At 38.3% G+C, this 144,179-nt stretch overlaps 2 protein-coding genes across 2 annotated transcripts; one reads left to right on the top strand and one right to left on the bottom strand.

Annotated features, from left to right (window-relative positions):
- Positions 1 to 36,837: 36,837 nt before the first annotated feature.
- ATP6V0D2 (ATPase H+ transporting V0 subunit d2) lies at positions 36,838 to 84,202 on the bottom strand. The gene is made up of 8 exons (XM_063080062.1): positions 84,073 to 84,202; positions 73,420 to 73,591; positions 50,066 to 50,244; positions 47,564 to 47,643; positions 46,098 to 46,175; positions 40,689 to 40,865; positions 39,433 to 39,507; positions 36,838 to 36,999 (listed from the first exon to the last, which is right to left on the bottom strand). The coding sequence occupies exons 1-8, from the start codon at positions 84,200 to 84,202 to the stop codon at positions 36,838 to 36,840; spliced, it is 1,053 nt and encodes a 350-aa protein (XP_062936132.1).
- A 19,938-nt stretch (positions 84,203 to 104,140) lies between these two features.
- Positions 104,141 to 121,614, top strand: PSKH2 (protein serine kinase H2). The gene is made up of 3 exons (XM_063079082.1): positions 104,141 to 104,304; positions 108,295 to 108,961; positions 121,309 to 121,614. The coding sequence occupies exons 1-3, from the start codon at positions 104,141 to 104,143 to the stop codon at positions 121,612 to 121,614; spliced, it is 1,137 nt and encodes a 378-aa protein (XP_062935152.1).
- The last annotated feature ends 22,565 nt before the right edge of the window (positions 121,615 to 144,179 follow it).

The following is a 144,179-nucleotide window of genomic DNA, read 5'->3' as shown; positions in this document are numbered from 1 at the left end:
TCAAGCCTCAGTCAATGGAAGTTTCAGCTTGTGGTCTGATGAGGACAAATGTTCATTCACAAACTCTCGAATCAGTAAGGACAGAAGGGACAGTGTGGCTGATTTAGGTAGAACCTGAATGCATTGAAGAGCTTTTCAGCTATGGCAAAACTAGTAAAATGGGGACTCAAATTCCAGTTTGAGAAAACATCCAGCCAAAGAGTTTCCAAATTAGGATACACAAAAAGTTTGAGAATTACGATTATCACTCTCTGCAGTGGAAATGGAAGTTCTGTTTGCAGGTTCACAGTGACAGTGGAGGTGTGTATGGCAATATCCCATCCTCCCAGGATTGTTATGAGGTTAAAATGAAATTAGGCATATAAGGGCCTAGCCTTTAATAGGGCTCAGCAAATATTCGTGGACATTGATATATGTGCTGTACAAAATAGCGATTGCCTAGAAGCAATTATTTAGATTATCTTTAGGTGCTACTCTAAATCAGGCAACTATAAAATGAGAATCTAAACCATTCCATGTCAGACCTCCATGCTTTATATAACAAGATAAAATGGATGAAAGAATTTCTGACATAATAAGAGAGAAGTACCTTTTGTTACACAAGTATTAAGGCTCCTTAAAAAGCACTAGAAAATGTTCAATTATGCTGATTATTAGAATCAGAGCTTAGGGTCAAATCATGTGTCTGAGATTGTGCAGAATTATCCTGCCTGCCTTGTCTGCCTTACAACCTCTCTGCTCCTATCCCCTTCCCCCATGACAGCTTGCCAATCTTCTATTGCATTGTTTTGATATTTTGAACAATAATTAGATCTGGTAAGCTACAGGTGATAAAGTTGAATATATTAAAGGAAATTGCTAAGCTATGTATTATTTTCATATTTTGAAAGGGTACATTTCAGAATACAGAAAAACAGAAAGAAAAGAAAAGAAAGCTTTGGAAAACTACATGGAGGAGCAAAAGAAATAGGAACTAATCTTCACAAATAGGAATATAATTAGCATACCATGCAGACAAAAGCATCATCTGGTCTGTAGGTCAGTGATAGCACATTTTCTGTAAAATGTCTCAAAGCAAGACCTTCCAAGATTTATGTATAATTTTATTTTCTTCTTATCTTGGGATGACTATGTTTTTTCTACTTGCTTGTAGAAATGATTTCCAAATGTTCAATTTTCTTTTATAAGTTATCTGATGGAAGGGATAAAATGTCAACCTGTCCCAAAGTTTTATGTTGGTTGATCTAGTTTCCAAGAAGCAATTCCTTCAATACAGTATAAAATTGTTAAGTAGCTGCACCCTAATTGTCAAGTAGCTGTCTGCCTACTTGAGCTGTTGCATTGGAATGTTTTACCAGTATTTTAAACTCATCATGTACAACACTGAACATCTGTCCTACCAAATCTACTCTCCTTTTACCTCTCAGCTAGTCTTATCAATATCCTCTCCTTTCCCTCACCCCCCACATTCAGTCATCTAACTTCTATTATTTCTACCTCGTCAGTGTTTCTTGCATTGCTCCTCTTCTTTCCACTGCCACATCTACTTTTCTAGAACAAGTCCTTAATATCTTTTTCTAGCAGTTACTGCAAAACCCTCCTAATTAATCTTCCTGCAGCTAGTTGAATTCTCCAATCCGTCTTCCTCACTGGTGCTAATTTCATCTTCCTGAAGATGAGCTACGAACATGTCATTCTCCTGCTCAAACTCCTACAATGCATGTCTCATGAAGATTCTCACATCAGGAAGAGAGAGCCTGGGCAGATAAAGAGAGAGGCAGCATTGTTGGTCGGGAGGGGATGAAGTGAGGAAAGGGGTGTGTTGTATACAAACATGGCACCACTGTTTGACTCACAAGTGCCTTGAGTTGCTGCTTTTACATTTCTTCCTCTAATATATTTTTATCACAGTCCTAAAGGTCATCGTGTGAACATGTTACTTTAAAAACTGTGAATATTATCAATTTTAGAGAAAGTGCCCAGGAGAAACAATTGCTCCTTCTCCTCCTACCCACTCTTCTAATAACAAATTTTACAGCTTCCCTGTAGACAGTACATGCACGGCTTGATTTAACTGACCTAAAGTGATTAACTTGTTCCTTCAGCATTCAATCTACTTCTCCATTGCAATATATTTGTTTATAATATTACTAGCTGGAATGCTTTCCTTTATCTCTTTGTTATCAAAAGACACTAGCCTGAATCCTTTCCTGAAATCTGTTTTCTCCAAGGAGTAGGAATCTCCTCTTTAATTATCTCTCAGGTTTCTATAGAGAACTTACCAAATACTGACATGTAGCATAGATATGGTGCATATTTATGCTTCCTCATTTCAGATTATAAGCATCTAAATGGCAGGGACATAGTTTATTGTTCAGGTATAATTTTTAAAATGGAAAAAGCACAACTCTTATACAAATGTAAAATGCATATGTGTCAAAGATTTTTTATGTCTATCAATGAGAGCATCAGTAAGATGCTAAAACTGGTTCAAATGAGAATTTGACTTACAGAGATTTACATTCTTCATGAGACCAAATTAATTTGCATACCCACAAACAGGAATTCCTTACATTGTTATCAGTGTTTTACAACTTAACTTCTGTTTTTTGGGTTTTTTTGGCAGTTGGCTGGTAGGGGGATCTGAACCCATGACCTTAGTGTTATAAAGTTGTCCTCTAACCAACTAAGGTAACTGATCAGCCCCAAAGAAACAGAAATACTGCATGTTCTCAAAGAAATAGAAATACTGCTGCTAGGAAGGAAGGGAGGGAGGAAAGGAGGGAAGCAGGGGAGGCAAGGAGGGAAGAAAGAAGGAATGAAGGAAAGAAAGAAAGAAAAGACCACAACAATACATTGAACTTTCAGAAGGAGAGAACAAACCTAAGGAGGCTAGAGACGGGGTGGGGGTTGGGGGGGGTCAGGCAAAGGGCATAAAGAAATATCATGATTTGTAAGAATGAATATGTTAATAATAAATAAAATTTTAAAAAAACAAAACAACTTAACTTTTATCCCCACAGAGTTGTCAAAAGCCTACTCAACCAAAGAGAATCCAAAATCACACCCCCATAGAATCATATGATCCTGAGGGTTCTCCTGCTGACTCCCTGGACTCACTGAAAGGACACCCATGGTGTCTCCTGGCGATCTCCAAGGCTTTGACAAAGTTTCCTCGTTATTCATCTTCATTTACCATAAAATGCCAAGAACCAGTGCCTTGTGAATATTATACTGGAAAAGAATATACCATTGAATAAATATTATTACTGTTGTGTAGAAAATATAAAACACATTACAACTCTGAAAAAAATCACAATTAGATAACTCCTAGAAGTATATTTATTATATTTTCTACTAAATCCAGGCCATTTAATGAATTCTAAGCTTGTCAAGCCTTTAACTTTAGAACAATTTTTAGTAGCACTATTCAAAAACTCTTTTAGTTCCTGGAAAGGGGCAAACTCAACTCATCTGATTTTAATTAGCTTAGCCAAGGCATATTGAATTATAATAAACAATGAAAAATAACATCAATTTTTAGGAAATAGAATAAATCATGCTCTGGGCATTCCAAAATACCTTATTTTGATGATTCTTGCCTCAAACAACCTAGTTCTCCCAAATGATTTTTTCTTTTTTTAAATTTATTTTTATTAGCGTATTTATTATTGCAAATCATACTTATTCTTTATGCCCCTTATCCAGTCTCTCCCCTTCATCCCCTTTTCTTTCCCCTTCCCCAAATGATTTATTAAATAAACTTATCTAACTTTATCTTATCCAAAGCTGCTCAAAAATATTTGCCTATAGAAATCCCTTTAATAGTACTTTTTTTTTTATTGACTCAAAATTGATTATACATATTTTGGGGGTTCAACACTGAGATATGTTGATCAAATCAATATTACTAGCATATACATTGTTACAAATCGTAATTTTTCTTTATGCCCCTTGTCCATTCTCTCCCTATCCTTCTTTCCGTCCCCCTCTCCCCCCTCTAATTACCCTAGATTTCTTCTCTCCCTCTGAAAGAATAATGGTTACTCTGTTGATTTGCTGCCCAAATGATCTATCCAATGCCGAGAGGCATGATCAGTTCCCCCAATATTGTCATAGAGCAGATACCTCTTCTGTCACTCTGAAATGGGCTCTGTGGGGAGAGAGGTCCTCCTCCTTTCTTTATCTCTGCTGGTGACTCTTCTTGTGTCAATGCACTCCTCCAGTGGCTGGCGGACCATCTGCATGGTGGTTATGGCATCTAGCCACCTTCGTGGCAGCCATGGATATTGTGGTGGCTGTGGTGGGCCACCCACACGGAGGAGATGATTTTAACATGCTCCTTGGTGCTGGCAGTGTGCCTGGTTGTGGAGAGTGTCCCATCCCCAGCTCCATACCCGGAGTCCCTGGGTAGGCCCCGAGAACTGGTGAAGTGTGCCTGGTTGTGGGAGGGGAGACTGGTCCCTTTCTCCATGCCCGGGTTCCTTGGCGGGCCCAGAGACACTGGCACAGTGTGCCTGGTTATGGGAAGGGGGTCCAGTCCCCTTCTCCATGTCCTGGGCCCCCAGGTGGGCCCCGAGGTGCTGGTGCAGTGTGCCTGGTTGCGGGAGGGGGGTCCGGTCCCCTTCTTCATGCCTTAGGTCCTGGGTGGGCCCCAAGGTGCTGGTGCAGTGTGGCAGGTCGTGGGAGGGGGGTCTGGTCCCGTTCTCCATGCCTTGGGTCCATGGGCAGGCCCTAAGGCACTGGCATGGTGAGCCTGGTTGTGGGAAGGGGGGTCCAGTCCCTGGCTCCATACTTTAACAGTACTTTCAATCCAAACAAATGGTACGTAATTTGAAAAACCTACACATAAAATAATAAATGATAAATTTACTGAATTGGAAATTTTTGTTCTATAAGGAAGAAACTAAGATGATTCTTCCACTGCAGGAACGTTTATATGCTTACTATTTTCCAGGCAAAAACTTTTCAAGACTTCAAAAGTGTTCTGCAGGTAGAAATGGGAAACAGTTTGATATATAGGAAGCTACAGCATCATGGCCCATTTAACATGATAAATCCTCTCTACACAGTCATGCTTTCCTGGTACCTGGAGAAAATGCCATGAATCAATGTAGAATTTACACAATACAGTTGCAGTTGAGTTTGCGAGACAGAGGTACCAAAGAAACCAGGTCAGCATTGTGCCTAACGTAGTACCAAACTTATCTCTATATGAGTAATTGATCTAGCTAAAATTACTTAATTAATGAATATACTTAATTCATAAAAGGAGAATCCAAGGTTGCTGGCTTCAGGCTTTACAAGGGAAATTCAGATTAACTGGTTTTAGTCTCAAGAAACTTCTCACAACTGAATTCCTGCCAAGTGGTTGATGCATGTTTAGACGTGGTCAGATAGTCAAATGGTAATTCATGCATGCCACTTGGTTTGCGTAACCGTCCATTGATATCAATGTTGTCACTGCAGCAATTTATCTACCTAATCATTTTAGGGGCCAGATAACTTTCTAAGGAGCTGGGGCCACACGTCACCTTCACAGAAAGTCTTGAAAGCTGTTTCTAGCTGATGTTGATGTTGGGGTTGGGGAGGCACTTGAGCACAGAGCCGGTTGGGAGGAAGTGGGGGTCTGGAGCCATTGCTGCCATGGCCAGGTCACTCCCATACTGAGGCAGGCAGGGTGCTGTGTCTAGCCCTTCGTGCTTACTAGAGGAAGCCCTGGGAGAGGACTTGGAGCGAAAGGAAGGGAGGTGCTCATGAAACAAGGGCCAATTCTGCTGTGGAAGGTTTGAGATTTCACTAGCGCCACTGGAGTTCTGTCATGGGAAGAAACTCCAAGCATGCTGGAGGAGAAGAAAAAGTTGAATTTAACTCATCTTACATCCAATGTTACTGTTCGCCTGGTCATCACCAGTGGGTGATATTGAGGGCCTTCTGGGTACATGCCCTTTAAATAGGGAATATGGAGCTCTCACACACCATGGAGAAACAGTGGAGATGTTTTAGGAGGTTTACCAGAGAGATTGGTAGTCACATATAAAACATAAAAATTGTGTAAAAGTACATGTTCATGTAAACAGGCTAATGGTTGTTTTGGCTTTGAGTTAGTGTTCAGACTGAAGATGATATGTTCAAACTGAGAGCAGGTGATCACCCATTTATATTGAAAGCATATAAGTTTTAAAAAGCATTTTGCAATCTTTTTGCAATAGTTACGGAACTAATTACTGTGACATTAAGCTTATGAAATAAATGATATTTAATAAAGACTCAGCTATGAAGCTATTACACATACTTAGAGTAATACATTCTTTAAATGCAGAGCATTATTATGACACCTTTGTTCCCACGAGTGGTCCCATAAATCACTGGGACCACTCAGATAACAATAACAGACTTATGTTATGTAATATTTGTTGGCTTTCTGGCCTCTTAATTACATACAAACTCTCTGTAGAGATGGAAATATTAAGGACAAGATGAACTACAATAGGATCCTTTTCAGAATTCTGTTATCTCTTGACTCTTTGTCAAGTTTACCCAAAGGAGATTCAAATAAGGAGCAGGTCAGAGAAAAATTATCTGCCTTTTGAGGAAGAGGGCTGCTGTCTTTAATTTGAGATCTTGCCTCTTCTCCGCATAAGGGTGGTTCCCTCAGAGTGCCCCTGCCCTGCTTTGGCTCTATGCCAGGCCCTGTAAAGAGCTGCAGGCCCTTGTTCATGGCACCAAAGTGGGCAACGTTAATGAAGCCCAGATCCACTCTTTTTTACTGCTACCCCCAATACAATGCCCAGAACAGTCTTCTCAAACTTTGCTACATGTCTTAGTGTAATTCAAGGATCTTATCAAATATGCTTCAAAGATGACTTTTCCCAAGGACCAGAGAGACAGCACCCAAAAATCTAAAACATTCATAAGGCAGCTCCTCTTGGGCACATTCATGGTCCTAATCTGGTTTCTTCCATCCCATGCTCCGTTTTTCTGACCTGCTCTGCAAATCTCTACCCTCCTTTTGGGAAACTGCCATTGTCTGAATGTTTATGTCCTTCGAAAATTTTTATGTTGATATCCACACCAAGGTGATTGTATTAGGGGTGGGGACTTTGGGAGATGATTAGGTCATGGGGGGCTTATAAAAGAAGCCTGAGTGAGACAGACCCCTTGTCACTTTCACCATATGAGGATAGAGCAAGAATACAGCCCACAATGAGAAAGCAGGCCCTCCCCTCACACTGAATCTGCCAGTGCTTTGATCTTGGAATCCCAGCCTCTAGAACTGTGAGAAATAAATTTTTGTGGTTTATGAGCTACTCCATCTATGATATTTTGTTATAGGAGTTAAGAATGGGTTAAGAGAGAAGCAATGCCTCTTAGCCAGAGGTTGATCTCCTCCCACAATCCATTTTTCTCTTCCACAGAAGCACATTTTTCTAACTCTGAGTCATTCATTTTGACTTAACATTCTTGGAGAGTGGGGAGTAGGGGGGCATTCTCCAAGGCAGTCAATGATCTGTGCTGACACTTCCTGAGCAGCTTGGCAATATCCAGGGTGGGCGTGAGTCTTCCATGAAGAGCCACCCTGTGAGAACACTGCAGGCGGAAGGGATGGCACTTCATTCCCATAATCGTGCAGCAAGGAACATTCAGAACACTCAGACACACGCACACCCCACCTCCCAGAGCTGTATATTAATTCTGAGAGAGAGTGAATTCCAGTTCTATCATATTTTTCTCATCCACGACCAAATCACTATTTCACATTTTTTAGGCCAAGCAAAAAATAGATTGTTTTCCTCTTTCCTTGTTTCTAAATATTCCTTTTAATGGTCATCCCCAGTTCTTCACAAGGAACTTCCCGAAGCTCTGAGATTATTTCAGCTCTCTCAAAGGGAGAGAGGAGGAGGTTTTATTCTCCAAGTTACCTCTTATTTCTGCAGTTACATTTTTAACACAATAATTCAGGAGATTCATTAATTTATTCATTAATTGCTCATTCATTCATTGATTCATTTGTTACATACTTCTATGTGCTACTTGGTGCCTGGGAAAATGTAAATATAAACAAGATAGGCTTTTAGTCCACAATATCTTACAATGTAACTAACTACAATATCATGTAAAAAGTGCTATGGAAAGTGCTTGGTGCGCATGGAGAAAGTCGCAATTAAATGTCTGAGTTATGATCCTATTTCCTATTTATTTCCATTGATAATGGGAAGTAATAACTCAGTTGTGAAAGAGAAAAATGTTTATTTTCCTTCTCACGAATTTGTACAGAACCATCTCTCAGAATTAATATTCAGTTTTTGAAGATATGTATGGTATGTGTATATTTTCATTTCAACAACACTCTCTGTTCAATTGGAAGAAGAAACTACCACACCTTCAACTTAAGTGATGCGAGATGTTGCAAAGATGACTGGACCTGGAAGACCCCATCCACCTGGATTATTTTCTAAAATGTCTTCTTTTCATCTTAAGAATGCAAGATTCTCATAGCACAGGTATCAGCTGATCTCATCAGCTTCACAATTGCAGGAAATCCACTTCCTAGCCTGTGCATGCAGCCATTCTCACATTTCCATAAATCTCCTGGGCTTCCTGTTCTTCTGCATCTACAGCTGACTTAGGTCAGGGAGAGGAAAAGGATAAGAATTAAACATGGGTAAAGGTCGTTGGTGGTGTGAAGATGTGAAATCCATTCATCCGTCCATCCTATGAATATTTATTGAGCACTTGCTATGGAACAGGCACTGTGGTAGGCTCCACAGACTCAATGTTCAATAATAACAGACACGATCTAGTGGTAGACAACTAGTCACCCCCCTACATTTAATGTCCCCTTAATCCCCAGTATCAGCAGTTGCCAGCTAAAGCCTATATTTCCCGGGTTCTTTTGCAATTAGGTGAGGTCATGTGACTAAGCTGTAGCTAAGGCGATGTGAGTATCAGCAACATTTGCTGCTTTGGGGAACTCACGTTTTAAAGTATTGAACTTGTGCTCCTCTTGCCCTTTCCCTCTTCTTATTGACAGGGAGATAGCAAGAACCTGGAAGCCCTCTCGACTCAGAAGTGGAAGCCGTGTATCGAGGATGACAGCTCGTGTAAGAGGCATTATTTGAGGTTCTCTTTGTTAAGCATTTTAGCCTGTGCCTTAATTAATACAATCCCTGCCTTCATGAAGTGTACAGTCTGCAGGGAAACTTAGACATTAATCAACTAATCTCAAAATAAATACGTAATTACAAATGAAGATAAGTTAGGCAAGAAAAGAACATGGTATTATAAAAGTGTTTAATGAGAGGACTTGACCTAGTCTGTGGGTGGGGGTGGGAGAGAAGTCAGTAAATACCGGAGATGTGTTGGACACAGTATTTGATAATTTAAAAAACAGTAGTTTTATATTAATCCAGTTTTTTGAGGGCTGTAATCTCAATATGCACGAATTTCTCAGCCTGATGTGGTCCTGGGACTTGAGGGAGCAACTACAAATGTCTTCTATACAGAATAATCAAGTAAAGTAATACAATAAAATGAAAAATATTTAGCATCTTATAAAACACTGAATTAGGATGAATTATCAAACAATAGTGTCTAGTAAGAAGTATAAGTTACAAGTCTTATAAAAAGGAAAAAATCCTAAAATCTGAACAGAACAACATTTTTAGTATTTAAAATATAACGCTTGGCTTAAAAATATAAGGCAGAGAAAAAAGTTCATCTAAGGAAAATCTACATAGACAAACATATGAGGACAGTTGCAGTACATAGAAAGTTCAAGCAAAAATTACAAATTGTTTTTCTTATTAAGGAAAAGTATGAGGTTATTTATTTTTGGTTTCAATTGTTGGCTTGTTGTCTGCAACAATCAGATGTAACTAAAACACTGCGCAACTGTCTGTTCACTTTGTATAGACGTGAAGCCAGAGACTAATTACAACTAATAGTGGGTACTGACAGGGAAAGACAACATAAAACTAGAACAATCCCTGACTGATGAACCGAAGACAGTTTCAGAATGATAGACACATAAGCAAATTTAATAAGGTAATGGATAAATGTGCAATTTTGCAACCAAGGGACATCACATTGCTAGATGACATACAGATACAAAAATAAGAAAACCAGTGTGAGAAGCCAACTCATGGATTAATTTGACCATTTAATCTTTTTCTAAATAGGATCTTTATTTCTGTTATGTCTAATATGGAGATAATGTGGACTTGGAACCATAGGGGATTGACTAGATCCCCGATATTAATCTAAAACATATCTACTCAATTGTACCTCTTATCAAAATTAAAAATAGAAAAACAATCAGTGATTATGGTAAAGAGTAGCAACTGTCAACCTATATTACTCTATGATGGAGTATTTTAATTTCCTCAAATAAGATGCAATAATATGGAAGAAGCAGACATATCAAGAAAAAATATGATGCTTGTGAAAAATATTGTTTTGACTAATTAGTTCACATGCTACCTTAAATATGATTTGCATTTAGTGCCATAAGGACAAAAGAAAATATTCACCGGGAGGAAGGGAGCAGCATAAAACATGTATGAATAGTTAAAAGTATCGGTAGGAAAATAACCATGAAAATACTTCTTTTCCATATAAATGGAAAATTCTGCCAGTGTATATAATCCTAATAATTATGACGATGATGCAACTTTCACTTCATGAGAAGTTACTGGAAGTGTTTTCCAAGGGAGTTCTGATAATTTAAACAAGTCTCTTTCGAGAGGAAACAGTTTGATATTATGTTTTAACTATGTCAGCGTATAAAGAGGAAGAGCACGCGTTTCCGGAAAGCTGACTTTCAAAATAGGAGAGAAGAAATTTTGAATAATCCGTTGTAACTATCACCCTCATCTATTCTGACATAGTCTTACTATGATAATAAAAGTCATATCTAATCCAATTAAATAAACATTAATATCATGGTTCAATTATGACTTAGACATTATGTTAGATGGTTGTGTTTTATAGAAATAAAAATTTCATTATTTAGAAAATGAACTGTGATACCATCTTAAGTGGAAAATAAAAAAAGCTAATAAAAATAGAAAGAAATCCCTTTGTCCAAGAAGCATTTTAGTATATATAATCATATCTACATATTATTTTATCATTTTCAAGGCATTATTGCAGGCATCACATTGTTTTGAGATTTATTAAATTCATATGAAAGCAGGTATCTGTTCAACAGGTACTTATTGTGTGCCAACTATGTGCCAAGAACTGCTGGGCACTGAGGAGATAATGTTGGGCAAACAGAGTAACTGACTTCTTGGAGTTTATAGTTTCCTGGGGAAGAGGATCCAATATATTTGATAGTTCTTAAATAGGAGGAAGAATGACATATTAAAGGAATGTAAAGCTGGTCAATGTGGTTAAAGTACACAATGGAAGAGGGAGTTAGGCTGGAGAGAGAAATAGGCAGTGGTGTGCTGGTAAACTGGTTCTCCTTGGGGGGGGGGGTGACTGCAAGAGGAGGTGCAGAGAAAGTCCTGCTTTGTAGCATTTGCCAGTTTCCACAGGGTACATACTCCCATCACATCCCACTTCAAACTACCAATCGTTCAGCAATTAGCTTGCAAAATTCCAAAAAATTTAACCATACACATGCTGGTGCCAGCCAGTATGAGCCAGCCCAAACATGCCCCTTTCTTCCTCAGGAGCCAAATCACCCAAGGTCTTGTATGCCATGACAAGGAGTTTGGTTATTATCAGAAAGCCATTGCATTAAAGACATTTTAATTTTTAAAATATATTTAATTTAAAAAATATAATTTTTGGCTATAGTATGGAGAAGATATTGGAGAAAAAATAAGATAGGATGTAATACAACTCCTGAGGCTATTGTTGGGGTCCAAGAGTAAGATGATGATGTCTTGGACAAGGGTGATGGCAATGGAGGAAGAGAAGTAGATAACCTCAGGAAATAATCTGATGGTGAAATCAACAGGTCTTAATGATGGACTAAGGTATTAGGGAGAGGACGGTGTCTAGTATACCTTACAGGCTTCTGCTTGCAAAACTGGAAGGGTGGGTGGATGATTGTATCAAGATAGAAAACCCTGGAGAGAAACCAGGGTTTGGGGAGAAAAGAGTATGAGATCAGTTTTGGACTTGTAGATTTTTATTTTTATTACTAAATTCATCACTACACAATGTAATCATTTTTTGTGGCCCTTTACCAATTTCTTGCTAGGGCGTCCACCCCCTCCTACCTTCCCACCTCTGGTGGCCTCAGTCCCATGGGAAAGTTCAATGAATTATTGTGATTGTTGTATCTTTCTTACTTCTTTTGTTTATTTATTTATTTTTAGCTCCCACTTATGAGTGAGGGAGGACATGCAGTATTTCTCTTTCTGTGCCTGGCTTATTTCACTTAATTTTCTCTAAGCTCATCCATGCTGCTGCGAATGGCAGAATTTCATTCTCTTTTATGGGAATGGAAGAGTAGTATTCCATTGTGTAAATAGACCACATTTTCCTTATCCAGTCATCCAGTAGTGGACATTTTGGTTGGTTCCATATCTTGGCTATTGTGAATAGAGTTGTTATAGACATGGGAGTGCAGGTATCTCTTTGACATGATGATTTCCATTCCTTTGGATATAAACCCAGCAGTGGGATTTCTAGATCGTATGGCAGTTCTATCTGTAGTTGTTTGAGGAAACTTCATACTGCTACCATAATGGCTGTGCTAATTCATAGTCCCACCAACAGTGTAGGAGGGTTCTCCTTTTGCCACATCCTTACCAGCATTTGTTACTCTCTGTCTTTTCATTTTTTTGGAGAGGGGAGGGGCTGGCCAGTATGCGGATTGAACCCTAGACTTTGGTGTTACAAGGCTAGGCTCTAACCTACTGAGCTAAGCAGTCAGCCCCTTCTCTGTCTTTCTGATAATGGCCAGTCTAAGTAGCATGAGATGATATCTAAATATGGTTTTGATTTGCATTTCCCTGTTGCTTAGTGATGTTGAACATTTTTCCATGTGTCTGTTGGCCATTTATATATCTTCCTTTGAGAAATGACTATTCAGTTCCTTTGCCCATTTTTGAATTGGGTTACTTGTTTTTTTTTACTGTTAAATTGTTTGAGTTCCTTGTATATTCTGGATATTAATCCCTTGTCAGATGCATAGCTGCAAATATTTTCTACCACTCTATAGGTTGTCTTTTTGCTCTGTTAACTGTTTCTTTTGCTGTGCAAAAGCTTTTTAGTTGATATAATCCCATTTGTTTATTTTTTCTTTTGTTGCCCTTGGCCTTGTAGATTTTGATGTGCCTTTCCTTTAGGTCTCCAAGTAAAATGTTGAGTGGGCAGTGAGATATGCAGATTTAGAGGTCAGGAGACGTCCGGGCTAAAGATAACCTTTTGGGAGCAAAGGGTTCAATTAGATGATAATTGACACAATGCACTTGTATTATTGCCTAGGAATAAAATATAGAGTGAGCGAAGGGTTCAATTAGATGATAATTGACACAATGCACTTGTATTATTGCCCAGGAATAAAATATAGAGTGAGAAAAATGAGGACATCTAGGAACAAGTCTTGAGGAGTTACAACATTTAAAGGTCAGGCTAAAGAGGATGAGCCAGGGAAGGAGGGATGCCATGACCAGCGGGCAAGAGGAAAGCCAGGAGAGTGTGTGTCACAGAGCCAAGGGCAGAGAGTGCTTCAGGAGGGATGAAGAGGGCAATATTGTTGAATGTCGGTTCAGGGAGTAACTTATCTGAGCTCACCCAGGGTACTGGGATCCAAGTGTTCTCACTCTGTATTAGTCAGGAACAAAATCTCAGTCTAATCAGATCAAATAGAAAGAAAATTAATTTCAAGGATACATAGATTTGACTGAGAAATAAAGACAAGATCTGGGATTGATGGGAATTAAAACTGGAAAGGGCTTAACTTTTATTATTTGCCACCATATTTTATTATAATTGTTTATATTCTGCCTATAACTTTTTATATAATCTATTATGTTATTAGCATTAATTGTAAGTTTACTGTCAGTCAGACACTGCTCTGCCCTTCACACACATCTTTCTTTTGATTCTAACAACAACCCTATGAGAATGACACTACTATTAGCTCCATGTTACAGTTGAGAAAAAAAGAGTTTTAAAGAGGTTAAGTGCTGATAACACCAAGATCATAGGTTCTGATCCTATACCAGCCACCTGCCAAAAAAACAGAAACAAAAACAAGGAAGCAGAAACAAGATTACCGTCTTGAATACATCTCAAATTTTCAGTGTTTTCATGCTTTCACCATTTCTTCTGACTCTTTTTCCTAAACATATAAGCATGTTACTGTTGGTTTTAGTTGGATACTTTTGATGGTAAATGACAGAAAATTAGCTATAATTTACTTAGGCAGAAAGAGGAATTTTATTACAAGGATTCTGAAGATCTAGATCCCAAAGGAAATAGAATTTCTGGGTCTCAAGAACAACCAGAAATAAGGATCTAAATGTTGCTAGGACTTTTATCTTTTTTTTCTTTCTGTGAGCCTTTTTTTTTTTTTTTTTTTTTTTTTTTTTTCAATTCTCTTATTTCTGGCTTTATTTTTTTTTTTTTTTAAATTTTATTTTGTCGATATACATTGTAGCTGATTATTGCTCCCCATCACCAAAACCTCCCTCCCTTCTCCCTCCCCCCCTCCCCCCAACAATGTCCTTTCTGTTTGCTTGTTGTATCAACTTCAAATAATTGTGGTTGTTATATCTTCTTCCCCCCCCCCCCCGGTTTGTGTGTGTGTGTGTGTATGTGTGTGTGTGAATTTATATATTAATTTTTAGCTCCCTCCAATAAGTGAGAACATGTGGTATTTCTCTTTCTGTGCCTGACTTGTTTCACTTAATATAATTCTCTCAAGGTCTATCCATGTTGTTGCAAATGGCAGTATTTCATTCGTTTTTATAGCTGAGTAGTATTCCATTGTGTAGATGTACCACATTTTCCGTATCCACTCATCTGATGATGGGCATTTGGGCTGGTTCCAACTCTTGGCTATTGTAAAGAGTGCTGCGATGAACATTGGGGAACAGGTATACCTTCGACTTGATGATTTCCATTCCTCTGGGTATATTCCCAACAGTGGGATGGCTGGGTCGTATGGTAGATCTATTTGCAATTGTTTAAGGAACCTCCATACCATTTTCCATAGAGGCTGCACCATTTTGCAGTCCCACCAACAATGTATGAGAGTTCCTTTTTCTCCACAGCCTCGCCAGCATTTATCGTTAATAGTCTTTTGGATTTTAGCCATCCTAACTGGGGTTAGATGGTATCTCAATGTGGTTTTGATTTGCATTTCCCGGATGCTGAGTGATGTTGAGCATTTTTTCATATGTCTGTTGGCCATTTGTATATCTTCCTTAGAGAAATGCCTACTTAGCTCTTTTGCCCATTTTTTAATTGGGTTGCTTGTTTTCTTCTTGTAAAGTTGTTTGAGTTCCTTATATATTCTGGATATTAATCCTTTGTCAGATGTATATTTTGCAAATATTTTCTCCCACTCTGTTGGTTGTCTTTTAACTCTTTTAATTGTTTCTTTTGCTGTGCAGAAGCTTTTTAGTTTGATATAATCCCATTTGTTTATTTTTCCTTTGGTTGCCTGTGCTTTTGGGGTCGTATTCATGAAGTCTGTGCCCAGTCCTATTTCCTGAAGTGTTTCTCCTATGTTTTCTTTAAGAAGTTTTATTGTTTCAGGGTGTATATTTAAATCCTTAATCCATTTTGAGTTGATTTTAGTATACGGTGAAAGGTATGGATCTAGTTTCATTCTCCTACATATGGATATCCAGTTATCCCAGCACCACTTGCTGAAGAGGCAGTCCCTTCCCCAGTGAATAGGCTTGGTGCCTTTGTCAAAGATCAGATGGCAGTAAGTGTGTGGGTTGATTTCTGGATTCTCTATTCTATTCCATTGGTCAGTGTGTCTGTTTTTATGCCAGTACCATACTGTTTTGGTTATTATAGCTTTGTAGTATAGCTTAAAGTCAGGTAGTGTTATGCCTCCAGCTTTATTTTTTTTGCTGAGCATTGCTTTGGCTATTCGTGGTCTTTTATTGTTCCATATAAATGTCTGGATAGTTTTTTCCATTTCTGAGAAAAATGTCTTTGGAATTTTGATGGGGATTGCATTGAATTTGTATATCACTTTGGGTAGTATGGACATTTTCACTATGTTGATTCTTCCAATCCAAGAGCATGGAATATCTTTCCATCTTCTTGTATCCTCTCTAATTTCTCTCAGCAGTGGTTTGTAGTTCTCATTATAGAGATTTTTCACCTCCTTGGTTAACTCAATTCCTAAGTATTTTATTTTTTTGGTGGCTATTGTAAATGGGCAAGCTTTCTTGATTTCTCCTTCTGCATGTTCACTATTGGAGAAAAGAAATGCTACTGATTTTTGTGTGTTGATTTTGTATCCTGCTACTGTGCTGAAATCATTTATCAATTCCAACAGTTTTTTTGTAGAGGTTTTAGGCTGTTCGATATATAGGATCATGTCATCTGCAAACAGGGACAGTTTGACTTCATCTTTTCCAATCTGGATGCCCTTTATTTCCTTCTCTTCTCTGATTGCTCTGGCTAGTACTTCCAACACTATGTTGAATAGGAGTGGTGAGAGTGGGCATCCTTGTCTAGTGCCTGTTCTTAAAGGAAAAGCTTTCAGCTTTTCCCCATTCAGGATGATATTGGCAGTGGGTTTGTCATATATGGCTTTAATTATGTTGAGATACTTTCCCTCTATACCTAACTTATAGAGGGTCTTTGTCATGAATGAGTGCTGAACTTTATCAAATGCTTTTTCAGCATCTATAGAGATGATCATATGGTCCTTGTGTTTGAGTTTATTAATATGGTGTATCACATTTATTGATTTGCGTATGTTGAACCAACCTTGCATCCCTGGGATGAATCCCACTTGATCGTGATGAATAATTTTTCGTATGTGTTGCTGTATTCTGTTTGCTAGTATTTTAGTGAGGATTTTTGCATCTATATTCATCAAGGATATTGGCCTGTAGTTTTCTTTTTTGGTTATATCTTTACCTGGTTTTGGTATCAGGATGATGTTTGCTTCATAGAATGAGTTTGGGAGATTTGCGTCCGTTTCAATCTTTTGGAATAGTTTGTAAAGAATCGGTGTCAATTCCTCTTTGAATGTTTGGTAAAATTCTGCTGTGAATCCATCTGGTCCTGGGCTTTTCTTTGTTGGGAGCCTTCTGATAACAGCTTCAATCTCCTTTATTGTTATTGGTCTGTTCAAATTTTCTACGTCTTCACGGTTCAGTTTTGGGAGCTTGTGTGTGTCCAGAAATTTATCCATTTCCTCCAGATTTTCAAATTTGTTGGCGTATAGTTGTTTATAGTAGTCTCGAATGATTCCTTGTATTTCAGATGAATCAGTTGTAATATCGCCTTTTTCATTTCTAATTTTTGTTATTTGAGTCTTCTCTCTTCTTTTTTTTGTTAGCCATGCTAATGGTTTGTCAATTTTATTTATCTTTTCAAAAAACCAACTTTTTGATTCGTTGATCTTTTGAATTGTTTTTTGGTTTTCAATTTCATTCAGTTCTGCTCTGATCTTAATGATTTCTTTCCGTCTGCTAACTTTAGGATTGGATTGTTCTTGTTTTTCTAGTTCTTTAAGGTGAAGTGTTAGGTTGTTCACTTGCCATCTTTCCATTCTTCTGAAGTGAGCATTTAATGCAATAAATTTTCCCCTCAATACTGCTTTTGCAGTATCCCACAGGTTTTGGTATGATGTATCATTGTTTTCATTAGTTTCAATAAACTTTTTGATTTCCTGCTTGATTTCTTCTTGGACCCATATGTCATTAAGTAGAATGCTGTTTAATTTCCATGTGTTTGTATAGTTTCCAGAGTTTTGTTTGTTATTAATTTCTAGTTTTAATCCATTGTGGTCTGAGAAGATACATGGGATAATTCCAATTTTTTTGAATTTATTGAGACTTGATTTGTGACCTAATATGTGATCTATCCTGGAAAATGATCCATGTGCTGATGAGAAGAATGAATATTCTGAGGTTGTTGGGTGGAATGTTCTGTAGATATCTGCCAATTCCAATTGGTCTAGAGTCTTGTTTAGATCTTGTATTTCTCTACTGATTCTTTGCCTAGATGATCTGTCTAATATTGACAGTGGAGTGTTCAGGTCCCCTGCTATTATGGTATTAGTGTCTATTTCCTTCTTTAGGTCTAATAGAGTTTGTTTTATAAATCTGGCTGCTCCAACATTGGGTGCGTACATATTTATGATTGTTATGTCTTCTTGATGGATCAGTCCTTTTATCATTAAGTAGTGTCCCTCATTGTCTCTTTTTATGGTTTTTAGTTTAAAGTCTATTTTGTCAGATATAAGAATAGCCACTCCAGCTCATTTTTCTTTTCTGTTTGCATGGTAAATCTTTTTCCATCCTTTCACTCTTAGTCTGTGTGAATCTTTGTGGGTGAGGTGGGTCTCTTGTAGGCAGCATATAGTTGGGTCCTGCTGTTTGATCCAGTCAGCCAGTCTGTGTCTTTTAATTGGGGAATTTAAGCCTTTAACATTAAGAGTTGTTATTGAAAGGTGTTGATTTATTCCTAGCATTTTATTGGTTGTTTGGTTGTCTTAGGTGTCTTTTGTTCCTTGCTTTCTGATTTACTGTTTGGTTTCTTTGTTTGTTGGTTCCTTAGGTTGTAGATAGTGTTTTTGTTAGCTTGTTTTCTCTTCATGAATGCCATTTTTATTGTACTAGCGGGTTTAGATTTTTCTTAGGTTTTTATGGCAGTGGTAGTTATTTTTCAGGAACCAAACCCAGTACTCCCTTGAGGATTTCTTGTAAGGGTGGTCTTGTGGTAGTGAACTCCCGCAGTTTTTGTTTGTCTGAGAAATATACTATTTGCCCCTCATTTCGGAAGGATAGCCTTGCAGGGTAGAGTATTCTTGGCTGGCAATCTTTGTCTTTTAGTATTTTGAAAATATCATCCCATTCCTTTCTAGCTTTTAGGGTTTGTGATGAAAAGTCTGATGTTAACCTGATTGGGGCTCCCTTATAGGTGATTTGACGCTTCTCTCTTGCAGCTTTTAAGATTCTCTCTTTGTCTCTGAGTTTTGCCAATTTGACTATGACATGTCTTGGAGAAGGCCTTTTTGGGTTGAATACGTTTGGAGATCGTTGAGCTTCCTGGATCTGAAGATCTGTGATTTTTCCTATACCTGGGAAGTTTTCTGCCACTATTTTGTTGAATATGTTTTCAATGGAATCTCCATTTTCCTCCCCTTCTGGAATACCCATGACTCGGATATTTGAGCGCTTGAGGTTGTCTGATATCTCTCTCAGATTTTCTTCCATGTCCTTGATTCTTTTTTCTTTCTTTTTGTCTGCTTGTGTTATTTCAAACAGCCCATCTTCAAGTTCAGAGGTTCTCTCTTCAACTTCGACAAGCCTGCTGGTTAAACTCTCCGTTGTGTTTTTTATTTCGCTGAATAACTTCTTCAGTTCAGCAAGTTCTGCTATATTTTTTTTCAGGACATTGATTTCCTTGTATATTTCCTCTTTCAGATCCTGTATACTTTTCCTCATTTCATCATGATGTCTAGCTGAGTTTTCTTGTATCTCATTCAGTTTCCTTAGAATTATCACTCGAAATTCCTTGTCAGTTATTTCAAGGGCTTCTTGTTCTATAGGATCTAGAGTATGAGATTTATTAACTTTTGGTGGTGTACTTTCTTGATTTTTTGTATTTCTGGTGTCTTTTTTTTGGTGTTTATTCATTGTGGCAGGGGGTTTCACAGTCCACTGGTTTGAGACTAATGACTAACTAGGATGTTGCTGTGGTTGCCAATTTGGTATGGCTCCCGCCGTGACTGCTCAGTTGGCCTCTAGTGTCTTGTGTGTGTGGTTGCCTCGGGTCTTGGGCTTCTCCGGGGATCCACCTTTCTGGTCAGCTTGTACTCTGCTAGGCTGGTGGATCACGTACCACAGGGTGTGTGATCTCTGTTGAGCTTTCACTTTCTGTACAGGACTTCTCCCCGTTCCGTGTGCTCTGGCCCAGGCTGTTAGATCGTGCAGTGGCGACCCCACCGGGTGTGTGGTTTCTGTCGAGTCTCCGCCTCCCTGGCCGCACGTCTCCCCCCTCTGTGCACACTGTGCTGGGCTGGGGTGTGTCTTCTGCACCCCTCGTCCATCAGCTGGGCTTTCAAGACCCTGCTCAGCACCGCCTCGCCCAGGAAGTCTACCAGGTTTCTGCTAGGCACAGACGACCGGTCTCTCTGGGTGCCTTTGTAGCACTGTGTAGATCTTTCTCGGGTCTTGTTCACCTTTGTATCCCCCCGGTATAAACCGAGTCTAGTGCCCGCCTGCAGCCTGCTCTCCGGCAGGTTCAAGCGGACCTGGGAACTCTCCTACCACACTATTCCCAACCAGAAATTCGTTAGGCTTTTTTCCAAACTGGTGGTCGCAGAGATGGTATCTGCCTCCCAGTAACAGGAAGTTTACCGGGGCCGGAGTCCAGGGTGTGATGGAGTGACAGTCGGCCCGCCCGTACTTCCTAGCCCTCCCAACACTGGTCGGGATGCCCCACACCCCCAGCCCCACCAGAGAACCGCGGAGGGAGTGGGGGAGGGAGTGGGAGAGGAGGCCGGCCCGCAGGGTCCGGAAAGCCCCGCGCCAGGCCAAGCAAATGGGCTCAGTGATGGCCGAGCAGGGCGGAGCTGCCCGCACCTGGGAAAATGGAGGCAGCACCGGGGCAGTGAGTGGCCTGGTGGTGCAGGCGGAAGCCGCGTGGGCATCCACCCCCCGAACAGAGCTGTGCCAGGGATCACTCACAGTGCTGTGCCAGGTCGGGTGCTCGCTCTGTCTCTGGTTTGTTGCCTTCCGTGTTCTCGGCGCTGCCGCCTCGGGCTGTTCAGTCGCGGCGCCGCTTGGGCGCTCCCAGGAATCTTCTTTAATGCCGGCCTGAAACCTCGAATCCTGAATAGGGCAGCTGGCCGCCTTCGGTGCGGCCCCAGCCTCCGGGATCCTGGCTGCATCCACAGCAGCCCTGGCACCGTGTTCCCTGTTTCAAGACTCGCTTTTGCAGCTAAGAATCAGTTCTTTTCCTGCTCCACACTTCAAAGCTGTTGCCTGTAAATGAGGCAGCCTCTCCTGCCAGGGGCAAAGTGGCGTTGAGCCCCCACGACCGGCCAGCAGCAGCAGTCCTCCCTTAAGAGATGGCCAGAGGAAGGTCCACAAGTTTCCCGGCTGCCTGAGGCCCAGTGGCCACCTTTTCCACCTCAGCTACTCCGCGCCAGCCGCCGCAGCCGCCGCCATCTTGCCCCAACTCTCTGTGAGCCTTTTATCTTTGCATTCTTCTAAATCTTCATTTATCTTCCTCATTGGAGGTTGCTTTTCAAAACAGGATGGCAAACATGGCTGCCAACCAATTTTACAGCTCATAGTTTCAATTACTAAAATGAAATTGACTTGATATTTCTCTGGTATGAAACCTAAAAATCCCACCTTAGATATGTTTTGGCTCATTGAGTAGATTAGCCACTCCTCATTCATCCAAGTTCATGAAGTTGGATTATTTGGACTAATTTGGATTAGATTTACCCTTTACCAATTAAACCTGACCAGGGAATGGATCATACAACATGACATCTCTCATCGTTCCATTCCGTATAAAGGGAACTGTTCTGGGAGGAAATGGGAAGACGAAGAGGTTTTCAGAAGCAGGTTGCTTTACTCTCATTTCTCTTGTGCTGGCTTCAACTTGCACATGGCCAAAGTCTTAGCCCAACCCTTCATGAGCTCCTTTCTCATGAATGTACTAACCTCTCACCTTCCTTTTTCATAGCCAGCTTGTTGAAAGTGGAATCTACATTCGTCTTTATTTTCCTTATCTTAAAGTCAGTCCTCTGTCTACTACAATTTCACTTACATTCTCAGCACTCCAAGAAACTACTTTTGCCAAAACTGTGATTAGTTCAATGAACACTTTTTCAGTCTTTATTTTACAAGAACTGTCTTCAGTTTATGTCATTGTTCACCAATTCCAATGTGACAAAATCTTCTAGTTGCTTTCCAGTATCCATTTTCTCCTTCTCTCTTAGTAGAGTCCCATTTTCAGCTGGAATTATGGTAAATAAGATCTACATGTCTAAGCCTCCTTTGAAGTCATATATGGCCATGTGGCTAAATTCTGCCAATGGATTGGAATTAGAAGCGTTGTGTAAAATGCAGAGTTGTCTTTAAAGGGAGTGGTACTCCCTTCTTCAGCATGTCCTCCGTCCTCCTGGGATGAATCTTGAGCAACAATCTTGAACTGTCAAGATGCAGAGTAGAACGCAGAAAGAACCAGGTGATAAGAGAGCCTCCATACTAGTACCAGCTGCCTAACACCATACCTAGTCTATGTGAGAAAGAACTGTAACTTGCAACTAAGTCTAATTTTACCTGATTGTTGGGAAAATAGAATAGTTTGGTCAGGGCCCTTGCCTTGGGTCCAGTTGGGTGTGGTTTTAGCACATCCTTTGTAAGCAAATTGTGTGTGTGTGTGTCTCTGTGTGTGTGTGTTTGTCTGTGTGTGTGTGTGTGTGTGTGTGTGTGTGTGTAGTTAGGGCATGTGCACTAATGTATCTTTTTAGTTTTGTTGCTATTTTTGTGTTCTTCAGAGAGAGAGAGAGAGAGAGGAGTTTTAGTGAAGCAGGCGGGTGGTTGTCTGCCTTGGGTGTCTGCCCAGCGCAGCCATACTTTCTGACCTACAGCTTCCAAGGACCTTTTAGCTGGTTTCCTAGCTCATAGACTTGCATATGTGGGGTCTCAGTGACCCAGCCTGGCATGTGAAGTGTTTGTGACCCAGTCTGTGAATGGGCTTGAGGGGTCTGTGAGCTCCAGACCCAGCCCTAGCTCAACAATTGGCCCAGTCGGCAGGATTACCAGCAGGTAAAAGAACCTGACAACTGGCGCGGTCTCTTAGCTTTACACTTGGTGTCACGAACAGGATTAAGAGTGCTACACTGATGCATACTCTTTCTTGAAATTCCCTTACCTTTCCTCTGTTTACTTTCTGTGACACTGCTGTTTACTGGTCTTCCTATTATTCTAGATTTTCCAACTCAGTCTTCCTTTCCTTGATCCATCCCTTAATTGTTTTCATTAGGGTTCCATCCAGTGGCCTGTGCTTATTCTAAGCATTCCACATGTGAAACCACATCAGTACTCACACTTTGCACTGTGACATCTTGTTGTTGACTTAGAAATACAAACCTCTAGTCTCTCTCTCTTATTCTGACTGGAGACTCACATATGCCCTTGGACTCTGAGTGGTTTCAGCATTCTCTTCTTAAGTTCTTTATCTCAGTTAGTGACCCCCACTATCCAGCCTGGTACCTGAGAAAGTAGACTGAATTTCCCTGGATGTCCCTTTTCTGCTGTATTGCAGCTGTCTTACAGTTGGTCATCTTTTCTTCAAACTCTCCTCCACATTGCTGCCAACGGGTGTTTCTAAAACCAATCTTGATCATGTCACTTCCCCAAATCATAAATCCTTTATTGACTCTCCATTGTTTAAAGCATCAAGTCCATTCATCTTAATGTTGCATAATGAAGACGTCAGGAACTGCCTCCCTCTCCAGAATCGTTTTCAGTATCTCCCCCTTCAGATTCCAGAGCTCCAAGAATACTGAACCACTTTTAGCTTCAAAATGAGCCACGCTCTCTCTTTGTACGTATCGTATGTTTTGAAATTGCCTTTTCTTTAGGGCATGCCTTTCTTCCTGTTTCATAATAATTTTCCATTTATCCTTTGAAACTCAACCCAAACATTTTTTCCTCTGGAAAGTTTTCCCTGATGTCTTCAGGTGTATGTAGATTGATACTTCTAAGCCTCTAATAACTCCCTAAAGATGCACAAGCCTTCATTAGATCTGCAATGATGCTGATCACTTTATTTACACATCTGCATCTTATTTTTTAATATCTGGAGTGTTGTCTTCTTCCTGGCACACTGCAGGTACTTAATAAACTGTTGAAGTTATTATTTTAAAAAAGTAAAAATATAGGAAGGCCAAAGTTCTGTTTATAGCTACATGAATCTAGAGCCTGATTATGAACTCACCAATAATAGCAAACCAACCAGGGGTTGCTGCTCAGTACACAATGATTCTCCGAGTGGTCTGTTAGGATTGTCTTCCCTTTTACGTTCTACGTCATATCCTTGACATTGGCTATTAATCCAGGGTAGAGAAGCTAAGTCTGGCTGGGCCAACAAAATATTCCCTCCCTAGGCAATTGAAAATGAATTGAGATATGCAGAAACTGAAGGTTCTCAGAGCTGAGTCATCTGATGCCAGTGCCCTGCAGAGAAGTTTCATGAGCAACCAACCCTGATGATTTCCCTGGATCTGCTCCCATTTCTGTCCTCTCCAAGGACTATGTATCCTGTTCTTTGATTTTATGAGCAAGCCTTTTAACACACTCTCCTATTTCACTAGGATGAGCTAGGGTCAGTTTCTTTTGCGTGCAAATAAAAGAATCTTAACCAAAGTACCAATTATAAAAGTACTAAGGGATTGCAAACACTACTGGCTGATTCTCTGTTCTGTGGGTTAATGATTAGGTTCTCATAAACCCATGGTGAAGCTCTTTAAGCATATAGATTTTATAGCCTTCTGAGAGATTAGCTTTAGTAGAAATAAAGATAAACAAATTCACAATAGTCTTTACCACAAACCATATGAACTCAATTTAAATAATTTTTTTCAGGTGTCCTTTTTTCATATTTTTCATAAAAGAATATTTCCCCCCTTCAAGAAACAGACTTTTCACTTCATATTTAAAATGCCATGTTAGATAAGTACAATATTTTGGCTTAAATTATTCCCAGATATTAGGTCCACTTTCCCTCAATGTCAGTTAAGATAACATAGTATGACGTGTGTAATACCTGATGTTTCCATAGAGCTAGCACTAAGGAACTTTACTTGACAATTAGCCTGACAGGACATTGTGAAATTTCTTCTACTCAAAGATGAGAGGTTGTAAGATACAGCCTTTTCGTAAACATAACCTTAAAAGACAGGAAGCCAAAAAAGCAAAATATATTTACATGAAACAGAAAGAGGAAATGTGCTCAGCCAAACTGTTAAAATCAAGCTGAGATCTGGCAGAACACTGGGAAGAAAATATCCTCTACTGTTTTGTTATCACACACATACTCAGTGGAATACTTAATAATCACAGGAATTAAAGGCTTGGTTTTGTAATGCAGTTTGGCAACTGGCATCTCCGGTACCCAAGGTCTCTACATATCATCACAAGGCATTATTCAATACTGATTTAGAGGCCATATCAGTCTGCTGATTCAGCTCCACTACTTCCTGTCAACAACAATGATGATACTGTATTATAAAACCCTTCATTTACCCAGCGGCTTTTTAACAAAGTAATCTCAGCTCTCAGGAAATAGAAAATAATCCGCCAAGCTGAAAAGCTTACTGAGAATTCAAAGCAGCATCACAAAGTCCAGGTGCTAAAGTTTACTCTGATCTCTATTTAGTCTTATTTTAGACCTAATTCTAACCAGTATAAAAGCTTAGCTTTATGGCTACCAGTATATAAGGAGCAAATCAGAAGCAATAAAAGGAATCTAGAGAAAAGTAATAAAAAGTAACTTCTGTTACACTGACAAGTGAGAGAAGGAGCAAGACAATTACAGAAAAAGCACGCATAAAACTACAAAACCTGCCTGTCTGGAGTCATTTCAAAGAATGGCAAATAGCCCTTTTCAGTTTAGTAGCCCTTGAGGCAACTCTTTATTATTATTTTTTGTCAGGGGAGGAGGCATCCTGAGTCATTGAGAAGAGTTTATCTCCTGTGTGGAGGCCTCTGTTAAAATGGCAGGGATACATTTATTTAAATTTCTATATGAATTTATCATAAGACTGAGCTGAGGCATGGGGAAGGGTAGGTGACTGAAAGAAGAGGATCAATGAAACAAAGGATCCAGGAAACAAAACAGATGTGGCTAGGGCTCAGGTGTCATGCTAACAGACAGTACCATGAAGGACCTGGGAAAGGAAAGGGGAAGGAGAGTTGGGAGGAGTAACTGGAATTGAAAGACAAGCACATGAACTGGGGTTTGGGGAAGAGAGGCTTTGGGTTGGTAACAGGAGATATCACTGTACAAAGAGAGCATACAGGTTGGTACGGAGGGTGAGGGTCCTCACTGATTAGAATTAATCTGCAACCAGGTGTAATTTGAGAATATAGTAAAATTATTTTAGTCATATATCTCTACATATCAATATCCAATGCCAGATGCTTGATTTTATTTAAAAAGCATGTATGATTTATTTTGAGCAAGCATTGTGTTGTAAAGTATTGGAGATACAAAGATAAATGAAATGATGCTCAATTTCCAGGTGTGTTCGATCTAGGGACTGAGATAGTTACACACACAAGTCATTCTAATGCAAGTCTGTCTGAAAGGAGTATGAATTGAACACTTACTGAGCACCTACTTTGCGCCAGGCTGTGTAGTAAAGCACATAAACATATATTTAAACCCTATAAAAATCTCAAGAATTAGACATAATTATCTCACTTTTCACAGATGGGCAAACTGAATCTTAAAAGTTTAGTAACTTGTCTAAAGGCTACAAAATTCTGGAAATTTGAGAAGATAGATTCAAATTCCTTGAGCTTTCAGACTCATTTCCTTTTCTGCTATAACCAGTTAATTTCTTAGAGTCCAATTATCTTTGTTTTGTGCTCCCAAAATATTCGAAGCATTTATTTTATAAGGCCCTCATCAGCTGGGCTCTGCTTAGCTAAGTTAAGGAAATCTGTTCTGGAGGTTGCAATAATAGTTGAGAAGGGAGGACCTCCATGGAGGCTGAGTAACCTTCCATTATCCCAAAGGGTGAGTATGAAGAACAGAGCTCACCTCTGAAATCATTTAGCACTTTGATCTTTTAAATTCCCATTCCCATGTATTACCAAAGCAAACAATTGTCTTCGAGGTAGCCCTATTTTGGAATATTTCTGCGAGACTGTGAAGTAGGTTCTAGTGAAAGGACTTCAGTATAGAAGGTCAGAAGAGCAACAAATAATGACTACTACATGTTAGGTCTCAGACCTAACACTACGTGCAAAATATTTTCTTCTTTTATGACTTTTCCTAACCTAGGCCCATATTTTACATGCTTCCCAAATTTATATATCTTACAGTAGTAGGACTATTGAATGGGTTTATTTCAGGAGTGTCTCCTTGAAACTCTTTTATTTTGGAATGATGTATTTGAGAAACATTTGACAAGATTAGATTTATTGTTTAAGTGCCTGGGAGGAGTGGGTGTCACCGACGGAACATGGTGCTAGCCCTCAGTGAGTGCATTTTCAGCATTCTTCATCTCGAAAGGGAATTGCACAACCTCAGAGGTTTCATAAGACTCTGCAACCATGTGGCTTTCAGTCAGTGTTGGGACACAGTGAGCTTCTTAATCTTAACCTACACCTAAAGGAGTCCATTATAAAGTGTCTCTCCCTCCCTCCCCAAGGGTTCCACATTTGAGTAGAGAAAATTGTTTGTTTTGTGAAGATGCCTAAATGCTACCTAATAATCAGGAGAGCGTCCTATGAGTATAATTAATTGAAACCCCCAAAACAATTATTTCAGAAAATCTTAGATATTCCTCTAGCTTAATAGCAGCCTATCTAAGTGCCTCTCTGTTCTTGATAGGATGAATGATTCATGGCTTGGTGCCTGGTTCAGTAATGTCAGGGATTTTGGAATTAACCTTAAATGCCATTTGCAATTGTTTGAAATAATTTCTATCCTTCTCCTTTTTCTTAAGTCATTTATCACTTCCCCTCTTAATATACCTATTAACTTTCATCACTGAAATGGAATATTTTGTGCTTCTGCTCTGATCTACATGCCTTGAACACCGTGAAGGAGAGATAACATAATTGAACAAACAAACAGTACATGGCAGAGTAAATCTCGCTTGATAATTGAGTCTGAATTTTTCTCTTTTAATACACTCCATAAATGAGGGAATTAACCAGTTCTTTATGTATTCTAGATTCCTGTGAATCTTAAGACAGATGTTAAGTGTCTGAGCAGGTAGGTAAACTGGATTGAGAGTCATTGTCCAGGTTTGTCCTGGTGTTCAGGAGACACCATGGAGCAATCTTGGTGAACTTACCTGCCCTTTGGGTTTGTTGCTTGTGGACCACTAGGAGAAAGTGCTATTTAGTTAAGTAGCTTTTGGCTGAAACATATTTCTGTGCTGGAACTGACTTGCCTTCTGACTGGTAGTGCTATGCCAAATAGTATTGCAGGCAAAGAGTGGCGATCTGGCTACTCACAGTCTCTGTGAATGCTATGCTTGGTGCAGATCCCAAGTCACTGTTTCATTCTTTTGTTGCAGGAGTTAAATGTGGGTGCTGATGCAGTAATTGCCCCAGATATGGATTCATTCATCCAAAAACTAAGTGCTGCATGCCTCTGATGTGCTGAACATTGCAGTAAGCTCTGGAGATTGATCAGCGAAGGACACAGCAGGGTCCCTACCTTCGAATGTGTTCCTGTGTGTTCAGTGAGTGAGGTAGTGGTGATCTTTCAGATTCGGTTGCATGGCCTTCTCAATTCCTGGCGACCTAAATGTCAGTGCTTCAGTGGAAATTTATGGATCCATTGACGTAGCTATGTTTTGACCTTTCCTTCTACGATTTGAATCAGAATTTTCAGGTGGAAGAATTTGCTCTTTCATTCATTAAACAAATGTATATTAAATGCTGCCCTATGCCAGACTCTGTGCTAAATACTGAGTATACAGTAGTGGTCAAAAATGTAAATTTCTTGCTCTCACAGGACATAGTTGGATTTTGGAAGGACAATATTACAAAACAAACCAAGACATATATGGTTTCAAATCATGGTAAGAATTATGAGGTAAAGAACAGAGTTCTTTGAGAGAGACCAATACAAAGTACTTCCTTAAGGCTGGAGGATTCTTGAAGGAGATGATGTGCAATATTGTTGTGTAGTGGTGGTTTGTACAATTCCAAAGATGTGAAAGCTTCCTGTTGGAGTTAGGCAACATGGCAAGGTGGTGATGTTAAAACTTGAAAGGGAGAAGGAGCCAGCTATATGAAAATCCAGTGGAAAAAGATTCCAAGGAGAAAGAAGGGCATGTGTAATGGCCCTAGAATGAGTATCAGAGCTTGGGGTATTGGCAACCTCAAAAAAGAACAGTGTAAGTAGGGTAGTGGGCAGGGAGAGGCCAAAAGGAATGGAAAGGCAGGCAACGACCTGACCATTCTGGGCCCTGTAAGTAATGGTAAAGGGTTGGTTTCATTTCAAATGCAATGGGAAGCCATGGAGGAGATTTAAATAAGGGATGACATGGTCTTAGGTTTCTAAAAGCTCTCTCAGTTGTAGGGGGGATAATGGGTTGAAAAAAGACAAGTTAGAGTTTTAGAGCCCTAATCTAGACAAAAGATGATGAAGGACTGAATTTAGGAGGTGGATTAAATAAATATTTTTGTTAGTAGAATTGGGAGAATTTATTGATGTGCTGTATATGATGGGTGAGGGAGATTAATATGTCATGATATAACTTAATTATTAACATTTTAAATTTAAAATGTTAATAAAACAAAACTTTGATAGCTAGTATTCCAAATAATTTTAGGGTTGAACAATGACATTACTTCCAGCTAGAAGTTTAAGTTACACTGAGCATGATATGATCTGGTACTAAGTAAATGCTCAAGTATATATTATATGAATAATTAAATAAAGTAGGTAGTGTTTCCATTATTCCAATAATTTATATAAGTAAATGAACAACATTATTTTTATAAAGTGAAATTTTATTTTTCAATTTTAGTAAAATAGTAAATATTGTCATTGGAAAGATTTACCTGAAATGCCTTGGCAGACCAATCACTGGCAAACCTGGAACATTTTTGTTGCTATTGGACAAGAGGGATTCTTTCTGCTGGGCTGGGAAGTGTGTGGAATGTGAGCCTGGGCTGCTGCCGATCTCTTTGACACCACATGGAGAAAATTTCTTAATGAAATTTTTGAAGCCCTGGATTCAGTTCCCTGAGCTCTTCAATTTCCCAATGACATGATACAATACCTTTCTATTTTTGTATTTTAAACTAATTTGACAGGATTTCTGTCATTTTTCACAGAATGTATTCTGACCTAACAAGGACCTTAAGTCTTCAACTGGAGGCCATAGCTTAAGGAGGAGAAAAAAAAAAAAAATGAAGCCAACATTAAGAAAGTTATATATATATCTATATATCTATATGTATATAGATGGAAAAGTCAGGACACTTGACATTTAGTTTTGACTCTTCTACTCTTAACTTATTCTAACTTTAGTTTTCTTATTTGGAAAACTAGTGTCTATTCTAGCTCTGAAACTTTGTATTTCTAAGTACCCATTTTATGCCTATATTTCACTATCCTGCTTATATCATGCATCTTATTTCTTGGTCTCTTTAGGAAAGACACAGCAGTGAGGAGATAAAGCTGTGTTTCTTAGCGGGCCGTATAGAATAAGGAAACAAAGGAATATTCAGTTATCAGATCAAGATATGACCTTAAAAGAAGATTAATTTACCATATAAAAAGTAATAGATCATGCATGTGTGTCAATTTACTTATGGAGATATTACCTTGATATTTAGTTTGAGTTTTTTCTGTAAGACAAAGAAGACCTAGCTACAGAGAATATAAAGAATACTAATCTCTTGGGAACAAACAAACTAAATTGAGCTGACCAGGTGTTTCGAGATCCATAAAGGGTATCATAAAAATATAAAAACGGACTCTGCTAGTCTTGGCTTGTATCTCCCTGGAGAAACCATGGGTTATTTATCTGCTATCTTGCATGGTTGAAATTGCTTCCCTTATTTTCCACATCATTGTGTACACATAAAACAATAACATTTGCAAGGCAGAAACGGCTGATGAGGGTTGAGAGGAGACAGGAGACCACGGGCATCCTGAGACCTCAGGAATCAACATCTCTACACCCCGAAATCCATGTTAGGGACATGTGCATTGACATACGAGTTAAGAAACTCTGGTTTAAAAAGTAAGTGTGAGGGCTGGCTGGTTAGCTCAGTTATTTAGGGCATGGTGTTATAACCCCGAGGTCAAGGGTTCGGATCTCCATACCAGCCAGTTGCCAAAAAATAAAACAAAAAGGAAATGTGACATTTATGTTCCCATTAGCTCCCCCCCCCCAATGAATGCTGAAATACCCCTTTTGTTAAATTCTGGCCTTGGTCTTACATCAGTTGGCAGTGTCATTTGGTCCCTAAAATCTAGTTTAACAGGGCTCTTTTACAAGCTTGAACACAAAGACCACATTAATTCACATCAGCTTTACACAACATGCAGACTCTTCTATAATTTCTGTTTAATAAAGAGGGAACTTTTCCTTTGTGTCTGCAACCACATTCATTAGAATGCCAGAGATGGGGGATCATTTTCTATTAACCATTTGTTGAATTTGAGGCGAGTCTTCTTAAAGTAATATGCAGAGCTCTTAAGCAGCCATTATGGTGAATACTTTGATGATCAACAGAAGCTGCCATACTACCTTCCCTTGGTCTCCAAGAGGTTAAACCCTGTTGCTTCCATAGTGACTGGGAGTTACATTTAAAATCAGCATTTATTTTCTTGTTCTGAGTCTATTCTTTTCTAATTAAATTTAGTGCTTGTAGTACTCATGTCCTACTGGGAAAGTACATAAGGAAAACATCAAAAGAACTTAGAGGAAAATAGGTTAAAGCATTAGCTTGACTTAAAAAGTGTATACTTCTCATTCAACATCCACAAGAAGTGCTTTTATTTATTTTTTCCGCAGGTAAGTTATCTCTCAAAGTAGGCTATTATCATGGCTCCAACCCAGAGCTAATTTTGAAAAAGGTCATATGCTCTGCTGAGGTTTTCTCTGGACTGACTGATGATTTTTACTTTATTTATCTATTTATTGAAACATAATTGATTGTACATATGTGTGTGGTACCACATTGAATATCAATACCTGTGTACAATATGTGATGCTCAAATCAGGATAATTAGTTTATTCAATACTTCACAATGTAATCATTTTTTTATGGGCCTTTACCAATTTCTTGCTAACCCTCCCTCATCTTCCCCCTTTCCCACCTCTAGTAAGGAGCCACTTTATTTTTAGAGGCACCTTTTTTCTCCCTGCTGTTTCTTTCCCATATTTTAAACTTACTCCTGTCTTAAGTCAATTTATGCTTTGCATGTGGCTGAAAAGATGGTTAACAGTGTGTCCAGTTGGTTTTGATTTACATCCAATTGCTCTCTTTACAGTCTTGCCTGCAAATGACCTCATCAGTGCAGGATGGCATAGACTACTTCCTGAACATAAAGATATATGTTATCTTCTGGGAAATATACTGAATTAAATTTCCACCTGCTCTTCCTGGATTGATAATATTTACTGAGGAGGTTATGCATCTGTCCTGCTCACTCTTTACTCTTCCACTTGACTTACTTTTATTTAGCTTTTAGCAATAAAAGATGACTAAAAAGATAGAAATGATTGATTTCTAGGTGCCATGAGGGAATGTGACTGCACAATTTTCTTTTATGTCACTGGAAGTAAAGGCTTAAAAGTAGTTTTTCCCATTTGATCATTCGGTCTTGGAGATTTGCATCAGGAAATATTAGCTGGTCAGCATTTATCTTTTTAACCAATTCATAGAGTTTCCACGTACTCTTCTTGCAAAAACCAATGGCATTGGATAATGCATTTGATGGATAGAAACATCTATAGTTTTAAGAAGTAGAGTACGGATGCTTCAGATTATAATTTCAATTTAGTATGAGAGCAAACTGGTTGTGACCTTGGCCCCTTCACCATCTTTATGACTGACATGTCTGACTGATGGCCGGTTGGTGGACGGGGGGGAGGGATTTGCTCCACCTAAGCAGGTGCCTCCATCTGAAGGCTGCTTGCTCAGCTCAACAAGATGCCCTTCTAAGAGATGGGAAAGGTATATGAATTCCTATATTTTATTTTTTTAAATTAAAATATTTCCCCATCCATTACTTTCTAACCTGTCATTTCCTCAGACTATGCAATGGAGGTTTCTAACCTGGAGTCTATAGACCTTTAGGTTGGTCATGAATGGATTTTAGAGGGCACAAAATCCTTTCATACATTGTCCAAAATTTTGGGTGGATGTGCAGATGCCTATTATTCTGAGAGAGTGTCTATAGTGCTCATCAGATTCTTAAAGGGTATGTGAACCCAAATGATTAAAGTCACTGTTATGGATTCATGTTGAATTCTATAGCTAAAATAATCCCAATATTTCACAGAAATACATGCAGCAGAGGGTACAGTTAAACTGTGAAGAGTTAATTCCCTATAATATAATTTGTTTATTTATTTGCATGTACAGATCTTGCAGAACTTTTTCTGTGATCCTTTGACTGAAAAGACTTTTGATTTTTAATCTGACTTTTGATTTACTCAGCATACACCACTATCAACACACCACCAGAGTGAATCCTCATCTGTACAACCACATGATGTTGACTCTCGGAGCTGGGACTCACGGTCACCCACACTTCCATGCCTCTGCAAATCTTAGGAAATATATTATTAAATTTTAAAAAATGTGTAATCATGAAGATTATTAAAATCTTAGCTGTTTTCTTTTTTATTTTCAAAATAATGGCTTTTTAATTTAAAAAAATTCCTGATGCTGCAGAAATAAACTGAAATACATTAGTATCCTCTTGTATATTTAAATGAAAAGCAAAATTTAAAAAAAAAGCCCAAATGGAAACAAACCAAAAATGTAAAACAGTGAGCTTCTTACACAATGAAATATGCATCTCAGCATTAGCTGAGAAATGATTAGATGCTTTAATTAAAAACAAAACTACAAAAGTAGATTCAGAAAATTTATAAATTATTTAAAATCTAGAAGTGCTTCTGTTCAGAAGATAACAAATAATGACTTTCACCACTGAAGAGCTAGATTCAATCTCAGTGAATCTGGTGCTGCCATCTTATTGTCAATAAGAAATCCACACTAGCTAGCAAGCACCACCAGTCTCAGGGGAACCAGAAGTCTACTACTGCTACAGAGCTACTGATGTACTTTTACATTCTGTCAATGATCCCCGCTTTTAAATGGCACTGTTGATCTGGTTAGAGTGATAATTCTCTGGGGACAATTTCTTTCTACTATATTGATATGCACACTGGTCTCTACATGCATTTTCTTTACTTATTCTCCTTTCTTTCCAAAGAAAATTCCAACTCGCCTTCCATTGCATAAGCAGTCAGATATCGTCCGTGTTGAACAGTGCTGTGGCGAGCTGGATTTCAATTTAGTGATCAAGCCTTCAGTCAGTAGTGGAGGCTGAAAACTGCAGCCCAAGGTGCCTGAGGAGGAAGGGGAGCGAGTGGAAAAGTAATTGATGGGAGGCCAGATGGAATAATGAAGATGTGAGAGAAGAGAAATTACGTAGGGAAGGTGGTTTGGCCTTATTATTGTTTCTACATCCTAGTTTTTTGCATATTTAAAACGTATCATTTTATGACTATGCAGTCATCCAAAATGACATCAAAACTCCTGGGTTCAGCTATTGTGAGACATAGGAATGAAATCAGGAAGAGTGATGCCCTCTGATAATGTCACATATATTTCCCAGCAATTCTTACTCAATATAAAGAAGTTATTAATGCTTCCATTTGCTGAAATAAAAAGAAAGTGACTCAAAATAAATAAAATGAATCACACAATAGTGAGAATGTCTGCTCATGAAAGTACATGAGACAAAAGAGTGAAACTGGAACTGTAACTTTCCCAAGTCTTACCTGTGAGATCTAAGACATTAATAGCATTTTTTTGAAGTGCTTGACTTAAAAGTTACTATTGATGAAACTCACCAAATTTAATCACCACCATTTTTTTCACTCTATGAAGACTTCTTTTAATCTTCTCAATGTCATATTACATTGTTGCCATGCTGAGGAGAGAGGGAGCACTTCAGACTGCTTAACTGAATTCCTTCATTGTCCAACCATACTTAGACTTGGACCAAACTCACCCAGATTCAGTATGGCCAACTCCAGCTGCCCTCAGTCAGTGTTCCTCATTCCTAAAGCCTCAGAACAATCCAATAACTGCATTTCTTCTTAGATGTTCTCCAAAGGTCCTGAGGATTGCAACTGCTATATTTGTATCCCATAGAACACCACAACTCTCTGATTGCAAAACCTCCTTAGAGGCTTAACAAGTCCTTAGAGATGTAACAAGTCACTGGTCACGGATAGGCTGATAAAGGACTTGTGAGCCCATGAAAGCAATACTTAAAGGAATGATGTGGAGAGGGGTGGGAGTGGCCTGAGACCATGGAGTGTACAGGCGGGACTGCAGAGTTCTGGGTATAGAGTTCACTGGAATGTGATGTTCTGAGACCAATCGCAGGAGACTATAGAGGAGGAAACTTGAGGGACTGATGAAATGTTGGGAGGAGGGTGGGGATGGGATGGTGAGGAGCCACAGCTTCAATCACTCAGAACAAGAAATACATTTTTGCCTCATTGTATTCCACATTCTATTACCAGGCTTTTTAGCCTTATTTCTTATAATGAAATGTTTTTCCAAGGTCCATGTTCTTTATTGTAGACTAGTTCCTTGAAGCATGGCAGAGTAGTCAGATCCCAGCTCAGCCACTGAAAAGCTCTGTAACTCTGAGGCAAGTTTTTCACATTGCAACAATTTGTCCTTATGCTTAAAAACTCTTATCACTAAAATATTTTAGTTAACAAGGTGGATTTTTGCAGAAAAATTGATTTCTTTCTTAGTCTACGTACCAAATGCTAGATAACAGTGTATGTCTATTTTCTGTAAATATTCTCATTTGGTAAATTTTCAAATATGTAAATATGTTTAATTTTAAGAACGTAGCATATACAGATTTTATATTCAGGAATATCCTTTATATTTAAAGAAAGTAATTGAGCAGTGTTTTGTTGCTTTTTATTTTTCTGGGTAGCTCTATGCACCAGTTCTACTGAGGTTTTACAGATAATCCATTCTCTGCAAACTGAACCTGTGATTTTTGCTTCAGAATACATAAATACAATTAGTGGGGTTATTTTCTTCTTGGGTGAAGTATGAAGAAATCACAAAAAAGAGATATATCTTTTACTTAAAGAAAGTTGTGAGAAACTAGTTTATTAACAAATCTAACACAACTTGCATCTAGGTAATATGATTTGAAATTGTATAGTTTTCCTCAAGCCTACCAGATCAAACTGTCTTAGGAAAAAAATACATCTCCCATCAAATGTGGTCCATGTTGGCTACATACAGCTTTGGATCTTTGTGAACCTAGGCAAGGAACAGACAGTTGAAAATAAAGCAGACACTCAGTATTTTTCCTGTGGAGAAACATGAAAAATCAAGAATAAAACACTTTTATTAGGTCTGATTTTCAACGTGACCAAACAAGAACAAGGAATGTAAGACGAGATTAATTAAAATTAATGTCTAAGGCCCAGTGAAGAATGAGACATAAACAAGATTTAAGGCTGCTGAAAACAAAGACACAAATGCCTCATTTCAGGGTTAGTTTACTCTGTTTCCAGTGGATTTGCAATTCATGAAGGTGCAGTGTGGCTTACTTTTGTGTAACTGGATCCTATAATACATTCCTTTTATTTTCCTCAATAACTTCCTTTTAACGTTTACGATTTTCTGCATTTGAGGCCCCCCACTTGGCTTATAAAATTGGAATGTAACTGTTGATTTTAGTTCGATGTCTCTGTGAAATGCATTCTGCTATCCACACGATATTTCTCATTTCCTGTTCCTTCAGCTTTACGTAAGCATAAAACACACCGTAGTGGAATTGCCTGTTGAATGCCAGCACATTCATTTGTACCTGAGGAAGGAAAAAATTAACATGGACCGTCAATTCATTTGGAACTCACTACATTTACGAAATAATATTAAGCTACAGACTGGCTTGTGCAGTATTTATTTATTTTCTTGGTTATGAATATTCATGTGGTACAGAGCAAATTGTCACCACTTGTGCCTGAGAAATAATGGCCAGATCCATACTAGCAGCATGCGCATTACCACAAACTGTGTTTATACCCTCTGTCCCTCACCGAGTTATTCCCCCCAATTATCTCCAACCTCCCTCCCCATCCTCCTTCCCCCATTCCACTTTATATCCCTAGGTATGTTCTCTCCCTCTGCAAGTCCAGTGCACCACTGTGGTCTTTCTTTCTTCTTTCTCTCTAGGGTCCCACTTATGAGTGAGCACATGTGGTATTTATCCCTCTGTGCTTTGCTTATTTCACTCAATATGAGTTTCTCCAAGCTCATCCATATTGTTGCAAATGGGAGAATTTTATTCTTTGTTATGGCAGAGTAGTATTGCATGGTATATATACCACATTTTCCTTATCCAGTTGTCCATCAATGGCCATTTAGGTTGGTTCCATATCTTGGATATTGTGAACAGAGCTGCGATGAACATGGGAGTGCAGGTATCCTTTCTACATGATGATTTCCATTCCTCTGGGTATATACCCAGAAGTGGATTGCTGGATCATGTGGAAGATCTATCTGTAGTTGTTTGAGAAACCTCCATACTGTTTTCCATAGTGGTCGTACTAATTCACAGTCCCACCAACCATATAGGAGTGTTCCCTTCTCTCCACATCTTCTCCAGCATTTGTTATTCTCTGCCTTTTTGATTATAGCCAGTCTAACTAGGGTGAGATGATATCTTAATGTGCTTTTAATTTGCATTTCCCTGATGACTAGTGATATGGAGCACTTTTTAATGTACGTGTTGGCCATTTGTATGTCTTCCTTAGACAATATCCAAATTAGGCCAAATAGAGGAAAACAGTGACAGCTCAGCAAGTTCTAAAGGGAAGTGTCACTCAGCAGATAAATGTAGATTGCAGTAGTTTAAAAAGTAAGTTTGTAGAATCATAAGAGAAGCTCCAAATCTAAGCAGCACTGCTAGCACAAAGATTATCAGGATAACTTTGGGGTCTGCGTGCAACTTTGTAATAGTATTTATCTGGCTTCTAGCTAGTGGGCTTGTCTCTTTTGGGTAAAGCATTCCTTCTTGGCCACAATTTTAAAATTTTTAAAAAGGTTTTTAGGCTGTCTAACTTCCCTCCAAGGAATGTCACAGGCCCCTGGAATTTAGTCTGAGTGATATTATGAACTTTCTTAGCACACTTTGCATAAGTTAGGTAAGCAAAAGAAAAATTTTCCAAAAACATTTTTAAAAAACTGGATTAATGTCTGAAATAGAACAATTCCTTTACTCTTCTCCATTTTGACATTTGGAATGGAAAAAAGGAGGAGAGGTACTGAGTCCCTCATGCAGCTCTAAACACCTCAAGCAAAGTAGTCAGGAAGTAGAGGCCGTGTCTGTTCTCAGGTATAGACACTTGTTTTTCCTGCCGAGGGAAGTTTCCTTAATCGCTTTTATTGCAGCAGTGGTGCAATAGTGTGGAGTTTTAAAACATCCCTAATATATCAGATAATTTGCATTGTTTTTACTTCTTTCTAAGACAGACACTAAGGAGCTGTTGGAAAATGTCTGAAAGGTAGGCCTTAAAGGAAAGTTCTCAAACTGCTTTCTGGAACCAGTCTAACTCCACAGTTTGGGTAAATTTCAGGGCTCTCTGTTAATTTCAATCAGATTGAGATGGAAGGGCCAGTGTTTTCAGAGAAATAAACGGAACACAGTAGAAAAATTCTCTAGATTTGGGGGACCCTACCTGATACCCCCCCCAAAAAAGCCCTTTTGTTTAATAGCACAGTAGCTCAGGATTTGACTACAAATCGATTAAGTACTCTTCTGCCTTTTTAAATGAAAATGAATAATCTAGATTCTTTGGATGGATTTCCATATGAATAATTCTTAAGGGTTGTAAATGTACCCCTGAGTTATATTATAACCATGGATAAACCCTTCTGGAAGAAGAGATGGAGATGCCCCAAACAGGGTGAGGATGGTCAGTATTTGGTCATGAGGGCGTCCTAGCTTTACATCTCTAGTTAATTTATTCTGGAGTGGCTGCATTCCTCCCAGAGCTTCACTGTGTGCATTTCACATCTGTCTCGATAGGACAGTTCCACGTGAGGCCACTATGTGTGAGCTGTGGGGCCCAGCTCTCCAAGGAGGACTTATTAATACACCACTGACTTGTCAAGCTATCAGCAGTCCTAATCAATTAGCCCAATCAACTGTAAGAAGAAAGCCCAAAGTAAGAGAATATTTAAAGCCCACAGTAAGAAAAAAGTATGTAAGTTAATAGCATTACCACCTATATCCTACCTCACGCTCATAAAACACATCCTCCAGAGTCTTCCCCCCACTGCCGCCTACGGCCTCGAACAAAGGTTTGTATACCTAAGAACAAAGACAAGAGATTAATTTTAAAGAAATTTTCATTTCTTATAAATGTATATGAATATATTTTTCTAGCAATACAGAATTGTGTATCTATTTTTAAAAAATATATACCAGACGGTCTAAATATTTTGGTAGGATTTTTGGTCTCCTGAGGAAACACCAAAAAATCCAGATACCAAAAGTGTGGGTGAAATTCTAGCCTAATGGCTTATTCAGGGCTACAAGGTAAGAGCAAAAGCAATTCTACTCTCAGTAAGCACTGTTTGAGCTGATTTCCACACTCTGGTTCTTAGGAATAGCTGGGTACGTGACAGAGGCTCAATGAGTGCTTGTGGTTTGATCAGTGTGGGTTCTTGGCTTCTTTAAGATGACAATTGATACAATTCATATGGAATTTCAAGTGTAGAAGGGGTAGAAATTGGGGAGAAGCTCAAATTTTAATATCATGCTAAAATCTCATGCAATTACCTATGAGATGTTACAAAGGCTTATGCATCACTTGCTGACTTCCATCATTCCCAAAGGGTTTCAGAAATCCACAGGAAAGGATGTTTCACTTAGTCTTGGAAAAGCTACCTGGAGGGTTTGTACCTAACTGTCTGCAAGTCAGAGGGAGTAGAATCAGGCATGAGGTGCATAACCTTAAGCTGAGAAGCTTCAGGCTCTCCAAGAGCAGTTGGCTGCTAGAGTAAGGGAAGGACATAGCTCTCTTCCCTTTCCTAATTTCTGGCTACTCAGCAAAGGGAGTGGAAAAATCAATATATCCTTATTCTCCCCTGTAGTCCACATGGACGTTCTGTACCTAACCCTATTTCCCCAATGGGTACTTGAAAGATCCTTGGGTCAGGCTATTTTATATAACTTTGACATGAGCTCACATTTCCAGAACAGTGTCTTGGGGAACTTGCTTTACCAAGCACTTCAAAAGAAGTGCTCAGATGACCACTCCTTGGAGATTTAAACAAGTACTTGCTTGGCAGGAACCTTAAAAAACATGAGCTTGGGCTAGAAACTTGAAGTATTCCTTTGGGAGAGAGAGTTACAAGAAGAGACACTTCTTGCTACCTTACAAATAATTTAAGTTCCTTTGATAAGCAGTGTAAATTTGTCACATGGGCTTCTAAAGTACACATGATGAAGTAACACAAGGCACTTAGGAACCTGGTGTAATCACGTACTCCGTAATGATCCGCTACTCTCTTCATCTGGTCAAAGTCGTCTGCTTGAGCCAACAGGCGCAAGCCCTCAGGATAGAGCTTGCCAAAGGTGGGATAGAGGGTCTCCCGGTCTTCTTTGCTCAATTCAGTGCCGAAGGAGTTAAGAGTGATGATAAAAGCACGTCTGTCAGCCTCAAACTGAATTTGCAAGACATAAAATCAGTGAAATCTACTAATCTACTAAAAGCTGTAAACAGAACCCTAAGTAAACAAATTCATTTCTGAAGTGATTTGCTTTCCTTTCCAGATCTATTTCTAATTACAATAGAGACGTGTTATTAATGTTCCCTTAGTCTCTTCTAGTAACAGAGTAACTTTGCTTGCCAGAGAAGGATCCCATGCCAGAGATGATGGCCTGGGACTCTGGAAGCCTCACTTCGTTGGGGCTTTATTGGGCTTAAGCTTTATTTCCCAGCACCCTGCAATGAGTTACTCATGTGTCTCCATCATGTAGGCCACTAGAGTCACAAATGACTCTTTCTTGAGAATGGGAATAATACCTATTTCTTGGGGTCCAATCAGGGATAGAACAGTATAATGGAAGTGAAGTGCCTAACAGGGTGTTTGGAACAAGAAGTGCATGTCTTAGGTGTTAATAACCCTTTCTAATTGTTAGTGTCAGTATGATTTTTTACATAATGAAACTTTGTGCTACCTGCTGTTTGTCTGTACTCTCCTGGTTTTGGTTTTCTTTTTTAATGTCCTGGGTTAGATATCAATCAATCTAATTCTGTAGCTAAGAATGATGTGGCTTGGGGCAAGTTATGTTCCTCTCAAGGCCTCATTTTCCTTATTTGTAAGATGTTGGGGTTTGGCTACATGATCTTCAAGGTGGGTCAGGTCTGTCTTCTCTGTGCTGAACATCAGTAGGCTCCTGTGCTCCCATCCCCACGTCAGATGGCTCTATTTCATCTAACTACTCAGTCTCTTTTGAAATTTCTTTTCTATCCTTTTGGTCTCCGTGTTTCTACTGTCTTTTGGTTCTCCTCCTACCTACTCGGACCATTCCATCTCAGTCTATCCTTCAGGAGTTTCTCCTCTGCCTATCACAGGTGTTGCCATGGTACCTTTGGGCTAAGAAACTCTTCTCTAGGTATCTGAAGTATCCTGCACTTAGTACATTGTTTTGAAACCTGAGCCTGTATTACTTCCCCATTACACTCTAAAATCTTTGAGGGACTATGTCTTTTTGTTCATTGTTCATTTTTGAATAGCCAGTGCTTGACATATAGTAATATCTTAACTGTTTATTGAATCCAATGGAATGGTCTATGATTCTACTTCTGAGATTCTCCAGTATTCTCTACAATGTTGCTACTCAAAGTGTGTATGATGGCAAGTTGGCTCAGTAGCTTTGACATCACCTGGAAGCTCATTAGAAATGCAGAGTCTCAGGCCACAGCCCAGGCCTACAGAACCAGAATCTGCATTTTAAGAATATTCCAAGGTTTTTCATATACATATGAAAGCTGAAAAGAATTGCTCTATGCTACCTTTTAATCAGTTTATTTTTAACTACATAACCAATAGCAAAGCCAGACTTGCAACAGATTTTACTGGAACTCTTTTGTTAGAACAGGTGTTTCCTATCAGAAGGAAAGTGAGAGTTAGTTCCATCTGATCCTTTTGATTGCTCTCATGGAAATTATGGGTCAGGCAGAAGCAGGGAGTGGCCTTATTTGGAAGCAAAGGCAGCTGCCTCTGGCTACTGAATGGACCCAGTCCTGTCAGTAATCTTAGACCTTCCAGGGATAAGAGAAGAAATGCAAGAGGGAGTTTTCATGGCAATAAGAAACCTCCAATAAAAATTAGGGCAGGAGGAGCAACAGTGGAGGTAATTGTCCCAGATGTTCTTTAATGAGCTTACTAGTTCTAAGACATTAGGATTATAAGGAGAGGAATAGGGCAGGGTAGGCAGCACTGCAGATACGCAAGACAGCAGAGGGCATGCCAGAAGAGGAAGCTGCATGAAGTAAAGCAGGACATTTTGGAGGAGTGGTCGTAGCTCAAACACTGGGAAGCGATTGAGGAAGTGTCATGAACAGGTCGTGGGGGAGACACAAGGGGCCTCATATGTCATGTCAGGAAGAGAAGATTTTGACTGATACAAAAAGTTATTCGAACACTCCATGCATTTCTCAATTTAATACTTTTTCTCTTGGCTTACAATGCATGTACTTCATTCCATAACTCTGCACGTTGAAATCCCACAGGCATTTGAGGATTCCATCAAATGCCATCTTTTGCATTAACAAGCAAACATCTTTTACTTCTTCCCTAATTGGATACGATATCCTTTGAACTCCTATTATACTTTAATTTTCCTTTTATTATAACTGTCTGTACATCTACCTTACTCTTCTAGTCTACAGGCTGTTTGTGTGAGAGTGTGTGTATCTCCTTAGTGAAAATAATGATAATTATAGAATTGTAAGAGGACTGTTTTTTGACCACCTCTAAGCAGAGTTTGACACAGCATCTGATTAGAGCAGATGAAATGGGGTGGTATTGGTTTGATTCAGCCCCTGTTTCCTTGCAGAGAGTTGGCATGCTGTGTGGTACAGTGTATGTGGGACATCTTATGTCATTCCTTTCACTCCTCCCTACAAACACTCATTCATTTTTAAACCATAACTTATTTTTTGTTTTTTGTTGCAAGAGATAAAAAAATATATATACTGTTGCTTTGTTCAAAATCTTTATCAGGTGCACATTGCAGAGTTGGATCACGTTACACATTCTTGCTAGTTCTTTACAGGGAGAAGAGTACACCTTGTGGGAGACAGTGGGTGGAGGTATTGATGACAATGGACAAGAGAGAAGTCCACTGGATTTGAGCCCAACCTTATCAGCGTGTGTACTGACTGGTAGAGATAAACATACTCTGTGCTTAGTTTTCACTGTTACATTAACTACATAGAAGAGCAGGAATAAAAGGCACACAGTATACTGCAATGCATTTAATATAAGTCAATTTCCTTTTTTTTCTTCATATGAAGTTATAATCTTGTATTTAGGTCAAATTTTTGCATGCAAGCCTAGGTTACTGCTCTCTTCTTCCATACTAAGTTTTTTGAAGTCTCCTGTCAAATGAAATTAAATAAGAATACATACGGAACTTTATAAACTGTAAGTGCTCTATAGTTGCACAAGTAAAAGGAGTAATTACATGATCTAAAATATTTATGTAAAACTGACAAATCTCCTCTGATTATATCATCACAAAAGTTATAACAGCTTGCCATGTGTAGCTGATATTTCTATGTAAATGTATAAAGACAGTTCGGTGGCTTTTTATTTTTAAAGCAGTTTGAAAAAAATCTAATCTGGTAGTGTCATGAAAATTGGAAAAGGACAATGAGAACACTGGGCTTGTAGGAGTTTGAGCAAATCTTCCAAGTGACAATTATTTTTCTAATATTATGCTGTCTTTTTTTTACATTACCAAGGATTACAAAGACATAATTCTTACCTATTTCTGATTTTTATTGTACACATGGTATGATCTTGCTCATGAATTAGCATTTACATTTATACAAAAAAATTGTGAATATTGAATTTAATGCAGATGCAATATGGCAGAGTGGATAAGCATATAGGAACTGGAGCCAGGCTGCCTGGGGTCAAGTCCTGATACTACCATTTGCAACATCAGGCAAGTTACTAGCCTTCTCTGTGCCTCAGTTGCCCCTTCTAGAGAAAAGATACTAAATACCCATTTTGTTGTGAAGTCCAAGTGAATTCATGGATAGAAAGCACTCAGAGTGCAGCTTTACAACACTGAGGTCAAGGGTTTGGATCCCTGTAGCAGCCAGCCACCAAAAAATAAAAATAAAATAAGATAAAGCACTCAGGATAGTATCTAGCACATAGTAAATATTAGCTATTAATAGTGCCATTGTATATTTTTTGTAAGTTTATGTTTTAACATAACTTTTATTTCACAAATTTGTGGGTATAAAGTACATAAACCATTTCTAAACCACAGGTATTATGCTGAGTAGAAACTATATTTTTGAACCATAGATTACATGGCTTCTTATAGTGTGGCTAGTAGTTAAAATTATGAACAGAAAAGGGAGAGCTTCATAAGGTGACTAGGTTACTCACGTCATATGATCAGCATGTCTGAAAGAGACTGTCTCATTTTCTGACATTTAGTATGCCATGGAAAAAATGTTATTTATTTAATCAATGCCAATTTTCTGTGCAATATTGATAAAGACGAAAGTATTTTCTGGAGTTCCCCAGTGATAAGATTTTTACTTCAAGGACTGTTTGGGTTTGTTTTAAGAATTTCAACAGGGGATAGCAAGGTATCTTTAACTGTAAAATTTTAATGATGAGATGTGTTGAGGTTCCCCTCACATGTAGTTTCAGAATATCAGGTTGAAATATATGCAGATGAATTTAATTTTTTTTCTTTTTGCTTAAAGGGTAATGCTTATTAGGTTTTTCTTGAAATCAGAAGTTGTTGAACTATCTAAATACCTACCCACCAGTGAAGTCATACTAACAGATAAGCTAATGATTAGAAATATTCTTTAGATAAAACTTAGTTTCACGGGGCAAAGCAAAGGCTCAGAAAAGCCCCAAATGGTCTGTGTGTGTGTGTGTGTGTGTGTGTGTGTGTGTGTGTGTGTGTGTGCATTTTATTCAAGTGTATTAGGAAACCAGCAAGAGCAATGTATGTAAAACACTCAGTACAAACTAAGCCCAGGATGCCCCTCTGACCCTTCTGATGTCTGCTCTGAATCTCCCATGCATTGACTGATGAAATCTGTGGTGACACAGAGGAATTAAAAAGAGTATGACATCAACTGGAAAGGTAAACACCAATGGTGGCATTTGACACATAATTTAATGAACTTGCCAACAGTGAATCACCTAAACGAAGGAATCTTCCTGCTGAAAGCAAGGGTTGCTTAGGGCCACCTTTATTTTAGGGTATATATAAGGAACAATGTCCCTGTGGATGAAGCCCCCGTGGACTCTGGTGTCAAGTTGTGGGGGTTCACAGCTGCCCAGTGTTCCCTCGTTTGGTTGATTATTATAAAAGTACCTATAGTCCACCAATTGCTCAGAACATACTAAATTTTTAATTTATTATAATCTACTTTCTACATACTACATCAAAATGAATCCTGAGCAAACTTTTATAAGTGTTATCCTTTTCTAATTTCAAATTAACTCCTATGTAGAAAACTTGGAAAACACTACTCTTAACTGAAGACATCCAACGATAAAACACACTGCTTATTTTTTCCTTGATAAAGGAACTTCTAAGATAAAGAAATACAAGTAGGGTTAAAACAGTGAGAAGTATTAAGTATATTATTTGGCATAAAAAATTCAAGGGCTCTTTCTTACCTCCAGAATGGGACACATAATTTCTGCTGTGACATCACCATGATTCTTACAAAATTTATAGAATGCCTCAAGGTAAGACTTAAAAAGAAGAAAGATCATAAAACAATAAGATGAATATATTTTTCCTTTTGTAAATTTCTAGATCAGCTTTTCGTGGCTTATTAAATGCTTTAATGAAAATTGCATTACTTCTCCCATAGGGAGATATTTTATAATAAATGTGGGAGAAGCTTTCATGTTGCAGCATGTTACACAGACTAAAAAAGAGCTTCAAGAAGAACAAAACTGCACTTATACATAATTATTTAACAAATATGTTTTTTTGCATAGTTCTTTCATTATTTCACATGGTTAATTCCTGCTATTCTAACAAGAGTGCCAAGTTCTTTTCTGAGCTCAGCAAACGATTTTAGATTCAGCCCTATGCTGATATTTAATCTTTTTTAGGGACACATTTGGGATGGCTTTGAGCAGGGGGATGTATTGGAAAGGCAGAGAGTTTAGGCTGTAGCATCAGATTGCCTGTGTTTGAATCCCAACTCTAATAGCTACCAGCTAACTGACTTCTGCCAGGGAAACCTTACTTCTCCATGTCTCAGTTTTCTCATTTGAGGAATGGACATAGCACACACACACACGCACACACACACATCCTAGTTTTCCTGGGTGCATTGAATTAAGGCCTATAAGTTTCTTAAAACAGTGCTTTTTGTTAGTTACATCTCAGGGGAGCCTCCTGCAAGCCTGTTAAGTCTCTTTATAAAAAAGAAAATTTGCTGGAATACAATGCTTTTGAGAGGTCCATGTATTTGAACATAACATGCTATATCTATGGAATGGCAGGATATATTCTGTGAGAGCGTCTGAAGATGCTGTGGTTGTATGAGTGAAAACAGAAAGATTTTGCTCAGCCTATAATACCTAGAGCTACTCAAATGGTGGCAGCACAGTCCAGACAGTCAGATTTTACAAAGTGGTACACGTATGTCCATAAATTGGTCATTCTGGTATGCTGCACACTGTAGCTTAAAATTATCTGGGCAGGTTAACTGTGAGATTTAGGGACTCTATGACAGGATTGAGGACAGAGAGGGACACTATATAACAGAAGGTTTACTATGTATGCTGGTTGTTTTAAATGGATTGAAATGGTTCACCCCAGTCATCCATTCACCCACCTACCACCATCTAGTCAACACTTATGTTTCAGGCACCGTGAAAGGAGTTAGGAATACCTCTCACCATGAGAGGAGCTAGAATAGGGTATATTATTTCTTCTCAAAAATCTTGCTGGCTGGAGGAAGCTGACATATATACATTTAACTAGAACTATATAAAAGCTATATTCCAAATATGCATAGTTTCATAATTGCAGAAGTTGGCCAATGGGCAAAGTAACTTTAATAAACACCTCCAGTTAGATATATTTTGTAATCAAGAAAAACAATATTCAGGAAAACCACTACCTTGTACAATTTATTGCGTAGTAATTCAATATTCAATTCGTCCAAAGTATTTTCAGACATACAGTCTTGAAAGAATGGAGCTGAAAGCAGAAATGATTATACCAAATAAATGAATCAAAAGCAAAATTATAAACTGCAGAAAATGCATCCTCAATACACCACCCCTTGCCCATTCTGACAAGAACACTGTGAAGTTGCAATCCACAGACTCAATAAGGCAAACAGTAAGGAGGAGGATAGGAGTTAGCATTTATTAATCATTTACTATGTGTGAGCCCTAAACACCACTCGCTACACCAAACCCTGAATATACTTTAACTTATTTAATCTTTACAACACTTTGGAACTATTCATCTAAGGCTTACTTACCTTTTATTTTTTTTTTTTTTGTACATACTTATGGGGTACAATCTGATATTTTGATACATATATAGGTTGTATAATAATCAGGTCAGGGTAGTTAATATATCAATCACCTCAAGCATTTATCCTTTCTTCATGAAAAAAACATTCAAAAGTCTCTCCTCTAGCAATTATATAAATTACAAAACCTAACTATTAACCATAGTCACCTTACTGTGCAATAGAACATCAGAACTTATTTCTCCTATCTAATTGTAATTTTGTATCTATTGGCCAGACTCTGCCTGTACCTCTCTTCCCTTCCCCAGTCTCTGGTAACCACTATTCTACTCTCTGACTCTATAATATCAACTTTTCCCCGCTCTCTTATATTCCACGAGTGAGGTCATGAGGTATTTGTCTTTCTATAAGTCTTACTTTCTGAAGTCCCCTTCCCCTCCGTTATCTAATAGTAATATTTACTATTATTATTACTTGCAACCTTGCTATGTGCCAGACATTGAGTTGTACTACAACTGTGTTTTATTTAGTTTTCAAAACTCTGTTATATTAAGATACGATTATTTCTAAAATGAGGAGGCCCACCACCCACGAACAAGTCAGGACGCAGTGTATCACCCACCTGCCCCGACTGGGGACTCACAGGCAGGGGAAAAGTCCCCAGGAAGCCCACCCACTTGCCTGCGAACAAGGCAGGACTCAGTGCTGCCTGCCCACCGTGAAGGGGAGGCCCTGCACCGTGTCCGAGGAGGTGGTCCACAACAGCCACCTCCACAGCTTCTACCACTGCAAGGGTGGCTGGTCGCCACTGGAGCAGCCACCACCAGCATGTAGGTGGCCTGCTGTACATTCAACTGCATTGACACAAGGAGAGTCGCCAGAGAAGCCCGGAAAAAGAGGAGGAAGTCTTTCTCCTCAAAATCCACACCAGAGTAATAGAAACAGCAACTGATCTACCAGATAACCAGAAATCAACATATAGATAATAGAAGTACAGAAAAACAAAACAAACAAACAACTCCCCCCCTCCCCCAAAACCCAAGAACATACATTGGGGAAAAGACTGCCTCTTCAATTAATGGTGCTGGGAAATTTGGACATCATAGGCAGAAGAAGAAAACTGGACCTGGCACCTCTCGCTATATAAGAAAATCAATTCAAAATGTTTTAAAGACTTAAATATAAGACCTGAAATTATAAAACTCCTAAAGGAAAACATAGGGTAAACACTTCAGGAGATAGGACTGGGAAAAGACTTTATGACTAAGACCCCAAAATCACAAGCAACAAAAAAAAATAAGTAAATGGGTTTATATATATAAAAACCTTTCTGCACAGCGAAGGAAACAGTTAACAGAGCAAAAGACAACCTACAAAATGGGAGAAAATATTTGCAAACTGTACATCTGACGAGGGATTAATATCCAGAATATACAAGGAATGCAAACAACTACGTGATAAAAAAAAAAAAAAACAAATAACCCAATTAAAAAATGGGCAAAGGAGCTGAACAGACATTTTTCAAAGGAAAATGTACAAGTGGCCAACAGACACATGAAAAATGCTCAGCATCACTAAGCATCAGGGAAATGTAAATCAAAACCTCTCACATTTTTATTACTACAACTATTGTCATAATGAAATTAACATTCATTTCATCATTGCTTCAGATCATTTGACAGAAGCACTTGAGCATCTCAGAAAAATGACATTCCTAAACTTACTAAAACAAAATGCTTCCTATATGCAACCTTATTTAGAAAGGAATTTAAAATGAAAGGATAAGGAACTCATCACATGAAACCCAGCTAGAAAATTAATTTTTTTTAAAAAATTACAAGTTCTTTCATCTATTTGTTATGGCCTGCTGCAAAGTGCAAGGTTTTGGATGTGGGGTGATGAGCCCCAGCTTCTTCACTGCTACAAATGGTTTTGTATGTGACCCTGAGCAGGTTACTTTGCTTGTTTTGGTCTGGAAAATGAGGGAGCTAAACTAGATGATTCTTTCATGTCCCTTCCACTTCTAGAAATCTGTATAATATGATACTGTATTCATGGGAAAACCTGTGAATTGAAAGTATGTTTTCTAATGACTCATAACATACATAGGCACCTTTATAATTACTTATGCATTCATACCTAATGGTGTTTCAACCAGAACGGCATTGAAGAGATCTGAAGGTGTCTCTGCAATGTTGACTGCTTCCATTTCTGTGAAACGGCCCAGTGGGTGGCACTTCACCAGAATTTCTTTCACAGACTTTTTTTGCAGTGCACCATTCATCAGTAGAATCACATTGTCTATCATGTAACTGCACCTGGTTTAGAAGAAGTCTCAGTTAAGAAGTCTCAGTTATTAGGAAAACAAACCTCATGAGAATAATAAGCATCTCACAAGTAAAAAATGCGCACAGTTCAGGCACACGCTCTTTCATCAAGGAAATATACGAATTTTTAAATTTTAAACTCTGTAGTTTAGGAGATGTGGGTGGGAATAAATATCTGACTCTCTTGGGGGTGTCATTGTTTCAAAACCATATTCACAAGTATAATAACTAACTAAAGCTAAATAAAGCCTTGGCTGGTAAGAATATGCAGAAGATGTCCCTACATAGTAATTGACAAATGTGATGGGAAGGCGGTGAGAGTGAGAAGTTGTTTGGTTTATCAGAATGGACTGTGAACTTGAAAAGTTGAGAAACACAGACCTACAGCATCTTATTCTACTTTAAAAACTATTTGAATCTGCAATGAGGCCTATCACTGAGGATTCAAAATTTAGTGCTAAAAAAATATTCTGTATTCCTTTCCTCTTCTAATACCAGAAGGCAAATTTTCTAGCCTGCCCTTCCCCTCAGATCTCCAAGAGTCCATATTCATATTTTATGTGATTTCTTTTCTCCATGTAAACTCTGCCCAGGATGTTCTGGGTGCATGTGTTTGCTCACTCCTGTGCTCAGCACCTAGGATATTCCAGGCAGTGAGGGTAAGAAGTGAATGAGACTCAGTGCTTTCCTTCACAGAGAGTACAGTTTAAGGGGGGAAATGAACAAATAATCACTTACAAGAAGTCACAATGAAGCATATGTGCCACACAAAAGAATTTTCAGGATAGTGTGGGGATTCGTAGCTGGGTGCTAAACCAGTCCAGGGATCAGACTTTCTAGGGAAGTGACCCTCAAGCAGAAACTTGAAGAATGACTAGGAGTTGTCCAGGTCAGAAGAGGCTGGGGATTGGGGGAAAGAATGTTTCAGGAAAGGAGGAAGAGCATTTGAAAAGCCGCAGAGATGAAAACACAAGGATATTCAGGTTATCTCCTTTGCCTGGAATTGAGCACTGGAGGTGGGGCTGGGGCTGAGTCTGAGCATGCCTTGTCCTGAAAGTCATGGTGAGGAATCTGGATGGTCAGGGCAATGGATGGTCCTGAATGCCCTTACCTGGAAGGGGGTATTATGACCCATGTACAATTTGAAAACAGGAGACAAGGTCAACAAGCACTAACCTAGTGAGGTGCTTTACAAAGTTATCTTACTACTATTATCTCCATTTTACAGATGAGGAATCCGAGGCCCAGGGAGATAAAAGTCTGATAACACACAAAGCTTAACAAATGGGACAGCTGAGGCTCAAACTCTGGCAGTCTGCTTCTGGAATCTTCCTCTTAACCTTATATTATGCTGTTTTCAGTTGTTGAGAATAATGCGTAGGTTTCTATGTGTAACAGCTAGGTGTGGAGCCATTTATTGAGATGAGAGCATTAGAGGAAGAGGAGATGCTTTGGAAGGAATGAGTTTACGGTGCCCAGGAGATAGCCAAGAGATGACAAGTAGGATTCAGACTTCTGAAGACAACTGCAGACCAGAGATATCTGAGGCGGGGAGGTAGCTGGGGTGGGGGTGGGGTGGGGGTTAGTTTAAAGGTGGGAGCCGAAGTCTTGGGAAGAATTAGGATCACATCCTGAAGTTCATGTAAAGAGTTCTTTCCTGAGAACTCTGGGGAACCCCAACATGTAAGGACCTTAAGGAAACAGAGGAATGACCAAAGGTAAAGAGGAGAAACAGGGAAGAGAATTCTAGGAAGTTTTAGAGTGTTCTAGGATGAAGTGATCAGAGTGTTGAGGCCTCACGTAAGTCAAGGGAGATATTAAAATAGATGTCCATAGGATACAGCAACGAAGAGGTCACCTGAGAACACAGTGTAAACACTTTCAGTGGAGTGTGCTTGTGGGGACAGAAGAGGGAGGGAAGCAGAAGGCCAACCACTGTGCACTTAAAATGAATGGGAAGTAAAGAGGCTTCAAAGAATTTGAGTTCATACTACAAGTTGATTTTAAAGGAAGGGTGAGGTAACTATATGGAGATCCAGAGGCCAAGGGAGCTTTTGATTTTCAATTTCAGTATTTGTTTTTGAAGGTGGGAGAGAAGTGAAGATGTTTAAGTGCTGAGGGGAAGGAGGAAGCTGAGAAGGTGAGGCTGCAGATCAGAAGAGAGAACGGACGGACGGACGAGCCTGTTGATGGATGAAGGTCATCTAGGCTTGAAGGGGATGGGAGGCTTCACCACTGCCACAGACAGACTTGAAAAATGACACCTTTCTGTGGATGAAAAGGAACCTAGATACTTAGAAGCACTGTCACTGGAGTCTGGCTGCATGGGTTACAGACTTCCTGTGCAAAAATTCATTTTTGGCAGGAAAAAGAGTCTCCTTCATTGTGCCCCAATAAAAACTCTAACTAAAGAAGTTTTTGAAGTAGGCAATTATGCCTTTATAAAAAGCACATGACTGTAAAGTTTCTTCACCTCCCAAACAGCAGTACCAAATTTAGACATTATGGAATTTTAGAATCCTTTTTATCTTTTGAAAATGATATTAGAATGGAAGTGCTTTTTTAACTGTCCCTTTATGGCTCAAAAGCAATTACCTGAGAGGGAAATTGCTAGCACTTAATAATCCTTAGCAGGCTCCAGACAGTTAATTGTTCCCCGCAGCACCCCTGAAATGTAAAAGCGTATGAGTTGCTAACATTCCCAGTGTGCGGAGGACTATTAGACCAACGCAGACGGGCAACCAATGTCAATGCTGTGAGTAGGATTTAGCCACACGTAACACCCAAATTGTGCCTAAACAGTGTGTGCATGTGCGTATATCGAGTACTTTTTTTTTTTTTTTTTTGCTAATAGAGGGGCTAGGCCCTATATTGCAAAGAGCAAGAACTTTACAGATTGTATTCAATTTTATTTCAACTCATTATCTGAGTGGCCTTGTTTCTACAATGGGACAATAACACCAGTTCTCATAGTGTTGTTCAGGAAATGAAGTGAGAACCCAGGAGTTGGCCCATGGTGGGGAGCACAGGGTGTCTCTTTCCTGTCCCCTTTTCCATCCCCATCACACATATGCCCCAGGTATATAATTATCATTGGTAGTTTGGGGTGGCAGGAGATAATGTGCTCAGAAGACAGTTTGCTTTCTCCAGATTTTAATCTCTATAGACGTCCAAGGACATGCATACAGTGGTTAGGAATGAAGGAATTGCTGATGCTGCCTGAATAACTTTTGAGCTTCAAGACACCTGGATATTCACCTAATTTAAATCCCTCATGTTTTAGATAATTGTACTCGTAAGTAATGACAAAGCCAGGATTTTTGCATTTTTCTCCTACTCGTGGTCTAGACAAACATCCTTATTTTTACCCTTTTCTAAAGGTTTTATTCTGTAACTCTGATATTGGTACCTGGGAAAATTGTAAAGTCACCTAAAACTGTGATAGACTAAATTACTCTATTTTTAAAATTTTAGGTAGTAAAATCTATTTTTTTAAGTGCTACTTCTTTTTGAGGTTTTCGGTATGTGGAAGACATTATATGCATGTTCTCATTTAAGCCACACAACAATTTAATGACGTAAGGACCATTATCACCACTTTACAGATAAGGAAACTGAGGTTTAGAGGTATTAAATACCTTGCCTAAGATCACATTGCTGGAAAGCAGCAGAGTTGGGACCCCAAAGCCAAAGCTCTGGCTCCCTAGTAGGTTCAGACAAAAGAGCTCAAGACAGACAATATTTAACATTTCCTTTTGGTCTTAGAACTGTTCTTTCTCCTCTTGCTCCCTAACTTATTTAAGGATCTTAACAATAACAACATATATTTTCTCTATGATAACTACCAAATTCTGGGTTGATATAATAGTTGCTCAATGGTCAAATAATATAGAGCAATAATTTGGTAAGTTAGAGGAACTGTTCTTCTATGATAAAAATTTAGTACTTTAGTGTATTTGCAATAGCTGAGAAATGACTGACAGTCACTAAGCACTCTGGCATGAGACAGAAAAAGAGAGACATGTCCTAAGAAAAACAGTTTGGTGAAGAAGCTCTCCAATGCTGCCCCTTCATAGCCAGGCCCAACCCTTTCCCACCCACCATCCCTAAATCTGAAAAGCATGAATCTGTTCTCCCACTCTATAATTTTGCCTTTGTGAATAATATACTTATATAACTGGAAGCTTATAATCTGTGACATTTTGAAATTGGTTATTTTAACTCTGCTTAATGCCCTTGAGATACATGTAATACATTCAAGTTATTGCATGTAAATAGTTTGTTCTGTTTTATTGGTGAGTAGTATTCGATGGTTTTGAGACATCACAGTGTATTTAACCATTCACCTATTGATAGGCATTTGTGGTCTTTTCTGGTTTTTGGCTATTACAAATAAAAACTGCTATGGACACGTGTGTGCTGGTTTTTACATGAAAAGAAGTTTTCATCTTTTCTGGGATAAATGCCCAGAAGTACAATTGCAAGTCGCATGGTAAGGGTGTTTCATTTATTTAAAAAACTATGAAACTATTTTCCAGAGTGACTGACAGTTTTAGTGCGATGTAAAAACTTTACCTTCTTTTAAGTTCCTTTACCTTTTCTATTTACAATCATCTTAAATATCTTCTCTATGTACATATGAACATTGAGAACATCAGGCAATGTAATGATTTTTGTTTCAACCATCAATTACAATTCAGAAAACTCAAGAGGTGAGTCTATTGTATTTACCCACATTTTTCCTCCTGTTGTTCTTTCTTCTTCCCTGTTGTTTCAAGATTCCTTCTTTTATCTTTTCTTTTCTGTTTCAAGAACTGTGTTTAGCTGTTCTTTCAGGATAGGTCTGCTAATAAATTCTCTTAGTTTTCCTTCAGCTGAGAATGTCTTGATTCCCCCTCATTCCTGAAGGATATTTCACTGGATATAAAATGCTATGTTGACATTTCTTTTCTTTCAGCACTTGAAGAAAGTTACATCACTTCCTTTTGGGCTCCATGCTTTCTAATGACAAATGTGCTATTGTTGGAATTGCTCTTCCCCCACAGGTAAGGTGTCACTTCTCTCTCACGGTTTTCAAGATGCTTTTGTCTTCATCTTTCAGAAGTTTGATTATGACATGTCTTAGCTTGGATTTTATTGAATTTTTCTTGTTCGGGGTTCACTTAGCTTCTAGAATCAGTACATTTGTGTCTTTGCCAAATTTGGGAAATTTTCAGCCATTATTTCTTTGAATACTTTTTTGTCCTTTCCCTTTCTCCTCTCCTTCCGGGACTCATTACTACTCTCTGTGGGGCCTCTATTGACACCAAGGTGGAAGAGAAGGCTCATTACTGCTGGGTGGTTGTCAAAGTCCCAGCTTCCCACTCAGCCTCCTCTGACCCAACCGGGGCAGTGGGCAGAGGGGAAAGGACAACTCTTACAGCCGGGTGGACATCTGTGCCCTCCACTCAGCTTCTGCTGACAGAAGAAGGGGGGCGTGCAGTTTGTTGCATGGTATTTGGCTGCAGTAGGGCAGTTATTCTCTAAAGGTTTTCTGCTTGCTAGGCTGCTACTTTGCTGGTCCTTGGGCTAGAGAGAGCAGGCTTTTCTGGGTCTTTTTTGTCTGTGCCTATTGGCTTTCTGGGCTGTAAGATTCTCTAGCACCCAGTCGGGGAAATATGAGGCAAAAGGAAAACCTACAGGCTCACAACCATGTAATTCTTTGGGTCTCAAGTTTCTAAGTCAATCTGCCTTCTTCCTCTTTCAGTCTTTAGTGTCATCTAAGACACCAATACTTCAAATGGTTCCATGGTTTGTTTAGTCCCAAAGTTTTTTATACCTTTGGGCTATGCAACATAGTATGACTTAGAAAGGAAGGTAGAAAAGGGACAATTGTGAATAGGGGGATAGAAAGGGGAACTGAGCATGCTACTCTTGACTGTAGGTATTCTTAGGTAGTTTTAGTACACATACAGATAGTCATTCAGGATCTGGAAACTGGTCATCTTACAATTTATTTCCATCTCCATAACCTTTGGAGAGCCATCCTGTATACCTAGGGGGACATGTACCACAGTTGGAAGATAGCTCTCCTACAGGGTATTTAAAATTATTCTCAAGGATAAGTTTTAATTTCTTTCTTTCCTTCTTTTTTAAATTTAAATTTTTGTGTATGTTTTGAAATGCACATAATAGAAGAATGGTGTATGCATGTAATTTATAATTAAATATGTTTACATATTAAGGTGGCCCTATTTTAAAATTATTGGGGTATGTGATCAGAGGATGGTGACCACCAATCTAAAGGGATAGAAGGGACATTGACCCCTACACAATAAACAGCCACTAGCTGCAATGTCATTTGTCCCTAAGATAAAAACCCAAAGAGTCTGAGTTAGGGAAGGGAAGAGTTAAGATTTCTGGTGTGCTTATGAACACTGAATCAGAGTGAGAAAAACTGGGGAGGGGATTGATATGGCCAGCAGAAATACTCTAAGACTTCCCTGTAGGGTACATGGGGAGAGGACAGGAGCAAATAGTTCGGCACATGTATTCTTCTTTTCAAGTATCAACAACAAGGAGGGCTGCACTCTGCTGACAGCACCTCTCAGGCTTGGTGTGCCAGGACTTTCCACAGTATCTGATGGGTGAAGAACACTCCCCCATGGACAGCACCTTCCTCCTAAGTCCTCCTAACCCAAACTCTTTTTCTTTTTACTATATTTATCATTACACAATGTAACCATTTTTTTTGTGGCCCTTTACCAATTTCTCACTAATTCCCTTCCCCGTGACCTCCCCCTTTCTCACCTTTGGTGGCCCCAGTTCTATTCTCTCCTTTTGAAAGTCCAAAAGGAACTATTGTGATTGTTGTGTTTTTCTTTCTTTCCTTTCTCATTTATTTGTTTATTTTTATTTTTTAGCTCCCACTTCTTCCTAACTTGAATTCTGTGGTAACTTGTCTTATGGTTTGCCTACCCCTCAGGCCAGTCATTTTCAGTCAGCCCATTAGTTCTTTTCTTTTTCCTATCTGTCCCTTAAATATTGCACACCCCAGGATTACAAGATTTCTGTTTTTAAAAATTATTTTTAATATACTTTTTTGGAACAATTTTAGATTGAAAAAAAATTGAGAAGATAGTACAGAGAGTTCTCATACACCTGCCTATAGTTTCCCCTATTATCAACATCTTAAATTAGTATGGCACATATTGAATAGTGAAACAATATTGATACATTATTATTAACTAAAATCCATAGTTTATTCATATTTCCTTAGTTTTTACCTCATGTCTTTTCTGTTACAGCATCCCATCCAAGATACCACGTTACATTTTGTTATCACATCTCCTTAGTCCTCTCTGGGTTGTGGTTGTTTCTCAGCCGTCCCTTGTTTTTGATAACCTTGATAATTTTGAGGAGTACTGGTCAGGTATTTTGTAGGATGCCCCACTACTGGAATTTGTCTATTTTTATGAGAGGACTTGGGTTAAGGGTTACTGGGAGGAAGTAACCACAGAGGTAAAGTGCCATTTTCATTGCATCATATCAAGGGTAGATAGTGTTAACGTAATTTATGATGGCTGATGTTGACCTCACCTGTCTGAGGTAGTGTTTGTCAGATTTCTCCAGTGTAAAATCACTCCCCGCCTCCAGCCCATTTCCATATTATACTTTTTGGAGGTCTTTTTGTTCAGCACATTTAAGAAGTGGGGATTTATAATTCCCCTCCTTGAGGGTAGAGTCTCTACATAAATTATTTGAAATTTTTCTGCAAGGGAGATTTGTCCCTTCTCCTTCATTTATTAATTAATTCAGTCATTTATTTATATCAATATGGACTCATGGATATTTATTTTATACTTGGGTTGATAATTCCGTACTACTTCGTTTTACTTTATTTCTCAAATGTTCCATGTTTTGGCTGCTGGGAACTCTTTCAGTTGTCTCCTGTGCTCCTTCAACATACCTGCATCAAGTGGTCTGTTTTTTTGTTTTTTTCATACTTCCTTACTTCCTGGTGCTACAAGATAGTTGGGGCTCATGTATATTTCTTGCCCGAGTCCTGGAAATCAGCTGTTTCTCTAAAGAACCCTGTTTTTCTAGTGGGCAAATAGTATTACAAACCAAGATTTGGCACTAGTTGGGATTGATACTAGGGTTTTGTTTCCTTTAGACCTTCTCAGTTGACAGAGCAAAGAAATATATATGTGTATACTAACCAAGGATTCTGTTTTAATGTTACTTTCCTTCAGTAGGTTCCACTCTAAAGATCTTAGCCACGGTCACGTGATTTTCTTCTACCACGTAGAAGCAGACTACCTACAAATCATCAGCTCTATTCAAAATGCCTCTCCCCAGCCTCACATCCATATTCTCCTCTTGCTTTTGATGGATAGGACCAGCTGATTTTGTCATAGGCACCTCAATCCCATTATCTCAAAACATGAATGTCCCTAATCTGTTTCTCCTTCTTCTGTAATCCCTGTCTTTATCAGCGACACTGCTGCTTTCATTTCCTAAAAAATCTATCCATGGCTTCCTTCTGCCTTTAGAATAAAACACAAGTTTCTCATCATTTATACCAGGCCCTTTATTAACTGGCCTTTGATTACTTCTCCAGCTATGGTGTGAATAAAATTATTAAAAAGAAAGTATATATTTTAGAAGAGAGAATAGAACAGGCCTCCAAAATGTTCTTAAGGGGCAAGAAGGAGAGTTTGCAAGGAAGAATGAGAAAGAGTCAGAACAGTAAAAGGAGCACAGAGAAAAAGTGTTGTCACAAAGTGAATGGAACAAGGACGTCAACAACTGTAAATGCCGCGGGAGTCAGGAAAGGCTGAAAAATATCCTCTGAACTTAAGAAATAGACTGGTTTTGGCGACATGATGGGGTAGAAAACAAGACCGAAGTGGTGGACTGAGTTAGCAAGAGAGAAGATGCAGACGCATCGATTATCTGTTTCAACAAACTTGGCATCACGGGGTGAGGAGGGGTGGGCTGTCACTGTCTCACACGGTCACTGTGCGAAGTAAGCCAAATCATGCATAAGAAAGCAGTTTGTAAATCATAAAGAAGTCACAAAAAAGAAACCCAAGCTTTTAAACAGTTAAACTTGATTCTAAGCCCAGCTCTGCCACTTAAAAACCAGTTTAACAAGAGTTTCACTTCCTCAGTTTTAAAATGGAAATATTTTTTCAGCTTTGAATGATTAGTATTAGAATTAGTAATACATGTGTAAGCACTAGCAGAGTACTTTGGTTAAAGAAAGAGGGCCATATACTATTTTGTATATTTTTATTCTTCTTGGTGGCTGGCCGGTATGGGGATCCACCCTTGATCATGGTGTTATCAACTAACACCAGGTTAACCAGCTCTCACCAACTCACACCACACCAACTCTAACACCACACTCTAACCAACGGAGCTAACCAGGCAGCCCCAGGGCCATACACTTTAGAAGAAGATATTTTCTTCTTCTCTATAGAACTGGCCTTTGCAGGAATGGAGCAGAGAATTACAGGCCACATAATCTTTAATGTAAAAAAATTTCAATATTTACACTCTTTCATGAAGCCTGAGATTTCTACATCTCTGTAGTTTGACATTTAGTTCTAGCTGGTAGAATCCTTTCTAAATTTACCTATTGCTCTATGATAAAAGGTTATCAAGCAAGGTGTGGTGTGGAGACAAGAAGCTGAGTTGTACAGTCATTTGAAAGACTGGAACATGCACAGGTCCATAAATGATGCTACCTGTTAGCCCCCAAGCCTGATTTATACCTATTTTATAAAACCTATTACCATCCTGTTCTGCATCTTGTAACCCTAGAGTTGTCTTTGTGTGGTCATTATGTTATATGATGTTTCCTTTAAGATATCTAAACTTCACAAATTTCAATGTTTTCTCTTTGGGAATGTAATCATCAATCTGGAAAGAACGCTTGCTAACTGGTTGTCATAAATGATAATAGTTTTTATGTATAAAAGGTCTGAAGCCCTTTGTTAGATGGTGGCACTTCAAGACTCGCTCTGAAGTTCTTCATTTGGGCCTGATTGCATAGTAAATAACTTGGTGATTACAAAAGATTCATTGTCTAAAAAGTGTGACTAAGATTTGGCTTAATAATGGGAGCCATATCCTTACATCAGGGTTTGATTGCTGTCAGCTCTTCCGCCTTGGAGGAAGGGTCAGCCTTGTTTCATCTGCAAAATGTAATATTGCGCTCTTGGTGATGATTCTATTTTAGGTGACCAGAACTATGTGATATTTTGGCTAGGACATGTTTGTACACAGAAAATACAGGGATAGTGACATAAAAAGCATTTTCAGGGGTAATTGTTCATGGAAAGGATTGGGGGGTTGTGTGAAATATACGAGGATATTTCAAAAAGTTCACTGAAAGATTTGTATTACCTTTTCATTCTGTTTTTCCATGAACTTTTTGAAGTACCCTCATATTTGGTGCACTTTTTATAAGTCATTTCATTCCTCCATGAAATTTCTCAGTGAAATGTGCTGATGTACCCTAAGGGCCTTAACTCTTACTTACTGTGACATGGATGATAAAGTATTTTCCAATGTATTAATTTTCAAATGAAAGTTTTCCTCGATTACATTGGTAAACATTTCCATGATTACACAGTAAACATCCGTGATCTACCCTGGATTTGTTCAATTCAACACTAACCACATATGCTCACACAGGGCCGCCCTGCCATTCTGCCTGATTTGCTAAATAGTCTGCTGAGATTTGCAATATCCTCAAACATTCTGCTCGCTCTGGAAATTTGACATTTTTGGTAACATTTCTTATTTCTCTGAAGCTTCCCTTTTCTAAATAGAGGAAGTGAAAATTAAAATAATTTTAAAAAGCAATGAAGTTTGCTTCTAATTTTGCTTTCTAACACTCATTTTTCCTTCTAGCAAAATAATAGTGAAATATTACTTAGAAGTCAGCATTGCCTGGAAGAGCATATTTTAGGACAAGAATGCTGATCACTATGCATTTCCCAAACCCTTGGCAGTTCTGGTATCTTAAGAAACTCTTTAGTATTTGAGATTCTTTAAAATCTTGGTCTAACCCATTTGTTTGGATTAAAAATTCCTCAAACTTATTTGTCCTTTTCTACATTAGTGTCTTTGTTCCTTCTCTTCTCTAGATGTATAAAGTTTCCCTTCCCCCTAATTGCTAAATGTTGAAATTCTTCCCATTCTTTAAGGACAGACACATGTAACCACATTTTCCCATAAGCTTTAAAAATGTCTCCAGTTAGAAGTGATATCTTTTTTTCTCTGTGCTCTTGGGTAAGTCGTTTTAAATGTTCATTTAAATAGCATTTGCAAATAATCCCTACCCATCTTTATTAATTATAATATGAAGACAGGGACTTTCTTGAATAAAGTTTTTTTGTGGCCTCCAAGAGGCCTAAATCCTACCTTGCACAGAATAGAGAGACAATAATCATTTTTTTCAATCAGTGAATAAGTTTTTCTCTATGTTCACACAAGTATACTAACTCATTGAGTAAACAGAAGTAAAGGAAATAATTGGCTACCTGGTATCTTCCCCTGAGATCCCTTTCTAGGAGTAGTAGCTGCCTAATTCTTGCTTTTTCTATAATTTATAATATTAGAGAAATTGCTTCAGTGTCACCCCTTTTTTAGCCATGCATATTAATATTCTGGTCACTCACAGGAAAAGACTAGTAGAGTGATTCCTCTTGACAGTCATATGGGTTAAACATGCTATGGCTGTCTATCATAGCCTGCTCTCCACATGTAAGTGAATCTCATCTTTATTATATACAAAACACCAATCACAACAGATTTTGGAGAATCTTATTTCTTCCAACAAAGGGGGAAAAAAAAGACAAAAACAATAAAAAAGCAAACACAGCTGAGAGGATAGGAGACAAACAAAACTTTCAAACATTATTGCAGTTATGAGAGAGAATCTATTGATATTTATCAAAGCCTAAAACCTGCATATCCATTGACAAAACAATTTCACTTCTGGGAATCTATCCTGAAGAAATTCTGGCCCAAGAAAGCAAATATATACGTACAATGATGTCTACTGCAGCATTACTTGAAATAGCAAAAAAATGAAACAACCTACATGTACAAAAAGGGAATGGTTAACTAAATCATGGTACACTCAATACACCCAACACAGTGGAATACAATATATTCGTGAAATAAGATAGACCTATATGCACTTATGTGGAAAATTCATAATAGACTACCTCAAAAAAAGGCAAATTGTAGACAATATATATAATTTGATCCTACTTTTCTAAAACAAGTGATAAAATCAATTATATATATTTATATTTGTGCTTACTATGAACGTTTGCACATAGAAAAAATTTGGAAATATATGCATTGAACTTATGGGTGGTTACCTCTGGGCTTTGGGACATGGGTACTGAAGTACAGTCTTAATCTGTTTCCTTATTTCTAAGTAGCCAATAATATTAATGCCACCATGTAGGGTTGTTGTGAGAATTAAATAAATTTCATACACGTAAAATGATTACAAAAGTATTGAGTTGTAGTGAGCACTAAATAAATTTTAATAAAATCTTACCTTTAAAAAAAAAACACACGTGCTTCTTTACAATGAAAAAAAAAAGCAATATGAAATAAAATAAAATGAAGGCAATGGATATCTAGATCAGTACCAGGGTGGACTCAGTCTCTATCCTGAAAACAAAGGGTTTGGAACAGCCTCAAATCTCTTTTAAACTAAATTGTTTGGGGAAGGAGTAATACTCTGGAAAACATACGACTGGGATCAATCCCGCCCCCTGGTGGTGACTGATGCCTAGTCAGAAAGTTGACAAAGCACAAAGGAAAGAACATGTCCACCTTGGCCCAGATATGTATCCCACTCACAGCAGAACTGTTATAGCCATGGCATCTTAGGATCTTTCACATCTGTTACCTGAACATCCTTAATCCTCAGATACCAATTTTGCTGATGTCATGTGGCGTCAACAACCCAACAGCAGTAGCAATTACACCTGTGTTTTCTGTTTTCTCTGCTGGATTCTCCTGGGCCCAGCCATATCCATGTACAACCACAGCCCATCCTTCAGGGCATCACCTCCTTTATGCATCCTTTTCTCACTCTCAAAGGTGGGAGTTATACTTAAATATACAAATAAAGTTGGCTACATTTTTTGAACATGTGTATGCATGTGAGGATATATTCATATATTGTGTAAGTATATATATTTTCAATTAGCCAGTTTCATGGGTGTGTAATCTTTGTAGTCACACAGGGTGCCATGCTCAGTTTAATTCTCAGCTGTTATTCTCTTGAAATTATTAAACATTTTTTTTTTAAACAAGATGCCCTTTATTTTTATTTGCAGTGGGCCTTACAAAATATGTAGCTGGTTCTGTTTATAAATTAAACTCACAACTCTATATTGTATATAATTACTATTCACTTTTCTATTACAGATGAAGAAACCAAGGCTTTGTGTGACTAAGGGACTTTTTTTGTGGCCCCACACCTGGTATATTATAGACTCAGGTTAGAGTCTATTACCAAATGTAAGAGTTTGCCACCTCCATCAAAGTCACCCGGAAGGCTTTTAAAAGTGCAGATTCATAGGCCACATTCCAGAACCTACTAAATAACAATTGGCCTTGGAATCTGCACTATTCCACTGGTTAGAGAGCAAAGTATTCTCAATTTGTTTCTAATCTTAGAATCTAGCATAGGCCTTCACTCATAACAGTCACTTAATAAATGTTATGCTGCTTAAATGAATATAATTCAGTTACAGATAGACCGGGTATTGCTCTTGCAGAATAGCATCAGAGTTTATCAATTCACAGAGTGCTTAAGAGTTCTGAAGGCCTTGTCAACAACTGTGACTGAGACATTTTTACCCTGAACTTTCTCCCCATTGAACATTCCCATTGAATCTCTGGATATAAAATCTTTAAGGCAGTGCAATCTTTAAGACTTTAGAAGAACTTTGACAGCCAGAGACTCAGAATCACAAAAACACAGTGGTGTTAAATAGTCAATCTCGTGATATTACAAATCAAATTTAATGAATTAACTACAATGTAGAGTTTGAGGTAAGGAAGACACAAAACTCAACACATCTAAAATGTTCATGACCAGATGGAAAGCTACATCGTTATTTAAAAATATGTAGAAAATTTTTTGAGGTAGGAAAAATGCTGATAGTGTATGTAGAAAAACTGAGATTTGAAATAAAACTGACAGCGATTTTAGTTCTTTAACAATGTATAGAAAAAGTGTGTAGAAATATGTCAAGTGATGATGAGATTAAGGCTGATTTATTTACATATATTTTCCTCTAATTTACAGTGGGCTTCCTATTCTTTTTGGTTAGAAATAGAAAGAAAATCCTTTATCTTACTTGCAAATTCTTTCTTCCCTCAGCTTAGAATTCCCAGGAATCATTGCCTGCTTTCACTCGTCATAAATCAAGTTACTAAATTCTGCTAAGTCTACCTTCCAAACGTATCTAACCATTGTGCCCTCCTGTCTATCTCTACTGTCGATACTTCCAGTCTAAACTTTTTAAATAGCTTCCTCTGTGGTTTCTCTGCATTAAGTCCCATCCCTTCAACTCATCTTTTATAATACCAACAGAATCATCTTCCTTAAATATACATCAGACCGATTCCCTCAACTTGCAAGGCAGTAAGAGTTAAAAAGTAAAAACAAACAAACTGATAAATAAAAAATAAAAAAATAACATCTTTGGAATGCTATTTGGAGTGACCTGATGTCACATCTTAGGCTCTTACTAGCTACAAGGACTTGGGCATGTGATTTTTAAGCATGCCCCAGGAAATAAGCACAATAACAACAATTGCCAATTATTGAACAAGTACTATGGGCACAGTACTCCTAAGAATAGGTGCTCTCCCATTGGCTAGATAAGAAACTAATTCCGGAGGTGGCAGAAGTGGTCCAGCACTCTATCACATGGCCTGCTAGTAGGAAAACACTCTTCACCGTACAGGATGGTGGCCATTAAGTGAGGGGTACAGTCCACAGCACACAAGAAGCATGCAAGTGGTAGTGTCCTTCCTGAAAGCCTTCTTTCATTGAGTTTTACCTAGAGACTTGGGGTCCAAGCCCTGGCCGGACTCCTTACTTTCTTATCCTAGTCCGTGCTGCTCCTTTTCATGTCTAGGCTCCTGTATATCCGAGATGACTTGTCACATCCAACCACAAACTTGCTCATACCTTCCTTATTCCCTCAGTCTATATACCATGCTAAATTTTGGCTCAAATTCTACTTTTTCTGTAAAATCTTTTAAAGTCAGAATTAGTTGTTCCAACCTCTAGGTTCCTCTGATTGAATGTTCAAACCTCTATTATGGCTGTTGCATAATTCTCTGTCTTATAATTTTTTTCACCTTTTGTGGACACATCTGCTTGCTTCATTAGGATGTAAGCTCTCAGTGAATCAGTAATGTTCTTCATTTTTTAACTATCGGGTGATAGGGTGACGAACTCATTAGTGAAAGTTGTCTGCTGAGGACTTTCCTGGTTTTAGCCGTGAAAGTCCTGCATCCTGAGAAGCCCCTCAGGGCAAACCACAGTGTATAGCACCATAATAGACAGTGGAGAGTGCAAAGTGTGTAGGGGGTTTATAATGCGTCATTGAGATAGTCAAGAACTTTGATTAACCTTTATGAATGAATCTTTAAATATTTCTTCAGTGTGTGGTCCTTAACTTCAGATTCTCAGTAACCTCAGGTCCTTAACCTAAGACTACTCATTACTGTGTAGGTACTGAAGTCTATTTTTTCTTGGTCATCCTACAGGCAGAAATTTTATAGTCCCTGAGGTGGGATACTACGAATGCTTGAAAGATTATTTTTTAAAAATAGCTAATTTCAAAAGAGATGAGAATTTGAATTGCTTCTGGAAAGTATTGGGTAGGAAGGAAGAAAAAGAAAACAACCCAGGCCTACATTAAATAGTCTCTTCAATAAAATGCTATTGGATTCATTCCTTTGTTTCACACAACTGTGTATAATTATAGTATACAAAACCTCCAGATCTTCCTGCTACTAAGTATTTAAAAATATCTATTCCAGATTTTCAAAACAAGTTTCACATGTACAGTAATTATATCACATAAAATGTGCAATGCTGAAGATTGTATTTGTTACACCAACTTAAATTTAGACTGTCTCTATTAGGGTTGATTCAATCATTTCTATAATGTTGCTCTGGGCATTTCCTAATAGGACAAGAAGAATTCTATTTGATGGCAGTTCATGGGTGCTAGACACACACCTGACTTTGCAAATATTCTGGAAGAGAAATAAAGAAAATGGTTTCAGAACTGTAGGACACCTATCCCTCGTTTGCACACCCTTTATTACTACAAAAAATCTCCAAGCTCTGCAGGGAGCAGCAGAATGCAGCCAGGGCTGGCAGGTCACGCGACATGGTGGGACAAATCATGGATTGAGATTTAGAAGACCTAGGCTTTTGTGCTGTCGAGCTATCTGGTGTCTAACAGGAAGATAATGCTATCTGTGTAGATAAGTGTTGAGAGAACTCACAAAAGTGTTTGTGAAAGTGACTTCCAAGTGGTAAAGTTGAGGCACCATGATGAGACATTTTTAATTAGAGGCGCACATCAGGATAACCTGGGCATCTTCCAAAATACAGATGAGTCCCACTTCTTGGCCAGTTAGATCAGAATCTCCTAAGTAGGGGTCAGGAATATGCACATTTTTGAAGACCCACAGATATTTCTGATTTGCTTGCCTTGTTATAAACTACCAGGGTGGTGATAAGATCATTAGCTTTCTAGACTGATGAACCTGGGATGGAATCCCTTTCAATCTCTTACCTTTGTGACTTTGGAAAATTTATCAATTCATTGACCCTCAGTTTTTCTAATTTAAAAATGAAGATATAAACAAATTCTTTGCAGGGTTCTTTTGTAGGTAAAACATCTAGGTCAGAGTAAATGTCTCCAGGGATCTGATAAGTAACCTAAATATATGAAGCTTTTAAGACAATAAGGAGTGTTGAAGAAGGTGCCTAATTGGAGAATGCAAGCACTGACTAAATGAAAAAAATTTTTTAAACACTGAGCTGGCCTTACAAAATGTATCTGCAGGCATGACATCTGGTTTTTACCCCTAACATATTGGCCAATAAATAACCAATTTTTAAGTGCTATATAAAATATAAGATGCTGAGATCTCTAGAATTATTTTTCTAGTTCTGTGTAAGATGCTGCTAAATACAGAATTATGTATTTAACAAATATTCAATGCCCATTATGTACTAGCATGTCGATACTAAAAGAACTAATTCAAAGAGTGTATAGCCAATAAGGAGAGTAGATAAATTAAAATGTCTATTAATAATAATATTAATACCACCAAAACTACTTTTCCAATTCCAATTTTGTGCTGCCATTTTACTTAGGGCTTTGTGATTATTAGTATACTTGTATACATTTTTTAACATTGCTAATGACTGAAAATATTAGTCTAATGAATAAGAATTTAAAGTTGTTTTTTTAAGTAATTTTTTTCTTTTTAGAAATAGAGTGTATTGTAACATGGTAGTTTGTTGTAAAATAAGGACCAACATGCTAGTTTTTTGAGAAATAAGAATGGTTGCTTAATAAATGCTAAGGCTCCTTCCAGATCTGAGATTCTATGATCAGGAAACAAATCAGTGGAATCACCACAACAGGAACCATTGACTACATGGCTCACAGTTGTTCTTAGAACTAGAGCACTTTCCAGTGTAGTTTGGGCAAATTTTCTTTATGTGAGATCTGTCTCCCAACCCCAAATTATAAAACCTGGCAGCTTTCTGACTCAGTTAAAATTGGGCTGTCCTCTGTCATTGTCATGGTCAGATTTCCTAAACTCAACTAAAATCTGAGCAAAATCATTTTATAAAACCTACTGTTAATGTTTATTTCAAATCATGACTCCTCCACTTATTAAGTATGTGATCTGGGCAAGTTTCTGCACTTAAGTTTTAGTCTCCTCATCCTTAGGATGGTGATGGTGAGAACTGGTAAGACTTGGTTGGAGGGTTAAAGGAGATAATATTTGTAAAGCACTTAGCAGAGCCTCTGGCATATAGTCATATTCTGTAAATGTTGTCTAGCATTTTGATTATCATTTCTACTCCTGCACAACTAGGACCATTTTGTCCTTCAGCTCAGGAATCTGTAAAGTCTTCATAATTATCCATGCCAGGCATTTTTGCAGGAGCCCTCACCACTTGCAAATTCTCTCTCATAGGCAGCCACTGAAGAGTAGATATAAACTTGGATCCAATTCAGGTCAAAGCCCAGATACTTTACACCTCACCCTATTGTACATAGAGAGAAAGAGTTATATGAACAAATCTGTCATCTTCCATTTTTCTTACATTTTGGATTTCTACTTAAGATTTTTATTTTTAAGAAAGGTCCTGCAAATACCAACCAAACAAAACACACACACATTCTGATGTGATAAAGTCCAACTTCCTTTGCCTGGAGTTGAAGACTGAAGTGGATTGAATTATGTCCCCCCACCAAAATCATTGAAACTTGAATTGTTTTATGTATTAGAAACTTAGCCCCCACTGTGACTGTTAAGATGGTGGGAAATCCTATTACGGTAATTGGAAGGTGGAGCTTTAAAGAGTGATTGGATTGTAGGACCATGCAGTAGTGAATGGATTAAAAATGGTGGTCATGGGTATGGTTCTGAGGGCTTTAAAAGAAGAGGAGAGTCTGTCTTTCTCTCTCTCTGCTTCCACCATCTTGCAATATGAGAACCCTGGGTCACTCTTGCCACCACCAGATGGACTTTGGACTTCGCAGCCTCAGAAACTGTAAGCAATAAATTTCATTTTTCTTTATAAATCACCTAGTTCCAAGTATTGTTATAAGCAATGGAAACATACTAATACAAAGACTTTCCATAATCTGGCTGCAGTTTACTTCTCCAGCCTCCCTTCCTTATTTCTCTCCTTCCTTTTGGCACACCCCACTCCACACCAAACTGACCTCTTCTTCATGCATGTGGTACCTTTCCCATCTGTGAGGCAGTTAGTTAGGCATGAGCAGGTAGAGAGAAATGGAAAATTAAAACTTCCCCATTATTACACCTAGGTCTGTCCCCTTTGGGTAGCTTAGGGGAAACTCCACCCCAAATCCACCCCTTTTGTGGGCAACTTGACAAAAAAAAGCCACAGTCTGACCACGAGGGCCTGCTAGGGACTTTCCAGGTATAAGGATATGCATAGATGGGACAATTTGAGACCTTGGGTGACCTTTGAACATGTTAATGTTCATTAGGGGCTTATACATATGCAATCCATAAACAATTAACATTATATCAGACTGAATTATGGGTAAGGACATGCACAGTGGGAAAAAGGTTATATAAACTTGCCATGTCAATCAAAATGTCAATCAAGCTAGCTTATGCATATACAAAATTAGTAAGATAAAAAAACCTAAACCTAGGAATAAGGGGCCATTTTCTGCTCAGCGAATTGGCCTACTTCTCCCCTTGAAGTGTATCTTCCTTTGTGCTCATTAAAGCTTCGCTGTTGCTTTTAACTCTGGTCTCTGATTCTTCATTGACTTGGGTAAAGGACAGAGGCAAATGGGACCCTCATCCCCTGTAACACATCTATATGCTTCAGTCCCAGATGTGGAGCCTTCTCCCACATCGCCAAATCCTACCCCATTTCCAACCTCAGCAACAATGATGCCAGCCCTTCTGGGAAGGCTTTCCAGAAGCCCTGGACTGAGTCAGATCCAACTTCATATCTAATCTTCATCCCTGACTAGCTGTATATTTGTGGATTTTTAAAAAAATGTCAGCATCTGTGTCTTGCCTATAAACAAAATTGAGAGAATAATCCTAATCCATAGTATTGATAGGAGGACCGATTATAGTAAACAAGGGATACAGGCACTAACAACATATATCAACAACAACTACTTCCTTCCTTGAACTAAGGTCATTTCTTTTACTTGATTTTTTATACAAATGGTATAGGAACAACAGGAGAGCCAATAGGAAAAATAATTTGAGCTAGATTCCTAAACTCATTCTTTACACCAAAATAAATTCTGCAATGAGCCAAAGTTTTAAGTGAAAATATTAAACAATATCAACAATAGCAAATGAATGGAAGAAAAGACAAATGAATTTATTTATGAATTTAGAGTGGAGAAAGCCTTTCTAAGCAGGGTACAATAAAATAACCAGAAGCCAACCAATGAAAGCACTAATGATTATACCCTATTAAAAATATTCAGTATTTCTACAGCAAATAAAAACCCCCCAAAAAGAGAACTATAAAAATTAAACTCTATCAAACCAAGAAATAAATTTTGCAATATTTATTATGAAGGGCTAACTTTCTTCATTTATAAGAAGCCCTTACATATCAATTTAAAAATGCTGAAAATTGCAGTGAAAAATAGGTAAAGTATTTGGTCAGTGTAGTGGATTGATTTATGACCCCCCAAAACTCACCAAAGCTTGAATTGTGTCCCCCCAAGTTTTATGTATTAGAAACTTGGCCCCCACTGTTTGTGTTAAGAGGGTGGGAAATCCTACTATGGTAGTCGAAAGGTGGGGCCTTGAGGAGATGATTGGATTGGAGGACCACGCAGCATTGAATGGATTAAAAATGGTGGTCAGGGGTGTGGTTCTGAGGGGTTTAAAAGAAGAGAAGAGTCTGTCCATCTGTTCTTTCTGCTTCCACCATCTTGCAATGTGAGACAACTGGGTCACTGTTACCACCACCAGATGGACTTTGGACTTCCCAGGCTCAGAAACTGTATATATCAATAGACACATATAAACAAATAAATTTTGTTTTCTTTCTAAATTACCCAGTTGCATATATTTTGTTATAAGTAACAGAAACAGACCAATATAGTCAAGTAGCAAATAAACCTAAATAATAAATATAAAATGATCAATTTTGCTCATAAAGAAATATAAATTGAAGCAAAGAGATAATTTTTAACCTATTGGACTGGCAAACATTAAAAAGAGAACATCCAATGTGGGTGATGGTGTAAGGACATGGCTGTTTTGGGGGGTGCAAATTATGCTACCTTTGTTGAGAACAACTGAGCAATATCCATCAAAATAAAAAATGCACATTCCTTTGAATTGCCATTTCCACTGCTTGAAATAAATTCAAGACCTACAGAAATAAGCTAATTGCAAAATATTTTTATAATGGAAAAAAATAAAAATAATTTAGTTGTTGATAGATGACTGGTAAGTAAAGTCATGGCACATACAAAACATTGAATTTTATTCAGTTATTTAAAAATAATGATGTTCACTAGGATATTTCTAAAAAATGTTAAGTGGGGGAAAAGTGCAGAAGAAATATGATTTTATTTGCATAAATTTGTAATGTGGGGGTGGGATGGGGAGAGTGTATATCAGTAGACACATATAAATGTAAGTATTTTTCTGGAAGCACACATAAGAAACTGAGAAGTGCTTACTTTTGGGAGAGGAGATGGGTGGGAAATAAGGGAACATGTAGAAAAGAGTGATATTTTTATTTTATGCTTTTCCGAACTGTTGGAAGATTGTAATCATGTCCCTCTATTACTTTTTTTTCTTAAAGATATTATTCACTAAGTAAAGTTGATCCTTGAATAGCAATATGTGAGATGAAATTCCAAACAGAAGGGCCTTCCTTTACTTCCAGTCTCACCAGCTATCAATAATAGAAAGTTCACATTGATGGTCCTCTGTGCCAAAGACCTGGGAATGCAGTTCTGTTTCCATGGAGCATTTTTGGTTGCCATATTTAGACTCCAAGAAGTATCTGCTACAGTGTGAGAAATCTTGCTGATTGGCATTTTATTTTCCCTTCAAATTAAAAGTCATGTGTAACAGAGTCCACCTGGCTTTGCTCAGCTCAGCAGATAGATTTGGATATTTTTAGTTCCATTCTCTTGTTCACTAGACTCAAAGGCAGAGCAATTGTTATTTGTAGAATGGAAGAATGGGTGGTAGAGAAATGAAAGGATGGAAGAAGGGATAAAAAGATAGGAGTATTTTCCTGGTTGGGTAAGCTGATTGTTTTTGCTCCCTGGTCCTTGAGGCAGCATCACGTGTTACCAAACATAATCAAATGACAGAGGCTGAAGCTACCCTTTCAGAAGGCACCTCTGCTACCTACGCATCCAGACTTTCTCTTATTCTCTTGGAGCCTGCCTCTAAAAATCCTACATTGTCTTCCAAAGCCCTGCTTTCAAATATCTCAAAGCCCAGTTTCTTTTATTCATATAACATTTCTCTAATTTCCTAGAAACGCTGAGTACAGCATTTGACATGAAGTCCTGTTCTTTTGTCACCTTTTGACTAATTTTGGTTTCTACAACCCAGCATTTTCTTCCTTGTTAGCTTCTTTCCACAAATGTATTGAGTGCCTGGGTACAAGGCACCAGTCTAGGGCCTGGATCTAGTTTTCATAGCTGTGCACCTTACACGTAAACTTTATCTACATAACACACAGCTCATCTACTGAGGGCCTTTATTCCCAGCTTGCCAGCTAGGATAACTGGAGAGGCACAAAGGTGTTTCAAATGGCCCATTTGAGCACTGAATATAATTTATTAACTGGATTAATAAAAGTACTTCTATTACATAGAAGTTCAAACATTTTTTAGAATGAAGAGCCCACACATTAAAAGATTAGAACCACTGCTGGTGGATAAAAGTAAAACACATTTAACTATGACAGAGACAATTTATGCTATTACAAGGGGAATCAGGAGAGGTAATCATGACCTTAAGATCAATCAGTGCTATTTCATCCCCCCTCCCACGAGTGATCCAAAGTGTCACATAATAGTTCCCTTCAGTACTACCCCCTTCAGCATCAGTACCACTTATTTTTTAAAATGAAAACTGTATGGAGGCCACCACTACACACTACTTATGTTTACAAATAAATGAAATCTATCTTCTAATGTGAAAATGTGGCTCTGGAAGCTTACCAGTCGCTAAAATTCAAATGTATTAAAACTTACAAACAGAAGAAAAGGCCTTAAACCTCACCTTGACCTAATACCCCACCTGTAGCTATTAGAGGTCATTTGCACAATCACACTGGAGCTTAACAGGGCTTCTTTAATCACTTACGTCATGTAGGTGAAAAACGTGCTGAGGGGTTCCAGGGAGTGATTCCGGAAATACTCAAATTCTCTGCAGAGCTTTTTCCTCATCTCAGTGTCAATCTTGGAAACGGTAAGAGGATTTGTTTGATTAGCCAAGAAGTTGCCATAATCAGTGGTCTGGAGATGAATTTTCAGATCTGAAATGATGAAACCCCCAATAAAGTTAAATTTTGAGCATGTATAATAGCTTTCAACATAAATTGAATTTATGGTAACTTTTTGGTAAATCCATACTTATGAGACTTTAACGTGAGATTTACACTGTATATGAGTTTGATTTGAATGTTGATCTCTAAAGCAATGAAAGATTCAATGTAAATATGGATATCCTAGCACACCAGAAAAATGTTCACTTATCTAAGAAATCTGACATTATTTAGCAGAGCTAAGAAAACATTAACAAACACCTAGTCCAAAGATGACAAATAGGTTTTGCCTGAGCTGGTTTTAGTCATTTGGAAAGAGCTGCTCGGAACACTGTTGAGATGGATACTAAGGCCCAAACCCAACTTAATGGAAGAGAGATATGTATTAATAGTAGCTATTATGGGTGCGGGATGGAATGGGCACCCATCACTGCTCTATTTCAGTGTCTTTCTATTACATTAGCGGGGCTAAATGGTGGAGTTATATGATGGCTGAACTTGGACTAGGAGATGAGTCTCCTGATTCTTAAAATCCAACATCATATCCGCCAGACCAGGCCATATATCCTTTGAATGTTAGTGGTTTGCGTTGCTAAACAATTGGATTGAATTGAATTCCAGCTTTTTTGTTGTCAGTTCCTCCTGACACAGCATGTGTTTTCTTGCATTCATACTTTTGTTAATGTTGACCCCACTCCACTCTCTAGAATTTCTCCCCCCTCCCTTTTCAAATTTGCTCATTATAGGGTATTCTTCAAGGTCTGGTTGTAACACGAAAATAGTAGTTACCAGTTATTGAGTGTTTATTATATACCAGGTACTGTACTAAGCTTGTATTATCTCATTTCATACTCGTGGCAATCCTATAGGAGGAATGATGTTTATGCTCTTTTACAGATAAGAACACCGAAGCTCAGTGAGCTTAATAACTTGCTAAACAACTCATAGAAATCTGGTATTGAAAGCTAGGTTTATCTGACTTCAGAGTCCCTTAAAAACTGTATTTTATTGCCATCCAGCTCAATTAGATTATCACCTGCTCTGTAAAGCCTTAATTCTCTCAATCAAAATTATTTAATCTCATTCATTCAAGTTTCAGAGTACTTTGACAATAACTCTAGCATAGCACCTATTACAGGATATACATAGACTTAAGTATGCTTAACCCAAAAAGGCATTTACACTATCTTAGTTATACCTTTTATCTGTGGCTCCTTGTGCGGTACCCAACATGTAAGTGTTATTAAATATCTGAACATCTAAAATGTCTTTGACACCATCCAGCACACACATAAAGTCCATATAGCAATCTGGAGCTTATTGGATCTTTATTTGAACATTTACTAAGTATCTATTATGTGCTGTCAACTATAGGAGACCTTAAGATGGACCAGACATATTATGATCAAAACCATGTGCTAAGTTAAGCAATAAAGATAAGGACCTTACTTTATGGGCACATAGAAAATGAGACCCAGATCCACAGGGATGGGAGCAAGAAGACGAGGAAAGTTTCCTGAAGGAGGTTAAGCCAGAGATGAACCTTAAAGTGCTATGTAAGAGTGGTAGGAAGGCATTCCATGAATTAGTACAGGTATGGTATGTGCGAGAAGCTAAAGCAGTTTAGTCTTTCTGAAGCATTAAGTGGAAGAGAAAGAAATTAAAAATAGAACTACCATATGATCCAGCATCCCTATTATTGGGTATACATCCAAAGGAAATGAAATTAGTACGCAAAAGAGATGTCTGCACTCCTGTGTTTATTGTAGCGTTATACACAATAGCCAAGATATGGAATCAGCTTAAGTGTCCATCAACAGATGAATGGATAAAGAAAATGTGGTATAAATACACAATGGAATACTATTTGGCCTACAAAAACAAGAAAATCCTGTCATTCATGACAACATGGATAAACCCGGAGGATGTAACATTAAGTTTATTAAGTCAGGCACAGAAAGCCAAACACCACATGATCTCACTTATATGTGGAATCAGAAAAAGTTTAACTCACAGAAGTAGAGAGTAGAAAGGTGGCTACCAGAAGATGTGTGGGGGTTGGTCAAAGGATACAAAATTTCAGTTAGATTGGAGGAATAATTCCAAGAGATCTATTGTACGACATGGTGACTATAATAAATAACAATGTACTGTATTTTGAGAATCTCTGAGAGAATAGATTGTAAATATTCTCACCACAAAAAATAAGCATGTGAGGTAATGCAGATGTTAATTGCCTTCATTGAGTCATTCTACCATGTATACATATTTCAAAACATCACGCTGTACATGATAAATATACACTATATTTTTGTATTTTACACTTACTTTTAAATTTAGCTTTCTTTTTTTTCTTTTTTCTTTTATAACTTATACAATTTTTGTCAATTTGAAAACAAAGTGGCAGAAAAAGGAGAGGTAAGAATTAAAGCCAAAGAAATATTAGGAATTGTCCGAAGGAGGGCTTGGTGTGACATCTTTATCCTGAGGATAACAGGGAGCCACTGTGGGCAGTGAATTGACTGCTCTGGGAGCTGGGGAGGGTGGATGTGCAATTAGGTACTTGAGTCGCTGAGGTCCAGGGTATAGGCTTTCTTCCTCAGCATCTGGAGATCGTGCCTCAGAAATGCTCTTTATCTGACTGCAGAATTTATTTGCTCAGTTACCTATTTGATTCACTTTATTTAAAACATTATACTTTTTATGCCATGCTTTGTTTGGCTTTTATTTATGCAGTTCAGATTTTTATGCAATTCGACAGTTTGCATTCTCAGCACCAAGGAATATTTGCCAACAGAAGTGACACAAATGGGATTTCTTTCAAAACCGTGGTATTTTGCTCATGTGACATGTGGGGTTTTTTTTTAAGAGAAATAACTTTCAAACCTTTCAGCTGCCAGTGAGATCCCGAAATGAAATGTCTCAAATGTTTCAGACCCTGTAGGAGTCTCGTAACACTCTAGCTGGTGGAGAGGGAAATAGGATGGAAGGAGACCCTCTTCCCCAGCACCAAAATGATCCGAGGGACACTTGAATTCAGGTTCTAAGAAAATCTCAGGATCTGTTTCCTCTGAGATGATGAGAGACTGCCAAAAATAACAACAGCGCTCATAGTTTTATATCTTTCAACATGGGTCCACTTAATTTTTTTTCTCTGCATTTCCTAAATGCTTATCTAAATAGTTATGTGAGTAATAGGACTTCATGGTCAAATAAACTTGGAATAAACAAGCTTCTTTACAGAAGGAATAGAAAGGATTTAAAACATTAATTTAAGTGATTTATTTGAAAAGAGAACTTCCAAGCCACTAAAAACCAGTGGGGATGCCCATAGAGCACACTTGGGAGAGTGCCACTACTTTTTTTTATCTAGAGAGGAATTGTGGCAAGTGGTGCTTTTTCTTTTCTGTTAAAATGAGGAAATGGAAATGTTTTCCAAACTGTGGGATTACTACTAACAAAATAATTTAATAAGTACCACACAGCAACCAAATACAAGGAAGAGACTGGGCTATTTTAACAAACATCAGAGTGTATTACAGAGTACTGTAAATGTGTGCCTGCATGTATGTACACACAGTCATAATATAAAAATGTGTCATCTGTGGGTGGCAGTCACTGGGAATTATCCAAGATCACTTGGCCAGTGAATGAGACATAACAGGGAACTGAGACTTCATGCTTATCTTCTCTCTATGAATTTCTTGGGCAGATAATTTTTAGGAAATTATTTTTGTGTGTGTGCAGCTTCTTGTTTAGGCCTCTTTATAAAAGTAAACATCCAGACCTTTCACACTCCGGGTAGGAAGTGCCTCTATAGGTACCTGTCCAGGGTGTTACCCCCAAGCACCCCCCTGCCTTTTCCCCACACTCTGCTGGTGCTGAACTTAGGAAAGTTATCTGACCTTTCTGAACTCAGTTTTCTCTTCTACGTGATGGATATAGAGTCGATGCTTTCAGGTTGTTGTGGTGATTAAACAAGATGAGGCAGGTAGGTGAAGAACCAGCATATAGAAGCCAGTACAAAATATTGATTTTCACTTTTCGCTTGTACCTACCCACTTCCAAAATAATTTGATCCAGTTGGCTAATAACTTTGGCTTTTGTTCTCTAAACCAGGATTTTCTCAGCCAATACACTAGAATCTACCATCAGATCTTATGATTACTCAGACTTTTAATGAATATATTAGTATTTATAAAACTAGACATTTCTTCCATTTTTATCAATTTACTGCTATTCTTATGATGTTGAAATTTCAAAATCCTCTTTGGTGCTTTAGTCGAAGTCCCCTGCATTTCTTCTGATTTCTACTCCTTACTCCCTTACTTTAGAATGACCATCTGACACCTAGATTATTCTGGCAATCTCTGAATTAATTTTCCTAGGCTCATTTCTCCTCCTGTGCTCCCTCTCTCAAGTTTAATCTTTCCTGGCAATTGTTTTGATCTTGTAATGATCCTAAAAGTGGCTTGGAGCCACTGAAAGTTTTAGGCTAATGATTAAAAAAGAACTTTCCTCACATTTGTAGAGTGTTTTACCACTGACAGAGTGGTGTTAATATACATTGCCTCTTAACCTGAACAATAACCCCCATTTCACAGATGAAGAAACTGAGGCTCGGAGAAGTAGCTTGTTCATGTTTTCTGGCCTTGCTGGTATTCGACGGAAGACTCAGACATGACTCCTGTCTTCACTCAGTGATAGTTTCAGTATCTTGAAACTTCATGATCAAACCTTCAAAGTTTTTCCAAGTTTTTCCCAGCCTAAATTCCAGCTTTATCTCGGGATATTGTAGTACTGCAGCCAAACTAGTTTGCCTCCCACCCATCTGCTTGTTGCTTTCTGTAATTTCATTGGTTTTCCCTGCCTGCCTAGAATGTCTCGCCATCTCAACTCTTCTTCCCCCCAAAGCCCGTTTCATTAGCCTTTTCTCAATCTATTATCATTCAAAATTTGGTTCACTTTCAAGTATATCTGCTATTTATAGGTTTGAACCATTTTTTGTATTTAAATTATTTATTTATTTTTACTTACTAATGATATTCCTCTCAACTAGATCGTTGTTTAGGCTGTGAATAGTGTCTTCTTGTCCTTCATATTTTTCACAGCACCTAACACAATTTTTGTCACATAGATGGGCCTCAAATACTAGATTTAATGTGTGATTAAAACCTGGGTCCAATATACTGGTGGTCATGCAGCACTTCCCTGTGTAGTTCAGTGGGTGCTACCAGGGTTGAAACTCCTTATTTTGATTCTTATTCACCAGAATGAATATTTCCAAAACTGGTGCTCTCTGAAGGAGAATGGAATCAGCTAAATAGAGTCATTTATCAAACACCATAATGGAGACCATGAAATGGGAAGAACTATTTCAGGAATTCCAAAGACTGGCAGAAGAGGAAAAACTAATTCTTGTTGTATATACACTGCAGTTCGAGGGCATATCTGAGAAATAATTAAGATCCTCCTGGTGAACTGGGAGTTAGGCCAGGGAGATATGATCTAAGTATCAGATAAGAGAGCACTGCTCTAGAGGTTAAGCAGCTTGCTAACATTCCAGAGCCAGGAGGTAGAAGTGCCAGGACCTGAAACAAACATGCAGACATTTCTAATGTGTATTTTCAGATTCTTACTACATGCAAAATACAGTCTCAGGCTCAGAGTAATGTATAGTTTCTGCCCTTAAGAAGCTTACAGTGTAGGGTACATCCATTTATTCACTCATGAGTTAAGACCTTAACTGTGATAGTCTTTGGAGCTAGTAAGACAAAGGAGACAAATGTCCTGCCCCAGGATGACACACCTATGCAAATGTCACAGATGCTATACAGGATTGGGTCCATTACAAAGTACAATAGAGAACAAAGTTGAGACTGGATAAAGTAGGAAAGGGTTTATAGTGGAAATGATTTGACTGAAGACTTGTGAGGGGAATGGGTGTTCTCCAGGCAAAGTGGATGGAGAATGGAATTTGTGGTTGAAGGAAAAGTTTTAGAAAAGGCCAAGGAAATGCTTACAAGGTAGAGATCACCACACTGCTCGAGCCTTTAAAGCTAAGAGTGGCATTTTTCTTGACTGATGGAAGCCATGGATGTGTTTCTGACCAGGAAATTGAGAGTATTGGATATGCATTTTTGACATGAGGCAGAAAAAATAAGTGCTATAATTAGGGGTAAAATTATGTCTAAGGGATCACAGAGAAAGCTCTTTGAAATAACAGTCTTCCTCCTATATGTATTTTTTAATTTAAAAATAGGCAGTAAGTATATAAACAGGTAAACAGTGAAAAGTTTCCTGCACTTGTCACCCACCCATCCACTATCTCCCGCCACTCATCACTAGCAGCAGATAACCACTATTTGTAGCTTCTTTTGGGTCCTTTCACAGTTTCTTAGTGTCTAGACAATCATAGAAAAAATATATACATATAAAATTTATCCCCCCTTTTTATTAAAGAGTATTATGCTGCATATGTTTCTTCCTCTTGTTTTTCTCATTTAATATATCTTGGCAATCTTTCCATATCTGTCCTCTTAGAGTGCTTCTTCATGCTTTTTTCTTTTTGTATAGCTGCAGAATATTTCATTATGTAAATGTTCCATAACTTATTTAACCAGTTCTCTGCAGAGGGACATTTGATTTGTTTCCATCTTTTGCTGTTCCAAACAATGTACATGAAGAGCTTGTATAGCTTTCATCTCACACGTTTCCACATCTGTCCATGGGATTTGGAATTCCCAGGACAAGTGTATATGCATTTGCAATTTTTGTAGGTACTGCCCAATTGCCCTCCTTAAGGTTTTCTTATTTTTCTAATATTTTTATTTTCCAGAGTGGGAGTCCTTTTAGAGCAAGCACTATATCTTATTCATCTTTACTTCCATGGCTCTAGCTAGGAAGTGCTTAATATATAGTTGTCGAAGGCACAACTGGAGTAGAAATGAATGTCAAGTCCCTTGAAAGGGATGTAATTGTTAGTGAGATATAATCAGCTTTCCTCATTCCCTTCCAAAAAAATTGTGGCAAGGAGAACACAGTCAAGGCTCAATCCAGTGTCCTCCCACTTCCTGAGAACACTTTTACCGTATGTTTAAGAAAAGATCATTTATTACAAAATTTTAAGTTTTAATTTCATACCTTGTCTTTTTCAAAGAGGAAAGAATATTTACACAACAGTCTAATTTGTAATTTAAAAAATTCTCATGAAGATAGCAGTGTTAATTTTCTTAAATAATATTTATAGTCTTTTAAAGTTATTATTTGGGCTGAAAGTCACCTTCAAAGTTTCTTTATGGACATAGGCTCAAAGCAATATAAATGACAATGGTCATGTGAACTAACTTCCTTCTTTTGTACCTAGGAAAGACTGAGTCACAGGTCTTAGTCACAGGTGGGTACTAATGACTATTTCAGATCACTGTTAGTCAGGGGCAGGCCTTGGAATAGATGAGAATTTCTGACTACAGTTACCTAATTATGTGCACAATAAAGTGCAATTATGAATACTAAGACTTTTCAAAGTGTTTCTGGAGAAAATTTACCCAAAACCTTATGTGTTCCTTGTAAGTTGTTCTAAAACAATATGTTGATATAAGAACACTTTTCTTTTAAAGACTGGAGGACTGGAGGACGTTAAAAGACTGAAAGCAGATGTAATCTTTGCTATGATAGCTTTTCTTTTACAGAAAGTGCCTGCTTCAACATGCAGTACTGTGATGACACAGTTTTACCTCCTCTGCTTTACCTGTAATTTGTATGGTGCATATTTTGTGCAAAGTAAACAGAAACCCTTAAGTCCTTAACTTCTAACAAATGCCCTTAATTTCTTTTCAACTCTGAGTCCAGCTCAGAAGGTGGCTAGGTCACTCTAGCATTCACAGATACAACAGTTGCATTGCTTTTCACAAGTTATTTATTTCCCAACATCCTATAAAATAATTGGGTATGGCAGTCATTATTTTCTATTTCAAAAATGGAGCTGACATCAACTCACATAGACCTATTCATGTATCTTCACTTCATACTCAGAAGGCAGTGGCATTTTAATGGGAACAAAGATGCAGATATCTCTATCCTAGACTGCTGACAGCCTGTTAATTTGGTCACAGCCATTCTAAGCCTCAGTGTCCTCAACTGCTAACTAAGGATGTGAAATTCTTATTTAGGTTTATTTTCTCTGCAGCCATAATAACCCAGACATGGTTTGATGACTTATATTTGATATTTCTGGGCGTCTCTAGTAGCTTGGTACAGACATTCAAATGTAGTTATGATATGAAAATTGAAAAAAATACATGGGTAGTTCATGGAAAAATTGGAATTAAAAGATAATTTAAATCTTTCCATGAACTTTGTGGAGACCCCATGTATTACTGAGAAGAGAGAAAGGTAGACACCGAGTTACAATGACAATAAAGCAAAGGTGTATATGGCAAGGTTTCTTAACCAGGGTGCAGGGATGGCTTTGGGTGTCTATGATTCCCTGACATTGGATGGAAAATTCTGCATGTACACACTTTGTTTTTTCCTAAGGAGTTTCATTCTTCAGGCCTTCAAAAGGGCCTGAAACATTTCCTTGTCTCCCTAATTGGGAACAAAGGTACCAAATTCAGCTAAGTGCCCATTTATATGATAGATCTCTTAACCTCATTCCTTCCTTCTCTTCTCCTCCCTTAAACAGAATCTTTCAGTCAAAAGGGCCTTTGGCAGAAAATGCTGGGAGCAGCTTTTAAATTCCTGATTTTTATCTTTTTCACCTTTTTAATTTCTAGAATTCTCTTTTTTGATGGCTGGCTAGTAGGGGGATCTGAACATTTGACCTTGGTGTTACAACAGTGTGCTGTAACCAGCTGAGCTAATTGACCGGCCCCAGTTTTTAGAATTCTTTAAGTGGCTTTATATATGACTTCCCTTGGTTCTTTCTGAATTCTTTTTGTGAACAGGCTAAATCATGTTTTTGGTATCATGAAGACATGTTATGTGTTACTTGCATTTAAATTTGCATTCCTTAGCTCATTTAGAAGCTTTACTGAAAACTAAACGATTCATTCAAATGACTTCCCTCAGAAGCACTTAGTCTGCCTTGTGTTATTTTTTTCTACCTCAATTTATGCAGATATTCTATACAAGATTAACATTCTCCAGTCACTAAACTCCTAATTTAATATGCTGAAGTAATTTAGGATTTGGAATTATATTGTAATTATTTGCGGCCAACAGCTGCTAATTAAAGTACAGGGTCTGTCTCAACTTGAGCAGTTCTGTCTTAACTCTGGCTTTAACTGGTCAGACCATAAACAAATGACCTCAGAACCCTTCAGCCCTCTTGAAAAGCCTGAAAAGTCACAGTCAGAAGGTTTTTTTGGTTTGTTTTTGTCTTCTAATACCCTTCCTAAGAGGATTTATCCTTAGTACTTTCTTGTTTTTTCTAGAATAACCTGGAAGTTTTAAAGCACCTTATTACTGACATAGAAGTATATAAATTTTATAAGTATGTTTCAAAATGAGCAAGTGTAGCTGTTTCTAATAATAAAAATACTTATACAGATGTGGAATCTTTGATAAGGTTTTGAAAAAATAGCAGTTTAAAGAAAATTTTCATTTGCTAAGTGCTTGTCTCATTTATTTCTCGCTACAGCTCAACAAATCAGGCATCACCATCACATTTTACAAATGAGGAATCTCAGGCTCAGAAGCTTGGAGTCCCAGGTCACCTACCTAGATGCGGCAGAGCCAAGACTTTTGAATCTAGGGCCCGCCCCACCACGTGTGTCTCTTGATTTTTCCCTTAAGCTTCAGTTAAAGGTAAACCTCAAACAAACTCTTAAAATCAACTGGTACCAAGAAACTGGGGATGGAATAGAACCTTCCTGACCAAGGCTTTTAGCTTTTTCTTATTCTTTTTTCCTTAAATCTCTTGGCAATTTGGTGAAACCCTTCTCCAAATAATATTTATAAATCTATAGAATGAAAATACACAGGATGACAAAGAAACCAAATATTTCAAAATATAGTTCTCAAAATGTTTTTAAAGAGTGTAATATTGTGCTTCTTTATTAAGGTATTATAAATCAAGGTTAAAGGATGAGTGTAATATCTACTTTAACTTTGAAATAGAGCAAATGTAATGATATTTCAAGTTATCTGCAAGAACTTTAAAGGGATCTGAAAATCTCAGATTTCTATTGGTGACAAAACCACAGATACTGCTTATAAAAGTATTAACCACAGTGATTTGTTGCCTACATTTTTAATAAAAGAAAATGTTAAATTCACTTAGAGAATATTGAAAATAGAGATGTAATTTTTTTTCCTTGTCCAGGTTCATGGATACCAGAAATCTGAATTCCAGCAATAAGAATCTGCTCAGGACTCACAGGCCATGGGATCAGTCCCTTCTCCATGCTTCTAGAGAGAGACATCATTCCCTTTTTTTCTTTTCCAAGGGTGACAAGAGCTCCACTTACCTTCCAGGGTCTCACACTGGACTAGGTTGACGTAGTCCTGCTGGGTCAGGAGGCTGGCTTTACATCCTCGCACCAGGCCCTCCAGGTAGCCATGGTCCACGTTGAAGTAGAGCTCCGCACACTCAAGCATGGGGGAAGAGATTGCAGCCAATTTGGGCTGGAGCAGCTCTGTAGTCCTGGTCAGACCCTGAAGACTTGCACGAGTCTGGAAAAAATGCCAGTAGTTATCAGGTGGCACAAGCAATCTATCAGCTGATAGTCAGGGTTCTTGTGACTAGTTGCCTCCAGTTTCAGTGACTTTCAACACCGCCTGCTCAGCCTTGTTTTCACAACAGTGAATAAGCCGGATGACCCAAGTAAACCGCAGTTGAGAGAGATTCATGTGTTACCCTCCCACAGCACCTTCCCAGCTGGGCTATTGGGAGGCTTCAAACATCTGAATATTTTGTAAACATTTCTACCCCACCTGAGCTTTCAATTGTAAGTTACATTTGTCCTAAATTCCTTGAGGACTATCAATATAAACAAAGAGGGATTTTTTTAAAAAAATAAAAAAATTTAACTTATGTAAATAGATCAAATGTGAGCAGGCAGTTTGAAGAATCATGAGATGCCAGTTCCATAATAGTGCGGTTTTTTTAAAAAACAAATGGTTAGTAATGTCTAAAAATTGCCAAAGGCTGGTAGCTACTTTCTATCCAGCCTAGGGGCAGAGCCCAGAAAACAATCCCGGAAGCAGAGACCCAGTGCTTGATTCTATAATAATAAGCCACTGTCTTTGCAAAATTTGACTATTTATAAGGCATTCATTTTTCTTCCCCCATTTGAACCTCAGGATTACTCAGAGACATGTACCTGGACAGATAGTATAATTACTCAGATCACAGATAAGGAACCAGCCCTCAGAAGCTTGTAAGGCAGTCTCCAAAAGGAAAAGCTTGTTCTCCCATACATTTAGCTCAAAAATTGTGTCAAATATCCTGATCACTATGTTCATATACAGTATTTCATATACATTGTGTCAAATCCTTAACTGGAATTAAAGTGCCAGAAATTCTCAGGTCTCTGTCTCCATATTTCCAAAATGTGTGGGAGAAGCTAGATAAGATTGAATCAATGTGAATTCTGTTTTAGTCGTTAAAAATCACAGAAAATCAAACTTAGATTTACACAGTGCCCAGACTTTGAAAGTATTTAATAAATAGTAAAGGCTTTTATTATTGTATCATCCTTCTCTGCCCCTGCCACCACAATTCCACCCCCCTCCAACACCCTGAATATGTTTTATGTTGAATCAAATGAATATACTTATCATTTTTGTAAGTCAAAAGATGGTTGCATATAAGCAATTTTATATAGTTCAAACTAATACAAACATAATTAAACATATAAAAAGAAATTCATATTTTCCTAATTATTTTACCATGTTTTACTATTATTGATACGGTTGTTATGATGTATTGTGTCTGTATAGTAGATATTCTATATAATGGTGTGCTACCATGTATCTCTTCTCAACTCCAGGTTTAATGACATCATGATCGAAGCTTGGAGTTGACCATTGCAGGAGTAGTCACACCATGAAAATAGGCAAATGCTGCAAATCGGCTTCATTTGTTGTTTGGTTGATTGTCCAGTCTTAAGAAAGTGATGGAGAAAATGTTAATAAAGCAAATGAAACTTAAAAGCATGTGTGATGTCTATAGCATTACATTGTGAATTGCAGGAAAAATTGAAGAAATATTCTTTCACTATTTGAAAACTTATCCGATTCGGCAAGGAAAGCCCTCATGTTATGAAAAATCAGTGAAGTTCGCTGCCTCGCTAAACTCTGAGACAGTTGTCAGGGTAGGCAGCCACACCCACCCTCAAACACCCCTGGAAGCATCTTCAGAGGCAGAGTATTGTATAGGATGCACCTTGGAGCAGACCCAGGACGCCATCCTAATGACAAAGTCAAAGGCCAAGTCAAATTCCTTTCTTAAAGCTACCAACACTTTTTTTTTAACTTTTAAACTTTTTATTATGGAAAATTTAAAACATACACAAAAGAAAACACTACTATAATTAACCCCTATGTATCCATTTTTACTCACAGCGAATCTTATTTCAGCAATACCAGGGATCGGTAACTTTTTCTGTACAGGCTCAGACAGTAAATATTTTAGTCATTGTGGGCCATATAGTCTCTATCAAAACTGCTCAACTCTGCTACTGTAGCAAGAAAGCAACTGTAGACCACACATAAATGAATGAGTATGACTATGTTCTGGTAAAACTTTATTCACAAAAGCAGGTGGGGAGCCAGAATTGACCTCTGGTTGTAATTTGCCAGCTCCTGATCTATGTATGACCTTGCTTACTTTCTCCCTACCCTGAATTATTTTCAAGTAAAAAGATGCTATATTATTTTATCCATAAATATTTCAGTACCTTTAAGAAGTGATTGGATTGTAAGGACTGTTCCCTCGTTTAATGGACTGATCCGTTCCTGGAGTAATGGGTTGATGGTTTAATGAGTTGTCATGGGAGTGATTCTGATGGCTTTATAAGGAGAGCAAGTGAGAAAGTTAGCTCTCTTGCTCATATGATAGATACCCTGGTTACCATGAGACCCCGTAGGGAGTTCCTGTGCAGAAAAAAATCCCTCAACAGATACGCCCCTGGACCATGGACTTCCTACCTCCAAAACTGTTAGAAGTGAATTTCATGTAGAGGGTTAGAAATTTTGATTCCTATTTGATTATTAGATAGGGTTTTTAGGTAATGCATGCATGGGACAAAGGTCCTTGGATAAGAGGCAAGAGCCTACCAAATCAATTCTAATCAAGTATATGTTGATTTACAGTTGACTTTTAGTATAGGGTTTTAGGTTATGCATGTATGGGACAAAAGTCCTCGGATAAGAGGCAAGAGCCTATAGCTAGGGGGGCAAGAGCCCACCAAATTAATTCTTTTTTTTTTTTTTTTTAAAGATGACCGGTAAGGGGATTTAACCCTTGACTTGGTGTTATCAGCACCACGCTCTCCCAAGTGAGCCATGGGCCGGCCCTTCACTGAATCAATTCTAATCACTGTTTAGGCAAGGGATTATATACACTGTTAATATAATGAGTTCACTGGAGGAGTTTGTGAAAAGGAATCTTACAGAGGTTTAAAGCCTTTAATGTGAACAAGAGAACTGAAACAGAACAAGAATTGTTCTGAGCGCAATAACCTTTAATATAACAAAGTTTAAATGGTGGGAAAACATGTAAGTTTAAGATTTCCAAGGACGTTTTGCTAGATTAGTTACTACATGGGTTTTTTTTCCCCACATTTTGCTTTAAGCTGTTTTTGTGAGTTTCTCAAGAAGTCAGGCACTTTCATGACTGTCTTATTGTTTCTTTTGCATGTCACCTAGCTTAGATTTATGACTCTTTTTATGGTATATTGTTGAAATTATTTTGAACTATGTATGCTTGGGTAAAGATTGTTACATAGCCAATTTCTGTATGTTCTTACTATGATTGATTAACCATCTATTCTTTTCCTGTAATTTCCTTGTTTTTCCAATAAAAACTGAAGCAAAAACTGACTCGGGGCTGCTATCCAGTCTCTCCTTCTAACAGCGGAGTTGCTGAGGTACAGTTCCTTCAGGCTCTCATTGCATTCATGTTACTTTGAGTAATCTTTTTTCGTCTCTGTTACATAGTGAGAAGTGTAACAATTTCATTTTCTTTATCAGTTACCCAGTTTCAGGTATTCTGTTCATGGACTAATATAGTTACCCTAGTTTACAGTTTGTATAGGGAAGGCAGGATAAGTGCTCAACCTGTTCCATTTACTTACCAGTTTTCACATAATAAATTGTTTCCCTATGGGCCAGCCCGTGGCTCACTCAGGAGAGTGTGGTGCTGATAACACCAAGGACATGGGTTCGGATCCCATATAAGGATGGCTGGTTAGCTCACTGGGTGAGCTTGGTGCTGACAACACCAAGTCAAGGGTTAAGATCCCCTTACCAGTCATCTTTTAATAAAAAAAATAAAATAAAAAATAAAAAAAATAAATAAATTGGTTTCCTAGCATTCTCCAAAAGTGACCAAGGGTTTTTTGCTGTTGTTGTTGCTGTTTTTTTTTTTTTTTTTTTTGGTGGCTGGCCAGTATAGAAATCTGAACCTTTGACCTTGGTGTTATAATGCCAAAGGTTTTTCTTCAATAAAAATATTATTAACTTAGGTATTTAAACATGGTCAACATGTTCTTTTGGTATAAGACTGGTAGTCTTTGATAGCTTCCTGCTTTCTGTGATGAGAGAATGTCCCATACTCATTTTGCAGAATTTTTGCCCAGACGTAGAATCAGCTGTTCCTCTGGGGAGCTCTGGTTTAACACTGCAGTTCTTTTATTCCCCTCAACTTCAGTGAGGTATAATTGACAAATAAAATTTGAATATATTTACTGTGTAGAATGTGAATTTTTGTATGTGTATACACTGTAAAATGATTACCACAAACTAGCTAATTAACCTATCCATCACCTCACATAGTTATCTTCATGTGTGTGTCTGGTGAGAACATTTAAGGTCTACTCTCATAACAAATTTCAAGTATACAGTACAATATTATCTATAGTCACCACACTGCACATTAGATCCCTAGAACTTAATCATCTTATGACTGAACCTTTGTACTATTTGACTGACATCTCATTTCCCCCTCCCCCAGCCCCTGGCAACCACCATTTCTAATTCTGCTCTCTGTTTCTATGAATTCAACTTCTTCAGATTCCACATAAAAGTGAGATTATACAGTATTTGTCTTTCTAATTCCATTTCTAGATATTTATCCAAAGGGAAATTAAATCAGTATCTCAGAGAGATATCTGCACTCCCACATTCATTGCAGCATTTTCACAATAGTCAAGACCTGGAAACAATCCATTGTCTATCAATGAGTGAAAGAACAACAACAACAAAAATGTTATGTATGTAATGGAATATTATTCAACTAGAAGGAAATCCTGCTGTTTGCAATAACATTGATGAAGCCTGAGAAGACTTCAGTTCTTAACGCATGTTTAAAAAGAGGCAAAGTTCCTGCAGTGTGGTGGGCAGTACAAAAAATGGTGTCATGGCCCCACACTCCTCCCTGGAATCTAAGGTCAGTACACAGGCGGCAGATTTCTAAGAGCAGATGTGTTTAGAAGGGGACAGTACTTTTATAGATGGGTATGTGGTTATCTTTCCTTAACTTTTGTATCCACTACTTTAATACTTTCTTAATCAGAACATGTCAAAACAAACCTCCCATATCAGCCCAAGAAAAATGTTATGCTGGAAAAATTGAGTTTTAAAGCCACATGAACTTAACTTCTGTGTATGTTCTTCAAGAATCCTAACTTGTTCAAAGCAGATTACAGTGAAAAAAACTAGAAATCATGTGACTGTCTTCAATGCTAGAGCACTGCAGGCAAACCAAGATTGCTCCCTCAACATTGATTCAGAAATGCTATCACATTACCTAGCCATAGCACACTCCTGGTTTAACTTGCTTCTTATAAACAGAGGAGAATTTGTGACTGTTATAAGAATCATTAACTTTCTGGGCTACTTCAGCCAGAAGGATCCCTAATGTTTGAGATTAAAAGTGGACTATTTATGCTTTGTTGATCTTGGATAATTTAAAGTTTTTAAGGGTGTTTTAATATTTTCTTCTTCTTGAAGAGAAGACTGATAGAATTTCAGGTGTTGGTTGGCTACTAAATCCGCCTTGTCAGTGATTTGTAATGTATTTGCCCTAATGGTTCACCTTAGGTACTTTAACAAAATAATATTTTTGCTTTTATTTTTTCTTTTGGTGGCTGGCCAATACAGGGATTGAACCCTGAACCTTGGTGTTATCAGCACCACACTCTCCCAAGTGAGCCACGGGCCAAGTGAGCCACAGGCTGGTGCCTAAAAGAGGTTATTGAAGCACCAAAATATTTGCTGCTCAGGGTTCCAGAAGCAAATTTTCAAAGGGTCATTTTGGTTGTGAACCACAAGAGGTCACCATAACATCATAGCAAGTATCTTTTCATCTGGTTCATCTCGCCTGTAAATTTTTAATTTGAAGAATGTCACGTCAAAGTTTAAACAAGTGACTTCCAATTGTTTATGTAAAGAGATTCTTTAGACCACTCACTAAATGTCAAAGAGTTCTGCTACTTTCTGTCCCTTATTCCATTCCCCAAACCACCCTTGGTCCTCATCACAAATGCCAAGTCCTTTCGTTTCATTTACCCTATATATTCACAGCAACTTATCTTGTTTTAAGGATCCCTGAGAGATTACTCTGTGGGAAAAAGAGAACTTTGTTAAATACGTTTGGGAAATGCAATAGATAATATGTTCCATCTTGGACAGTCAGTGTGCATATGAATATAGTAAAGTCTCTGAGAAGTCCTGTGGTAATTAAAACTGTTTAAATTTAATCCAGCATTTTCCAAAAAATTGATTGGACAATGGTTCCCTTTGTTTAGGTAGTTAATACCTTTACAACCTGAAGTAGTATTCTTTGGAACTTTATTTAAGATATTCTGATTTATAATATTAACATTTTTAAAAGTGTTATATAATTCATATTTCAAACTATTTTATAAACATTAAATTCATTTTTAACTCAAAGAAATTATACTTTTTGAATTTACATGTATTTTAAAACTTAATAGCCTCACAATTTTTTTCTTCTCTTCAAATATTTCTTATTTGTTAAATTCTTTTTCTATTTTGATGGCAGTGATCCCAGGACCTGTCTTGGTATAGCAGTAATTTATATGTTAATTACATGAACTAATGATGGACTCTTCACCAGGGGGAAAAATAAATGGCATTATTCTAAGAGTACTATTTCTATGAAGTAAGGAAGTATGAACTAAGAAAAATGAATTATTACAGTTAGGTCATTATTTTACATTTTTACAAGGCTTGAAAAATGTCACAGAAGAAAGATTTGTAATCAGAAAAGCTTTTATACTAACAAAACTTACAATCATAATATAGGAGGGGACCTCAGAAGTCATTTGATATATCATCATGCCAACTGCAGAAATAGGGAGGAACTCTTGGCTTGTGGAGGCTAATCATTAAATTTTCATATATCTGCAAGTATTAGAAACATCTGTTTCCTAGCAAAACAAACATGTTCTCATGGAGCTCTAATCCACTGGGTCTATTTTTGCAAGATACGAGTTTTTATTTTTTAAAAATTATTTTGTTTGCCAAATTATCTTAAAAATTACTACAAAATGGTTTTTAAAAATGTTTTAAATTACTTTTTTTTTTTTTCTGGAAAAGAAATCTCTTGAGGTAAGAATGTTCCAAAAGCCACACAGAATAAAATTATAGAACATACTGAAAATGACAGAGAACTTAAGAACATCAGAAACAGCTTTTTACAGAAGCCACATGATGAGACTGCCAAAGCAACACATTAAACACTGGATCACTGATGACTGTAGCATCACATACAGCCCTGGATTGTTTATCTCCAGACTTTGTTCAAGAGAGAGGGACATAAACTTCTATCTGGTTTAAACAAACAAACCACAAAACCAAGCAAAACCAAAACAAAACCAAAAAACAGCCTTTGACCTTAAAGAAAACTTTCGAGCTTCAAAAATGTTGGAGATTTTTTTATAACAGACATCACAAATCAATAATGTCAGGTCTGGAGGTAAAACTATTTTATAAGTAATTTATAAACTATACATAGTTGTTTAGTATATTATAATTTTATAATTGTATAGTAGTACAATTAGAGTTTATTGTTCAACTGATGTTAGAGCTGTATTCTGAACTGGGGTTATTCTTCCGGAAAAGCCTGTGATTCTCTACTGCTACCACTAGATGGCAGGTTACTGAGTAGCGCAGAACATAGGACCTCAGACACTTTTTATAGGTCTAGAGAAGTCAACAGGTCAATGAAGAGTGGTGAATTCTAAAGTCAGGAAAGACGAGGTTATAAAGGTATGGATGAGTGGGCTTTATTTAAAATATCTATGTATTCAAAATTTATTATAAACAAAACCGAAAATCAAGACTGACAAAATTTGTTTTGATTCTCACAGACCATCTTCATCTGCTAAGAAGAGAATGTGACTTTGATCTGGCTTGAATAGGTCAAAAAGTTAATATCTTTCATTTATAATGTGTAAATTAACAAAGGTAAGAAAAATTGCCAAAGGGCAGACAACTCTATTGGGAAGGAGGGAAGAGCAACCCAGAAGAAAAACAAAGGGTAGACAATTCACAAACAGAAGTACGAATGGCCAAACGATGTCAGGAAGAAATTGTAACCCTTCTAATAATCAAAGAAATATAAATTCTAGCCACTAGTTTTTACTGAATTCTTCATAAAATTGAAAAAAATTGGTATTACAGGTTGGGTTCCTGTTTTAGTCCGTTTTGTGTTGCTATAACAGAAATACCTGAGACTGGGTAATTTATAAAGAACAGAGGTTTATTTGGCTTACGATTCTGGGACAGCTGCATCTGGCGTGGGCCTCAGGCTGCTCCTACTCATGGCAGAAAAGTGGCAGGCAGCCAGCAGGTACAATCAGATCACACGGCGAGAGGAAGCAAGAGAGAGATAGAGAAGGGGTGCCAGGGTCCTTTTTTTTTTTTTTTTTTTTTTTTTTTTTTAAAAAAGATGACCAATAAGGGGATCTTAACCCTTGTCTTGGTGTTGTCAGCACCACACTCAGCCCGTGAGCGAACCGGTCATCCCCATATAGGATCCGAACCCGTGGCCTTGGTGTTATCAGCACCACACCCTCCCGAGTGAGCCACAGGCCGGCCCAGGTCCTTTTAAACAATCGAGTCTCACGGGAAGTAATAGAGCAAGAACTCACTCACTACCCCCCCCTCCCCAGGGAGAGCATTAACCCATTCATGAGGGATCCGCCCCCATGACTCAATCAGTTTCCAACCTTGCCACATTGGAGATCAAATTTCCACATGAGTTTTGGAGGGGACAACACATCCAAACTCCATCAGCTCCCTAGGAAGCTGGACTGCTTGGTTTATTTTTATTTTTAATTTTAATTTTAATGTGCTGGATTTTTAAGAGGGAGGGCCTCTGAGATCAACACCTACAGAAAGGAGTGGAAGGAAATAAGGAGCTGAGACGGCCTTCAGAGTTGTCCCAGATCAGAGACAAAGGAGCCAGGCCTTTATATTGTATATATCATATATATGTCACTGGATGTGCACTGCCCCTGGAAGGAAGCATGACCTTGGGCCAAGCACTGTTCTTTAGCTGAGGTATCCCCAAATAGGGGTCAGCCAGGGGCTTACGAAGTCGTGGGGCAGTGGGAGCAGCCATTTCTGGGTGGGGGTGCAAAAGAAGAGCCACATCTGTAGAGATTTTAAAAACAATGAAAAACTGCCTAAAAAGTGGGTCTGCTTTTTAATCCATTATACACCAGCAATTCTAAATAATGTTAGTGATAAAATTCTCTCTCTCCAAATCTTTGTTGGTCTATTTGAAATAAATGAGATTACTGTGGATTTTAATAAAAAATATATAAGCTTCAAATTTGTCTATTTTTATTACTTATCTGTGATACTGTGATGTTATAAGAAATATTTTTATATATATTAATCTCCGCCCACGGTTCCTGAAAGAGAGCTCCTGAAACCCTTGTAAATAGGGACATTAAGAGAATATTTTGTTCTCAGCTTTGGTCTTTGATCCTAGTTTCTGATACACAGAGCTCCTAAACTTTTTGAAATTTCCTGCATGATAGAAACAACTTTTGTTCTAAACGATGACTCTTCAGGGCTCCTGATTAGCCTCAGGATGGGGTGCTGATTGCCAGAGGAACTGGTCATGTGAATAGAAGGTTGGAACTGTCAATCTCTCCCCCTCCTTCCCCAGAGGGGCTGAAGGTTGTGCTCATACCCAATGCCTAATGATTTAATCAAGCATGTTTTCTTACTAAATCCTCCATAAAAAACCAAAAGGACAGGGTTTGGAGAACTTCCAGATTGCTGAGCATGTGGAGGTGCCTTGGAGGGTGGCATGCCTGGAGAGGGTATGGAAGCTCTGTGCCCCTTCTCACATGCCTTCCCCTATGTACTTCTTCATCTGGCTGTTCATTTGCATCCTTTGTAATATCTTTTATAATAAACCAGAAAATGTGTTTCCCTGAGTTCTGTGAGTAGTCCTAGAAAGTTAATTGAGCCTAAGGAGGAGGTCATGAGCATCTTGATTTATGCCCTGCTGATCAGAAGCATAGGTTACAACCTGGGGCTTGCAACTGACATCTGAAGTGTGGACAGCCTTGAGGGACTGAGCCCTTAACCTGTGAGTTCTGATGATGTCTCCAGATAGATAATGTCAGAATTGGATTGAATTATAGAATTCCCATTTGGTCCTGTTGGTATCTGCTGGAGAAACTCTTGGTGTGTGGGGAGAAATCCACACACATTTTGGTGAACAGAGGTGAAGTATTCTGTGTTGAGTGTTGTATTGAGTGTGAGAGTAGGAAAAACAGTTTGGTTTCTCCTATCTTTAACATTATCCTTTAAAAACCATTATATCTTATAGGGAAATGAATTCAGAGAACTCTATTTAAAAACAGTTGACCCCTGATGGAATAACTCTACAGCATGCTTTTGCTTCAAGAGTAGGAACTCAGTCTATAATTCTATCATTGTTCATTTTTTCTTTATTTATTTTTATTTTATATAAAATATCTCAAGGCCCACTCTATTCTAACATTTGTAAGCATACATTAAATTTCATACTAAAATAATAAATAAAATTTCTTGGAAGTTTAAGAAAAGATCTCTTGAATCTTTTCATCATAATGTGGGGAAATCCTTCTTTGTCTTTGGAGATGTCAAACTTTTTTTTCTGTGCTTTTTATATTGACATCTAACTTGTCTACTTTGGTTGTCAGCCAGTCAAGAATGTCATCTCACTCCCCAATTTTCATCTGAATCCACAGAGCTGTGTCCTTTAGTTGGCCTCATGAAGGTGCATATCATTGTTTATTTCAAGTCCACTCTTTAAATACAGGAACATGTAGTACCATAGGAGCAGGAGATATGAATGTCCCTGAAGCATGTTTGAACAAATTATAAACAGTATAAACTTTTGAAGTTTTCCCAAATATAGTAGATGTTCTTGTTGATTTTTTTGGTAGGGATATTTAGTGGAAATTTCTGACTAGGGAGATATTTGAAAGCAAGTAGAACCCATCTCAAAGAAACAACATGGGCAACATTGCAATTTCTGTTATTTATTGTGAAATGAGATTTTTATTAATCTCTGCCAATTTAACCTTACACTTGAGACTCTTCCTATTTGTATATCTGTAGCTTCATGTATGTCAAATAAGTTTTCAGAATTAAGATTAATAAAAAGGGTTATTTTGTCAGCTGTAAGAGAAGATTGATGGACAAATTTGGCAATATAGACTACTGAACACCAATATGAGAAGACTGATTTTTATGAAGCCATTGACGAATTTGCAGAAATTTAGCTCAAAACCAGAAACTATAATGTTATGATTTATAATGTAAAATTATTAATCAATATTAATAATATAATAATTATTACATAGAAATATTTTCTCCTTTTTCCCCAAAATACATTAATGTAATTTAGAAGTATCAATCCATTACTTTTTCTTTTATTGTGCTAAAATATTATTTATTTACTCATATTAGCAAAGTTCAATAAAAGAAAATTTTGCTGCCTGTGTTTCTTTTCTGGTTATTATTATTTGTGTTTTATTTCATGATTATAAGGAAAATAAATATGTGGTGAAGAGCGAAAGGGATGTTAAAACAACGATAAATTTAACGATAAACAGGGGTCAAATTTGCCAAGCACACCCCTGCTGAAGGTTGTTCATAGGCTGCCTTCCTACAGCACTTCCAGAAATTTGGAAAAAGTCCTTCATTCTTGAAGGGAATGGTATTGGTGCCTCCCAGTGTTCACCACGCAGTGGAACTAAGATTTCAATATTGAATGAATGCTTAATTAAATTATGGAATTTCTGCATGATGGAATGCTGGTCAGCTATTTAAAATCATATTTTAAATAAATAATTTTGTCATGGGAAAATAGGATAGTGCTAGTCAGAAAAATGCTATATTGCACTATATACACAGTGAAAGCTTCAGTAAATAATAATATATAAATAAGGAAAAGAATGACATTTCCATACGTTTAAAAATTAAAGTATTTTTTAATGGTTAGCCTTCCTTTTATATTTTCAAAAATTTTGCACTAAGCATGTATTACCTCTAAAATTGGAACCCCCCCCCCAAACCAGAATTAAAGTAAACCTAACCAAAGAGTTGGTAAAGCAACACTTCTGCAGTGGTAAGTACACAGTGCTCTCCTACCTGCCTAAGCCTTTCAGAGCCTGCCAGACACAGAAATGTCTCTCTTCTTCTCCCAGTGGCTGCCTCATATCCCTGTTTCCCTGGAGGTGAAGCACTTAGGGCCTATGAATTTACTCTAGGTGGCCAATTTTGCTACTTACAAAACAGTGATACAGCTATAAATCTTTGGTTTAAATTTTAATAACTTAATTTGAATTCCTGAAACTATAGTTTTAAATTGTGGTTTGTAGACCATTGATTTGCATTGGCTGCTTGTTAAAAGCACAGATTCTTGGCTCCTGCCCAGCCTTAATGAATCTGAAATTTTGGTAATGGCGTTCTAAAATTTGCATTTTTTACTAGCTCCTTGGGTTATTTTTATACACATAAAGTTTGAGAGCTATTGATAATGGCTGGGATCAGGGATGAGAAAAATGAGAATATACATATTGAACTTGTGAATGCTTTTAAACTCTCGATTTTATTTGACTCTTTGTCTAAGCTGTTTTCTTGGCAGGTAATGATATACTCAACATTTTTAAAGGCACAAACATGTAGGGGCAAGCCAATGATGTAATTTTAATAACCTGAGAGCTTACTCCCCCCACCCCAATTTATTACTTCTTTAAAGCACCCAGCATGTATTTGGAAAATCAAAGTAAATAAGCCAAGAAGCAATGTCTTAAAAAAATAGCATTAAAAAAAAAAAAACCCAACTTCACATAATGGAGGAATAAAACCTGGATTTAAACATTCTCTGGTATTATTGAAGCCAAATGACATCTGATAAATTTGGACACCAGAGAAGTTGATAATAGGGTGAAGAGAATTTAGCTCTTGAAGCTTTCTCAGTTGGCTTCAGCTTGACCACGGTCTTCTCTTTAGCAGCTGGGCTGTGTCCTACATTCTGAGACTAATGTTTGGAAGGAAACTGTGACCTCCAATGTCAATCCATGGCAGTTTCTCCAGAACGTTGCAGAGAAAAATTGGTCACAGACTAACAGTTGGAGGGAAAAATATTGGCAAGGGTACAATTGATAGTGTTGTAGGAAGAGAAAACTATTTCCCTGGAGAAAAAGGCTTATGTGAGAACTAAAGATATATAAGAAGTATCTTGTGTAGGTTATGGAAATGCATAGAAACCGTAAGTCAAACAGGAACCAAGGTTTTATTTTCCCTGTTAAAAACTAGCCTTGTTTAAAACAAGACTTTTAAAAGTTTTGGTTGTCTTAAAAATTGCAGCTGGGAAATCAAGGGCATGTTTTAGTAAACAGTTAAGAAATGTTTATGTATTTAAGATAGAAATCAGTTTAGAAATGCTGATGAAAACCATGTAAAAATTCTTTGAATAGAAGTAGAGTCGATTTTTATTTGTTAAAATGTTCTTTTGAACACAGTTTGTCTAGATACTCGAATGTTGCTTCGTTTTATGATAATTGCATTGGGTGCTTGATATCCATGGCAGTCTTGAGAATTGCATCTTGCAAACCTCCTGCAATAGGGAGCAGAGTTGACTGGGAGCCCAGCTGCTGAGCTCTACATTCCATCCTTGAGCTTGCACAGAGGCCACACTACCTGTGAGCAGCTCCTCACCATATGAATGAATGTGGTGGGAATGCTGAAGCAGACCTGTTCCTGAGCCACAAGAGACTCCTTTCTCAGCTGACTTTGATTTTAGGACTTCCTGATAAATTTCCACATGGCACTCCAGGACATTTTTGTCCCAACCCTCTTCAATGGCTCTCCTAGCCTTTCCCAACACTCGCCCTATTTTCTTTCACACAGGCATTTCACTTAATAAAACCCTTGCACGTTTAGTCCTATCTTGTCATCTGCTTCTTGGAGGACGTGGAATAAGAACACAATATCTTTCTGGTTGTTTCTTCCCTCAGAATAGTGTTATGATTGCAGGTTACAGTGGTTGAATTTGAAATGCAGCAACCAGAAATGCATTTTTTTTCCTTAAAACAAGAATATAGAACTAGAATCTCGACTGTGGTGCTAGAAAGTTTAAAAATGTCCACTGGTATTTATCTATTTTCTTTGTATTTCCATTGTCCTCTTAAACATCTTGGATGATTTAATCCTCTTTTTCATTTTTATTTCTCTATTTCCTAGCAACTTTCCTGTGCATTTTCCTTGTGAGATGTTTTACTTGAAATCTCATGGGTTGGTGGTTATCTTAGATCTTTAAAAAGTTTATATAATAGAGGGGAAGTGCCTAAATAAATGCAACAGAAATAAGTATAAAAGACTTTTTTTTCCTGGCAAAATCAAATAATTTGTTCACAAAGTATAGATATAAATATATTTTCTATTACATAAACTAATTCTCATTGATGCAGTCTGACTGTTAATGTCATATAGGCTGCAGACCGAAACAATAAAAATTAATAGGGATATTCCTTTGTTTTTCTCACAAAATCCAAGTCCCAGGAGGCTTACTATCTAGTTATAATTAGATAGGACTACATGAAAAAAGTCATAGAAGTCCAAGCTTAGAAGAAATTGGAACGTTCAAATCCAATCCTCCTTGTGTTTGAATATCCTCTTCCTCAGCAAGGCCAAGAGCTTCCAAGGTTCTGCTTGAACAGCTTCAGTAAAAGACAGCCTTCACCTCCCTAGGCGTGGTGTCCATCTCTAGATCGATCTCTGACTTTCAAAATTCTTTTTGATGATGTTTCATGCTTCAGCCCTAGCTGTGTTCTGGTGGAAGCCAGCCTCCAGATGACGCCCCCAAATCCCCACCTTCTGGTAGTCACGCCGTTGTGTATTCTCCCCTGCCCCCACTATACCGGAGTTGCTCTATGATATATAGCAAAAGAGACAGTACGCCACTTCTGAGGTTAAGCTGAAAAAGACTGCAGCTTCTGTTTCTGGCACTCTCCTGCTCATTCTCTCATGCTTGTGCTCCTTACTAGCTTTTGGGGGAAGCCAGATGCATGCTGTGAAGATGGCAGGCAGCTTGTGGAGAAGCCCACTGTGGTGGCGAGGGGTGGAGACCTTCCACCGATAGCCAGCAGGCAACTAAGGCCTGCTAACAGGCATGGGCATGAGCTTGGGAGGGGACCGAGTCTTATTTAAGCCTTGTGATGACTGTGGCCTCACCAGACCTCCCTCAAGAGACCCTAGCCAGATCCACCCTCTGAGATCCTTGATCTTCAGAAACTGTGAGAAAATAATGAACGTTTGTTGTTTTAAAGCAGCCAAATTTGGAGGAATTTATTATGCAGCAGTAGATAACTAATACAACCCCTTAAAGCCATTCACTTATATAAGCTAATATTTATTGAGCTTTTATAATATTCCAGGTGCTTCACATGAATTAAATTATTCACAACAACCCTATGACATTTGTGTTATTATTATTTTAATTCCACAGATAAGAAAACTCAGAGGACAGAGAGGTTAAGTAAATTTTCTAAGGTCATAGAGCTGATAAGTGGTGTCACCAGGACTTGAACCTGAGAAGAGGTTGCCTTTAAGCTGTAGGTGGGAACTGTGGTCATCTCAAGGCTTGGCTGGGGTTGGGAATCTGTTCCCAAGCTCACTCACATAGTTATCAGCAGGCCTCAGTTCCTTGTGGTATGGAGGCTGGAGGCCTCCCCTCCTCACCATAGGAACTTATTTCATTAGTGATTTTAAAAATGAGATCACTGCAAACACCAAGGTTAAGGGTTCAGATACCTATATACTGGTCAGCCACCAAAACAAAACCAAACAAAAACCAGATCACACTACACAAGATTTTGGGTTTTTTTTAAGCCCAGCCGCACATTGTAAGTATTTCTCCATGTAACTAAACATATTTCTAACCATCATTTTTTAAAGGCTTTCGATGCAAAATGCCATATTGAAAAGGCAGAAATCTTTAAGGCTAATCAGTTAAAATATACTGAAATGCACTCTCACTACCTTTTTAAATTTATGCACGAAAACAGGGAAACTTCACTGCCTTAGTTGGAGGTTTCTTTGAGTCATTACTATAAAATTGCAGATTTGTGTATTTATTTGATAGCAGCTATTTTACCTATAACTTTTACTACTATTTATCTTTTTTGTAGTTATAAGACAAATAACAAAACTTGACATTCTACAAAAACTAAATACTCTCTCTTTAGTGTTAAATGTAAAGATATGCAATTTAACATGAATTATTCATGGGTATAGTAAAGGAAAAAATATTTTCAGTAACTGAAAAATTATTATTGACTTGTCTGAATTGTTATGGTTCTATTTTTGTAAGGTGTGATAGTGAGAACTGCTCTGGCAAGCGTAATGGGACAGTTCCTACCATCTCTGAGTTTCACACAAAGACACCCTACTGAGAGGCTCATTACTGTTTGTTTATGGGAGGAAAGCTCTGAGAGAAGCTTTGCACTGTTCGTTCCACCCATCCTGGTGTATGTAAAATTGGCTTAAAAGATCCCCATGCTAGTTGTCATTACAAACACAAATCTTACACCTAGGGGAAAAGGAAGTCAATAAGACGAGCACCTTCAAACTGCTGTTTAAAGCGGGAGATCACTTTAGAGAATGTTATTCCCAACAGGGGGTCTTTAAAGAGAACTAAAACTTGAAAAACCGCAGGAAAATTGCAGCTATTCCAAGAAGGGCTAATTCTAGATGAAACAAATTCTTCATGTTACCTGTTAAAAACATCTTTTGGTTATATCCTTTTAGTTTTAAGATGTAGGAGGGTAGGCCTTTGCAGTATATCACTCTTTGGGATACCCCTAATTACTTTTCTTGCTCTCTATATTTTATTGAGGTATACTAAAGACTGACAATAAAGTAGAATATAAAATGTTTATACATTCTTTTGTGTGTGTTTGTCACCAATGTTGTTCGTGTAAGAGAGAAATGAGTTTTCTCTGATTGATAGTCTAAGCTTTTAATGAGTTTGTGATTTGGCATAATTCCTTAAATCCTTTTGATGGAATACTCTTTCGGGGTTGGATTATAATTTGTAGAGTGTATCTTTCGCAAATCAATTTCCTTAATTAAATCAATTTATGAAATATAAGCAGGACAGTTATTCTAGGAAGTTTCTATGGGTTCAGAATCACTATTGCCCAGGACGCATTCTAGGATTTAACTCCATGTACCCTCCTAACTCTGCTTTTTAAAAACTGGGTACAGGATGGAACCTGCCACTGGGTGATTGGAGCAATGTATAGCATGTGAATGTTATAGCTGACTAGTTAGAATTTGTGACTTTTGGGCAATGAATGGCAGTTGAGGTAAGTTTTTTTGTTTAGAACCTGGAGGTTCAATCTATTTAATTACTCTTCGTGAAACACCTTTGGAGTAAAGTTCACAGAATGAAGTGCTAAATACCATTTCCATTTATTTAGCTGGTGTGAGTGTTACAGGAAGCCACTTACAAGCACTAAACACATTGATGTAAAAATAAAAGTTCACTTAAAACTTAAACCTAGAGCTCATTTTAACAATTTTATTACTTTAATTAGGTTAAAATATATAATTTAACTAACTGTAAATAGTTAATTAATGTGTGAATAACATGTGGTCCCGAACAATGCTAAATAGTCTCCCATAAAATGAAGTAATTATGCACAATAAGGAGAAATACACGAAGCAGACCCCACGTATTAGGATACTACACATTGCTTTAGGAATTATCCTTTCTCAGAGATAAGTTTGGTTGAAAGAATATACTTATGATCATTTTACTATTTCAAAGCTTGGTGAAAATCCTTGAAAGTAAAAGTTTCAAATGCATGGGTTGTTAGATTTGGTCTCCAGGCACAGAATTTATGTTATCAATAACACTTTCAGTTAATAGTGTTTTCCAAAAGAGAACTAATCAGTGGTTCTATTAATGTTTCCGTTTTTAAAGGGCTTTAAAATCAGTGACTGTATTAACCAATTTTCAGAGAACAACGTTCAGGCTTAGGGAGGGACTCCTGACAAAGCTTCCCTGCTGTACGGCCAGTGTGACTAGGACAGGAGAGATTTCTGCAGCTCACTTTGAAGGAGCTTGCTGCTGAGAGAAACCAGATATGTGGAGGGACTGCCTGCCTTGTGGAGTTATCTGCTTGTTGCCTTCTCTCCTGCCCAGATTTAGGATTTATAGTGGACGCTTCCTATTTGCTGGGTGACGCTTATCCAAACTGGGTGACCCTTACCACCCCGGCTCTCCGAGGAGCAGATAGTGTTCTTTGAGCAGCACCTTTAGCACTTGACTTTTCTGTTCCCTTTTCTTCTCTTTTCCGTGAGGCTTGTATAGACTGTTCTGTGAATTAGCTCAAAAGCTTGAGACATAAAAGCATGAGTTGTTCATCTGCTTAAAACTAGCCTTCTCTCTTGGTTTCCTAGTAGTTGGAGAATTTTGAGGTCTCATTACTAGAAGAGTTTTTTATTTGGTAGTTATGCTCCCTTTGCAGATAGGCTAATTTTCTCTCAATTATACCCAACCCATATTTAAAATTTTCCTTCAAAATACAGTTCTGAGAAAATTCATGACGAATTTACCCACCGCAGATATTCCCTGTTAAACCAAACTGCAAACTAAATGAAATCAGAAAGGAAATGACACAATTGAAAGAGCACTGGACAGAAAATTGGGAGACTGGGCCTCCAGCTCGGGTTTTACAGCTTACTAGGCATGTTATTTTGACATGCTTGGCCCTGACTGAATTTCATTTCCCACATATCGTTTATACATATGTATATAAATATAGTTTATCAATATCCATGGTATCTAGTCAATATAGTGATACAATCAATATGTAAAATACTTATCAAAATGATAAATATAAATATATTGTCTATTATATATAGCACACATTCACATACATATGTAGATATGTATGAATACAAAGATGAAATATGTTAAAAAGTTAAGATTATATTTCTATATAAATTTTTTTTGATTTTTTAATTTTTAAAAATTTCTTTCTTTTTGGCAGCTGGCAAATATGGAGATCCAAACCCTTGATCTTGGTGTTTATATAATTTTTAAAACAGATTTTATTCTGGTATTTGCTTAGGGTATTGGCCTGGGTTCTAGATATCTATTGTTGCCACAGGTTTTTCTGTCTCAAATGGATTTCCTCAGAAGGTGAGGGTGTCTTCTAGCTGTAAGAGGGTTAGCAGAGTGCCAGACACAGGCCAATGTCTACTGTTTAATTAATGTAAGAGTGTACGTGATACGTTATACTTTACGTATTATGGGCTCTTAGAACATTTCTCTCTCTCTCTCTCTCTCTCTCTTTTTCTCCCCTTCCCTCCCCCCCTTCCTCCCTCCCTACCTACCTACACAGTGTTCATGTCATCTGGATACAAGCTCAGCCCTGGAGACATAAAAGTCCTTTAGAAGGACGATATCCTTCATAGAATAAGATAATTTCATATGCTCACTTCCTCGATTGAGAGAGGTGAGGCCCAGAGGGTTAAGCCCAGGCTCTTGCCCTCTGGTCCACTTCGCGTTTACCATGTCAATCGCACATGCAGATAAGAGGGCAGAGACGATCAGGGCGTTGTGACAGTCAGCGAGCACTCTGATTGTCGTCCGGACAAAGACCCCGCGGTGGGGTTCCCTTCCGAGTCTGCCCGGGGGCGGGTGGTGTCCCGCCCCCTCCAGCTGTTCTGGGGATAAATGTGCCGCCGCGCGGAGCCGGGTCCCTGCCCGAGCCCCCGGCCGGAGCCCGGGAGGGCCGCGGGCCGCGTGTGGCCGGGATGGGTTGCGGCGCCAGCAGGAAGGTGGCCCCGGAGCCGCCCGCGCCGGCCGCGCTTCAGCGGGAGGGTCGGAGCCCCCGCAGCGCCGAGACGGCGGCCCAGGCGGCTCGGAGGATGCAGGTGGCTCGCTTCAGAGCCAAGTTTGACCCGCGGGTCCTCGCCAGGTAAAAAGCCACGTGAAGGAGAGGCTGGCCCGGGATGGGTTGAGCAAGATAAACCACCGAACGAGACGCCTTAACCTTTTCCTTTCAGCTCGACTGCCCTTCAGAGGCTTCCTTGCCGTTTCTAATGTGTCCGGCACAATTTCTGCTTGACATCCTGAGCTCCCCAAAAGGAGAGCAGGGACAGCAGCAAGGAAAGGAGGGAATTCTGCCCCCAGAGCTGGAGAAGGAGGAAGCCTCCCAACCCCAGGAGGGCTCTCTGGGGGCAGCCAGACCTGGTTTGTGAAGGATCCGCCACTAAATTCTAGAAAACAGGATTGTAGTTAGTGGACTAGAAATGGGCCTTGAAGTCAACCAGACTGGAAATTCACTCCCATCTCTTCTAAGATTGTTGGGAGGATAATTAAAGCAATATGTACAAATTACATATTGGGTATGCTCACAGTGCATGATGCAAGTCCTCATTTGATATTAGTGCAATGCTAATTATTGTCTTCGTGAAATACAAGTAGGACCCAGCTGACCTATGCAGGAAATGAGCAAAGATTGCAGCTGGTTGGCCTGAGAAATGATTTCCTCAGAGATCACGATGTTGCACATATTGACCAAGGAAATCACAGAATCCTCTTCCCCTCTGTAGTGTTTGGTAAGCCACAGGGTGGGTGGCTCAGCTGGCTTCTCAGGGCACTTCTAGTCCCAGAATTCTATGTTCACCTCATCACAGTGCTCTGGCCAGAGTCCATGCAGAACTATTTCCTGGCCTCTCTGAGAAGTTTAAGTACAATGACTACCGGAGAATCAGTCCAGGAGCTGCTCAGCTTCGAGAAGAACAAAGCTGGCTGATGTGACTGAACTTGAATCTAAGTGGATATGGGGTCTTGTCAAGACTGAAGTGTTTAAACAGTATCTCTGGTCATCTATAGTTAGGGAGATGATGCTACTCTGGTCTAGTCTTTATCCACCCTCCTAACTCTTCTCCCATTCCCCAGTTCCAGCCTCTTAAGAGTATAAAGGAATCATAGAAGCAGAGTCTGTCAACATTTGAAAGGCTTCAGAGACTTTAACTTAAGGCTCATCTTTAACCCATGAGGAGCTGAGCCCCAGAAAGCTAAGTAGCTTGTCCAAGTTAGTGGCAGAATTGGATCTAGAACACAGTTGTCTTTCCTCTCTGTTGTGATTCCATTTATAAATCTTGCAGAATAGAGATGATACAATTTAAATCTGACTATACTGTTTTCACTTTCTTCTTAGGAGTTCATTACAATTGCTTCTATCAAACAGGTTGTGATATTATTAGTATTTCCATGTTTCATTTTTTTATCCATGTTCAGAAAATCCCAGTTTGTAGCAGCTGAAGTTAAAGTAATATTTTCAATTTCCATAATCTCTGGGATGATGTGATATTGCACCACCTACAAAACTAACTTTGAGGCTGCTCTGTGGGGGGTGGGGATAGAGGGATGGAAGCGGAGGAAATGGAAAGGCCTTGTAAATGCATTCTCCCTTGCTTGAGTCAGTTCTTACTTAATGTTTTCAAAATATGTGTGATGATTCAATAATAATATGTATTCAGCGATTCTTTCATTCAACATTTATTGCTGCCCCCTCTGTGCTAAGCACTGCACTCAAGTCATAAAGACAGTCACCATCCATGGCCCTCAGGGACTCACAAGTAAGGCTGAAGCTATAGAAGTTTCTTTATGGGACATGGTTTCAGATTGCTGTTTAATCTGAGGTCATTTTTCCCCACTACTATAAATCTTGGCTTAAAGCCTACTGTTTCCTCCAATGCCAGATTACTAGCATTTTTTTCAACTATTTGGTATAAGAAGGCCCCTTAACAGTAGTGAATAAAGCTCCTTTTATTTGAGCAAAAGAGTGTAGTTTCCCAGAAATGGTAGCTTGATATTTGATGATTAATTCCATGAACAAATGAGTTTGCTTGCAGTTCTGAAGGCATAGCGATAAATCAGTATTTGTGAAGTGCTTTCATCCACTTAGAGGTAATGTAAAACTTGGTGGGTCTGCAAAGCAATAGAATTTGAAATGTCTGTGATTATCTTCAAAATCACACTGGGAGCGCACATGACTAAAACGGGGGTGGGGGGAAGAGGGGACAGAATCTATTTAAGATTACTAAATTGCTATCTGTTTTGTAAGGTAATTGGCTAGAAAATTAAATGCACGGTGTAGAACAAAGCTGTTTTCTGTAAGCTGGTACAGCCAAATGTCATTTTTATTCTATTCACAGGAATATAAGTAATAGATAAGGAGGCAAAAATAAAAATTATAGGAAGAATAAGCTCAGCAAAAAGAAGTAAAATCTGCTTAAAAGCACAGATTGATATTTGCATTTGAATGTTCAGTATTGAGTGTATGACTTAAAGAATTAACTTCTCCCTGGGCCCTCCTTGGGTACATACCATTCTCTGACATCCTTATGTGGGAAAGATTTTAATAAAGTGAGAAGAACATTAAATTATGGCTTAAGTAAAGAGATCTGAGTTCTAATTCGGACTCTACACCTTAACCAACTGGCTAACTGTTCTTCAAATTTCCCTATCTGTAAAATGAAGAGTTAAATTAAATTATTCTTTAATATTGTTTCCAGCTGTAAAATCAGAATTTTAAATCTAGCACTTTCTCAACACTTCTTAAATAAAGGGGAAGGTTAACTTTGATAGGATTATTAAGCTTAAGTAGAAATTTAATAATTCAAGTTTAAGATCCCTAGCCTTTGAAATGTAAGCTGACTTCATGACCTTTTTGTGAGATAATTTGTTTGCACATTATTATTTTTTTTTCCATTTTTTTATTGTGGTAAAACATGTATAACATAAGGATTGCCATTTTTAAACATACAACTGTGGGGAATTAATTACATTAACGATGACGTGTAACGACTACCTCTATCTAGTTCCAAACCTTTTTGGTCATCCTAAACATAAACTCTGTACCCATTAAGCAATAACTTCTCATTATCCTACTCCTCTTTTCCTCCCTGCCCCCCCGCCCCCATTTCTGGTAACCTCTAACCTACTTCTATCTCTGAAAATTTTTTTCTTTTTAATTTATTTTTTCTTAATTGACCCACGATAATTGCATATATCTATGGAATACAATGTGATTATTGATGTATACCCCAGGTTAAGATTCTTTTTACTGCTTAGAAATTGCAAGTGCAGGAGGGTGGGGTTGGGGGAAACTGTGGACAGCTGCTGGCTGCAGGGTGGCCCTAACGCCACTCCTACCAGGCTTCTGAAACCTGCTCCTGGGTAACACCTCCGTGATTACTTTTTCTTTATTAAGAGCTTCTGTGTGCAAGATGTGCCTGGGACTAGCTTGGAGTCAAGTAACACCAAGAAACGTACCATTTGTACCCTGTCTCCTGATATGGTATCCTCCCTCTTTCGAGAAGTTATAAACAGGAGTAAGTTTTTTAATTCTCCTCACCTGATTTGGTGGTGGTGGTTGAAGAATGATAAAAACAAGGACTGGAGGAAGGAGAGAAAATGGTAGAGAGAGGTCCTAAAATTCTTTAAGGAAATTTTGGTGAAATGCATTTGAAGGGATTGGATTTGAATCCCATCCATTCCAACTCTAATGTGTGTGGCCTTGGAAAATCACTGAACTTTTTTTTTTTTTTTTTAGCCATAATTCCTTATCTGAAAAAGGAGGATATTATTACATGTTTGTAAGGATGAGACTTTTAAAAAAATAAAATTTCGGTCACTTAATAAATGTATAATAAATGGTAGCTATCATCATTAAGGCTGTCTTTCTGCCAATTAATTACTTTTATACCATTCACCTCCATTTCAAAAAAGGATGTGGGGTGACTGTCAAAAATAATAAACACAATTAAGCAATGAAAAGCAAGGAAATCTGGTGGGAGGAATGTAAAGACAGAAAAGATGATACAGAGCGTAGACTGAGATGGTTTGGAGAATCGTCACTTTGGAGGATGACAGATTTGGTTTTACTTCCCGACAGATATGACATCAAGGCTCTTATCGGGACAGGCAGTTTCAGCAAGGTTGTCAGGGTAGAGCAGAAGACCACCAAGAAACCGTTTGCCATAAAAGTAATGGAAACCGGAGCTAGAGAAGGCAGAGAAGCGTGTGAATCCGAGCTCCGCGTCCTGAGGCGGGTTAGCCATCGTTACATCGTGCAGCTCATGGAGATCTTTGAGGCCCGGGGTCGAGTGTACGTGGTGATGGAGCTGGCTACGGGAGGGGAGCTCTTCGAGCGCCTCGCTGCTCAGGGATCCTTCACAGAGCGGGACGCCGTCAGAATCCTGCGCATGGTTGCTGATGGCATCAGCTACCTGCACGCTTTGCGAATAACTCATCGGGACCTGAAGCCGGAAAATCTCCTGTACTATCATCCGGGTGCAGAGTCGAAAATTTTAATCACAGATTTTGGTTTGGCACACTCGGGGAACAAAAGTGGTGACTGGACGATGAGGACGCTCTGTGGGACCCCAGAGTACATAGCTCCTGAGATTTTGCTAAGGAAGCCTTATACCAGTGCAGTGGACATGTGGGCTTTCGGCGTAATCACTTATGTTTTACTTAGCGGATTCCTGCCTTTTGATGATGAAAGCCATACAAAGCTTTACAGGAAGATTCTAAAAGGCAAATATCATTATACAGGAGAGGTAAGAGATTATTACTTTATTCCTATTGTGTTGGCTTAGAGTAGGGTTTCTCAGCCTCATCACTACTGACGTTTAGGGCCGGATGATTCTTTGCTGGGAGAGAGACTGTCCTGTGTGCTGCAGGATGTTTAGCAGCATTTCTGGCTCTGGCGTCTACCCATTAGATTCCAGTAACATACCTCCCACAGTTGTGACACCCAAAAATGTCTCCAGGCATTGTTAAATGTTCCCTGTGGTGCAAAATGGCCCCTGGCTGAGAGCCATTGGTCTCAAGGTGGCAAGGGCCTCTATTACTGAGCTGTCTGTGATTAGCACATGACATTGATAATCAGGTAGGTAAGTGAGTTTGTCTGCAGTCTTTCCTCCAATCAGTGCGCAGAACCTGAGCTGGCTGACTAGACTAATGTGTATTCAGAAGTTCAGCATGATGCTCGGGTGTTGGCAGATTTTCTGCCTTAAATCTAGATGATCCAAGCCCATTTTGCGATGTACTGTTTCCACAGTGAAATGTTTAACCTCACAGTTTGTGCAAAATATTGATCCACTGTTTAAACCTCTCAAAATCTCTGTGTTCATGAATTTGTTAACTTTTTGCTGTTTTAGGTAGTGCAGGAGAATTGCCAATGCTTGTGTGGGGGAAGCCTGACAAAATAGGAAATTAGTTTCATGTAGAGCAAATGAACAAATTTATTTTGCTTTTAATTTCTCATAAAGAAAAATATTGATAGTTTGATTATTCTTAAAATGTCACATCTATATATACAGCAATATCTTAAGCAAAATTAAAATTAAATACCAAATCTGAAAATAATATTTTCCGTACTCTGACAGAACTTTAGTACCTTATTGTACATGCATATCTTTTTAAAAACTCATACAAATTGATAAATGAGATCTAAAACTTACATAGGGAAGCAGAAAAGAGTAGGAAGAATCACATACGATGTGATACCATTGATTATTAAAAGTCTGAAAAATGTCTAGCCTCACTCATGACCAAAGAAATGCCAATGAAAAGAAAAAAGTCTTATTTTTCATCTTTTGAGTGGATAAAGATTAAAAATCCCAACTCAAGTCTACTTATTGCTGCTAAGGGTACTAAGAGATTAGCTCTCTCATTTACTGCTGGTGGAAGGTGAATTGTCACAGGCTTCCTGAAAAGTAGTTGAAAACATGCATCTAGAACTAAAAAAAATTACATATTTAGATCTGATAATTTCACTCTTAAAAAAGGAAGGAAATTAAGGAAGTAATCCCAGATGCAGCAAATATTTCAGTATAACGGTGCTCATCTCAGCTATATTTACAAAAGCGAAAAATTGAAAAGAACCCTAAGAGGATGTTTGAATAGATTATGAAACATCCATATGGTAGAGTCTGATGGTCCCTAAGTTCTGCATGTTTATTTTTATTTATTTGTTTTTAATTTTAATTTTAATTTTTGTTGAATCAAAATTGATTATAAATATTTTTGGGTTTCAACATTGAGATATGTTGATCAAATCAATATTACTAGTATATATATTGTTACAAATTGTAATTATTCTTCATGCCTCTTGTCCAATCTCTCCTCATCCCCCTTTCTTACCCCCTTCCCTCTCTAATTACCCTAGATTTCTTCTCTCCCTCTGAAAGAGTAATGGTTACTCTGTTGATTTGTTTCCTAGATGATCTGTCCAATGCTGAGAGGTGTGATCAGTTCCCCCAATACAATCATAGAGCAGATGCCTCTTCTGTCACTCTGAAATGGGCTTTGTGGAGACAGACATCCTCCTCATTTCTTTACCTCTGCTGGCGACTCTCCTTGTGTCAACTCACTCCAGTGGCTGGTGGGCCATCTGCGTGGTGGTTGTGGCATCTAGCCGCCTTCGCAGCAACCATGGTTGTTGTGGTGGCTGTGGTGGGCCACCCACATGGAGGAGATATTTTTGGCATGCTCTGTGGTGCTGGCAGTGTGCCTGGTTGTGTCTGATCCCCAGTTCCATTCCCTGGGTTGCCAGCTGGGTCCCAAGGCACTGGCACAAGGTGCCTGGTTGTGGGAGGGGTTCCAGGCTCCATACCCCAGGTCCCCGGATGGGCCCTGAGGGGCTGGCATGGGGTTACTGGTTGTGGGAGGGGAGTCCGGTCCCCTTCTTCATGACTCAGGTCCATGGGCAGGCCCTGAGGTGCTGGCACAAGGTGCCTGGTTGTGGGAGGGGGGTCTGGTCCCCAGCTCCCTATCCTGGGTCCCCTGTGTGTCTTGGGGCTCTGGCACAGGGTGCCTGGTTGTGGGAGGGGTTCCAGTCCCCAGCTCCATACCTTGGGTCCCCTTGTGGGTCCTGGGGCACTGGCACAGGGTGCCTGGTTGTGGGAGGGGAGTCCAGTCCCCAGCTTCATATCCTGGGTCTCCGGGCTGGCCCCAAGGCACTGGCATGGGGTGCCTGGTTGTGGGAGGATGGTCCGGTCCCCTTCTCCTTCCCCCAGGTCCCTGAGGGGGCTCTGCATGTTTAGCAACAGTAACAACACTGGACATTGGCCACAATGTACTGACAGGTGGAAAATAAAGAGGATACAAACTGTGTGTATGGTATGATTACATTCATACCGGAAAGTGTATATACATAGGAAAAAGGCTGAGGAAATAAAGTGAAATGTTAACAGGGCTTGTTTCCTGGTTTGGGGATTATGGATTGAACATTTTGGTTTTCTTCTTTGTATTATGAATACCTTTTGTGGGGAAAATAGGATAATTTAGGCTCCCTTGGCTCAGGTCTGGTTGGGGGTTGAGCAGCCCATTTCTTGTAAACAAGTTGTGTGTGGGTGGAGTTAGCGCACATGTGCACCAATGTATCTTTTTAGGTTGTTGTTTTTGTGTGTTTTTCAGTTTGTGAAGCAGGCTGGTGGCAGAGAGCTCTCATCTAAAAATAGAGCATGTTTACTCTGATGGCAGCTGCTGAGTTTTTCTTTGGATTTTGCCAGTAGCAGTTGAGTTTTGAGTTTCTCTTTGTACTGCCTAGCTCCTAGATGTGTGTGTGTTGAATAAAGACTATTCCTTCTTCAACCAAGGCTCCAAGGACCTTTTTGCCAGTTACCTAGCTCATAGACCTGCATGTGAAGGGTTTGTAAACGGGCTCGAGGAGTCTGTGAGCTCCAGACCCTAGCCCTAACTCTACATCTTTGTATTTCTGTTTTTATTTTGTTTTGTTTACAAAGAACACAGATTTCTCTTTTGGTTATCTGTGACTGTGCAACAAACCATCCCCCAACCTAGCAGCATAAAACAACCACCACATTTTATCATGACTCATGATTCTGTGGTTTGGTGGGGCTCAGCTTGGTGGTGCTTCTGCTCCACACATGGCATGCACTCATCCGGGGGCTTGACTGGGGTGGAAGATCTAGGAGGGGCTGCTCAAATCTCTGGTGTCTTTGTGGGACAGCTGGAAAGCTGCCTTTGACCAGGACATTGGGACCACTAGACCTTTCTCTGTCATTCTTTCTACGTATCTCAGGGTTTCTTTTCCTACATGGCGTTTCTCCATGTGGTTTCTCCACCAGGACAGCCAGACTTCTTACATGTCAGTTTAGGACTTCCAAAAGCGAATATATCAAAAGAGAGTTATGGAAGTTGCCAGTTCTCTTGAAAGTGGACTTGAGGGTGGCACAGCATTACTTTTGCCTCTTTCTATTGTTACTGTGTGAATTGGTGTGTGAAAAACACACGCTGTCTTTCCTGTGCTCTCACACAGCAACAAACATCAGCTCAGAAGACAACTTCTGACTTCTGTGATCACATGTGTGGGGATTTCTCTCCAGTAGCAAGCAAACAACTAGTTCCACAGCTGGGTGCCCTCCAATTCCATTCCAATGCTGTCTACCTGGAGATAGCGTCAGATCCCACAGATTGAAGGTTCAGTCTGCAAGAGTGCCCCCAGGTCAGTCTAGGCCTCTAGAACTTCTGACTGTCCAGATATAAATTGGGGTTCCCACAACCTCCTCCTTGGATTTGATTTGTTTGCTTGAGTGGCTCTCAGAACTCAGGGAAAGACTTATGTCTACCCATTTATTATAAAGGCTATTACAAAGGACACAGATGAATAGACACACAGGGTGAGGTATGGGAGAAGAGGTGCAGAGATTCCATGCCCTCCCCACCTCCCTCCAGAAACCTCCACATGTTCAGCTATCTGGAAGCCCTCTGAACCCAGGTGTCTTGGATTTATAAATGGAGGCTTCATTACTTAGGCATGATTGATTAAATCATTGGCCACTGGTGATCAACTTAACCTTCAGCCCCTCTCCCTTCCCCAGAGGTTGGTCTTTCCTGTGTGACCAAGCCCTATCCTGAAGCTGCCTAGGGGCTGCCAGCTATCATTAGCATATGGCAAAACTTACCACTTTGGAGAATCTAAAGATTTTAAGATTTGTATGTCAGGAAACAGAGATGAAGATCAAATATATATTGTCACAATTTCGCACTGAGTCCTAGGCCAGCCATAATTTGCTGTGGGAAGGGACCACACAGAGGGTGACTGTTAGAGGTATGGTCCATATTTGCACCAGATATCACAATTAATATTTTAATGTGAAAAAATAATAAACAATATGTTCTGTTAAAAATACTTTGTTAGGTTTAATTCAGAGGGTTTCTAGGGTCAGGTTCCCCAGAAACAACCCTGCGAAGAAGATTCATGTGCAAGTGATTTATTATGGATAGACTTCTGGGGAGACGGGTAAGGAGCAGGGTGGCAGCACGACAGGGAAGATGAAGAGGCCAAGGCCACAGCGGGTCAGTGTCACTCAGCAGAGGAGTTACTTCTCAGCATTGTCTGGAGGAGGTGAGCTGGGTTTCCTGTTGGTCAGTGGAGTTGGTGGTGGTGGTAAATTCTCAGGCTTTCTGGGGTCAAGGCAAAGTGACTCCAGGAGCCCCAGGGTGGTCTTCTGAAAAAAAGCATGGTGTTGGGTTTGAGAAGTAAAGCACTTCAAAGGAGAGGTATGTGCGTACATACAAAAAACAGGGGCCCAGGTGCGACCCCGTGGCTCACACGGGAGAGTGCGGCACTGGGAGTGCCAGAGGAGCAACCAGGATAGAAGGAACAGCAGATGGTGGAAAAGGAGTGGAAGAGCGCAAAGATTTCTTCCCCACTGTGCAAGGGAGGGCTTTACTAATCTGCCTGATTACCAGTGGCATCATGATGGCTTTTGGCATGGTGGCAGAGCTCATGCTGGGGACAGTAAGTAAAGGACTCATCTTGGAGACCATTTGAATGCATCCTTGTGTGGTCCCCACCCCTTCCTTCTGGTCGGGCCTTACTCATACCAGGAATTATGCTCAGCTCTGAGGATATCCACATAAAAAATGCTCAGTATCCCTGCTCTTAGGGTCCTAGTGGTCTTGGTGGAGAGACCACGTGTTACTACTATTTATCTCTGCAAGTATAAGTGCTTTAATACAGGTAGGAACAAAGTCTCAGAGTCCACAGGAGCAATGGAAGATGATCTAACATTTCTTAGGGAAGTTGAGTCAGATTCCATGAAGAAGGTGACACTTGTGCTGTGTAGGACGAAGGGAGATGAACACTTTTCAAATAGACAGAGCAACATACTCAAAAGCACATAAAAGGGGATAAATTGACTAGTGAAATGTAAGAATTTTAGAGCTTGTGTGCGTGCACATGTACAGGCATACTAATGTAGTGTAATGGTTAAGAATACATTCTGGAGCATACTGGCTGGATTCCACTACCACATCTGCCGTTTACTGTGTAACTTTGGGTATATTTTTATAATTTCTCTGTATCTTAGTTTCTTTGCTTGTGAAATGTTAATAATGATAGTTGCTACCTAACAGGATTGTTGCAAAGATCAAATGAGCTAATAGATGTAAGTGCTTAGAATAGTTCCATGTTAGTAAATAAATAGTCAGTACTATATTAATTATTCCTGTTATTGTTACTATTAACATGGGAAACTGGGACTGAAACTTTGAATTTTGCTTAAGTAAGTTATCAGTTTTACATTTTTTTTTTTTTACATTATAAACGGTACAAACTTCACTTATCAAGTGCACCTTTTTCATCTTTTAAATGGAATAATGAGAAAAGCTTGGTGTTAGAATTTTAACAATAATGAAAAAATATAAGTATTCTTGCCAATGAGTTGGGAATAAAATATTCTTGTCTAGTTATATTCCACTAGATCACAGTAATCATTTTTTTGATGTGAAATACATTGGTAATAAAATGAGTCTTATAACCATATTAGCCAACTGACATGGATAAACACTGACATTAACAGCATATTTTAGAAAACCCTACATAGCATTAATAGAAAATGGTCCCCATCTGCTTAGATTCCCCTTCTGATTCCCATACCGTTAGGAAAAAAGTTTATTGATTTATTCTCTTAGAAGTAACACGTCTGATGGATTATACTCATTTTCACCAGCCATGATCCCAGTTTCGTTCTGCCTCCTTATCTCCACTAATTTCTCTCATTCTGTCTTTACTATATATATATTCTTCATTCAGGTTATTAAGCAGGTAAAAAGGAGAAGAGAGTGGAAGATTCAGTAGTTTAATTCTCTTCCTTTCTCTTTCCATCACATCTAGAATTCCATTAATGAATATTATACCATCTTATAGTTTGGTCTGCTAAGCCATAATTCCTATAATTTGGTTCCCATTCCTATAGTTTAGTTTTTAAATACCTATGCTCTGTGAAGAAAAAAAGTGGTGCTCAATAGGTTTTAATGATATTTTTATTTTTAAAGTTATTTTACGGAAAATAATTTTAGGGGTTATAAAATCTTAGAAATGTATTTTCTGTTCTATCCCTTTCTTCATCTTTTCTCTGACTTACCTTAAATTGAATGGATACAAATCTTATTCCTTTACACTCAGTCACAAACAATGACTGTTTTTAGATGTTGAAATGGTGGTGGCACATTTCATTTAGTTATAAGGAATAGTGGTTGGAGTGGAAAAGCAGCTATGTTACCTGCTTCCTTGATTACGTTGCACTTTTTGACCTTGATATCATCAGTCAAGTTCATGGAGTTGAGGAGAAAAGAACTATCTGCATAAATTTTAGAAACCTGGAAGTATTTAGATTTAATATTATGTTTATATTATTCACATTATGGTTTATGAGATTTATACTATACAATCTAGTTCTAAATGTAAATTATGTATGTAACTTGGGGTTCAAAGCCCAACCCAATTTCTTTTGGTCTTTCTTATTATGTTCTTCTTTCTTTGGAGAAACTGGAACACACTTCTTTTAACTTCCAGTGCTTCAAAAAATGGTAGGTTCTCAAAAAAATTAAACTACCCAGTCCTCTAAGTTTCGGCATCTTCTTTATGGGTAAAGAAATGGAAGCAACCCTTCCCTCATGGCAGAATCTCTTTACTCATAAAAAATATTCTCTTTATGAGTCTGGTGTAGGATTAATTAGCTATCCAGTTTTTAATTAGATGTCACCTATATTAACTCATGAATATGTGTTCACTTTTTTCCAGCATTTACAAATGCCCCAACAGATAGAGCATTCTGGAATAATTAGCCAAAGCTTTGCCTTTGAGCAGTTTTAGCTTTGGCAAAGATAAAATACAATTTAGAGTCTTTTTTGTAGACTGGGAAATAAAGAAAAAAATTTAATATCTATGTTGTAGATTAATGTATAAAACCTCCTGCTGTCTGAGATGAAGAATGATTTTGCCTATTCTACTACCAACAAAGTCATGGAGGGTTAATCAGCATGAGGGTACTTCAAAAAGTTTGTGGAAAATAGAATTAAAAGATAGTACGAATCTTTCTGTGAATTTTTTGAAGTACCCTAGTACTTTTGGGCACATTTACATAAAACTTGATTGCAAAGCTTAAGTTAAAATTTGCCAAGACCATACACTAAATTTCAAAGAAGGAAGGAAAACACAAGTCACAAGGTTGTCACCAGCAGAAATTTTTAATAAAAATCAACATTTTTTAGGGGATAAATGCTACTTTGAGTACTTTTAGTCCAAGGATTTGAATGATAGCTTATCCATCTATCTAAAAAAAAAAATTTTGTAGTTTTTCTGAAAACTCCATAATTAAATCCACTGATAATTACCCTATACTTTAATAAGCCCTATATTTAACGATTTGTAACATTAATTACACTCCTCAAAATTTTAAGATTTAAAAAAAAAATTTTTTTTATTGAATCAAAATTGATTATACATATTTTTAGGGTTCAGTGTTGACATATGTTGATGAAATCAATATTACTAGCATATATATTGTTACAAAGCATAATTTTTCTTTTTTAAAAAATTTTATTTTATTTTGTTAATATACAATGTGGTTGATTATTGTGGCCAATTACCGAAACCTCCCTCCCTCATAATTATTCTTTATGCTCCTTGCTTAATCTCTCCCCATCCCCCTCTCCCTCCCCCCCAATTACCCTAGATTTCTTCTCTCCTTCTGAAACAGTAATGGTTACTCTGTTGGTTTGTTGCTTAGATGATGTGTCCAATGCCGAAAGGTGTGATCAGGTCCCCCAATATTATCATAGAGCAGATGCTTCTTCTGTCACTCTGAAATGGGCTTTATGAAAAGAGACATCCTCTTCTTTTCTTTATCTCTGCTGGTGACTCTTCTTGTGTCAATGTACTCCAGTGGCTGGCGGACCACCTGTGTGGTGGTTGTGGTGTCTAGCGTCTTTTGTGGCAGCCATGGTTACTGTGGTGGCTGTGGTGGGCCACCCACATGGAGGTGATGTTTTTGGCATGCTCCTTGATGCTGGCAGTGTGCCTGGTTGTGGGGAGTGTCTGGTTCCCAGATCCATGCCTTGGGTCCCCAGGTGGGCCCCAAGGTGCTGGTGTGGTGTGCCTGGTTGTGGGAGGGGGGCCCAGTCCCCTTCTCCATGCCTTGTGTGTATTAGTAGTATCTAGCTTTTTAATGATGGTTTTTAATAATGATTCTCTGTGGGCATTTCTGCAAAGGAACCAAGAGATACAAATGCTATGACTAATCATCAGGATATTATTCATTCTTTATTTAGTCAATTTTTGTATTTATGAATCTTTTGATAAACTATTACACTAGCCCTATTAATTGGTGTTCATAAAAAGAAGACAATGAAAATGTGAATCTTGAATGTATGACTCTTCTTTCCGCTGGAGCATGTGCCAGGAATCTCCATGGGGACTTCTGGGGCTCCAGGTGAGGAGGGGAGGTAAGGGGACCATAGTACACAAAGCTGTGGGTGGCCCCAAGGTAAAGAGAACCCTGAACAGAGAAATTAATTTGGGAGCTGAAGCAGAAAACTGGAGAAGGAACTGTAAGATCTGGTTGCCAGACCAAGGAAGAGGACAGAGAAAAGGAAGAGGGCAGGAAAGGATGGAGCTGAAGTGTAGAGCCAGAGAATGGAAAGCTGGGGAGATAGGCCAGAGAGCAACAGACAGAGGAAGTTAGAGAATAGTCCAGCAATCCCCTCCCCAGGGCAGGCTCTAGGGTGTGTGGTACTAAGACAGCCAGACTCTTTTAAAGGGCATGGACTGGGGTAAATATTAGGAGAAAGTTGTTCACTAACAAACTGCAATTTATTTCTTATTTCTTTGTTTGAAGGCAAAAGAGTCAAGGCATCTATAGCCTATGATATCATCCCTCTGAATTCCTTTTATTCCTCCATAGCTAATCAGTAGTGCGATCGATAGCACTGAATTTCAGTTTTTGGTTATTGTTGTTTTATACAGTTTAGCCAATCTCTATTGGAGAAATCAGAAAAATAGGCAAAGAACCAGATGAGGAAAGAAAGAAAGAAGAAAGGAAAACACGGTCCAAATTATCCAAAAATATTACAGATTATTTGTAACCACATTAATTGAATGATCTTGGGATAAAAGAAAGTAATACCTTTTTCTAACATGGTTTGTCACCTCTTTGCACACAATATATTTTTTTGAGGGCACACATTTATCATGATAATGGTCAGTGAAATTGGTTCGAGAAGCATTGAATAATTTTCATATTTCAGTTCTCTAAATATAGTCAGTGAATGTGTCTACAACAGAACTAAGGAGGGCGTTAAGTTGTGAGGATTTAATGGTAACAAGAACAGTAACAACAATCTACATAATGCTCTTTACTTTCAAAAGCATCTTTCATGAACTTGACCTAGTTTGGTCCTAATAACAATCTCGTGAAAGACATATGATGATCCCCATTTTTTCTGATGAGGAGACTGAAATCCTGAGGCTGCAGAGCTGTGCATGGCTGGACAGCCTGTCTAGTCCAAATCCACGACTTCATGCTGTTCCTTCATTACGAGGGGTTAACAGGCGGGTCCAGGGCACTGTCTATATGAGACTGCAGAGAAACACCAAACGAAGGGGAATTTTGAGGCCAAGAATGAGGATGGCCAAACCTGAGAGGAGAAATTAAGAGGGAAGCTCCATTGGACATAAAATGAATATGAAAGCTGATGAAGGGACTGAATGATGGCATCGGGTGACAGTTGGTCCAGAGTAGGAATTTGATTCAATAGGTGGTTTTGGGTTACATAACACTAGTAGTCAAAAATTTTTGAGCATGCACTCTCAGCTTTTAGTCTTTTATAGAATATGTATGTGTATGTATGTTAGTCTATTTATGCTTATTGAACATAGGCAAAAATGAACTCTAAGAAGATAAAAATAAAATAGAAGTTCATTTTCTTCCCGTACCTGACCTTTTCTAATATATAATGCGAAATTGACTCCTAGATACTCTCCAGTTGTTCTTTATGGCTCAGGAATTCTGTAATTTATAACTCGTGTTCGAATAATAAGTTTTGGCTGAAGAAATTCATTTTTCCAGCATACCGGTTACCTTATTTTCTGCAACTGCATTTTAAATGCACATTCATTTAGGGTCATCTTAATGAGTTCTCCATAAACCTTGCTGCACATATTTTATATTCTTTCCAGAAAGATTCTTTTTCTTGTTTTAAAACGTTCCACTAGAGGCATTTAGTTTAACCTTCATTTAAATAGTCTTGTGCCCAGATAAATGTGTCTGGATCCAGGGCCAAAGAGATGTCTAGCCAGAATCGAGGGGATGCCATTGTGAGCGTTTGCCACTGATGTGCTTTGTCTAGACTTGAGGGTTTACATTTTATTTTCCTGTGTTTGAATATTTGACAAATATGTTCATTTATTTCACGACTTTTATTTTGGGGGATAAATATTTCTCATATCTCCTTTACCTAAACAAACTAAAGGAAAAAAAGAAGAGTATTTCCTCGACTGGATTCTTTTTATTCAAATTCAAGGTTAATAGAGTGTTAAGAAATTAGAGAATGTGATGTCTATGTATGGAGTCTGATTTTTCCTTACATGAGGGCAATGACAATAGGTAGTGAGGATTCCCTTACCTTTCCTGGGAGACACAATTTTTTAAAAATTCAGATCAATCAGAAATTATGTTTGAGATATAGCAAATGCATGAGCAATTTTCTCAATGTTTTTCCTTAGCAGAGGACAAGGGATACAAAACTACAGTTTTGTCCAGGTAGTGTGCTGTGTGTCAGAAGGTGATGCAGAAAACAAGTTTGAGTATGAAGCAAGAGCCTTCCTGTCCCCATCCTCCCAAATGCCACTGTGAATTGCTGCTATTGTACTTAAAGTATGTGCAAATGTTACCAGAATGAGCCCCTGAAACATCAAATAGCTGGCTGTACATATTGCACCGTGTCATCGCTCTGCTACGTGCTGGATCTGATTTGTGGTTAACTGCTTGGGAACAATGGAGCCCTGTGTGTTTGAGGAAATGCCCTGCTGGGGGACCCTTGGCTGAAGTGCCCTGGCTGTGCTTCCCCTTCTCTGTCAGGCTGTAGAGATGGAGGCGTCCTGAGTCCAGAGAAAGCTTTCAAAAAGAGAGAAAAGTTGATGATTTCTCAATCCATCCCACTTTCCACTTCCCTCTCCATCTCATTCTCAAAATCACAGGGACTCTGAGATGACCACACTGTGGTAAACACTAACCTGACATTGATGTCATTCATCAGCAACAGCTGCTTTGCCTCGCCCAGCTCCTGTGAATGTTTTGTGTTGCTAGCAACAGCACACTGGACAGACTTCTAATTCTCATTCATTGGACAGACTTTGGAGGATAATTTCTGTGCTTGTTTTTTTCCCTTTTGCTAAGAAGTATTTTTTTTTTTTGCCTCTCTGTAAGTAGATTTTAAAATTCACTTTATATTTAATGGCACAGTATTTAAATTGCTTATTTGCAAAAGTTTTATGGATTTGATAGGCATTAATTTATATAATTAGGAATATAATTCTCTGTGTGTGTATCGTTATTTTATTTGTTTTATTCTACTTTGTTTTTCTTCTCAGCCTTGGCCAGGCATTTCACACTTGGCGAAAGACTTCATTGACAATCTACTGATTTTGGAAGCAAGTCAGCGCATGTCAGCTGGCCAGGCCCTGGATCATCCCTGGGTAGTCACCATGGCTGCAGGGTCTTCCGTGAAGAATCTTCAGAGGGCCATTTCCCGAAACCTCATGCACAGGGCATCTCCCCACTCTCAGAGTCCTGGATCTGCACAATCTTCTAAGTCGTGTTATTCTCACAAATCAAGGCATATGTGGAGCAAGAGAAACTTAAGGATAGCAAAATCACCACTGTCTGCACCTTTGTAAGCAGATGACCGCCAAAAGCATTTTATCCAATTTGAAGCCAGATTATTAACTTCATTAATAGCATTAGGTCAATAGGGACCATTTCATCATGATTAGGGCACCCTAAAGCTCCAAAGACTTAGAAGCATGTGGTTATTGTTGTATAATATTGACCTTTACTTGTAACATTTTTTGTTCTATAATCATTCTTATACCCATATTTATTTCCCCTAAATATACTGCTGCAAAAGATTAATAATAGAGTAAATACTAGATACACTCAAAGAGCTGGAAACAGTAGATGGAGAAAATCTCTTGAGTATTGAATGGGTTAAATAAAATATGATATTATTGGGATAAGGGATGTATATGTGAAAGAATGGTGAATCAGATATAGCAGGCATAGATAGATGTGGGGACTAAATGTATTATCCTGAAATTACTGATTTATATTCAAGACCCAGTATATAGTGTTAACTAGGTAACACTCAAGATAGTTCCAAGTGTCTGTTAATTTCATATTTAGTCTGCAATTATTTATGGAAATTGTTAATTATGGGACATATATGGAACGCTAATATATAGTTTCTATCTATCGAAAACTTATGGTCTTACTGGGGCATTATTCAATGGAAAATGGGGATTTTGCAGAATCAGACAAGTGATTTTTTTTTTTTTAGTGTTAGCATTCATCATCCATCAGAGTTTACAAAAGAGTGTGTGATCATCTTGCTTCTTTTCACTACTACCAATCCTTTTTGGTAAGCACTGGTTTCTACTAGAATTATTTAATCAAATATCTTGATGATTCTAAATACCCACCATAAAATAATCATAAGCAGTGCATTAAAAAAGAGGTAAGTTCCCAAACTCAGTTCTCCAGGCAAGGCACATATGGCCTGATCCTTAGTACATACATTTTTGTAAAATGATATAAAGACCAAAATATTGTTAATTATACCTGTGGGTCACTCTTATAAATGGATAAATATAGTAAATAAATGATTCATTAGTTTTATCACTTAATTTATTTTATTAAGTACAATAATAAAATGCTAGAGTGATATTTGCTATAACTATAAAATCAGTCTTAATTCTTTCATTTTATTTTTCTCTTTTAGGCTACATCTATGGAACTATTAGCTATTATGTGCTATATAAATATGAATGTGTAATCAGTGACACAAACATTTTCTTTTTAAATTGTAATGCTGCATAACAAATGACAGACCATTGGTTAATTCCTTTATTATAAAAACAACACTACAAATTCAAAAGAAAAAAGTAGAAAAATTGGCAAATATTTTAACAGGTGGTTCATGAAAATACAGATGGCTAATAAGTATGTGCAAAAATGTTCAGTTTTACTCATAATTTGCAAAATAAGAATTAAAACAACAAAAAGTAATATTTTTTCTCCTATTAGACTGAAAAATTTTAAACTTAGATTATACAGATGGTGGAAGATTGCAGGCAAGCAGATACTCTCATGTGCTGTTGAGAGAGAGGAGTAAAATCTAGTGCCACCTCATGGGGTTGGGGGACAGTTTGGCAGCAGTACCTACTCCAATTAAAAACTCTTTGACGTTTGACCTAGTAATTAAAACTGCATTGACCTTTGACTTAGATATTAAAATGCATTGACTTTTCACCTAGTGGTATTTCAAGAAATTTGCCTACATATTTTCTTGCCAAAGTGTGCAAATATGTATGTGCAAAAGTGTACAAAACATTGCCATTTATATAAACAGGAATCACAAGTAAATGCCTATCAGTGGGAGAACTCCTTAAAGTGTGTTATGTCTAAACAAAGGTCTACCATGCAGCCATTAAAAATGATGGGATTGATTTATATGCTATGTTACATGATATGTTATTGTGTTAAATGAAAAGCAGGATGCAGAGGAGTATTGTAGTATACGATCTAATTTGTGTGTGAAAAAAATGTTCAGAAGCTTGAAAATTTGCAAGAATTGATAAAGATAGTGACTATTTCTGGGGAAAAGAGAATAGAAAGTCTGGTGTGGGAGGGAAAGGCTTACTTTTCGTTTTTCACTTTATACCTACTTCTACCTTAACATTTTTTTAATTGACATATTTGCTTTAGGTCTATAGTAAAAATAAAATCCAATTAAAAATGCATGTTCTGGAAGGGAAACAATAGAAAATGGAGAAGGTCTAAGCAGCCCTAGAGGAATTGGGGATTGACTAATCAGATGTGAAAACTGGCTCTCTCTAATTGTGTATTTTACATATTTGCCACTTGAAATTAACAGAATAAAAAAAGCAATTAAAATTTGTAATGCTAATACTTTTGGATTTCTTAAATGATTAGAAAATATCTTTAACATGCAGCCAATGTAATTTTATCCCAATATTTATTGAGCACCTACGCTCTGCCAAGTACTATATTCCATATGCTGTTCACAACAAACCTTTGCAGTAGGTATTATCCTTAATTTGGTTTTATATCTAAGGAAAGTGAGGCTCAGAAATGTGAAATAACTTATCCGAGATCACCAGCAGGTACATAGCAGATCTGGAATCAGAAACTCAGAACTCATCCTGTAACCTCTATGTTGGATCATTCCCAAGAAATAAGAATGCAAAAGGCAGGTGCTGATGCCACAAAGAAACAATGGGATATAATATTACCCAAAGTTATACTGTAAATATTTGTAGTTTCTATGGATAATTCACTTTACTTGTTTAGGTTGCTTTTCTATCAACACCAGCTTTAATGAGACCACCCTGCAGGCATCCTCAAGTCCAAAGGCAGGATTAGGTTATTGCTGGGGCAACAGAGGATATTAAATGCAGAGCAAGGAGTGAGGTCTTGGAGAGGTGGGGCTGAGCTAGGAAGATGGGTCAAGCCTCAGAGAGCAGCAAAGGCAAGGAGTTTGTAATTCCAGGAGGCTGTCTGGGGCAGAAGGGGGCAAGAGAAACCCAGACAAATGGTCCAGACAACACAGGGGCAGGAAGTAGAGGGAGACAATAAGGTATCACAGCCTTGGAAGTGGGGCTTGGCATGGAGCCTACAATTCCTCAAGGTCAGAGTGCTAGTTTACACCATAACCGGAGGGCCATTCGAGAGTGCCTACAGAAGGGGTCTGCCTCTTGACTTCTACATTTCTAAGTTCTCAAGAGCAGGGACCAGGTCTAATTTATCTTTGAAACTCTAGAACCTGGCAGCCCTCACATGACAGGCTCTCAGTGTTTGACAATGAATTGTGGACTGTTCTCTGCATCCCCTTTCCCCTTTTCCACTGCTCAGCAGCTAAAGTTCCATTTGAGGATCTTCTAAATTGCCTGTAGAAGTTGAGTGAGTGTGATGGGAAAGGGAGAGTGATAATGAGGAAGGGCTGAAGGTGCCTAGTAAGATGTACACTGGGAATTTTCATTCATAGAAAAAAACACTTTCTCTTTCCTGCTGAGTACTCCCTGGACCCTCGCTAACTGTCCCCCCCCCACCTTTAGGGTTTTTGAATGGAAGCTTGTGGTTGGGTAATTAGTTCTCTTTTCCCTAATTTTTGTAAAGTTCTTACAAATCAACTCAGTTATTTTTTTTAAACCATTTCTCTGATAAATTCATAATTTTTTTGCAGGCTTACTTTCTTGTTATGTTGACTTGATGTGACTAGGAAGTTCTATGGTATAATTAATGTCCCAGAGTCGAGTTCTCACCATTCTTTTTTCCCTGCTCCAAATCAAACAAACAAGCAAATCAACCACTGGACCAATCATGACATCTTTCTAAATTTTACTTTTGTATAAAAAAGATTTTGACAATTCTACGAATTAGACATGTCACTTAGCGTTGTTTTGAACTCCTGAGAGAAAAAGATTAACTAGTGTGGTTTCATATGTTTTGACCCTATTCTACCATCCTCTGGTGAAATTAGGCATTGCAAACCAGTTCCTAAATATTTGGAAATTCCTTTCTTTTTACGAACAGGGTTAATATAAGTAGGGTGAAAGAACACCAAGATTACTTTGTAATAAACACATTAAACCTCATAATTCCTTTTTATATTTCTTATTACTTTTATGAAATCACTTGTACTTTTTTCCTAATAGAAAAAAGTTTCTACTGAACAATAACATTTACTTCTCTTTCATCACTGTCTAATATCCATTTCGGTCTTGTATTATTATTTGTCCTCAGTTTTCCTATCCTAGTATTTTCTTGCTCACCCTTTCCCCTGTCTGTTGGCAGTTATGTGACAGCTCATTATCAACTTTTTTTGACATATTCTGAAAATGTTTGTGCAAAAGATCTACTTTCCGTGATATACATAGAATGTTGGTAACTATACTTTGAGGAGTTGCATAATACTTGACTGACATCACCTGAGTAACAGAAATTGTGCTCATGTGAGTTATATTTAGTCACCTTTTCATGCAATTGTGTATTATACCATTGTCTATTAACTACATATAAATATGAATAATCTTTGAAGTGTGTAAAATTTTGGAAAGTTAAAATCTTTAGGCTGAAGTATGAATACCTTCAATTTAATATGACAAGTAATTACTGATTTGTGCTTGGGATATTTTTTCAAAGTCTGTCACAGAAGCTTTAATTTTAAAAGTCACTTTAAGCAAGATTTAATTAATAGAGAAAGGTGCTACAACCTAAAACACGAATTAATGTGAATTTGAATCTTGAGACCTAAGATGGTGCATTAGTTTCCTAGGGCTGCTGTAACAAATTACCACAAACCAGTTGGCTTAAAACAACAGAAATTTATTCTGTCACAGTTCTGGAGTCCAGAAGTCCAAAGTCTAGGTGAGGCCGGGTTTGGTCCCTTCTGGAGGCTGAGGGAGACTCTCCTCCACGCCTCTCTCCTGGCTGCTGGTGGCTGCTGGTGGCTGCAGGCAATCCTTGGCATGCTTTGCCTTGAGGTAGCCCTCCAGTTTCTGCCTCAGTCTTCATTTGGTCTTGCCCTCTGTGTGTCTCTTTGTCTTCTCCTTTTCTGTCTTTTGTCATGATACTCATCATTAGATTTAGGGTCCATCTTGATTCAGGATGGTCTCATCTCTAGACTCTTACCATAATTATATTGGAGAAGACCCTTATTCCAAATAAGGACACGGTCTGAGTTTCTGCTTGGGCATTATCACCTATGGCTTGCAGCTCTGGAGAAAATAAGTACTGTCTTCCCTTAGAACTGACTTCCTAAACCATTGTCTTTCACTTTCCATTGCCTCTGGCCTTGACTTTGGGACCCCACTTTCAATATTTCATAAAATGGTGTTTTTAGCATTATCAAGTGGATTTGTCTGAAACCAAATATAATTGTTCCAATTCTGAAAAATTGTGCCTTTTGTTTCTTGGAGTATCAACTCAGGAAAAGAGAGAATTTTATTTACTTCTAAGAAATAATTAATTCAAAGTACCAGATATTACAGTCTTTATTTATTCATTTCTCTATTTTAAAGGCTTTAAGTTATTTATATAAGTAGATAAAAATGAGGTAAAAAAATCAATTTGAAATGAGTAGAAGAGGAATGTAGGAAAAATAAAAATGAGAGTAGAAAGGATAGGAAGGAGCTACGAGGTGAGGTTATAACGTAAAAATTAGAAATAAAAATATTAAAAAATTTAAAATAATAAATTGCAGAAGGTAACTTCATATTTGATTCTCAGTTTTGCAGCAGTTCATTCGAAGAAGAAAGCAGGTGCTTGCTTCAAAGTGGTCTTAAAATTAAAACATTAATTTTAATTAGTTGCTTGAGGGAAGCACATTCATTCCTGACAGACTCAAAAGAAAATTTCTTGTGGGATCTCCCAGAGGATGTGCAATGTAATTAACAAGTGTAATGTAATTAGCAACATCTTTGTAGTAAACACAGTGAGCAGTTTTGACAGGTTCTTGTTCATAATGTTCCTCAATGTAGGCCAATGGGTAATTTGGTGAAAGCAGTTCCAGGAAGCTCAAAATAACATGGTCCAGGTACAGGGCTCCATGGATTGTTTGAGACAGTATCTTAGTCTGTTTCTGTTACTTATAACAGAATACCTAAAATTGAGTAATTTATAAAGAAATGAAATTTATTTCTTATAGTTCAGAGGCTGGGAAGGCCACAGTCCAGGGAGTGCATCTGGGGAGGGCCTTCTTGGTGGGTGGTGACTCTCTCTAGTGATGCAGGGTGTCACATGGTGAATGGCTGAGCTGCAGAGAACTAACCCGTACACTCCCTCTCCTTTAAAGCTGTTGGAACCATTCTCATGACCACTCTCTAAACCATCAATGGATTAATCCATTCACAAAGGTACAGTCCTCATAATCTAATCACCTCTTAAAAGGCCCCACCTTTCAATTACCATAATAGGATTTCCCACCCTCTTAACACCACTAAAATGGGGATTAAGTTTCTGATAACATGAACTTTTGAGGGACACATTTGACCCATAGCAGACAGGGATTTTTAGGAAACCTAAAGGAAGGGGTAACTTACATGTCTTTCAAGTCATATTTCAAAAATGTTCTTTCTCACCACTATTTTGGTTTGTATTGCACAGCAGTGATTCCAAGCTGTACTAGTGACTGAAGGGTGGCTGCCCTCAGTACTAGCCCAGGGGATAGTCACGTGCTTTAGCTAGTAGCTGGGGGGCTGGGCTATGCCACACACTTGCTGTGTAGAAGCTGCTTCCCCTCCACATGGAGGGAGGGTGACAGCACCTCATTGGAAACCAGTAGCATTTGCTCCAGGAATTGGAGCTTGCTGCAGTGCTCAAAGGAAAGGGCAACCAAGGCCACCAGAACTCCGCAGTGAGTGGCATGGATAATTTCATATTTGGAAAATCTTGAAGTGACTGGCAAAATACTTACTTCTGATGTAAAAAAAAAATTCAGTAAAGCTTTACAGAACTTTTACTGTTAGTGTCCCTTCTTCTAAAAAAATTGGCATAAAGAACTATTTCTAGGGAAACTGAATAAATTAATGTGCATTGTAGAATTAATATCCTTATATTAGTTAAAAGTTGGGAACTACCTGACAAAAATGACTACTTTGATTTTAAAATAGATCACCAGCCCATCTTTCTAGCAGATATCAGATAATGTGGTCATTTATCTGTTAATAGCATACCCAGTTGGTGACAATAGACTTTTTAATCTATATTTTAAAAAGTGACTACTTATGACTTTATTTTATATAGGATTTCTTACCAATTATTAACACACTTGCTAAAATAAGTGATCTAGCACAGAAAGAAGAGAATCTCTTCTAATGGGCAAGAGAAAGTCCTTCTCTTAGCAAAAGAGCAGAAGAGCAAGAGCAAGTAGCTTTTTCTTAAACACCTTATGCCCCAGCCGACCAGAGAAAAACCAATTTTATTTGCTCCCATGCTGCTGTAAATGTTTGGGATGGGTGGAAGGATTGTGAACTTTCATGTTGAATCCTTGACCACACACATCTCCTGCCCCTTTCAAAATCAACTCCTCCCACATTTAAAGATTGGAGCAAAGAGTCTGTAGCAGGAGGGTTGCAGGTGCTGCCTGTGTTTGTGGAGCAGTCCAGGGGATGAACTAGTTGTGTAGTTCTCCTCCGGATCTAGAGGTGGAGTTCTGTTCTTGTTATGGAAATGGACTCAGCAAGGAAGTGGGAGACAATCGGAGAGTTGGAGAGTCAGGAATTTATTGTGCTGGCAGGCCCCAGATGAGCTAATGCTCTGAAATTCTGGGCCCCAAACCCAGGTCTTACGGGACCTTTTATAGGCGGACTCTTTAAGTTTTGGTTTTTCAACATACATCTCAAGCAGGCAGCTGCTAGTTTCAGCTTCTCAGAATTCACGTGACCGAAGCAAGTGTGCAAGCAAGATTACAGAAGCAAGGAATGCAGGCAGTTGGTTAATAGCTAGGCTGACTTCTGGGGGCTCTTGTAGAGAAGCACATTTAGCTATAGGGGCATGGCAGAAGCTAGGCAAAATTTTAATTTTGAATTTTTCCAACATTCTCACAAAGCATCTAAGGTTAGATTCATGCCTCAGGCAGTTCTCCTGGTGTGGAGATTTGGCTTCGTATGGCAGCTCTGGACAGTGTAGAGCCACTTCAGAAGAGCCCCGCTTCTCTCCGTGCCAAAGGTGGCTTCAGTTTTAAAGTGATTAGTGAAGTTCAGTGCCAGACACTTTGCATTAGCATTGCTTCATTGCTAAGAACATTGCCTGCCACAAACAAGGCCATCTTTCCACACCCACCTGTGTGGGTTAGGGACAAACAGAACAATGAGAAGGGGGCAGATGGTATGGGAGAGAGCACTTCATGACCTTTTACAAGAGACCTATGCTCACAAGGGAAAGGAAAAAAAGAGAAATAAGTCCTGGACACGGCCATTTCTTAGCATCCTCAGTAATGTTGTTAAAGCAACCAAGGAACTCTTCTTCCCCAGCCAGAGTTAATCTGAAACACAGCCACTCTCCAGAGTGGAAAAGCCACCCTGGAGTGATTGTGAATCACAGCTTGAGTTTGAGAGTTTCACTAACCCAGGCTCCAGCTAAGACAGAGGACCTGGGACTGGCGTCTTTCCGAGGATGGCCAGTCTCCACTGGCACCCCCAGACAAAGCAGGCGACGCTAACAGCTGAGGAGACCATGCTCATTGTTCTTTGGCAGGAAAGTCAGGGAGGAAGTGGCAGTTTGGAAATGTGACTGTGCACAGATGCCAACTGCAAAGTGCTCTGTGTACAAAAGCCAGCCACGGAAAGCAGTGGTCTTAGTGGAAAGAAGTGTGTTGCCCCAGAGGGAACTATTTTCCATGAAGGATCAGTATTAAGGAAGCAACTGTTTTCTTTATTCAAGTATGGCTGACTCTGAAAATAGGGCTCACCAAAGTCCTTTATAAAGAATACCTTGTTGCTGCTAGATAGAAAAAAGAGAGAAAAAGGGGCAAAGTGTTAAACAGGATTTTTAACAATAATGCAGCATAATTAATCATATTAGTCTTATTAAATATGTATTTTAATGAAAGCAAAATATATTTTATTGTTAATAAGTAATGATATTTTATCATTAATAAATAAAATTTATTTACATATTTATTTATTTAGGTGGCTGGCCAGGGATCAAACTCTCAACCCTGATGTTATCAGTAGCATGCTCTAATCAACTAAGTTAACTGACCAGCTCATTAATAAATAAAGTTTAAAATTATTTAAAAAGTATTGTTTGCTTGCCCTCTTGAAATTTCTAGTTTTGCATATTTTTTTGAATATATGTTCATGTAGTGGCATATGTATATAATTTTACCGTAAATAAAAATGCATATTTACTGATAAAGATTAGATAAAAAAGTTTGGAGACCTTTTACATAAGCTATCAAAAGACTAATTCTTTTTTTTTCTTTTAACTTCTCAATGTACTTTGTAGTTGATTTTCGTGTCCCTTTACCCATTCCTCTTTCCCTCCTCCCTTTCTCCCCTCCCTGCCACTACATCATATCTGTTCACTTGTCTTAACAAGTTCAAGGAATTGTGATTGTTGTATCAAAAGACTAATTCTAATGACATGCACACTCAGATAGATTTAAGTTACTGATATTTAATATCCCGAGTTCTACTTTGAACTGAAGAACGTAGCCTCAACTGAATCCTGTTCACAGAGTCAAAAGCAGAGGGAAGACTAATAAAAGACACCAATAAAAGAATAACCGATTTCTCCACAAGATGGTTAAGAGTATAATTGGGTCAATAGCTCTGCCTCTAATGTATTAAGAGAATAAAATTGGAAAATGGCATAATTTTCTTTGAGATGTCTAATAAGCTAATAGTTTACACCTTAAGAAAAAGATTGCCTTTTTAAAAATGGGAAAGACCACACCTAGTTGCAGACAGAAGGGATATACTTGTAGATTTTATGAAGATAATCGGAGAGGCCAGGGTGGAAGCCCAAAATTCATAATAGTTCTTAAGTGGTTCTGGGGGCAGAACATTACATTGCTAGTCAATTCGTATGAATTTCGTTTCGGCCTTCTCTGTATACAAAGCACTGTTTTTTTAAAAACTTTCTCTTAAAAAGTTTTGTAGTGCTAAAATCAACTTTGATTTTTAAAGAAAATATAGTTCTATATTACCCAGTTCTATTTTAAGTCTTCAATGGATTATAGTAGTATTTCCAAGTAATGATAAATATTATACTTTCAAAAGATATACCAACTTTGAAATTTGTTTCAGCTTATACAGTCAATGATCAGAAAATACACAGATACTTTGCCTAGAGGATTAAATGCCCTTTGTCTGAGGGGCCGGTGTAGCAGACCTGTGACTCTGGTCATGTGCAGCTTCTCTGGGAAATGACGACTAACCATCACCCCATCCATCAGCCCCTTCCTGTTTGGCCCCTATGAGACCCCCACTTTGAATGAGAAATGACCTGGGGCTCTGGAAAGAGCTGAGGATGTCTGCTTCACATGTCACTTAGTAAAACAGCAGCAGCAGCAGCAGCAGCAACAAAGAAACATATAAGTATAACAAATTCCTCTTTTTTTTGGTCAGTTCAAACTTTGCTTCTTTAAAAAAAAAATCTATATTCTGGAACCAATATTTTTAAAAGTTCCTGTTTCAGATTATTCATGCCACTGCTTTTCTGACCTTGTGCTTAATGTAGAAGTGGCTGGACATGTTCTCCAAGGTTCTAAGGGGCTCCTTGCAGCTGTAAGAAGCTAGGGGGGGACTTGGCACGTTGTCACTTGTTAATGGGAACAAATTAGTGGTCTGTGGGATTTTTTCCATTTGTATAAAATGTGATGATCAAAACATCCAAGGTTTGTGCCAATTGCTTCATCACAGCATGAGCAGTCATCTTGCAAACATCCCCTCAGTCACTTTCTTCTCCAAGCCCTGCTCTCTCTACAATGCCTCTCTGACACATTTCCTTCTTTCCATTCCTGTTGTCATAGTCTTATCTCAGGCCTTTTAATTTAATTTTTATTTTTCTAAATTCTGCACTACTGCAGTAACTACTGCAGTAGCTTCCAAACTGGTAGCTCTGCCTTTAGTTTCTTTTCTTTTCAACTCATCTTCCACATTACACACACACACACACACACACACACACACACACACACACACACACACACACACACACACACACACACACACACACACACACACACACACACACACACACACACACACACACACACACACACACACACTTAAAACAGAGACTTTGATTGAGACATCAGCATGCTTAAAATCCTTGGGAAAAAAGGCTTGCCAAAAACCTACTGAATATATCCAAACTCCAATTGAAGTCCTTTCATGCTGTCTTTCTCATTTTTCTGAGACATTTAAAGCCATCTTTCCAGTCTCCTCACCCCTTGCCTGCCTGCACTACGCACCACGTGTTGTGGTCACACTGTGGCCTCCAGTTACTGAAACACTCTGTGTGTGCTGCAGCTTCTTCCAATGACTTCAGTTGTGAATCTTGCCACAATTGTGTGAATACTATTCTCACCATTTGTCTCAGCATAAACCTTGTACGTGTATGTTGCTGGGGAATACAACAAGAAAGAGCAGCTATGAAAATGAAATCTGAAGTACTGTACTTTTATGTAATCTCATCACCTCGATTCTAAATGGTGATGACACTTGGCTGGCTCCCGTTATGGTTGCCAAGTTGCAGTTACAGAGTCATGATTATTTTGGAAAAACAATGGATCTTTCTGTTTCTTCATTCAGGCTCATGACTTTATCCAACACATGACTTACTCTTTTTAATGTTTTGTGTATAACTTTAATTTTTATTTTTTGGATTATAACAGATATACATGCTCATTGTACAAATCTGTAAAGCCCGAAGAGAAAATCAAATTACCCAGGGTAACAACACTTAGAGATATCTACCATTCACATTGCCATAGTTCATAAATATGTACATACAGTTTGGTATTTTTTTCCATTTTTATATTGTAAAATTTTTCTATCTCTTTAAATTTTCTATGTATTTTTTATGTCTATCTGGTGCTTTATCACAGGGATCCTATCATATAGATCATGTTATATGGATCATAACTTATCTAGCCATTATCCTACTTTTGAGCATTTAGGTTGTTTCCAAAACTTTGCTATTGTAAATGAATGGTATAATAAAAATTCTTGTAACACCCTTTTTTTTTACATTTGTTCTTGGAACAAATACCCAGAATAGAATTAGTAGGTCAAAGGGCATGCCCTTTTTGTCCAGAAACTTGTATAAATTTATACTTCCCACATCCATGCCAATATATTGGGTATTGTAGTTTAAAATGAATCTGGCCTACTCGAGTAGGTGAGAAACGATACCTTGATTTAATTTGGATTGTTTTTCTTTCGGGTTACAAATGATCCCCCAAATGAGTGAAAGGGTAGGGGATAGAACGAAAGGTGCATGTATGCAAAGACAGCATCTTATATTATTCTGACAAGCTTTCTTTTTTGTCTTTTTGTGACCGGCCGCACCGCGCTCAGCCAGTGAGCGAAACTGGACATCCTTATATAGGATCCGAACGCGCGGCAGGAGCGCTGCTGGGCTCCCAGCGCCGCACTCTCCCGAGTGCGCCACGGCGCTGGCTCCTGACAAGCTTTCTTTACTCACTTCCCCTGACCTCTTTTTTTGCCTGTCAGGAATAAAACAAAATATCCAAAGCTTAAACACCTTGTTCTGTAAATTATTGACAAATTGTACAAATAGCTTATTTTAATGAGGCTTTCTTGGTAACCCTGTTGTCCTACTCTTTGCTGCCAACATCAGAGCCGGGGCAAGGCTTCGGGGCCCACTTACCAGTCAAGATTGAGGTCTGTCTGGATTCAGTGCAGAGGGATCGTAAGTAGTGATGGTTTCTGACCTTCAGTTTGAGGCGGGGGCAGGAATAGATGGTTCATTTGCACCAACGCTGCTGTGAGATGAAATGTTTATAAAAGAAAGGAAATTGCATTAATTTTGTTTCTGTAGCGCCTACAAATCAATGTTTTAACCAAAATTCTGTGGTTATACTTTCAGTGGGCTGCAGTCAAGAGGCTTTACTCAGTTTTGGAAAATCATTGGTGTCTAACAGGCTCTTTCTTGTCCAATAAGTGGAAAATGTAAAAACTCTTATAACCAGTTGCTGGCCACTTCTCATAAAGAATAAAAATACCAAGTTTTTACTCTATTTTATTGAAATATCTAAGACAGTTCAACTTATAATTAAGAAACAAATTCCCACCCCTGCAAAACAAACAAGGAAACAACACACAGAATGAGCTATTCTTCATTGAAACTGGGTGTGCCAGTCTTAAGTTTATAGACCAAGAGAACCAAGACCTTCATGTGCTTCTGTCCAGGCAAAATGTTATCACTGCATATTTCTACTTTGGTTCCTCTCTCTGCAGTGTTATATTAATCTGAAGCATTTGCTGTGAACAAGGACCCTTGAGAACCACACAATCAGGCCATGAAGGTCAAAATGCAGAAATCTCGATTAAAGCAACTTACAGAAGAAATGATTTTGTATAGTTTTACTGCCAAAGATTTTTGTTATTCTTTGTAAAGGTAAACTTTCTCCTTACGAGGCAATCATTTTGGATATCAATTTTTTTCCTATTAAATAGCAGTGCAGTTCTACTAAACTTTTGATATTTACATTCTTATCCATTCAGATTTACTTAGCAACTGCCTTGCTCCAGGCACTGCACACAGCACGGTGGCACAGAGATGATTGAGACTGAGCGTCTACCTGTCCAGGACAGTGGAAATGGGCCTGCGTGGGGAAAAACACATTGACTCAATGGGTAATTGCTGTGAAATATATACAGAGCATGTGTTAGCAGAGACAAAGGACTTATCTAAAATTGCAGGCATTCATGGCCCTTTTCAAGCAATGTTTCAGGAAATCTGTATGTACCTATGACTCGGATGCTTATTCAGATTGTACTAATAACCATTCAACAGTAGATGGAGCCACATTCATGTGTTAGTATTTTGGCAGCCTGGCATGGTATCACTTCAAACTGAAGCTTGAGGTTCAAAAATATATTAAGAAAAGGGTACAGTTTACACAGTCAACATTTTTTTTTTACTTTCATAAAGTCCTCAAATATTATTCAAAAACTAAAAGCACTACAGACATACGTTAGAGATGTTATAAAATAGATTTTTTCTTTAAAAATTATATATAGATATTAGCATATAGCAAAATGCTCCTTTAAAAAATATTTTCAGGCCCAACATTTATTAAACAGTCACTGTCTTCTGTATCAAGAGAGTGTAAGTTGTAAGTCAAGATAGTATTACTTCTAGTAACAAAGAAGATGCATTCCAGTTTTATTTTCTCTTTATTTTCTTTATTTCTCTTTATTTTCAGAAAACTTCACCAAAAGAATATTTGATTGTTTAAATACATTCTAATTCAATGAATAAACAATTATTGAGTGAGCCTCTGTATTAAAACCTAGGTTAAGTGCTTTGTAAACATAAATATTATTTAGTCTTCAAAGAGAAACTTTGAGATAGTTATCATGATTCCCTTTTTATGACAACAGAAACTAAGTCTCAGAGAAGTTGGTAATTTGCAATAGATCACATTGCTAATAAATGCCAGGTTGATTAAACTGTCAGGTTGTCAAAGATCAAATGTATACCTTAATGTGAATTTTATCATTTAATTCTGAAAAATTCTTTTTCATTTGCTTTTCAAATACGTCTTCCCTACCATCTACATTCACTCTTTCTGCTACTTCTATTAAATGAATATTGAAGCTCCTTCATTTATCTTCCAAATATTTTATTTTCTAGTTCTTTATCTCTTTGTGCCATATTTTGGATCATTTCCACAAATCTATCTTCCAATTTTGCTAATTCTCTCAATTATGTTCAATTTGTTGTCTAATCTTTTCATTCAGCTTTTGCTCCTATAATTCTATTCTAATTTTATTTTACTTGTCTGCTCTTTTTCATTAGATCTTGCCTTAGAGGTCCTATTAGGGAGTAAGTTTTGTGCAGGGATTAAAAAACGGTGAAGCTTCTGGAGTCAGACCACCTGGTTTGCATCCTGACACCACTGATAACTAGCTGTGTGATCTTAGGCAGGTTACTTAACCTCCCTGTGCCTCAGTCTCCTCATCTATAAAGCATGGTAGTAATATCTACTGTGAGAAACAGATGAAATCACAAATGTAGAGCAATCAGAAGTTTTTGAGAAGTAACCTCTGTCCTTTGTTGCATTTTCTGGCTTTCTCCACGGTTGCTCATTCCTTGGACAGTTTGTAATTTTTGACTGTGAGCTTATCCAAGTGAAAATTGTTTTGGGGGACGTCCCACTGGTGTCCTGGGTTGTGAAGGTGTCCTTACAGGGTGAGTTTACATTTGCCTCTTCAGGTCTGAACCAGCTTTGATGGAAATTTCCCAGTTTGGGTAGGGCCTCATATGGGCAGTGCCATTTCCCATCCCACACTGAGGCAGGGTGAACTTGATGATCTGATTTCTTAGAAGTAAATCTCTTTCACCCAAAGTCCTTTTGCGCTGTGTCCCGGAGCCCAACGGGGTGGGTCAGTTTCTAGTCTTACTTCTAGGGACTGGACTGTCTTCCATGGCTCTCAGATTTAAACAAGAAAATTCCTCAGTTTAGTGCCCATCTCCTTCCATACCGAGGACACTTTCATCCTCTCAGGGGTTCAAGCCTCACATCCAGCCTTGAGGCCTCAGTTCAGCTCAGAGACTCGAATGGCCTCTCTAATTTTGCTTCTGCTCAGGGCTCTGGCACCCAATTCTGGTCTTGTTTAAAATGTACATGAGAAGTTTTTCCCCTCCTCTGCAGTCAGGCATGCATTTTAAACATTCCATCCTTATATGATATCCAGAATTTTCATGTTTTCGGAAGAGTGGAATGTTCTTTCCCACTAGCTCAGTGTGCCATATGGACTGGTGCAAAGGTACACAACTATGTCAGTTGTTGAATAAGGCAAATCATAACTAAAGCCAAAATGCTTCATTATTTTAGTTATAACCCATTGTACAGACTGGGTCACCAGACCCCTCACATGCCAGGCTGGGTCACCAGACCCCTCACACTCAGGTCCATGCTAGTTGGGAAAGATCCTGGGAGCCATTGGCAGATGACACGAGCTCAGTCCTCAGCAACGACAGCAGCAACTTACAGGTCCAGCAGCTTACAGGTCTGGCGGTGGTGGCAGCGTCTCAGAGGGTCCTGGGGGCACTGGCAGCAACAGCCTCTAGCAGCAGTAACGGCCCCCCCATGTCCCCCCTCGGGGCATCCCGGGGGTGGAGGGCACCATGAATCAGAGCCACTCATCCTTTATACTTATACCCATAACCCAGGACAGCTGGGTGCACATGCATATTTGCATCAAATGCTCGGCAAGATTCTGAACATCTGAGGGGCCCTGACCATCTTCTTTCACTTTCTTAACAACTGGAATTCCAGTTTTACCATTTGAAAAAGAAACCCTGTGTTGAGAAGGATAAATTAGCAGGAGGTGAAGCAAGTAGTGGCCGTTCTTGCTGAGGAGAGCTTCAGTACCTAGTGTCTCCCTAGCCTGGCCTGTCACATGGGAGGACTGCCAGCTGGGGAGGTGTGACCCCAGTGGCTACTTCACTCTTTCCCTCCAGATGAAGCAATCCATGGCTCCCTGGAATCCCCACTCTTCAGGTGGGCAAAATGGCAAGTTCCCTGAGGGAATCTGCCCCCACGATCTCCCATCCCTTGTGACGTGACCTGCTCATATTGGGCAATGTCCTCTTTGTGAGCCCCTGGGGTGTGATCCTTGCTGAAGCTCATATAAAATGTGCTGCAGATGGTGCCAACATATCCTCCTGTACTGCCAGCCACCCAGGGCAGCAGGGATCACCAGCACCCTGCCCCACCCTGGTCCCCTCCTCCTGCCTCCCAGGACTCGAATACTTCCATGTGCTAGCCTCCACAAGTTACGAAGCTAAGACAGAGAGTCTTTTAAAAAGAGTTTTATTTATTTATTGTTTTTGGAATTTACTAGCAGGAGAACCACTGGAATGAAGACATCCTCATCCAGTGACATAAATTTGTATTTTACAATTGTCTCTTAGAAACTCCTCCCCCTCAAACTCATGTAGACATCTCCTAGGATCCTTTAGGTAGCACCAGATTAACCAAAGCAACAAAAGCCACTGAGAGAAGGTCCTCTGATGATTCAGTACCTTCAGGTGTACAGTCATCCTGCTCTCACGTGCTCTGTTTTTGTACTGAACTTCTTCCTGCTTTCTTTTTTTTTTTTTTTTTTTAATTTTATTTTTAATTTTTAATTTTTTTATTTTTTTATTTTTATTTATTTATTTTTTTTAAATTTTATTTTGTCGATATACATTGTAGCTGATTAATGCTCCCCATCACCAAAACCTCCCTCCCTTCTCCCTCCCCCCCTCCCCCCCAACAATGTCCTTTCTGTTTGCTTGTTGTATCAACTTCAAATAATTGTGGTTGTTATATCTTCTTCCCCCCCCCCCCCCGGTTTGTGTGTGTATGTGTGTATGTGTGTGTGTGAATTTATATATTAATTTTTAGCTCCCACCAATAAGTGAGAACATGTGGTATTTCTCTTTCTGTGCCTGACTTGTTTCACTTAATATAATTCTCTCGAGGTCCATCCATGTTGTTGCAAATGGCAGTATTTCATTCGTTTTTATAGCTGAGTAGTATTCCATTGTGTAGATGTACCACATTTTCCGTATCCACTCATCCGATGATGGGCATTTGGGCTGGTTCCAACTCTTGGCTATTGTAAAGAGTGCTGCGATGAACATTGGGGAACAGGTATACCTTCGACTTGATGATTTCCATTCCTCTGGGTATATTCCCAACAGTGGGATGGCTGGGTCGTATGGTAGATCTATTTGCAATTGTTTAAGGAACCTCCATACCATTTTCCATAGAGGCTGCACCATTTTGCAGTCCCACCAACAATGTATGAGAGTTCCTTTTTCTCCGCAGCCTCGCCAGCATTTATCGTTCATAGTCTTTTGGATTTTAGCCATCCTAACTGGGGTTAGATGGTATCTCAATGTGGTTTTGATTTGCATTTCCCGGATGCTGAGTGATGTTGAGCATTTTTTCATATGTCTGTTGGCCATTTGGATATCTTCCTTAGAGAAATGCCTACTTAGCTCTTTTGCCCATTTTTTAATTGGGTTGCTTGTTTTCTTCTTGTAAAGTTGTTTGAGTTCCTTATATATTCTGGATATTAATCCTTTGTCAGATGTATATTTTGCAAATATTTTCTCCCACTCTGTTGGTTGTCTTTTAACTCTTTTAATTGTTTCTTTTGCTGTGCAGAAGCTTTTTAGTTTGATATAATCCCATTTGTTTATTTTTCCTTTGGTTGCCCGTGCTTTTGGGGTCGTATTCATGAAGTCTGTGCCCAGTCCTATTTCCTGAAGTGTTTCCCCTATGTTTTCTTTAAGAAGTTTTATTGTCTCAGGGTGTATATTTAAATCCTTAATCCATTTTGAGTTGATTTTAGTATACGGTGAGAGGTATGGATCTAATTTCATTCTCCTGCATATCGATATCCAGTTATCCCAGCACCACTTGCTGAAGAGGCAGTCCCTTCCCCAGTGAATAGGCTTGGTGCCTTTGTCAAAGATCAGATGGCAGTAAGTGTGAGGGTTGATTTCTGGATTCTCTATTCTATTCCATTGGTCAGTGTGTCTGTTTTTATGCCAGTACCATACTGTTTTGGTTATTATAGCTTTGTAGTATAGCTTAAAGTCAGGTAGTGTTATGCCTCCAGCTTTATTTTTTTTGCTCAGCATTGCTTTGGCTATTCGTGGTCTTTTATTGTTCCATATAAATGTCTGAATAGTTTTTTCCATTTCTGAGAAAAATGTCTTTGGAATTTTGATGGGGATTGCATTGAATTTGTATATCACTTTGGGTAGTATGGACATTTTCACTATGTTGATTCTTCCAATCCAAGAGCATGGAATATCTTTCCATCTTCTTGTATCCTCTCTAATTTCTCTCAGCAGTGGTTTGTAGTTCTCATTATAGAGATTTTTCACCTCCTTGGTTAACTCAATTCCTAAGTATTTTATTTTTTTGGTGGCTATTGTAAATGGGCAGGCTTTCTTGATTTCTCCTTCTGCATGTTCACTATTGGAGAAAAGAAATGCTACTGATTTTTGTGTGTTGATTTTGTATCCTGCTACTGTGCTGAAATCATTTATCAATTCCAACAGTTTTTTTGTAGAGGTTTTAGGCTGTTCGATATATAGGATCATGTCATCTGCAAACAGGGACAGTTTGACTTCATCTTTTCCAATCTGGATGCCCTTTATTTCCTTCTCTTCTCTGATTGCTCTGGCTAGTACTTCCAACACTATGTTGAATAGGAGTGGTGTGAGTGGGCATCCTTGTCTAGTGCCTGTTCTTAAAGGAAAAGCTTTCAGCTTCTCCCCATTCAGGATGATATTGGCAGTGGGTTTGGCATATATGGCTTTAATTATGTTGAGATACTTTCCCTCTATACCTAACTTATAGAGGGTCTTTGTCATGAATGAGTGCTGAACTTTATCAAATGCTTTTTCAGCATCTATAGAGATGATCATATGGTCCTTGTGTTTGAGTTTATTAATATGGTGTATCACATTTATTGATTTGCGTATGTTGAACCAACCTTGCATCCCTGGGATGAATCCCACTTGATCGTGATGAATAATTTTTCGTATGTGTTGCTGTATTCTGTTTGCTAGTATTTTAGTGAGGATTTTTGCATCTATATTCATCAAGGATATCGGCCTGTAGTTTTCTTTTTTGGTTATATCTTTACCTGGTTTTGGTATCAGGATGATGTTTGCTTCATAGAATGAGTTTGGGAGATTTGCGTCCGTTTCAATCTTTTGGAATAGTTTGTAAAGAATCGGTGTCAATTCCTCTTTGAATGTTTGGTAAAATTCTGCTGTGAATCCATCTGGTCCTGGGCTTTTCTTTGTTGGGAGCCTTCTGATAACAGCTTCAATCTCCTTTATTGTTATTGGTCTGTTCAAATTTTCTACGTCTTCACGGTTCAGTTTTGGGAGCTTGTGTGTGTCCAGAAATTTATCCATTTCCTCCAGATTTTCAAATTTGTTGGCGTATAGTTGTTTATAGTAGTCTCGAATGATTCCTTGTATTTCAGATGAATCAGTTGTAATATCGCCTTTTTCATTTCTAATTTTTGTTATTTGAGTCTTCTCTTTTCTTTTTTTTGTTAGCCATGCTAATGGTTTGTCAATTTTATTTATCTTTTCAAAAAACCAACTTTTTGATTCGTTGATCTTTTGAATTGTTTTTTGGTTTTCAATTTCATTCAGTTCTGCTCTGATCTTAATGATTTCTTTCCGTCTGCTAACTTTAGGATTGGATTGTTCTTGTTTTTCTAGTTCTTTAAGGTGAAGTGTTAGGTTGTTCACTTGCCATCTTTCCATTCTTCTGAAGTGAGCATTTAATGCAATAAATTTTCCCCTCAATACTGCTTTTGCAGTATCCCACAGGTTTTGGTATGATGTATCATTGTTTTCATTAGTTTCAATAAACTTTTTGATTTCCTGCTTGATTTCTTCTTGGACCCATATGTCATTAAGTAGAATGCTGTTTAATTTCCATGTGTTTGTATAGTTTCCAGAGTTTTGTTTGTTATTAATTTCTAGTTTTAATCCATTGTGGTCTGAGAAGATACATGGGATAATTCCAATTTTTTTGAATTTATTGAGACTTGATTTGTGACCTAATATGTGATCTATCTTGGAGAATGATCCATGTGCTGATGAGAAGAATGAATATTCTGAGGTTGTTGGGTGGAATGTTCTGTAGATATCTGCCAATTCCAATTGGTCTAGAGTCTTGTTTAGATCTTGTGTTTCTCTACTGATTCTTTGCCTAGATGATCTGTCTAATATTGACAGTGGAGTGTTCAGGTCCCCTGCTATTATGGTATTAGTGTCTATTTCCTTCTTTAGGTCTAATAGAGTTTGTTTTATAAATCTGGCTGCTCCAACATTGGGTGCGTACATATTTATGATTGTTATGTCTTCTTGATGGATCAGTCCTTTTATCATTAAGTAGTGTCCCTCATTGTCTCTTTTTATGGTTTTTAGTTTAAAGTCTATTTTGTCAGATATAAGAATAGCCACTCCAGCTCGTTTTTCTTTTCTGTTTGCATGGTAAATCTTTTTCCATCCTTTCACTCTTAGTCTGTGTGAATCTTTATGGGTGAGGTGGGTCTCTTGTAGGCAGCATATAGTTGGGTCCTGCTTTTTGATCCAGTCAGCCAGTCTGTGTCTTTTAATTGGGGAATTTAAGCCTTTAACATTAAGAGTTGTTATTGAAAGGTGTTGATTTATTCTTAGCATTTTATTGGTTGTTTGGTTGTCTTAGGTGTCTTTTGTTCCTTGCTTTCTGATTTACTGTTTGGTTTCTTTGTTTGTTGGTTCCTTAGGTTGTAGATAGTGTTTTTGTTAGCTTGTTTTCTCTTCATGAATGCCATTTGTATTGTACTAGCAGGTTTAGATTTTTCTTAGGTTTTTATGGCAGTGGTAGTTATTTTTCAGGAACCAAACCCAGTACTCCCTTGAGGATTTCTTGTAAGGGTGGTCTTGTGGTAGTGAACTCCCGCAGTTTTTGTTTGTCTGAGAAATATACTATTTGCCCCTCATTTCGGAAGGATAGCCTTGCAGGGTAGAGTATTCTTGGCTGGCAATCTTTGTCTTTTAGTATTTTGAAAATATCATCCCATTCTTTTCTAGCTTTTAGGGTTTGTGATGAAAAGTCTGATGTTAACCTGATTGGGGCTCCCTTATAGGTGATTTGACGCTTCTCTCTTGCAGCTTTTAAGATTCTCTCTTTGTCTCTGAGTTTTGCCAATTTGACTATGACATGTCTTGGAGAAGGCCTTTTTGGGTTGAATACGTTTGGAGATCGTTGAGCTTCCTGGATCTGAAGATCTGTGATTTTTCCTATACCTGGGAAGTTTTCTGCCACTATTTTGTTGAATATGTTTTCAATGGAATCTCCATTTTCCTCCCCTTCTGGAATACCCATGACTCGGATATTTGAGCGCTTGAGGTTGTCTGATATCTCTCTCAGATTTTCTTCCATGTCCTTGATTCTTTTTTCTTTCTTTTTGTCTGCTTGTGTTATTTCAAACAGCCCATCTTCAAGTTCAGAGGTTCTCTCTTCAACTTCGACAAGCCTGCTGGTTAAACTCTCCGTTGTGTTTTTTATTTCGCTGAATAACTTCTTCAGTTCAGCAAGTTCTGCTACATTTTTTTTCAGGACATTGATTTCCTTGTATATTTCCTCTTTCAGATCCTGTATACTTTTCCTCATTTCATCATGATGTCTAACTGAGTTTTCTTGTATCTCATTCAGTTTCCTTAGAATTATCACTCGAAATTCCTTGTCAGTTATTTCAAGGGCTTCTTGTTCTATAGGATCTAGAGTATGAGATTTATTAACTTTTGGTGGTGTACTTTCTTGATTTTTTGTATTTCTGGTGTCTTTTTTTTGGTGTTTATTCATTGTGGCAGGGGGTTTCACAGTCCACCGGTTTAAGACTAATGACTAACTAGGATGTTGCTGTGGTTGCCAATTTGGTAT

This window comes from Cynocephalus volans, chromosome 15 (assembly GCF_027409185.1).
Source record: "Cynocephalus volans isolate mCynVol1 chromosome 15, mCynVol1.pri, whole genome shotgun sequence".
Lineage (NCBI taxonomy): Eukaryota > Metazoa > Chordata > Mammalia > Dermoptera > Cynocephalidae > Cynocephalus > Cynocephalus volans.
Note: the sequence above shows the minus strand (reverse complement) of the source record. Positions and strands in the feature narration are given on the sequence as shown.

What these genes read in the sequence shown, in the direction of transcription:
- ATP6V0D2 (XM_063080062.1), bottom strand. Translation starts at nt 84,202, where the DNA reads ATGCTTGAGTGTGCGGAGCTCTACTTCAACGTGGACCATGGCTACCTG. An exon ending in ACGTTTTTCACCTACATGAC is followed by an intron (nt 50,245 to 73,419) that starts GTAAGTGATTAA and finishes CTTCTAAACCAG; the next exon opens with GTGCAGTTACATGATAGACA. An exon ending in TCTGGTTGAAACACCATTAG is followed by an intron (nt 47,644 to 50,065) that starts GTATGAATGCAT and finishes TTCTGCTTTCAG; the next exon opens with CTCCATTCTTTCAAGACTGT.
- PSKH2 (XM_063079082.1), top strand. Translation starts at nt 104,141, where the DNA reads ATGGGTTGCGGCGCCAGCAGGAAGGTGGCCCCGGAGCCGCCCGCGCCG. An exon ending in GACCCGCGGGTCCTCGCCAG is followed by an intron (nt 104,305 to 108,294) that starts GTAAAAAGCCAC and finishes ACTTCCCGACAG; the next exon opens with ATATGACATCAAGGCTCTTA. An exon ending in AATATCATTATACAGGAGAG is followed by an intron (nt 108,962 to 121,308) that starts GTAAGAGATTAT and finishes TTTTCTTCTCAG; the next exon opens with CCTTGGCCAGGCATTTCACA.